This window comes from Dendropsophus ebraccatus, chromosome 8, assembly GCF_027789765.1.
Source record: "Dendropsophus ebraccatus isolate aDenEbr1 chromosome 8, aDenEbr1.pat, whole genome shotgun sequence".
Classification (NCBI taxonomy): Eukaryota; Metazoa; Chordata; class Amphibia; order Anura; family Hylidae; genus Dendropsophus; species Dendropsophus ebraccatus.
In genome coordinates, this window is record NC_091461.1 from 107,633,035 (window position 1) to 107,777,213 (window position 144,179).

A 144,179-nucleotide genomic window follows, 5' to 3' on the forward strand; every position below is an offset into this window, starting at 1 on the left:
AAATTCTAGTCATGGGCGAACAATGGCCTCGCTTTCATCGGTTTTAGCAGATAATGATATACTGACCTGCACATAATGGCCGCCATTCATGCAGTGATGTTCCCTATTAAGTTGTTTTAAGGAAAGCTTGTTCAAGTAAAGTAAATAAATTTCATGCTTCACCATGTGACGATAATGTGACATTCTGGCTCGAGCAGGCCGCAGAATGGTCACGGGTTTAAAGTTTTCTGAGCAGAACTAATCAAAAGTAATCACGAAAAAACCACATCCAAGAAGGACGGGGAGGAGGAAGAACAGAATGCTTCTCCCGCTAGACTTTCCCATCACCTTAATCATCCTCAGTCTGTTTTCTCACCAGATATAACATATGTCCTAATATTCCCCTTTATTTAAAGTTATTGCATACATACATTATATTACTGTATTATACTCCAGAGCTGCACTCACTATTCTGCTGGTGGGGTCACTGTGTACATACATTACATTACTTATCCTGTACATGTCCTGAGTTACATTCTGTATTATACCCCAGAGCTGCACTCACTATTCTGCTGGTGGGGTCACTGTGTACATACATTACTTATCCTGTACATGTCCTGAGTTACATCCTGTATTATACTCCAGAGCTGCACTCACTATTCTGCTGGTGGGGTCACTGTGTACATACATTACATTACTTATCCTGTACTGATCCTGAGTTACATCCTGTATTATACTTCAGAGCTGCACTCACTATTCTGCTGGTGGGGTCACTGTGTACATCCATTACATTACTTATCCTGCATTATACTCCAGAGCTGCACTCACTATTCTGCTGGTGGGGTCACTGTGTACATCCATTACATTACTTATCCTGTACTGATCTATTTAGAATTCTCAAGTCTTCCAGTACTTATCAGCTGCTATATGTCCTGCAGGTTGTGGAATTTTCATTCCCATCTTACACTGAGCTCTCTGCTGCCACCTCTGTCCAAATTATACTGGGATTTGCTGCTGCTCTGGACAGTTCCTGACATGGACAGAGGAGGCAGCAGAGAGTACTGTGTCAGACTGGAAAGAATACATCACTTCCTGCAGGACATACAGCAGCTGTTAAGTACTGGAAGACTGGAGATTTTTAAATAGAAGTAATTTACAAATCTGTATAACTGTCTGGTGCCAGTTGATGGAAAAACAATTTGTTCCTCCGGAGTGCCCCTTTAGCGTCTGATTTTCTAATCCTAACGTCTAATTAAAGGGGCGGGTCATAAATTCCCTGTACAATATTGCACAACCACCAAGGCTTCATCTATAATCCCCATAATGCTATAAGAACCCCATACTGTCCCGGCGTGCAGGCCCCTCATATACTACAGTCCTGTACGTTCCTTGCGGTCTACAAAGCGTTAAATCACAAGACAGAATTGGCTCCAGGGCTTTTCTTGTCGCCCAAGAGTCATAAATTCTGGGCCAGTTCTTGAAAACGAAGAGAGTGGAAATAAATATTGAATTTTGTGTTAAAGTGCTGGAATCGACAAAAGTTCCCGGCTCTTTCCAAATTCTTTTTCCATAAGTTTTCTGCAACAAGGCTGCGGCTGACAGGGGTCCGCGCCTCGAAATACTGGATGTGGCTGAGTCTCCTGGGCAAGGTTAAGCCACGCTCCAGGGTCGTGATGAACGGTCGTCGCTTGTCACCCGGCCGGGTTATAACTCCATCTTTACGGCTGGTAAATCACGGGTGCCTTGTCGCCCCTATGATGCGCATAGACTCAGCATTCCCCCCACTAGTGCTGACTCCACGCAGGAAGTTGCATACACCCGCATGACAATACGAGGAGAGGAGACCCCGCCGGGGGAAGCGAGCGGCCTCTATTCACCGACCCTAACACCTTCGCATGGTGGAGAAGCCTCGGCCCAGCAGGGTAAGATGACTTTGTGGTGTATAAACAAAATGACACAAAAAGGACAAAAAACTGAACCAGCAGCAACGTAATGGGTTTGTGTTAGTGGTGAGAATGGGGCAATATACATAATAATACATGAGAAGCTCAGGATCACCTGGGCTTACATTATGGCATTTCCTGGGATATCAGAGGGGGATAGAGAACATCCACATTGGATGATATACACTGAATGGTCATTTGGCCTACAGCTAGTCCTCCCAATATATATATGTATGTGTGTACTCAATGTGGCAAGGGAAGAAAGATGCAGCCAGACTCCTCTGTCCCCCTCAAGACACCCTTGTACTCCACACTTCCCTGTCCCCCTCCAGACACCCTAGTATTCCACACTCCCGTTACCCTGCAGACTCCTCTGTCCCCCTCCAGACACCCCTGTACTCCACACTCCCGTTACCCTGCAGACTCCTCTGTCCCCCTCCAGACACCCCTGTACTCCACACTCCCGTTACCCTCCAGATTCCTCTGTCCTCCCAAAGACACCCCAGTACTCCTCTACACTCCCCTTTTAACCTCCAGGCACCCTTGTACTCCACACTTCAGATACCCTCCTGACTCCTCTGCCCCCCTCAAGACATCTTGTACTCCACACTCCCCTGTTAGGGCCCTAATCCACAGGACGATTATCGTTTGTATAATCGTTAGCGATTAACAATCTCAAACGACCGCTATTGCGAAAGACCTGAAAACGTTCACTCATCTCCATGGAGCGATAATCGTTACTTATGATCGTATTTGCCCTCATCTTTTTCTTCGCTATTGTGTTCGTATCTACTGCGAACGACGTCTTATTCAATGAGAACGATTTGCGAACGAGCAACGATAAAAATAGGTCCAGGTCTTATAAAGCGATCAACGATTTCTCGTTCGGTCGTTAATCGTTAACTGCATTTCAACCGAACGATTATCGTTTAGATTCGAATGATTTAAGGATAATCTGAACAATAATCGTCCGGTGGAATAGGGCCTTTACCCTCCAAATTCCCTTCTCCCACTCATAACTCCTCTTTCTCCTCAAGTGTCCTCTGCCCCCTCTCGACTCCTCTATCCCCTCTACATTTCTGCGCTTTCCTCTGATCCCCTCGACTCTCCGTCCTCCTGCAGACACCACAAGCCCCCCTCTCCAGCCAACCTTGTCCTTGTCCCTGTCCCTACTCCTCTGACCCCCCCTTCAGACCCCTGTCACCCTCTAGACCCCCCCCCCCCACACACACAGACACACACACACGTGCTTCTGTCCCACTCCAGACATCCCTGACCTGCCCTCCAGACTCACACTGTCCGTCCCCACCAAAGTTGTCAGGTTTGGCCTTCTCTCCTCCTTTGTATGAGCACCTTAAATCCATGATATGTTTGCCACCCATAGGTCAGTATACAGTCATACCGCCATCATGGATGTCCCCTGGAGGTCAAATACTAAAGGGGCTCCATGTCCAATGTAACATATGAAAAGGCCACGTCTGCTAAAACTGGCACACAGAGGAGGGAGTGACCTTTATGACATCCATAACTTAAATGTTGGTTTAATTCCTTAGGGAAATGGTTGCCTGTATCAGTCAGGCTACAATATGCATTCACCATAAACCACAACCACATTAGTTATCACTGAACTCGCACATCCAGCCTCCAACATGGCGGCCTCCATTGTGTGCGGGTGACAGGTGCTCGGGGCAGGAGCCTGTATTTTCAGCGAGCAGGTGAAAGCAGCAGAAGCAGCAGGACATAGCTCACATTCTGAGGGAGAAAGTATTTTCAGTGCACAGAAATGGAAATGTCCCTTTTAGGCCAAGACCCTAAAAAACAAACCAGACACAGCGCGGAGCGAGGCAGCTAAATGGGTCCGACGTGCCGGAGATGGCATTCCAGCTGGCGACCACATAGGGTGAGCATCCTACACCCGACACCCACAACTACGGACAATAATTAGAAGACAATTAGAAAAACAATTAAAAATGGAAAAAAAAACAAAGTTAAGGACACAAATTAACAAAAAGAGACAGCGATACTATAGGTTATATTTATTTAAATAAATGAAAACCCCATTGACAGTAATGGATGTGATTTTCAGGTGCGGAGATTTTTGCCTTTAGAAACAGCGCCACCCCTGTCCTCAGGTTGTGTGTGGTATTATAACTCCCCTCCTTTCACTTCAGTGAAACTCAGCTGCAATAGTGCACAGAAACTGAGGACAAGAGTGGCGCTGTTTCTGGAAGAAAGTGGCCATGATTTTCTGATTTTGGGCCTTTCCGTTTACTGAAAGCTGCCCGAGATCGTGATATTAAAACACAAAAGTACATTAAAACAATATTGTTGTGCTTTTAATTATACAATGATAAAACTTTATTTACAAATAAATGGACAAACTCTGTAATGGCAATAAGACATTGCCTGGTATGACGTTTTCCTGTTTCTTACATTCCAAGATGGGTTCATTGGGGTGTGTAAGGGATAAGACATAAGAAAACTTTCCTACTGGTGCAACCCTCTACAGCCTTTGGCTGTCCAGGCATGATGGGAGTTGTAGTTTTGCAATAGCTGAAGAGCCAAGGTTCCCTATCCCTGGTCTACAGGAAGGCATGCTGCCTCAAAGCATCTCTATGGGCTCTGACTGTACCCCCATCTATCCCATACATAGAACATGTCTCCATCTTTTGCTCTAGTCACTTACAGCCATAACTGGGAATATAAAACTGTTTATGATGAGCAGCTGTACAACTAATTATTTATAGAACAGCACCCCTAGTGGTCATATGGGAATATGCACATACAGGTGATCACACAGCGTGATCTAAGCTTTAGGATGCAGGTTCAGCTTCTGGACAGATTAGATTAGAAGTTTTGCAACTTTATAATATACTTTGGCTAATATACTAATAGATCTGTTGGCTGTCACTGAATGGAAACATTGTGCCCCATAAAACCCATCCTGATCGAATATTTGTGTTACATTTGTAACCAGCAGGATGGATCGGGTACAATGTGTCAGGTAAGCTATATTATTCTGGTTTCGACCATGGGACTATATAGTGTGGATAGAACTGGAGCAGGATCAGGCTTATTTTTTAGCCTCTAGATGTGAACAATTGTTTTCCTGTTCACTGACAGCCAGCAGAGAATTGTGAAAAACTGAAAGTATTTTAGTTAGAGAACTATTCCTAATACAATGATTCTTCTTTACAGCAGTGGCCCTCCAGCTGCTGCATAACTACAACTCCCAGCATGCCCTGACAGTCAAAATTGTAGTCTAGCAACAAGTTTAGTAAAAAATGAAGTGCAAAAATACTGTAGATCTTGGGTGAAGGCTTCTGTATCACAGGACGTGTCCAAATGAAATGGTCATCAGATCCACCGGCGGCAAAAAAAAGTGCAGAATAAACGTCACCGATCACCTGGAGGAAAAAAATACACAAAGAAATAAGAATTTTTTAACACAACATCCAAAACTGCCAAACCACCGTATTGCGAGACCGATCCATTTTTTTAAATTCTTTCATCAATGAATATATATGGAGGCTTGCTTTTTGCAGGACAGGCTGTAGTACTCATTGGAAGCATACTACTTTTTGATTGATATTTAAGCTACGTTTACATCCAGCATTTTTGTCAGTTTTGTTTGCTGTGAACAACCTAAAACGGTCTGAAAACAAGACAGACAAAAAAAAAAAAAACGTCCTGCTGAACTGAATGGAAAAGCGTATTGAGTAAAACTTTATACCCGTAATTTTATGACCATAACTTCAAGTTTAATTTCCTTTTTTGTTAAAATACTGTTTACATCTAAAAAAAATCTCCATTACTAGAAAGGTTTTTTTTTACATAATACTAGCTACTGTTGCAAAAAAAGTGAATATCTAAAAAACAATTAAAAAATGGGGAAAAAAAGGCTAAAAAAAATAGACCAAATGGCTGAAAAAAATTAAAATTTTTACCAGCTTTTTGCAAGAAAAATTAATGTCTATGAGGCTAAAAAGAAATTGACTGTGCCCTTTTCTGTCCAATTTTTTTTTTTAAGAGACCAAATGAGCATAAAACAACAATTCTTCCAATTTTTTTTCTTTAATGCCTTTGTTATACAGGATGAATACTGCATTGTATAGGTAGGACTTTACAGCTGGGGTGATAATTATGTGTGCTTTTTTTTTTCCTTTTAATGTTTTAACATAATAAAGCATCTTTTATTTTTAACGTTTGCGTTTCCATGCTTGACCGCTGATGGAATACACAGTAAAAGGCGACAAGGCCCCCCTACTGCCACCAATGGTTGTGTCGGGAACTGCATGGCTGCACAAACCCTGGTCCCAGCACAGTTACATATCACTAGGGCTGCTGCATGCAGCTACTGAGCATCCCCTGATGTCTATATAATGCATGTTAGCATTAGAACAGGTAACAGATCAAGCTCTCCCTTGTCCACCTATGGAGCTATAAGGGAGTTAAAAGGGGCCCAGTGGGAGATCCAGGACCCACGTGATAATAGTGACAATGTTTGTGAACTTACCTGTCATCCGACATGCTGACGATTCTTCCTTTTTCGCACTTCACAAACTAAGAGAGAAAAGTAGAAAAAAAGTCAGCAATGTCCCTCCTCTGGGCACGGAGGTCAATAACATACATGGTGAATGACAATCCAATGACTAATAAGGACTGAGGGAGCACAGACATTACTGCATCTAATGGTAGGAGTCTATTACTTTAGATTACTGCTATCTACATTTCTATCTGTTTCTGGGAAAGCTGGGTGACTTCCAATGATTAGCTTTGAATTAGTTCCTTTCCTTTTCCTATATGGCAGATCTGATATTCAGTCTAGGTGACCAGCCCTGTATGAGGTGTAACTGCGGCCGCACTGGTTGTCACCCAGGTTGTCACTCCGGTATGCCTATATCAAGGATAAATGGTATAAGAACCTCAAAGACTTTATATAAAGTAGTAGATATTGTGGGGATACTGCACTGTGTTCTCTGAGGCTTTGCATAAGACTTTACGTCTGACTGCAACTTTGACCTGACATGACTCACGTCACATTTATTTTATCAGGAGATATACACTACTTTCTGTTGCACAAGTATACTTTTTTTTTATCAATTCATAAAAAAATGCACAATAAGGCCATGTGAACACTTAGTATAACAATGGTCGTTCTGTGACCTGGCCAGATCCCAGAACGGCCGGTGTTACGGAAGATCATCCCGGACGGTACTGCAGTACCGGCTGGATAATCTTCACTTCTGCTGAATTCACCACTGCACACAATGGAGCGTGTGGCCGGAGCCGCACGCTCCATTGTGTGAACTGACAGGTTCTCTGCGGCTGCTATTCAATGAATAGCGGCCGCAGAAAACGGACGGATGGAACCCCGGCCGGAGCCTATACTATGTGTATACACTTCGGCCGGGATTCCATTCATTACAATAGAAAGTGTTTTGTATAAATCACGATGGCATTAGTTGCAAATTGCAATACCGGACGTGATTTATACAAAACATACGTTGTGTGAACTTAGCCTAAAATTGTAAGTTGCACCAGTCCTTGTATTTTTGCAACTTGCGGCCTGCTGCAACTTTGATGCATCCCATTAATTTGAACTGTTATTTTTTGTGTGCAACCATACTTTGCTGCTGAATACAACTTTGATACAACTTGACATTACTTGAAGGAATGTGCTATGAATTTGGTTCATAATTTGCATCTGACTGCAACTTTGATGCCGCAGAACTAATCAGATCCCATGGATTTCACTGGGAGATACCTGCTACTTTTCTGCCACAGTTTGTGCACCTTCCTGCTTCTGCACATTGTTGCTGCCTGCAACTTTGATGCAACATAACTTGGTCATGTGACACTGATTTTTACAGATTTGATGCCACCCATTCAAATCTCATTGATTTCAATCTGTGAAAGAGGAACTGCCCTTTTAACTGGGGCCAAGACCTATAACGTAATTGAGGCTTCATGGATAATAAAATTCTATTTTCCACATTTCCCCAAAAACTTGCCCCTAGGAAAACAAAGTTGCAAGAGTGGAAGCGTGATGTCATTGAAGATGCCGCCATAATCTATGTTTAGCATAGGAAACGTGCTGATACTCATGAAATCCCAGCGTCCTGTTGGACATCCCCATAGCAGTGGAATGAAGGACACGTGAACATTTCCGGCCCTCGATTGGACACAGAGAAATGTGAACTTTTCTGCACGTTCCTCTATTAGGAGGCTTCACATGACCGACGACAAAGCTCCTTTGTGTGTGCGGGGAACGCTACGACATGGTCCCAATGGTTCCTAATTCCATCCAGGATGTTGTTCGGTTATAATGGGAGGCCTCATGTGTCCATGAATACCTGCACAAAACAAGAGAACGTGCCCGCCTAGAATCCACCCTACCCCTTCTATATTTATTATTCACATGACAATAACGTATCACACAGGTCCTATTGAGATCAATGGGATGTGAACGAATTGTGTTGCACAAAAGAGTACACATATCTACCATTCAAATCAATGCAATGTGACTGAAACTTTGTTAAAGATACACAAAGAAGCTGTGCACCATAAAGTTATAGCTATCTCCCATTTAAATTGATGGGAAGTGATTGGATTGTGGTGGGTAGCAGTTCCAGAAGCACAAAGGGCATACACGTTGTATGGCAAAAAGAAAAAAGAAACAGATATCTATAAAAATCGATGCAATGTGACTGAATTGTGTGGAATCAAAGTTGCAGTGAGGCGACAAGTTAAAAATCACACAAAACTGCCGGTATGGTATGCCTCTCATCTATTATCAGTGGGAAAATAACGGATTGGTGTCAAATCAAAGTTGCAGAAAGGTGCAAAAATAAGGCTGGGTTCACACTACGTTTTGTGAAAAAAAAAACAAAAAAAAAAACACGATGGAAAAAACGGATGCATGTGTGTGCATCCGTTTTGATCAGTTTTACCATTGGATTTCATTATAAAAAAAATGGATCAAAACGGATCCGTTTTCTTTAACGTACACAAAAATGTAGTGAACCTTATTTTTGTGTCCGTTAAAGAAAAAAAAATTGATTGCAAAAATGTAGTGTGAACCCGGCCTTATGGGCTAAAAAAGTAGCAGATATTTCAAATCACTGGAATATGAGCATGTTGTGTCGCATCAAGGTTGCAGTCAGGTTCAAAACTGCAGAAGCTTGAACAGAAAGGTCCATTAATTTTTCCCTTTCAAATCAACTGGTGCTGGAAAGTGCCAGATATTTGTAATTTACTTCTATTAAAAAATCTCCAGTCTTCCAGTACTTATCAGCTGCTGTATGTCCTGTAGGAAGTGGTGTAATCTTTCCAGTCTGACACAGTGCTCTCTGCTGCCACCTCTGTCCATGTCAGGAACTGTCCAGAGCAGTAGCAAATCCCCATAGAAAACCTCTCCCGATCTTCAGATGGGAAAGAATACCACTTCCTGCAGACATACAGCAGCTGATAAGTACTGGAAGACTTGAGATTTTTTTTTTTTATAGTAGATTACAAATTTCTGGCACCAGTTTATTTGAAAGAAATTTTTTTTTGTGGAAACTTCCCCTTTAATATCAGTGGAATGCCTTGCATCAATGTTGCAGTCAGCTGCATAAGAACGGACATGTACAAACGGTGTAGCAAAAAGTAGCAGATATGGGCTACTAGAACCAACAGGATTGGCTGCCAAATAAATAGCACGTCTCCCACTAAAATCAATGGGATGTAATCGAGTCGTATGATATCAGTTTCAGTCAGCCACAAAGTTAAAGAAGCAGGAAGGTGCACAAACTGTTCACTAAAACGGAGCATATGTAGGTCCTATTGAAATCAATGGGGTGAGATTGAGTTTTGTTGAATCTTCATTGTGCTCCTGTAGTTTCTCTTCATAGGTTGCCCTTTAATATCACACTACAAGGATATAACATAGGAGGGTGCCAGCTCATAAAGAACCTTCTGTTGCCCCCAAAACCGGGCGTCACCTCCGCAGGAAACCGACCCGGACAGTTTATCCTCCTTATTAATCAAGGTGCCCTTTCTGCAGCTTTGAAGCCAGACAGTAGCGCTCCTTTATTACTGAAACTCTATATTTTATTGAGGACGCTACTAAAGCCGCCCTCCCCCATAATGCAGCCACGGCGGCATCCTAACCCCGGATCGCCTTCTCTTCCCCCGACCTTTAAATATTTTTCTAGCGCATCCGGAGAGGACAGAGGTCTCGTGAATTGTAGAAGAGGCTTTTTTTTCCCTTTTTAAGTCCTTACTCAAAACTTTCGTTTTCTGTAGTTCCGTCTTAAGATCTAACGTTCCGTAATCTCTTCCAAGAAGGTTTTCCAGCTCTCTGCTGCCCCCTGCAGCCTAGGAGTGAGAAACACAGGATAGTGAAAAAGTAACAAGGGGGCGCAAAAAGAGAGAGAAAAAGATCACTATTGTAAATGAACCCAAATCTGCTAGATCAGAGCTTGTTTTCTGAGCCTATTACACAGCTCGATTATCGTGCAGCAAGGGCTATATATATTTTGCAATGCCTGTGCAGCCCTTGCTTTAAATGTGTAATAATAAAGTTCATACAAGGAATATGGACTATTGAAACTGCTGAAATATACACTTGTTTTACAGGCAATTTTTTTTTTATTTTTTGGTGTGTAAACCAGCCAAAATAAAGCATGTGCATTTGTATAATAATAATTATAATCATACATTAACTATCAAGCATTTTCTATTTAAACGGGGGGGGGGGGGGTTAACTGAATATAAAACAGATGTATTCTGAGGCCTAAAATGAATGTGTTATGGCTCAAAGTACACTCCAAAACTGTGTGTGAACATAGCCCTAGGCTGGTTTCAGATGAGTGTAATACAACCCTATCTTTTGTGATATGGCCACAATCCTACTGATATATCAGAGCTGAAAGTCCTGATCCCTGGTTCTCAGATCCCTATGATAGTTTCAGTTCTGGTCATTAGATTTGTTGTCACACCAGAACTTACAGCTCTTATAATACTGGCGCAGAAATTGAGCCGTGTGAATCGGGCCTTACACTGTGGTCTGTGGGGTTAGGTTTACATTTTTGTTGGCAGTTGTGTTACATTGTAACTAGAGATCAGTGCAACCTGAGCGTGCTCACGTGTGATCGATCGGCCTTTGAGTACCTTTGAATAGATTGTATCCATGTTTTTAAGGCTGCATCCAACTTCTTCAGCCACTGGTATTCAAAGGTCGAACGATCAGATTCATTCCTAGCTGTGATCACACATTATGCGACCAAAGTTGCAATGTAGCCTTAGGGTACAAACACACACCGTATACACAGCAGATACGCAGCAGATCTGCAGCAGATTTGATGCTGTGTTCAGTTATTTAGATCTGCGTATCACAGCAGTAAATACGCTGCGTATATGGTGTGTGTGTTTGAACCCTTACATGCCGACTAACAAAGGTATGGGCTGTTTATAACAATCATGTTAAAGGGGTATTCCAGGGAACACATTTTCATTCTACATTTCTTTGAAGCAAATGTACCACTGGACATTGCTTTCGTAATTTTCACATGAACAGAGCGGCGCAGGCAGGGGGATTTTTTGAGTTATGGCCCAGTTCCTGCGTAAGGTGCGGGTCTATTACCAAGCACTGTCCAGGGGTGAAGCACTGGTGGCTGGCCTGCCCAGCCCCAGTGTGACGATTGGCCCTCTCCTCTGTGACGCAGTTCCATTGATTCTAATGGAGCCGCGTCACAGAGGGGTGGGGGTTTCCTCCCACTGGGTGTGGGCCCGCATCCAGTGCTTCACCCCTCGGCTGGTGCTCGGTGATAGACAGGCGACTTATGTGGGAACAAGGCCGTGGTTCAAATAAAGGACCGCTGCCCCGGCATCCCTGGGCCAGCATGTCCGGTAAAAATATATCCTTTTTTTAACATTGACACGACTCCTCTGCTGTCTCTAGAGATGAGCGAATCTCAAGCGCGCTTGGCTTTGTCCGAAACCGGACGTGCAGCATTTGATTATCCGTGGCTGAAGAAGTTGGTTGCAGCCCTAGGGAGTCCTGGAAAACATGGCTACAGCCTATGGCTGTATCCATGTTTTCCGGGCAGCTTTACGGCTGCATCCAACTTTTTCAGCCACTGGTAATCGAATACTGCACACTCGGACAAAGCCAAGCGTGCTTGAGATTTGCTCATCTCTGGCTGTCTCAGGAATCAGCATGGCTCTTTAAAGAGTACCTGTCATTATAAATAACTTTTGACATGTCATCAGGCATGTCAAAAGTTATTTATCACAGCTAAGACCTGCTGTGATCATGAGATATTGCCAGGGAAGAGAGTACAGCTGCAGCGTGATCCACTCCCCAGCTGTATCTCGTTATAGGCCAATTACGACAATATAAGGGTCCATTTACACAAAAAGATTATCTGCCAAAGCCAGGAATGGCTTTGAAAAGAGGAGAAATCTCAGGCTTTTCTCTATGACCTGATCTCTGTTTATAGTCTGTTTCTGGCTTTGGCTTCAAATCTTTGGCAGATAATCTGTCAGATAATCTTTCTATGGTCTATGAGGCTATATTGTCAGAATTAGAGAGCTGCCGGGGAGTGGACCATGCTGCTGCAGCATATACATTACCGGATAGAAAAAATAGATGCTGCTGTATAGCATACAAAAGAATCTGATTCCCACAAAAAAAAAAAATAAAAAAATTTACAAACACAAAAACATGATTGACAAAATTTTTCTATATGTCAAAATTAAACGTACTGAATTGGAAACAGTAAAACATGAACTATGTTTAAAGATGGTACTCTAGTCAATTATAATAAATAAAATGGCAGCTAAAATAAGCAAACACCTATCACAATAAATAAATAATTAAAACGGCAGCTAAATTAAGCAGAGGCCTAAAATAAATTAGATAGAAATAAATAAAATAAATGAAATAAAGAAAAATAAAAGTAAGAAAACAAAAGCAGCTGCTAAAATAAGCAAAATACCTAAAACATGAATATAAATGAAAAAACAAACAAACACAAGCCAGCAGTTAAAATAATAAATTTACTAAATAAAAAAATCCTATAATAATAGTAATACAAGTATATAAAATAGGGAAAAAAAAATGAAACAGACTTCTATATATTTTTATATACCTACTATAACACTATCTGTATTTCAGTGCTCTTAGTCTTAAACATATATCTATCTATCTATCTATATATATATATATAATGTAATTAATAATTTAATAATGATAATTATACTAAACTTTGTATAACATGCTGATATCACTGCCAGAGCCTGATGACCAGCGAGATATAACCATAGAGAGACAAGGAAACCATCTCCCCTCCATGCTTACGGTCTCCCTCCTACAGAACAGCATATTCCCAGCTAAGCTCATCACTTTATCCCGCAGAGAACTCGGCTTTTTTTCTACAAGTCCTCGAGTTCATCCCCTCGGTAACAAGTGCTAATCTTCAGGGAACAGGACAGATTTCACACTGCGTAAATATTTTTCCCCGGCCCCAGACGTAAAAATGTATGAGCCACCCAGCGAGCGGTGCAAGTGTCACCCATGAAATTCATCCACACGCGCTCACGGCTGCTGTAAATGTCACAGCATGTGTTGCTAACAGTTAAGACGTATTAAAACAGCTTCCTCCTAAATTGGGTAAACAGAAGGACATATGTCTAGTGCACAAAGTCAGGAAGCTGCCGACTCTGCAGTTACTGTCGTCCTGGGGCATATTTTAGGCTGATGTTCCCTGGTACGTCACTCTGCAATGCCCAGTAGGTCAGCAAATACTTTGACTTTACACGTTACATCAGTGTGCACCGAGCTGTAGCTCTCCAGCTGCTGTAAAACTACGACGCCCGACATGCTGGGAGTTGTAGTTCTGCAACAGCTGGAAAGTCACAAGTTGGAGAATGCTGCCTTATAGGAATAGTTATGGGGGAATCCAATTTGGACAATCGCAGACCTTACTACAATCAGCCAGGTTGTCAGGGCAGGCTGGGAGTTGTAGTTTTTTTTTCTTTTTTTTTTACACTGTTACATGTAAAGATGAGCGTACAGTAATAGGGTATGTTCACTCTGAGAATATTGGCGGAATTCCGTGGTGGAGCTCTCCGTCATGGAATCCCGCCTGCTTTAGTGTCACATGAATATGCAAAAGAAGAGCCCGTGGAGCCTCATCGAAGAGTCTTGAAACACAGGACTAGCCAGATATCCCACCGGGAAGGACCCAGCCAGGGGGTGGCTCCTGTAGGGAAACCACCAAAACCACCATATTAAGTGGCCCTATAAGTCAATGTAATAACAAGGGAAAAACCAAGGCCAGCTGTTTCGGGGTGTTGACCCTCAACAGTGTGGACCCTGGCTAGGTGGGAGCAATGCCTAGTAGAGCCATAAGAGAAAAAGATCACTGATCTCAGGGAGACCAGCCAAACGATAACACTGCCGGCTGCTCTTGAAAGCGCTCAATGCGCCTAGGATTTCACTGCATTGAGCGCTTTCACTAGCAGCCGGCAGTGTTATCGTTTGGCTGGTCTCCCTGAGATCAGTGCTCTGTTTTTCTTATGCTTCAGTGTCAAACAGCGTGTCTATGGGAGGGCTTGTGTGCCTCCACTCTCCGCTCAAAGAATTGACAAGTCATTTCTTTGAACAGAGAGCAGAGGCACGCGAGCCCTCCCATAGACACGCTGTTTGACACTGTTCCAACGAATTTGCTCAGTGTGAACTGGCCCACAGCGAAGCAAAGCGCTTTGTTATCTCTGCAATCCGCTCATCAGCCGGCTTCCTTTTAACTAACTGCCTCTCGGCTGCTGGGAAGAGCTGGATCCAGTCCTGGGAAACTGGGAAATAAGTTTCCCAGGACTGGGTCCAGCTTTTCCAGTGGCATGAAGCGGCAGTCAGTTAGAAGGCAGCCGGCTGATGAGCGGATTTCAGAGATTATGAAGCACTTTGCTTCGCTATTACTGTAAATTCGCTCATCTCTAGTAACATCATGTTGTGTACTCCATTCCCATCCAAAGCTGCATTTAAAAAGTACACAAAATTGCATCTGATAAGCAATTGAATGAATCTCAGGCATGCTCGGGTCTGTCTGAACCTGAATGTGCGGCATTTGAACACCAGTGGCTGCAGAAGTTGGATGCAGCTCCAGGGAGTCCTGGAAACCATTGACACAACTATAGGCCATAATTTCCCTGGCAGCTCTAGGGTGTAATCCAACTTCTGCAACCAAATGCTGAGCTTTCGGGTTTGGAGGAAGTTGCCAGACTCGAATAGTTTGACAGGTCCGCTCAACACTAGACATGATGTAATGTCTGAGAGTAAGTCTAAAAATTATTTTAGTAATAGATATAGTAGACTATTGTAGAGACTCTGACCTATTTGCCAACTTTCCCCAACTTCTGGCTCACTAGCTGTTGCCAGACTACAACTCCCAGGATGCCCCAGGAAGCATAGGCATGCTGGGAGTTGTAGTTTGGCAACAGCTGAAGGGCCACAGGTTAGGGAACGCTGCAGTAGATTATTTTCCTATGATCTGCCATTTATTTGCAAAATACATTGGGAAAATCGTCTGGATGGGAATTTTCTTGAATCTGCTAAATTAATGGTCTTAAAAGAAAAACATGGTTCCTTTCTTCCATAAACAGCAGCACCACTCTCGTCCTTACTTTGGACATATGTTCTGCAGCTGGAGTCCATTGAAAGTAAAAGGAGCTGAATTGTAATACCGCACACAACCTGAGGACGGGGGTGGCGCTGTTTTTTCTAATCCTGGATAACCCCTTTAGTCATCTCAAGCATTCTAACATGTGTGGCCCGTATTTGCGGCGCACTAACCTGTAGGCTTCTTAGACGTTGCCTCATTTGCAAAAATTCATCCAGCGATCCTTCGATTTTTGAGAACAGCTCTAAAATTCTGAAAAGAAAAGAAAAAAGTTAGAAATACAATTACATAAAATACCTTGAAAAACTTATGCTGCTTATAGGTCATAGAACAAATAATTCTGGTAACCATAAAGGGGCGCCCCCTGGAGTAATCACCTCAGGATACAGCAATGTGGACTACAGCCCTCTAGCTGTTGCAAAACTACCATTCTCATCATGCCTGGAAGGACAAATAGTGTCCAGGCATGATGGAAATTGTAGTTTTGTAACATCTGGAGGGTCACGGTTTGACACCACTAATCAAGGTTAAAGAGGTCAGGCTGTGATGAATAAATAAAAAGCGGTGAACACTTACTAACTTCCCTGTCACCTTGATGGTGTCTGGTCCCCACTGCTCACCAACAACCCGATCCCTGTTCTGACACAAGGCAGTGTCCAACCAGCCAATCACAGGCTGCTGCAGTGACATCCCTCAACCAGTGATTGGCTGCGTGGGGACTTTCCTGTGTCAAGACAGGAATCAGCCAATGGTGAGCAGCGGGGTCTGGGCACCGTCAGATGATTGTGGCAGACAAGCATGGCCCTATAACATTTTCTATTCCAGCCTGACCACTTTAAAAAATATAATAGAAACACTGGACAACTGGACACCATGGAGAAGCCCATGTACTTTAAAGTGTCCCTGTCATTTATAAAAAAAACTTTGGACAGGTCACAACTTTGAAACATCAATGCTGAGATCCCAATCCAACCCAATCAATCCAGCAGCAGTATTGCGCTTCATGTCCCTGCTGTCAATCATCTCCATCCAGTTGCCCCATAGACTTATAATGGAGCCACTAGAGTTCGATGCGAGTCAGGGAGTGAAATATATCATTGTATTTTTATTTTCCAGAATTAAAAGGGGTACTCCGGACAGAATGTATTTTTTTCTTCTTTTTTTTTTTTAAATCAACTGGTGTCAGAAAATTATATATATTTGTTAAATTAGTTCTATTAACAATCACAATTTTTCCAGTACTTATCTGCTGTTGTATGTCCTGCAGGAAGTTGTGTATTCTTTCCAGTCTGACACAGTGCTCTCTGCTGCCACCTCTGTCCATGTTAGGAACTGTCCAGAGCAGTGATTTTCAACCAGTGTGCCGTGGCACACTAGTGTGCCGCAACACATGGTCGGGTGTGCCGTGGGGAAAGTTCCCCAAACTATGGTGCCCCTGTGAAACAGGAGCACACAATGGGGGAGAGAAACCTGGGGATGGGGGAGAAACAGGGGAGAGAAGCAGGGGGGAGAGAAACATGGGGATGGGGGAGAGAAGTTTGGTGGAGAGAAACAGGGGGGAGAGAAGTATGGTGGAGAGAAGCACGGGGGAGAGAAGCACAGGAGAGAAGCAGGGAGAGAGAAGTATGGTGGAGAGAAGCACAGGAGAGAAGCATGGGGGAGAGAAGCATAGGAGAGAAGCAGGGGGGAGAAGTATGGTGCAGAGAAGCACAGGAGAGAAGCATGGGGGAGAGAAGCATAGGGGAGAAGCAGGGGGAGAAGTATGGTGGAGAGAAGCATAGGAGAGAAGCAGGGGGGAGAAGTATGGTGGAGAGAAGCATGGGGGAGAGAAGCATAGGAGAGAAGCAGGGGGGAGAAGTATGGTGGAGAGAAGCACAGGAGAGAAGCATGGGGGAGAGAAGCATAAGGGAGAAGTATGGTGGAGAGAAGCACAGGAGAGAAGAAGGGGGAGAAGTATGGTGGAGAGAAGCATGGGGGAGAAGTATGGTGGAGAGAAGCACAGGAGAGAAGCATGGGGGAGAGAAGCATAGGAGAGAAGCAGGGGGGAGAAGTATGGTGCAGAGAAGCACAGGAGAGAAGCATGGGGGAGAGAAGCATAGGGGAGAAGCAGGGGGAGAAGTATGGTGGAGAGAAGCATAGGAGAGAAGAAGGGGGGAGAAGTATGGTGGAGAGAAGCATGGGGGAGAGAAGCATAGGAGAGAAGCAGGGGGGAGAAGTATGGTGGAGAGAAGCACAGGAGAGAAGAAGGGGGAGAAGTATGGTGGAGAGAAACATGGGGGAGAGAAGCACAGGAGAGAAGCAAGGGGGAGAAGTATGGTGGAGAGAAGCACAGGAGAGAAGAAGGGGGAGAAGTATGGTGGAGAGAAGCATGGGGGAGAGAAGCACAGGAGAGAAGCAGGGGGGAGAAGTATGGTGGAGAGAAGCACAGGAGAGAAGTAGGGGGAGAGAAGAATACAACACTTCCTGCAGGGCATACAGCAGCTGATAAGTACTGAAAGAGTTGAGATTTTTAATTAAAGTAATTTACAGATCCGTATATTTTTATGACACCAGTTGATTTAAGAGAAATCTAGAGAAATGACTATTGTGGTGGACCCAAATGATGGTGCAAAAAAATATTTATTAAATATTCCACCACAATAGTCATTTCTGTAGATTTCTTGTTTGCATATTCGACTTGTGGGGATCATTCTCATATCTACATAGTCAGTTACGCTTACTTCATTTACACCAGAATTCATTTACACCAGAATTTTTTTTAACCCTTTAATTAGATGTCATTTTTTTTTTTTTTTAAACAAATAAGTGCTAAGCGTAGTCACACCTACACGCGATGATGGAAAGTAGTGCTTACAGCGATTTCTCCATATGGCGCTGGCCCTTTAAAAACCAGCCGATCCCCTCCCCTCCCTCTCTTACAATAAGAATAACAGTATTAAGTTGTAAATGGATATTGAAGGCTGGAAAGTGAACCCGGGCGATGCGGGAACCTCCCATTCTGATCCCGCAGAAGGACTGATTACAAGTGGCATTTACCAGGCACTTAAGTTGCTGTTTACTGCATTCCCGTGGCTGCAACAGATGTCTGCCAAGAGAGGAAATGTCAGCATCACTGTATTATACAAGATGTAAATTGCCTCAGGGCTGGAAAGTTCACACGGAATAGCTGAATTTGTGTTATCTTATGCTCCAGAATGCTATATGTTTCAATTGTGGCTCATTCCAAATGATGTTTAAATACTTGTCCCTCTTCTTGTCACTCGTGTGCTCAAGTATTGTCGGCCTTAGGGAAACAGATGACACTTGCTGTCGCTGGATCCATCACTCACTGCATGAACGACGCGGGCTGTATGGTATATACTGCAATGGACGCCAATCTGTGGCCCTCCAGGTGGTGCAAAACTACAGCTCCCAGCATGCCCTGACAGCCGAAGGCTCAGTTTGCTCTTAAAGGGGCTGTCCAGGAATAGAAAACAATGTCTGCTTTCTTTCCAGAAACACTGCCACACCAGTGCCCTTTTTCAAATTTTTTTTTTTAATACTGCAGAATTCCTATTGGTGGGCTACCCAGAGTTAGTTTAAGCCTAAAACAACAAGAGATTAAAGGAGAAGTCCGGCAAAAATTTTTATTAAAGTATTGTATTTCACCTGAAAAAGTTATACAAATCACCAATATACACTTATTACGGGAAATGCTTATAAAGTGCCTTTTTCCCTGCACTTACTACTGCATCAAGGATTCACTTCCTGGATAACATGGTGATGTCACTTCCTGGATAACATGGTGATGTCACTTCCTGGATAACATGGTGATGTCACTTCCTGGATAAACATGGTGATGTCACGACCCGACTCCCAGAGCTGTGCGGGCTGTGGCTGCTGGAGAGGATGATGGCAGAGGGATGCTCAGTGTCCCTCCAGTGCCCTGTGTCCCTCTGCCATCATCCTCTCCAGCAGCCACAGCCTGCACAGTTCTGGGAGTCGGATAGTGACATCACCACGTTATCCAGGAATTGACATCACAATGTTATTTCACGTGACATCACAATGTTATTTCAGGAAGTGACATCACCATGTTATCCAGAAAGTGACATCACCATGTTATCCAGGAAGTGAAGCCTTGATGCAGCAGTAAGTGCAGGGAAAAAGCACTTTATAAGCATTTCCCATAATAAGTGTATATTGGTGATTTGTATAACTTTTCGGGGGCAATACAATACTTTAATAAAAATTTTCGCCAGACTTCTCCTTCAACCCCGATAAAAGCACCATCATTTTATCTATATTTTATCTCTCTCTCTATATATAGGGAGATGCTATTGAAGGGACGGTCTCATAAAATGAGGCTGTCAGGGTGATCAGTTGATCGTTCGGTTATTCTGCCTGGGAAGGCGGAAGAAATCCTACAGCGGCCACTACAGCGTAGTATTACATAGTGGCCATCCAGAGAATGTAATACAAGGACGTCTCAGGTCTGTAGGCTTCTGCAGAAAGAAAATGATAGAGGTGGGGGGGGGGCACCTCTATAATGTCCATGTGCCCTTGTAGTGTATACGGACAGGGGTTGCTCAGAATTAGAAAAATATGGCTACTTCTTCCAGACAGTGCACCACACCTCTCTATAGGTTGTGCAACTGTAGCTGACCTCCATTAAAGCGAATGTACCAATTCCCTTAATGAATTTTTTACATTACCCGGTCAACGACAGCACGGAGATCCCGATGGTGCGGTTCTTTTTTCAAATGGCAATCGGCATTGTTTAATTCATGTGCAGTTCGGCCCACTCTATGTAGTGGGTGGAGACAGGCTCAGCATCCCCAGTATAACGATATCCCCTCCCTTCAGTGACACGCTTCCATTAGAATCAAGCCTGGCCGTGTCACCGAGGGAAGGGGATATCGTTACACTGAGGGGGCTAGGTCCGTCTCCATTGCATAGAAAGGGTCAGAGTGCACATGAAGGAGATTGCACCAATCACTAGAACCAGGCGAGGTTTTGACCAGGTAGTGTCAAAAAACTATTTCAACATGAAAACTGGTAAGTATATGGCACTGAGCTGCAATACCACACACAACCTTCAGACAAATGTGGTGCTGTTTCTCAAAGAAAGCAGCCATGGTTTTCTAAGACTGGACAACCACTATAGCACTTGGCTAAATTTACACATAGACAAAGTTATATTGCATTACATGGATTTTTGAAGGGGTACTCCAGAGAGATTTCTTTTTCAAGTCAAATGGTATTAGAAAGTTACACATATGTGTGAATTACTCTCAAGTCTTCAACTAGTGCAACCACGTCAACAAGAGAAAAAAAAATTTATGCCTCTTGGCAGGTGAGGATGGAAAAAAATCTTTTAAAGACTTCAAGGGTTTCAGAAGGATATACAGATTTGTAATTTTCTTCTATTTAAAAGTCTCAAGCCTTCCAGTACTTATCAGCTGCTGTATGTCCAGAAGGAAGTGGTGGACTCTTTCCAGTCTGACACAGTGCTCTCTGCTGCCACCTCTGTCCATGTCAGGAACTATCCAGAACAGTAGCAAATCCCCATAGAAAACCTTTCCTGCTCTGGACAGTTCCTGACATGGACAGAGGTGGCAGCAGAGAGCACTGGAAAGAATACAATTCCTGTAGGACATACATCAGCTGATAAGTACTGCAAGACCTGAGATTTTAAAATCAAAGTGATTTACAGATCTCTATAACTTTCTGATACCAGTTGATTTAAACTGTTCCCCCCCCCCCCCCCCCCGATAACTTTCTGATAATTTTTTTTTTTATAACTCTAAACCCCAATTCAGTACCAAGTGCCCACAACCAGCCACTGCCATGATTTCCATCCAACTTGATGCTACAGGAATGTAAGATGCAAAGACTTATACTGCAAATTATTACATCTAAAGTAGAAAAAAGTGGGGGCTTCTAATGACACGACACAACAGCACTCAACAAAGGGGACCACGACATGACTCAGGGCTATCACACAGCCATTAGGCAAGTTCTCCACAACATGAGGCTCTCCAGCTGTGGTAAAACTACAACTCCCATCATGCCTGGATATCCTTTGGCTGTCCGGGCATGATGGGAATTGTAGTTTTGTAACAGCTAGAGGGCTTCCAGTTGTGCACCTTTGCTTTAGGCAAAACATTAAAAGTTGGCCATGACTGCAGATTGTTGCCAAACAATTGTAACAACAGGACAAGCCCTTTAAGTAACATGAGGTCCAGAAGGGAACATTGCAGGAGCATCCTCCCTCTCAGGAAAGATCATCACACACAAGTTCCAGTGAAGTCCGTCTGCGGGTGTGAGATGTCAGAGATTACAGCAGACACTATGAGTGCATTACATATCAGTAATGGAGAGATTGGCTCTTTCACCCTCCAAATCTCCTTTTTACCAACTTACTGGTCCTTTTCTTTTGGAGAGGTCTGACCTCTGCTGGATGACTCCGTTTCTGCAGCCTTGGTGCCGGCGTCATCTGCAAAAGGAATGAAAGACAAAAATCATGTGTGGTGTATTCTCCTTACCTTACAGCAGGGGATTTCCAGCTGTGGAAAAACTACAACTCCCAGCATGCCCTGAAAGTCTATAAGATCCTATTCCACCCACTACAGCAGTATTCTCCAACTTGCTGTTGCCTCCAGATGTTGCAAAACTACAACTCCCAGCATGCCCCCTATTCTATCCTATAGGCCACCCACAGGCTTAGATGTCATACATTCCATGTAGTATCTTATTGAAATGTATAAGTCAGTGTTCCTCAACCTGTGGCTTCTCAGCTGTTGCAGACTATAACTCCCATCGTTCTCTGACAACTGAAGGCCGGGTGCACAGGGAAGTCACAGATGTAGACTGTGGTTTTTAAGACATGCTGGGAGATGTAGTTTTAAAACAACTTGAGAGTCAAAGGTTACATGCCATTACATAGAGTCCAGAGAGCAGTCAGGGTTGCATGCTGGGAGTTGTAGTTTCATAACCGCTTGGTTGGAGATCACTGCTCTAGGAGGTAAAATGGGGTGCCGCAGACTGTCAAGGCATGCTGGGAGTTGTAGTTTGCAACAGTTGAAGACCTAAGGTCTAGGGGATAAAATGGGGCACTGCAGGTTCTCAGAGTATATTGGAATTTGTAGCTTTACACCACTCTATAGGAGAGAATGAAGGGGGGGGGGCTACTGACAGTCAGGGCCTTGCAACAGGTCAAAGGTTACAGGCTTGTGATAATCATGGTCAGGTAATGCACACACATGCTGACACTTCTTAGTGCTGCTGATGATCTTTAAGACGTGAGGAGGACTTGCCATGGACTGCGGAGGACTCCCCAACTACTACTACTACCACTACCACTGAAAGAGCAGCCACACTACTGCACACCAATGACAGAGGGATCAAACAGTGACACAACATACAGACAGGACAGAAGGCAAGGACAGGAGCGTCTGGAATCATTATGGAGACATTGTGCCGCCGCTTCTCTCCTTTACAACGTCCATGCTTTGCAGCACTAACGACCGTCTGCAGCCAGAAAATGAGATTCGGGCGAAATCCATGGGTGCACTTAAGAAAAGTAATCAGACGTCTCTCAGGCATGACTTACAGACTGATACACTCAGACGGAGAAGAACAGTTAAACACGCAGCCTGAACAAAGTTTATTAAAACCAATATCATTTACACTTTACATTACTGGCTCCCCCGCTCGCCTCACGTTACCCGAATACTGATCGGGCCACTATGTCTGACTTTCAAGACGAGGTTTCTATAACGGAACATATATATATGTATGCAGCAATATATAACCGAAGACCATAATCCTGCTTTCCCCATATTGCCAGGTAAATCCCAGACACTACATGCCAGATTATCAGGATATTCCAATCCTAAAATGACTCATTAAAGGGGTACTCCAGAAAGTCATTGTTTGCTTGTTTTTTTATTTTTTATTTTTAAATAAAGTTATATTACTTTGTAGCATAATTTAAATGACAGCAGTACAAGGTGACACGGTCCTCTCTGCTGCCACCAACGTTCATATCGGGAACAGCAGGGCTGTCTAAAATAGAACTCAGAGCGGATGGTGACAGAACTAACTGCTCGCTGTGGAAAGGCTTCTGCACTCTGCTATAGTGATGGGCAGCCTCCCACCTACGGTACTGAAAGTTCTTAAACGAATATACTGTACCCAGGGGGTGGGGCCTGCTCTGTGACAATATCGCTGTGTGGCAGCACTTGATCAGAGTAAGGGACAGGGAACTGCAGGGCTGTCTAAGATATAGCTCAGAGCGGAGGGGTATGCAATCACTGCTTGCTGTGGAGAGGCTGCTGCACTCTGCTATAGTGACGGGCAGCCTCCCACCCGGGTACTGTATGTTCTGATAAGCAGTCTGGCAGCTACTTTCTCCTGTAGTTGGGGGACAAAGCATATCAGATATATGTAAGTTTATGATCCGGCACACAGTCAGTGACCACTTACGCTGTTTCCTCCGCTCTCTGGCATCTGCCACTGCCCGGCGCTTGGAGGCCGATGAGGGGCTGATCTGACGGGTCCCAGTAAGGGGTGAGTATGAGCTGGGGTCATATCTTGCAGTCGCCTTTGTCTTCTCATTCTGTGGGTAAAAGGTGACAGTATATTTAAGCACTAGGACTGTGATTCCACCCATGTACCAAGAACTGAACCTCCTTACCGTCAGGGCATGCTGGGACTTGTAGTTTTGCAACAGACGGAGGGCAATAGGTTGGATACCCCTGCTTTGATGGAAGGTGTCACAATCTGTCAGGGCATTCTGGGAGTTGTAGTTTTGCAAATGTTAAAGGGCACTACTCTAAGGGGTGGAATATAGTGCCGCAGAGTTTCAGGGCATGCTGGGAGTTGTAGTTTTGCCACAGCTGGAGGGCCACCGATTGGCCAACACTGATCTCACTGAACTCAGGCCTAGTGACAGGTGCCCTTTAAGGAACTCTATACATTAAAAGAGGCAGGAAGATGAAGCGTGCGGGTGAGCGATGGCCAGCCATAGACCTCAATGCCACTCATTACAATCCCTCCACCATTAGTGGCCCCGTTAACACCCGCCGCTGGCATGAGAGGGCCATCATCTAGTATATCATGATACATTTGGCATGGCGGCGGCTCCATTTGGCACGGCGTTTGCGCTGTGACGAGGATCTACAAACATAACAGTTATAGTTGAGTTTTATTTTATACGATAGTAATGGCGGGATAATTTATAGAAGCGGTGGTATTTTTACGGCTTAATTATAGCAGATTAGCCGAGGTAAACAATTATGTTCTCCGCATAAGAATGCCTGTCTGATTTCCATTTCCCGTTCGCACGTTCCTAATATGCTCGATGTAACATTATCATAATTCCATATTGTTTGGAGTGGTGGTCGATGACAAGACGGCTGCCGCTGTAATTACACTGCTCCGAGCTGACAGATGACTCCCCTTCAACTTCTAACACATTCTCCTCGCAAAATGACTACGGGCCGCGCTAAAATACACTTGTCTTCTGCGTGATTACGGGGACGCCCTGTCGACAGGCCTTTAATCCAACGCCGCGGCCCCCTCCCCGCACCCGGGCATGTTTGCTATGTCGAGCAACTAATGCAATCTAGATTGATAATAAACATCCGGCAGATGCAACATTGCGGCAGATAGGGGAGAATTAACCCTGGAGGATGTGCAGGGAGACGGACGCACCTTGTTGGTCTCAGGAACTTCCAGGCGTAGCGATCTCTTGGCTCTGGGAATGAAGAGAACAATATTTATCGGCATAGCTCATCACCATAACCTGCTTAAAGTGTCACTGTCTTTTTTTTTTCTTTCTTGCAGAAATCAATAGTACAGGTGATTTTAAGAAACTTTTTAATTGGGTTTATTAGGCAAATATGTCATTATTTGTATTTAAAAAGACTTTCCCCAGCCCCCCCCCCCTCCCTCCTCTCTCTCACTGCTCATTATTAGAAAATCTCAACTCTTTTACATCAGTCGGGCCCTGTGTAACCTATGGAGAGGGGAGGGGGAGGAGGAAGATTAGTCGCCAGCAGAGAACAAAGGATTACACAGCAAGACCTGTGTGAAAGCCGGTATTCAGAGGTCAGAGAGGTCAGTGCTGACTGTCAGAGAAGATAGCCCGGTGATGTAGCTGTAAATTAATTCTGTAATTAACTTTGTATTCCTGTTTTGGTGCCTCATCTCCCTCCACCCCTCCCCTCTTCATAGAGAACCATGAAGACAGGGGGGAGAGCTTCAAACTGCTTTTTGATGACAAAAACACATTTTTTTCGGCTAATAAACCCAATTACAAAGTTTCTTAAAATCACAGTACTATTGATTTCTGCAAAAAAAAAAAAATATATTTAAACGACAGTAACACTTTAAAGGGACAGACCCAGATATAATGGCACAGTGATCAAATCTTCCAGTACTTATCAGCTGCTGTATGTCCTGTAGGAAGTGGTGTATTCTTTCCAGTCTGACACAGTGCCCTCTGCTGCCACCTCTGTCCATATCAGGAACTGTCCAGAGCAGTAACAAACCCCCATAGAAAACCTTTCCTGCTCTGGACAGTTCCTGACATGGACAGAGGTGGCAGCAGAGAGCACTGTGTCAGACTGGAAAGAATATACTACTAACGGCAGGACATACAGCAGCTGATAAGTACTGGAATACTGGAGATTTTTTAATAAAAGTAAATATAAGTTGATATGGAAGAAAAAAACGTCTCTGGACACAGTACAGTTGACTGTATAGTCTCTTCTTACTTCCACTGCAGAAGAAGTCTTCCATGATATACTACCATGTACAGCAGAGGTTTTGCTCCTTCCTCACCTTGCAGCAGACAATATAGTTGCATCTTACTACCCTGTAGATTGAGTAGTCTCTGTCATACTACACTGTACAGCAGGCCCTCTGTGCCCTTCCCCCCTATGACATATGTGATGTATATGCTATGTATTGATGAGAAAACTTGCTTCAGTGTCCATGTCTATGACTAAACCTCCTCCAAGCATACCTGCATCACTAGAATAACAGCACACTGCAACATGCATTAATCACCTGAAATTGTCTGTTGGGCTAGGTTCACACTGCATTTTTGCAATCCATTTTTTGCAAAAAACAGATGAAAAATGGATGCATTTGTGTGCATCCGTTTTGATCCGCTTTTCCATTGACTTCCATTGTAAAAAAAACAGATCAAAACGGATCTCTTTTTTTTTTAACGGACACAAAAGTAGTGTCAGCTACGTCATTCTATCTATGGAAAAACGGATGCACACAAATGCATCCGTTTTTTTCATCTGCTTTTTGCAAAAAACGGATGAAAAAAATGGATTGCAAAAACGCAGTGTGAACCTAGCCTAAGGACTATATGTGATTTACACTTTGTGTCTTTTATGTTTTTCTGAATCCATATAGGTGTTTGTACACTTTATTTATTTATCCTGCCCAGTCTCGAGAACGGGGACACCAGTTTTCCATTAATTCTCTATGGAAGCTGCCACAAGCAGCCAGACACTGTACTGTGCTGTTTCTGTGGTTTACATAGAGAACGGCACCCCCCATCCCCAGTGATGGGCTAGTTATCAGCATAGGGGATAATATTGTCAGATGGGATCCACCATAGTATAAGGGCCCTATTCCACGGGACGATTATCGTTCGCATAATCGTTAACGATAAACGATCCAGATTCGAAGGATTTAACGATAATCTGAACGATTATCGTCCGATGGAATAGGGCCCTAAGGCTTTATTGACACGTCCTGTAAATTTGTCCGTAACTAGGGATTTGCAGTTACAGACAAATCTAGGACCTGTTGATTTCTATTGGGCTATTCACAATGTCCGTAGTTTTACAGATCTGTTTAGCAAAAAAAAAGGCATAGCCCAGTGCGGACCATAACTAGTCAAAGGAAGTCCATAGGATCCCCATTTTTTGTGGACATTATGGATGTTACATCCAAAACGGCCGCAAAAACATGACTCGCCTTACAGGGTGAGACCAACAATTCCTTCCATACTGGTTATTATCTAGTCAGTCTCCTTCCCCCAGTTCTCAGCTGCTGCTTTATCCAGAAGACACAAAAATCTGTGTGTGAGCTTTTCTCTCTGTCTCCCCCTCCTCCCCCCTCCCTTCTGAGACGGCTGATGTAAGCAAGTCCCTGACTGGCGTTAATCTGAGGTTAGCTTGCTGATGAACTTACTGTGATTATCCTTCCCAACATTACAAAGAAGCTACAAAGTTGCAGATAAAGCCAGTCAGGGACTTGTTTACATCATCTGTCTCAGAAGGGAGAGGGAGACAGAGAGAAAAGCTTACTCACAGATTTTTGTGTCTTCAGCAGAAAGCAGCAGCTCAGAACTGGGGAAAAGAGACTAAACAGATGATAACAAATATGGGATGAACTGTTAGCCTCACCATGAGCAGCAATATGTGAAAAGTTGTTTTTTCCTGGGTCCACAAAAAATATGAAATGCGGGTGCACTATGGACAAATCCTTTGAAAACTTACTGAAGTTGTGAATGAGGTCTAAATTCTTCTTCACCAATTTCAAGATCTCTGTTTGCTGTTAGTGAGTAGAATAATTCACTGTCTACACCTAGAGGCTGCAAACCTCTATGCTATGCTATGAATGTATCAGTCTAGAGTCCATGTTGTCTTGACCAATGGGGATTGTGTAGACTGGATACAGTTGTAGCCGGCCATACACTTACCATAGCCAACAACTATCTATACCAAAGCATTCATGTGTTCATAATGGAGGGGTGAGAGGCAAGCCGCGGCCAAACTGGTGGCAACTTATCTCCCTGAGAATAGAAGGATCAGGCAATTGAATTATAACTTGCCCGATCCTTCTCTACTCAGACATCATTGATTGGGAGTGGTACATTAGATGGTCAAAGTATATTAGAAAGTTATCAAACTTTACGTTTTCCGCGTAGAAAACAATGTGACCTCGGACAATGAACGCTTTGCTTGCAAAAATCTTTCAAAAAGTCTGGAGGCAAAGTTATTTCTTGGAGATGGAAACAGATGGATGTGCCGACACACTGAAAGTCAGTGACCCTTAAAGAAACTATGCTCCACCATCCACCGTGAGAGACATGCCAAGCGCTCCCTCGCTCTTGCCAAAATCTGTTCCTGAGCTGGATGCCCAGCTGTTAATAGCAAAGCTCGAAACGGAGAGCAGAATATTTATAATGCCTTCAATCTCACAGCTGTCACCTAAAGAGCAGACATTAGCATTTTATTACACGAGGACTAAATACCTATAGCAAGAATGATCTTCAGCCGCACAAAACATCTCAGCGCTGGAAGGAAATTCAATGGCCGGGCAAAGACGCGCTGGACAACGCCTGCCATTGCCTATTATGCATCGAGATTATTTTTATCACACAAAGACCGTAATCTAGACAAGAAAGCCCCCCCCCCTCCCAGACACACACTGTATAGGATAAGCGGATCAGAAGTCCACAAGGAGTTCAGGGATCATAGAAGAGCACGACGGCCTGGGCACTGAAGTTACCTAATTATCCTTAGGGGGAGAAGCCAGCAGTAATCATCACTAGGAGCAGGGACCTAATTATTATTAGGGGGAGGAGTCAGCAGTAATCATCACTAGGAGCAGTTACCTAATTATTATTAGGGGGAGGAGTCAGCAGTAATCATCACTAGGAGCAGGGACCTAATTATTATTAGGGGGAGGAGTCAGCAGTAATCATCACTAGGAGCAGTTACCTAATTATTATTAGGGGGAGGAGTCAGCAATAATAATTACTAGGAGCAGTTACCTAATTATTATTAGGGGGAGGAGTCAGCAGTAATAATTACTAGGAGCAGGGACCTAATTATTATTAGGGGGAGGAGTCAGCAGTAATCATCACTAGGAGCAGGGACCTAATTATTATTAGAGGGAGGAGCCAGCAATAATAATTACTAGGAGCAGTTACCTAATTATTATTAGGGGGAGGAGTCAGCAGTAATCGTTACTAGGAGCAGTTACCTAATTATTATTAGGGGGAGGAGTCAGCAGTAATCATTACTAGGAGCAGGGACCTAATTATTATTAGGGGGAGGAGTCAGCAGTAATCACTAGGAGCAGTTACCTAATTATTATTATAGAGAGGAGTCAGCAGTAATCGTTACTAGGAGCAGTTACCTAATTATTATTAGGGGGAGGAGTCAGCAGTAATCATCACTAGGAGCAGTTACCTAATTATTATTAGAAGGGAGGAGTCAGCAGTAATCATCACTAGGAGCAGGGACCTAATTATTATTATAGGGAGGAGTCAGCAGTAATCATCACTAGGAGCAGTTACCTAATTATTATTAGGGGGAGGAGTCAGCAGTAATCATCACTAGGAGCAGTTACCTAATTATTATTAGGGGGAGGAGTCAGCAGTAATCATTACTAGGAGCAGTTACCTAATTATTATTAGGGGGAGGAGTCAGCAGTAATCATCACTAGGAGCAGTTACCTAATTATTATTAGAAGGGAGGAGTCAGCAGTAATCATCACTAGGAGCAGGGACCTAATTATTATTATAGGGAGGAGTCAGCAGTAATCATCACTAGGAGCAGTTACCTAATAATTATTAGGGGGAGGAGTCAGCAGTAATCGTTACTAGGAGCAGATACCTAATTATTATTAGGGGGAGGAGCCAGCAGTAATCGTTACTAGGAGCAGTTACCTAATTATTATTAGAGGGAGGAGCCAGCAGTAATCATCACTAGGAGCAGTTACCTAATTATTATTAGGGGGAGGAGTCGGCAGTAATCATCACTAGGAGCAGTTACCTAAATATTATTAGGGGGAGGAGTCAGCAGTAATCATTACTAGGAGCAGGGACCTAATTATTATTAAGGGGAGGAGTTAGCTGTAATAATTACTAGGAGCAGTTACCTAATTATTATTAGGGGGAGGAGTCAGCAGTAATCATCACTAGGAGCAGTTACCTAATTATTAGGGGGAGGAGTCAGCAGTAATCATCACTAGGAGCAGTTACCCAATTATTATTAGGGGGAGGAGTCAGCAGTAATCATCACTAGGAGCAGTTACCTAATTATTATTAGAGGGAAGAGTCAGCTGTAATAATTACTAAGAGAAGTCACCTAATTATTATTAGGAGGAGGAGGAGTCAGCAGTAATCATCACTAGGAGCAGTTACCTAATTATCCTTAGGGGGAGAAGCCAGCAGTAATCATCACTAGGAGGGAGCAGTTACCTAATTATTATTAGGGGGAGGAGTCAGAAGTAATCATCACTAGGAACAGTACCCTAATTATTATTAGAGGGAGGAGCCAACAGTAATCATCACTAGGAGCAGTTACCTAATTATTATTAGAGGGAGGAGTCGGCAGTAATAATTTCTAGGAGCCGTTACCTAATTATTATTAGAGGGAGGAGCCAGCAGTAATCATCACTAGGAGCAGTTACCTAATTATTATTAGAGGGAGGAGTCAGAAGTAATCATCACTAGGAACAGTACCCTAATTATTATTAGAGGGAGGAGTCCGCAGTAATCATCACTAGGAGCAGTTACCTAATTATTATTAGAGGGAGGAGTCCGCAGTAATAATTTCTAGGAGCCGTTAACTAATTATTAGAGGGAGGAGTCAGCAGTAATCATCACTAGGAGCAGTTACCTAATTATTATTAGGGGGAGGAGTCAGCAGTAATAATTACTAGGAGCCGTTACCTAATTATCATTAGAGGAAGGAGTCAGCAGTAATTGTTACTAGAAGCAGTTACCTAATTATTATTAAGCGGAGGAGTCAGCAGTAATCATTATTAGGAGGAGTTATGCTGCGTTTACACGGAGCGATAATTCGTCCAATCGTACGATTAACGATTTCGAAGTAACAATTTTTTTTTTAATAATGATCAGCGTTTAGATCGAACGATATATCGTACAGAAAAATTGTTTTGTGGTCGCTTAAGCCTATATCGCACATAGGTTGAATCGGTGAACAACTGTTTACACGGAACGATCTGCGAATTTTTTGCGAACAATGAACAACAATTTAAGAACATGTTGTAAGATCAAAATGAACAATTTCTCGCTTGTCGTTTGATTGTTCGCTGCGTTTACACGTATGATTATTGTTCGAATTCGTTTCGTTATTGTGCAAATTCGAACAATAATCGCTCTGTGTAAACGCAGCATTACCCAGTTATCCTTACAAGGAGGAGTCAGCAGTAATAGTTACTAGAAACAGTTACCCAATTATCATTAGAGGAAGGAATCAGCAGTAATCATCACTAGGAGCAGTTACCTAATTATTATTACAGGGAGGAGCCAGCAGTAAGGGTATGTTCACACTGAGGAATCCGCGCGGATCACCTGTCACTTGTCCCCGCACATCTCCGCCAGTGCCAAAGACTCCATTCTATGCACAGGTAGATTCCGCCGTCTGTCCAAAGAATGAACCGGTTGGACGGACGGATGGAAGACCACTATAATAGAAGGCCCCCTGACTGCTGCCCCCACTATAGATGCTCCCCTCCAGTGCCCCAAACACAGATGCCTTCGTATGCTGCCCCCGCTATAGATGGCCCCCACCCCCCTGCTGTCCATTCTATCAATGTGCAAAACTTAAAACGAACGTACTGATGGCACATTCGCTTTAAACTCCCCCACCTCAGAGGGCTTTTGCAGGGAGTGGGGCATCCTGTTTCTTATGATGATCTGATGATGTGCTCAGCATCAAATAAAAAAAAAATGTTGTACAAAAATTGCTGATAGGTGGCGTTCCAGCTTTGAAAATAGACGAGGAGACAGCAATTCCAGTGAATCCAAATGGTTTTATTTGCACACCAGTACGCTACTGGTGTACTGGTGTGCAAATAAAACCACTTGGATTAACTGGAAAAGCTGTCTCGTCGTCTATTTTGGATATTATACCTACTTGGGACGGTTTGGTGAGACGGGCACCTGCCTATACTACTAATTAAATCTTTTTTCTGTGCCACTGGATATATTTTTTTGGACTAGCTTTGAAAATCACACTGCAAATGTTTAATATGTCCCCCTTGGTTAAAACCAGATTTTCACTGTCAAAAGCAGTCAGCATCTCTACAAGAAGGTGATAAAGGCCGCCGTCCTTCAGATATGACACTGATCTCGGCCTGTCACCTGCTCCTTCCAGAAACTTCATCACTAGAGGTCACAGACGGTGAGATCAGGGGAGCAATGACAGATGATCACTCAGATCTGTGAAATTCTCAATATATGCAAATAAAATTACAGCTTCTACTACAGCGCCACCTAATGGTGACTTTTTAACAAGTTTTTATTAAATAAAGGGTGTGTGCATGACCTGACGTCAGATTATCCAATTTTCATCGTTTTTTGGCAGCAGACATGCCCCCCAGCCCTCGTATTCAGATGTTTAGTGTAATATTGTTTATATATATATATATATATATATATATATATATATATATATTATTATTATTTTTTTTATTTATTTATATTTATATATATATATATATATATATATATATATATATATATATATATATATATATATATAGTGAAGTTAGTGCACTGTAGCTGTGTCATGCTGATACTCGTGCTCCCTCCCAGCCAGCTCCTCATCCTCTGTTATAGACAGAGGATAAAACATAATAAACACAAGTTATCCTGCAGTGCATGATGGGAGATGTAGTCTTTATAATCATTGGGGAAACCCCCGTCCTATCGCGCTTATACCCCGGCCCCTGCTGACCAGTAACACACAGCACGGCTTATGACAGACACTGAGCGACTTCTACTCACGGCATGTCTACACTTCCCTCGAAAGACTTCTTATTCCGACATTGGCGCCCTGTGCAACGCTAAACCCTTCCTCCCCGGAACGAGAGTTAGGTGATAAGGTTCCGCACCACGGACATTTTATCTTATTATTCTGAACACATTTATGAACCGTAGTTTATCGCGTTTCTTTGGCACCTCCTTTAGCCTGTTGGACTCGGCTAATTAAGATAATTAACAGTTACATATTGACAGTACATTGAACCCGTGGCGGCCATATTGGTTATTGGAATAATGCGTCACTTCCGGTTCAGCGTTCCCCTGGTAACGGAGCAGCAGCAGAAGGGAACGGACCGAACTGAGGACTGGGCACTGTAGAGTGAGTAGATGGAGGGTCCTAGGGCTGTGTATTGGATGTGATAGATGGGAGGGCAGCCTTCTCCTTACCCCAGGAGCTAGCACTCTATTCTGACATGTCATATATATAATTCTGCGGTGGAGGCGTCCAGAATACGGACCTCAGGTCCGTATTCCGTGTATTACACGCTCATTCCGGCGTCCAGATGTCAGACATAAGGCCAGCTTTGTCCACAGCAGAAAAAAATCTATGTCCTAGTTCACACTGTGAATTACTGCACTGATTCCCAATGAAGACAGTGTGGAGTGGCTGTAACCATGGTCGCCAGCTTCTCTATCAGCCAATATGACGTACAGACTCTTCATGGCAATCACGTCAATGGGAACGCTGCAGCTTTACCCAAAAATTCTTCTACTTCTATTATTATTAATATTATTATTAAGCATTTTAAAGTAACCGACCGAGCTTATTATTATTGAGCGTCTCCAGTTGCAGCAGTCAGTCTTGGGCCCAACATAGCAGCCGCCATTCTTTCCCTATACACCAGGGATGTCAAAGTCGCATCCCTCCAGCCATTGCAAAACTACAATTCTCATCATGCCAGACCAGCCAAAGCTTTAGCTGTCCAGGCGTAATGGGAATTGTAGTTTCTCAACAGCTGAAGGGCTGTGTCCTACACTTAGGGCCCTATTCCACCGGACAATTATCGTTTGCATAATCGTTAACGATCTCAAACGACCGCTATTGCGAAAGACCTGAAAACGTTCACTCATTTCCATAGAACGATAACCGTTACTTATGATCCTATTTGCGATAGTTTTTTCTTTGCTATTTCTCCGCTATTGCGTTCGTATCTACTGCGAACAACCGAACGACATCTTATTCAATGCGAACGATTTGCGAACGAGCAACGATGAAAATAGGTCCAGGTCTTATAAAGCGATCAACGATTTCTCGTTTGGTCGTTAATCGTTAACTGCATTTCAACCGAACGATTATCGTTTAGATTCGAACCGTTTAACGATAATCGTCCGGTGGAATAGGGCCCTTAGGCTGCATGGAACACGGACGTGGAATACATGTTACAGACTTCCCAGACTTTTTGGCGCCCCCCCACCACCACCTGAACGCAGTTATCAGAATCAGTATCATACAGTATAATGCCCTTAAAGTGCCCCCACACAGTTTCAAGAGCCCCAATACATAGATACAATAGTTATCTTATAACACTATTACCACCATACAGAGATTACATATTGCCTCAAAACTGCTCTGAACAAAACAGAAAGATATCACCAATGATACCATTACATAATACTGCCACACCCTGACCACTATCACTACAACCCTAAGGGGCGTCTTCTCTTTTCAGAGTCTTTCACTCCTTCTTTTTCTCTCCATTCATCCCAGGCCTCCTTGAAGTCTTCTCCTGGCTGTGAATCTTGTCTCCAGAATCTGCCAGAGAAATAGTTTAGGCTCCAACACATACAGTAGTTAGGTCCCCAGTACCCCTATATAGTAGTTACACCCCTCTGTGCCCCCATAGATCTAAGGTGTCCCCACATAATTATTATTAGGTATGCTCTGTGCCCCAGTATAGTGGTACGATCCCTATATAATATAGGCCCCTCTGTGCAGCCCCAATGTAGTATAAACCCCTTGTGTGCTGCCCCAAGCAGTATATGGATCCCTTGTGTGCTGTCCCCAGTAGTTTATAGACCCCCTGTGTGCTCCGACAGTAGTATATAGACCCTCTGTGTGCTGCCCCCAGTAATATATAGACCCCTTGTTTTCTGCCCCCAGTAGTATATAGACCCCTTGTTTGCTGCCCCCAGTAGTATATAGACCCCTTGTTTGCTGCCCCCCAGAAGTATATAGACCCCTTGTTTGCTGCCCCCAGTAGTATATAGACCCCTTGTGTGCTGCCCCAGTAGTATATAGACCCCTTGTGTGCTGCCCCCAGTACTATATAGACCCCTTGTGTGCTGCCCCCAGTAGTATATAGACCCCTTGTGTTCTGCCCCCAGTAGTATATAGACCCCCTAGGGTGCTGCTTCCAGTAGTATATAGACCTCCTAGGGTGCTGCCCGCAGTAGTATTACAGACCCCCTAGGGTGCTGACCCTTTATGTGTTAGCACCCCTCCAATATCCCCCTGGTAGGCATCCTCCATGACAAAAAAAACAAACATTTATTCTCACCTGATGTCCTGTGCGTTTCATCTCCTCTGCAAACGGCACTCGAGTGACGTTACTTGAGCATCGACGCTGGGACACCAGGGAGAGAGCCCCCCCTTGTGACCGCAGGAAAAACACTTTCAGCGGCCACAAGAGTGACTGACAGGGTGGGAGCCAATGGCTTCCGGTCTGTCAGTGTTGCTGCATCTAACTATGAGAGCACTATAATATACTATAGAGAGGTACATTTTCCCATCACTATGTAATGGCCCCCATTAGAAGCCACTGCCTGTGACGTCTCTTCCCTGTGGGGGTCTTATAATGTAGCTGTAATAGGAAAGTGTAGACGCGTGCAGTGTGTCTCTTTTAGATGGGTTACTTCATCCATGAGAGCTGCTTATTAACTTTCCCTCCCAAGTGAAAAAGAAGAATCCCTTTATCTCTCAGGAGCAGAAATCCAATGAGTCCTGAAGGAGACCCTGGGTTTGGCTGACTGTGGTGCTGGGGGATAAGTAGTGACTGTAATGTGCTGCAGGAGATTTCCTATTCAATAATGTTAGAGACTGTAAGAGCAACAGCACTAAAAATCATGGTGCCAATGTCGTAATATGTGTAAATCTAATATCTCTCTTGTCTGAAACTATCCAGTTATGGACACCTCTGCAGCATCAGGTCCAGGGTAGTAATAGTATTGATGAGAATCAATATTTTCCTCATGATCTGATTCCCAAGGCCTGGACCCCATATCCCTGTGATGTCTCCTGTGGTATCACCAGATCCTGTAAGGTGTGAGGTGCGGACCCCATATCCCTGTGATGTGTCCTGTGGTATCAGCATCCTGTAAGGTGTGAGGTGCGGACCCCATATCCCTGTGATGTCTCCTGTGGTATCACCAGATCCTGTAAGGTGTGAGGTGCGGACCCCATATCCCTGTGATGTGTCCTGTGGTATCAGCATCCTGTAAGGTGTGAGGTGCGGACCCCATATCCCTGTGATGTCTCCTGTGGTATCACCAGATCCTGTAAGGTGTGAGGTGCGGACCCCATATCCCTGTGATGTGTCCTGTGGTATCAGTATCCTGTAAGGTGTGAGGTGCGGACCCCATATCCCTGTGATGTGTCCTGTGGTATCAGCATCCTGTAAGGTGTGAGGTACATACCCCATATCCCTGTGATGTCTCCTGTGGTATCAGCATCCTGTAAGGTGTGAGGTGCAGCCCCCATATCCCTGTGATGTCTCCTGTGGTATCAGCAGCAGATCCTGTAAGGTGTGAGGTACAGACCCCATATCCCTGTGATGTCTCCTGTGGTATCAGCATCCTGTAAGGTGTGAGGTGCGGACCCCATATCCCTGTGATGTCCCCTGTGGTATCAGCAGTAGATCCTGTAAGGTGTGAGGTGTGGACCCCATATCCTGGTGCCATTAGACTAGATGCCTATTTCCATTGCTTCATGATCTCATAGCACTTTTGGTGATGGTTCTGCAGGGCCACAATACAACAACCTGCAATGCAGTGTCATGTACTGTACAGCAGCTCTTCCGTCGGATTGGATTAAACAGACTAGTCTTCACCCCCACACATCAGTGAGCCTTGGGCCCCATTATCCTGTCGGTGGTCACTGGTTGTCCTTTCTTGGACATTTTACTGGTCAGTACTGACCACTACATACTGCGGTCACCTCACAAACCATTCAGGAGACGCTTATCCATGAGAGCTGCTTATCAACTTTCTCTCCTTCCAGCCTTCAGCTGCCAGGGCATGCTGGGAGCTGTAGTTTCACAACAGCTATAGTACCATGGGGTTGGGAGCATTGATGTATAGTAACAAAGTATTTGTCTCTTGCAGAATGTCAGGCCTGTACGGAAGCACAACGTCCCTGTCGAGTAAACGCTATACATCCGATGAACGATCAGAAACCCAGAAGCTTCATCCTAATGACACGGAGTCATTTTACACATCTTGTCGAGCTGCTTACCTGAGTGTCTTCAAGAGCAGCCTGGAGAACATCACAGACCGGCCGCAGCTATGTCAAGGTATTCAGCTTTGTGCTTGTGTCTGGTGGCTGGTCAACAGGCCTCATACACATAGGATACAGTTCATTGCAATTTCTACAAATTGCAGGAAAATGTGATAACAAAAAAATTGTAAATAAGGAGAAGCAAATGTGACAACTAGCAAAAATGCTGTGGGCCTATAACAACCAATCAGAGCGCAGCTTTTATGCAGAAATTTAATTTAGAGAAATGAAAGCTGCGTAGTGATTGGCTGCAATGTGGTGAAAATGTATGTTAAGGGGGATTTCCGATTTTCCGCTCATTCTGATTAGCTGTTCGGGTGAGCCCCTGTGCCTCTGTACGCAGTGTATATCAGCAGCAACCACTGGCTCGGCACTGTTTAGTGGTGATCTTGCCAGGGTACTGTATCTCAACTCCTATTTGTGCCACCACTACACAGTGTACAGAGCCAAGGGTTCTAGCTAATATACCTTGTGTATATCGGGACATTGTAGCTTGCCCAATTAGCTGATCCAGCGGGGGTGCTGTGCTTCAGAACCCCATTCATCCTAAAGATAGGTCATCAAAATCTGGAATTCGAGAAACTCTTTGAAGATACTCACCTGCCCTGATCCCCTGTAGGTGCTGTTCTGATGCTTTCGTTTTCCGCCGCTCATCACTGCTGGTTCCTGTGATGCATCAAAGGTTCGTCCATACGAACTTTCTGATATCTTCCTCTAGCTGCTTACCTCCCCTTTCCGGCACCACTTTTTTTATACAGTGGTATCTTGGTATAACTTAGATTGAGAACGTTTTCCAAGAAGAGCTCACAGTTTTTCAAAATTTTGACTTGGTTTAAGAGCATTGCTTTGGTTTAAGAGCTCCCTGTACTGGGTGGGACAGGAAGTGGAGGAGGGGCATAGTCTGACTTGTACTTTGACCCAGGAAGTCTCCCTCACCTTTAAAATCATAGCAGATCCACTTCAGGCTGGGGCTTACATCAGGGGACAGGACTTTAGAGGTAATGTCTCCATAGCTCTATCCCCTCTCTCCCTGGACAGAAAGTGCTGCTATACTGTGCTCACCCTATACCCTGCGCATTCCTTCCTGCAGACTCTGTCCTCTCTTGTGTTTACCTTCCTCTCCATTTCTGCTATAATGTGCCTGCACTTACACTCAGCTATACACACTGCTGCTATAATCTGCCTCCATTTAGTGTACTATTAGACGGGCCGATAGGGGCCCGATAATAAATGTAAACAAGCGCCGATCGGCTAGATCGGCGCTCGTTTACAGGGCCTATTACACGGCCCGATAATCGTTTAACAAGGTCTGCAGGGACATTGTTACCAATGTCCTTTCAGCCCTTGCTAAACTGGTATACATTACCTATGCCGGGTTCAGGGCTCCTCCTGCTCCTCTTCTCCCCGGGTCCTGCGCGCTGCAGCTTCAGATCGGTCTGTCTTAGCTAACAGGCCACTCAGCCAATCACTGGCCGCGGCGGTCCTGGCCTGTGATTGGCTGAGCGGCCATCAGTTAAGACAGGCCGCTGTGAAGCTGCAGTGCGCCGGACCCGGGGAGAAGAGGAGCAGGAGGAGCCCTGGACTATGGATAGGTAATGTATTCTTTTGCAAATCGTTAGCCGCTGGCCGTGCACCGCTATTACACGTAGCGGTGCGTGGTCGGTGGCCGACAATTATAGGTCTGAACCTATATCAACGATCAGCCAATGACAACGATCATCGGCTGATCGTTGTGTTTATTACACGGAACGATAATCGGCCGGATCGGGCCGATTCGGCTGATTATCGTTCCGTGTAATAGTACCCTTACACTTCACCATTTACACTGCTGTATATAAAGTTTCTGTCACTGTCCTCCTGCACAGCTCTGTAATTCTCCCTTCCTGATTGGTCCATGCGGAACACACCCTCCTTCCCCATTGCTGTCATGTGACCACACAGACCTCTGACAGCAGCCCTGCGTCTATATTCTAGCCTGTTGTACTACACAACTGCATTATGGGGATCTGAAGTTCCATCCTGTATCTACAAACTGCTGCTGTTTTTCAGGGTTATGCACTTACTATACATTATACTCCACATGCTGATTGCTATACTGTACAGTAACTTATAATATCACATATTCAGCTGTTTCTTGATGTTTGTTTCATTTGTTTTACATGTTATTCAGAATATAAAATCATTATTTTTGGGGTGTGGAACCAATTGTCTGCATTTCAATGATTTCTTATGAGAAAATTAGCTTTGGTGTAAGAGTGGATTTGGATTACAAGCACGGCCCCGGAACGAATTATTGTATAATTATTATAATAATTATACAAGGCACCACTGTATTTGTATGTCCCGCCTTTTTCGATAAATTCTCTCAGAAAGAAATATGTAAATGAGTTCTTTTGGTGCACTGTGGGCCTTCCTTGCCCCCCCCCCCCCAAATAAATTGTTCTGCTGCCTCCTATGTTCACTCCTCCTTATGCATACTATGTATTCAGCTATACATAAGCAGGCCGGTCTTCTTACCGCGCATGTACAGGAACAGCGCCTGTACGGAGATGGGCTGCAGTTACTGTGCATGCACAGTAAAGAGACCGGCCTGCTTATGTATAGCTGAATACATAGTATGCGTAAGTAGGAGTGAACATAGGAGGCAGCATAACAGTGCATTGGAGGGCTGAGGTATGGGGCTTTATAAAAAATGGCGGGTCATACTAATAAAACAAAAGTGGCACCAGAAAGGGGAGGTAAGTGGCTACAGTAAGATATTGTACGGACAAACCTGCTAATGGTTTCCCTATAAGCGCAAAGGAGCTGTCTTCTCAGCCAATCACTGTGCTGTATTTTTTTTTTGTGAATGAGAGTGTATATTTTGCATCTTCTTTTTTTTAAATATATAAAAATGTATTGAAATTTTGTCAATATAAAATGTTTACATGAATAGACAGTAAGGCTATTTTGCATCTTTGCTGGCTGATTTGAAATACCTCAACCCTGTCATTCCCATTGCAGCATTATATTCATTGGTTAGGAGAAATGAGCTGCATGTAGAAATGTAACCCTATAGGTGAGTGCTAGGCACTGTTTGCATCGCTTCCTGTTGTCGCTGTGGCCCCTGCAGGACTGTACAGCACAATGCAGCAGCCAGGAGGCGGCACGGCGGGGGTTAATCGCCAGCGTTCTGCTATGTTGATAGAGAGATAAATCCTGATGACACGTTGGATTTTTTCAGTCGTGATATCCTAATTACGCCACGGCTAGTTTAACAGGCGGTCACATTCAGCAGATGTGCTTAGCCTAATGAAGGCTTTCAACATTATGGCAAAAGATTTTTTTTCCCCAGCAGCTAATGGCAGGTTTCTCATAATCCAGCTTCAAAAATAGTAGTGCTGAGAACAAATGTTATCTCCTTTCGGCTTGTTATGTCTTTCATCTCTTTCCACGAGCCACTTAAGCAATTGACCAATTATTATTATACGAGCGCCGGTGTCAAGGTCGCGGAGAACAGGCCGCCAGAATACCAAATATTTCCCGTCATTATATGATGATTAAGCCCTCCTCGGGCCGCAAGAGAAGCGGGGCTTTGTGCCGGAGCTTAAGGGGTTAACCGTCCCTGGATCTGGGAACATGTTCCCAGGAGATAAATGAGCAGGAATGAAAATAATTTTCCTGCGGTCTAATTCACAGGCTATAACGTTACAGCGAGCGGGGGTCACGTGACCAAATGTGTTTCAAGGAGCCGTGACCTTAAGATGGGTACTCCGGAGCGTCTTCACTGGTTGACAAGAGTCAACCAGCATGTAGGCTGGCTTTGTTAAACATGGCCGCTTACATTTTCCCAAAAGGGGTCTTCCTTTTAGAGGAATTAGATATGCTGTAAGTGTTTGATAGCGGTCCAAACTGATCCTAATAGCAGGGTTGTTGGGATCTATGTTGTTACAACATAAGTAACACAACCATTCAAAGTCATTCCCTGCTATGGTGAATGGGACATACAGAAACATAAGAGACCTTATTTATATTGATGTAGGAAATTCCCCAAATTGATCTTTGATATTTGCTGATATAAAATCAAGTGGATCAGTTCATTCAACCGTTTCTTTACATTTTCTTCCTCTCTGCAGTTCTCCAACAGGCTGGACGTAACCCATCTAAACGAACCCTTAGCAGGTACTGGACTGCAAAGACCAAGGAACTCAACTTTGATGACTTCTGTACCATTGTGAAAAAAGAGAAAGCTGTCGCAAAAGCTGACCTCCTGAAAGCCTTCCGGAAGCTTGACCCTGCTAACAAAGGATATATCCTCCATGATGACTTCACCAAGATCTTCACCACTGTATGTGCACCAAACACTTCCATACTGATATCTATCTATCTATCTATCTATCTATCTATCTATCTATCTATCTATCTACATATATTTTATCTATCTATCTATCTATCTATCTATCTATCTATCTACATATATTCTATCTATCTATCTATCTATCTACATATATTCTATCTATCTATCTATCTATCTATGTAAAGATGTTCCGCAGCACACCAGCATACGTATAAAAGGTGATTTATTCCAAAAAAATACAGAGAAGTACAAAAGATGCGACGTTTCGACCTCCTCACGAGATCATTATCAAGGCTTGATAATGATCTCGTGAGGAGGTCGAAACGTCGCATCTTTTGTACTTCTCTGTATTTTTTTGGAATAAATCACCTTTTATACGTATGCTGGTGTGCTGCGGAACATCTTTACATACTTTTGGGGATCCCCGAGCCAGGGGACTGACTCTGTACAGCACCTGCTTCATGAACCTTTGGATGTGCGGCTTCTTCCTGTTTCTATCTATCTATCTATCTATCTATCTATCTATCTATTTATCTATCTACATATATTCTATCTATCTATATCATATCTATCTATCTATCTATCTATCTATCTATCTATCTATCTTAGATGTACAGTATCTATTTATGTCAAATCTATTTTTTTTGTCTGAGTCTCTTTACATCTTTCCATGTCTCTCATCTCTATTTCTTGTCTACCTATTGCCTCTTCTATATTTGACTACACCAAGATTAAAAACCTCTATTATGGTTTACAGAAAGGAGAGAAGATGTCTCCAGAGGAGGTGAGCGCCATTCTCCGCCTGGCTGATGTTAATAGTGGTGGCAAATTAGATTATAATAAGGTAAGTGCTAGAGACACAAGTTATTGTTATACCACACATGTTGGCATATGTAACTAACTTGATACGTAACGTGTTATATAATTGAAGGGGTATTCCCTCTAGCTAAGTAATCGGTGGGCTTTATACTTTACTCAGGCCCCGAGCCAAACATTTTTCAAATTGAAAGTGCCCACTTAAAGATATTTATTAAAAAATTTGGATATGTTATGCAGGTATGCAGATGATCAGATCTGGAGCATGCTCAGATCTTTGTTATAATTTATAGTGACGTTTGCACCTTTTCTGTACAGTTCTGTAACGCTTTCTTCAGCACATGTGACCAATGTGCCAAGACGACAATGGAGAGAATGGAAACGAACAGCCGGGCCAAACGCCAGCAGTTTGGGAGCCAGATTGAAACGTCTCCGGAACGTTCTGCGTCCCCACGCAATCAGAGGTTTAATGATGGTGACACAACTCCACGGAAAGGTACAGGATCATATAATAATAATAATAATAATAATAATTTTATTTATATAGCGCCAACAGATTCCACAGCACTTTACAATTCTGTGGGTACATACATAGACAAAAATAGACATTACAGAGATACACATATTATCCATACATGAGGATTGAGGGCCCTGCTCGCAACAGCTTACAGACTATTAGGAGGGGTTTTGAAACAAAAAGGCAGAGGGCAAAAGTGTTTAATTGTTAAAATGGTCCGGCCATCTTTATAATTTGGGCAGTGCAGGTAGAGGTGGGTGAACCAGTCACTAACCAGTGCCTGCATCTACAGGTCTGCATGTGTCATATAAACAGGGTCCCCCTTTATTAACGCTCAGTAGTCAGTGTCCTGTCTTTAATAGTAATAACCAGTACATGCAGTAAGGTCATGTGCTTATACATGGCAGCCAATAAGAAATAGAGATGCAGGGAAAACATGGGTATTGGACAAAGTAAGCGTCTAGGCCTCACCTGTCCTAGCATCTATCAGAGAGCTTTATTGGTTGAGATGGCGCCACTAATATATTTACAGTGTATAATGTATTGTCTGGGTTACAATAAAGAATAATTCTTTTATATTTCTATAGTGGAAAGTAAATCCTTGCGCCCATCATCAGGCCGAAACTACAAAGGGACAGCGTCCACTGTGATTAATGTGGGGCCCCTCAAGATTTCCAGAAACATGGAACCCAGTGATCTGCAGGTAAGCATCCGATATACAATTCCCAGAATTGTGCAACTTATCATAAATAACGTCACCTCTATGAATCTGATTACATAGTGTATTGTGGAGGAGTACGTCGGGCGGATTTGCTGACGTATACCAGTGACAGATTCCTCCATCATTTGTCACTATATAGGTACAAAGCAGCATATGTCGCCCATTGGATGCCATGATATAGCCCAGCATTGTACATTATTCTATTCAGCACACTCTTATGTGCAATAGATTACTATAGATTTATGAATGTATAATCCACAATGCAGATCAGTTTCCATACAAAAACTATTCACAGCCTGTAAATCTGTTATGTAAAATCTTATCTGGACTAAAGGCAGCCGGAACGGCCGTTAATCAGCCAGGAACAGCTGATAATCATTTGGTGTAATAGGGCCCTTACCCCACTGGATATTATGCATCAACGTTGTTGTGCTGTCTATGGGGCTGATAGAATCAGCTAAGTGCAGTACTCAGCTCCGTCCATCAGATCCATAGACTTGGATGGAGCTGCACAACACACTGCTTGGCCGTCCTTTCCATTTAAAGCCTCCCAGTAATTACTGGGAGTTCCATTAGCCATACACGTATCACCTATGCTGTAGTTCTCATAAAGCCCTGTGCACAAAATGAACTTTTAGATAGATTCCATTGTGAATTCAGTGATCAAGTCCCATCCAATTTTGCCACCAAACTGTGACCCATTGTATGAAAAGGCAAACTGCATTGTCAACCATACAACCATCTAAATCTACATCAGTGCAGCTGAAAATGTATAGTGCGTGCTAGATTTTGACATGGATACTCATTGTGGGATATATAGCGCCCCCAGTGGTGATGGTAGGTTTATATTTGTTGCAGGTTTTATTATATTAACCATTGCTTATGATGATGTATATTCTTTCATTCATATAGTATACAAAGGTCATATGGGTTGTTCTTATTAACAATCTAAATGATTTAATTTTAAATTGCCCTAAATGTCGCCATCAGTAAGAACAAAGCAGCTCCTCCTCTTCATCATCATCATCATCATCATCATCATCACCACTTCCATTGCTGCTATTGAGTAAATTGCTCAGTGGCTGTTTCCATCCTGCAATGTCCTAGGTAACATATGTTTTTCAGTTCATAGGATTGCATCTCACCCACTGACCCATTCACTTGGATACACATCGTCATGGTAACTGATAGGTCGGTGGGGCAACAGGGGGCAATAACAAGGGACAATGGGCCATAATTATTGTATATGACATGACTTCTATGTTGCTGCCTTTTCTTTAAATCCCACAATGGATTAATCTTTACAGCACGGAGAGCCACTCCGCTATATGTTACATTTATATTACACCCAGGGGCCAAAGTTTGCATTACTAGAAGCTTTTTTTATATGGTTCACTTATTGTATGTTACACATACACTGATGGCTGGGGTCTCGTTCAGTCAGGTCCACATGATGCAGACTCTACTGAATATATGTCCTGAAATCCACATGGTTGCATACAGATATTGACTCCGATTATATTGATTTTGGTGCAGATTTTTACTCTTTGTCTTACAACCAATCCCTGATATAATTGTTATACTGCAGATTCAAAAGTCTTTAAATTTTTCTGCTACGTGTTAATGGATTTATAGTCCTCACCTATTGTCCTTTGATTTTGGGGAGGATTTTAGGTAAGTTTACACAGTTTGTTTTACACAGACCAGTTATCAATAATGAGTATTCCTAGTAAAGCTCATTCACCTGATAATCGGCCCATGTAGAAAGGCTACCGAGCATGCACCACTTTGTCCGATGATGTGATCTTTTGTGCGGCTGGTAAAATTATCATTATAGGCCTGTATTTAAATGCCTGCATGGTTGATATTGAGATTGTTCATGGGGGCCGGCAGTGCGATTTAGGGTGTGTTATATAGGAACTACATACGAGTTCCGATCTTGCTGATACACAACCGTGTATCGGGCCATGTAAGAGGAACCTTACACATAGAAAATCCACAATACATTACAGTAACATGTATGTAGATGAGACTTTACAAATCTCATGCACAGGCTATGGAGCTTTTTTTTTTTTTTCTTTTTCCATGTGAACATATGCGCATGTATATACATTAAAGGGGTACCAAACTTTCTCCTATGTCACTATCCTTACCTACCAAACATTATCCTATGTCTCTATCCTTACCTACCAAACCTTCTCCTATGTCACTGACCTTACCTACCAAACCTTCTCCTATGTCACTATCCTTACCTACCAAACCTTCTCCTATGTCACTATCCTTACCTACCAAACCTTCTCCTATGTCACTAACCTTACCTACCAAACCTTCTCCTATATCACTATCCTTACCTACCAAACCTTCTCCTATGTCACTAACCTTACCTACCAAACCTTCTCCTATGTCACTATCCTTACCTACCAAACCTTCTCCTATGTCACTATCCTTACCTACCAAACCTTCTATGTCACTAACCTTACCTACCAAACCTTCTCCTATGGCACTATCCTTACCTACCAAACTTTCTCGTAAATCACTAACCTTACCACCTAACCTTCTCCTATGTCACTAACCTTACCACAACCCTTCTCCTATGTCACTAACCTTACTTACCAAATCTTCTCCTATATCACTATTCTTACCTACCAAACCTTCTCTTATATCACTATCCTTACCTACCAAACCTTCTATGTCACTAACCTTACCTACCTAACCTTCTCCTATGTCACTATCCTTACCTACCAAACCTTCTCCTATATCACTATCCTTACCTACCAATCCTTCTCCTGTTACTATTCTTACCTACCAAACCTTCTCCTATCACAATAGTGGTAAAAGGAAGAGGTTGGTGGGATTCGTCTGGCGCAAACACCCCTTTTGGAACGCCAAAAGGGGTGTTTGCGCCAGACAAATCCCACCAACCTCTTACTTTTACCACTTTTGTGATTGACAACGAGGATCCACTTTGAAGAATCGGAAGGTGGAAGGCAGCATCTCCTGTTGATCCAGAGCGCTTATTAGAGTCGTGCCTAATTGTGTACGACCCACTCAGGTGAGCGTGCATTTGCACACACATGCATGTTTCTCCAAAGTTTGTTTTGACCTGCACATGCAGCGCCGTTTGTGTTATTTTTTTCTCTTTGCATATACATAAACCTTCTCCTATGTCACTATCCTTACCTACCTAACCTTCTCCTATGTCACTATCCTTACCTACCAAACCTTCTCCTATATCACTAACCTTACCTACCTAACCTTCTCCTATGTCACTATCCTTAACTACCAAACCTTCTCCTATGTCACTATCCTTACCTACCAAACCTTCTCCTATATCACTAACCTTACCTACCTAACCTTCTCCTATGTCACGTACAGCGTGTGAACATAGCCTTAATCCAGAACTTAAGTTACTGTCTTGGTAAAATCTCTCATGTCATTTACTAGGATTACACTACCCTGCCCTGCATGGTCCTTCCTCTCTACAGGGTGCTATTACACGGGCTGATGGCGGCCTGATCAATCTGCTAGATCAGCGCTTGTTTACTGGGCCTCTTACATGGCCCCATAATCGTTTAGCAAGGGCTGCCGTGGCCAGTGATTGGCTAAGCGGCCTGTCAACAGAGACTGGCTGCTCTGAATCTGCAGCATGCGGGACCGGGGAGGAAGCATGCAGAGCGCAGGAGACCGGGAGCCTGGATGGATAATGTAAAAGCTGTTTTTTGTATCATCAGTCGCCAGCTGCACATCACTATTACACGTAGTGATGCCCAGTCAGCGGTTGATGATTTTAGGTCTGGGCCTAAAAAAACGATCAGCCGATATTCGTTTGATTGGCTGATCATTGTCTCTATTATACAGAGCGATAATCGCTGATTTGGCCGATTATCGCTCCGTGTAATAGGGCCCTTAGGCTCATCACACAGTCTCAGAGGTTGGTTTATAGGGTGGGACATATGCTCATAAGTAACTTATGTCACATAAGCCTGTAGCAGGTACCGTCCATTGGTAGAATGGCAAGGGTTAATTGATGCATGTGCGGAAGCCATGTTGTACAGTTGAGGTACAAGGCACCTTGATAACCTCCTGCCCCCCCCCCCCCCCCCACTTTTCTATAAACCACCATTGATTTTCATTTAGGAGGCGCCTTTTGGCCACTCTGATAAATCACCGGCGCGGCCTCTCCTGTGGGGGACGCATCAGATTCCCTTCCCAGAGTCAATATTTGTAGAGTGTTATTATTGATCAGCGGTCCGTCGCAGTCCTTTACTTCACTCGTACTTTACTAGGGTCTCTGTTTTTATTTTATTTTTTCTTTTCCCGCAACCTGAAATAATAGCTGCAGATATCAAAACCATAAAGGGCAAATTGCCCGGACCCCGCTCTATAGGGCCCCTGGGAAGCGTATGAGGCACATAAAATGATTGTAGAACGCAGGCCGAAAATGCGGCAGTCACAGCTCTCCCGGGGCGTGTTCTCATTTCCAATAACAACTCCTGGTTTTTCTCTCCACCCTGACCACCTGTAAATCGTATCCGGCCTGACACTTACATTTTCCCTGCATTACAGGTCAATGGGCGGCTATTTCCTGGCACGCTGAGCTATGAGTCCAGGTAGACACCTCTCACCTAAAAAAACGGGCTCCATATTTCTGCCATTACAGACCTAACAAAACCTGTCTATAATGCGCCATTTATTTCTTATATTTATGGACTGTTTGTACATGAGAATAAAATGTATTGGTTTATAAGACGTGGATACAAGTTCTACTACGGAAGGATACGGTCATTGAGCAGGTCCTTTCACAATTGGCACATCAGAGGGGTCACTAGGAGCCTTCCTGGGACATGGGGTCCGCTGGTCATCTTTTATTATCGGTTCTTGTGTCCAAAAAAAAGGAGCCAGTTTAAGGGTATGTTCAAACGTTCTATGTTCTAGCTATTTATTCATATTGATGTACATAGCATAAAATCTGCAGCCTGCCCTTAAGTGTTACTCCTGATAAGCAGGGGTCAGACCTCCTGACAGACCCTGGAAATTAAAGTGTCACTGCTGTTTAATTTTTTTTTTTTTTTTGCAGAAATCAATAGTCCAGGCAATTTTAAGAAACTTTGTAATTAGGTTTATTAGGCAAATATGCCATATCTGCATTCAAAAATACTTTCCCCAGGTTCCTCCTTCCCTCCTCTCTCTCATTCACTGCTCATTATCAGGAAATCTCAACTCTTTTACATCAGTCGGGCCCTGTGTAATCTATTGAGAGGGGAGGGGGGAGATTAGTCGCCAGCAGAGAGCAAAGGACAAAGGATTACACAGTGGGACCTGTGTGAAAGCCGGTATTCAGAGGTCAGAGAGGTTAGGGCCTTAGTACTGATGTAGTGCTGCGTCCCAATCTCAGTTTTTCCCTGTACAGTGAAACTCCGTCAACCTCTGTATGAGGGAACTGCAGCACCCCTCCGTTCAAGTGAATGGGTCTGGCTTTACTTTCCTGCACAATAAGGTGGCCTGGAGTCCCGCTGTGCAGGGAGAGGACTGCACCAGTACATTCTCACAATTGTTTTGGACCCAGAGGTCTGCCCTTTATTGATCATACAGTGATATACCTTCGTTTTACACGATTTGAATTCCCTCTTTTCAAAGAAGCACTCCTGGATTTTTATGTAATGAACAATCGCCACCACTATTCCTTTAGTGTCACCTGTTTTATCCCAGGTGCATCCATACATTTCATTATGGTTACTGTCCCTGGGTCATGTGACCCCCCCCCTTTCCCATGGAAGATACATGCCCTTCTGTGCTCTGACTGAGGTCACCATCTCAGCCAGCAGAGCCTCCTGTATGGTGACCCACCATGGACTGTTCCACACAAGCTCTCCACAGGATGGAGACAGAAATCCCCTTCAGTTACTGATGATAAATTATAATGGATTTGATAACTGTTCATTAAAATAATAAGTTTGACTGTAGATTTAAAAGGGAGAGAATGAAGGTTACAGACCATGTTCTCTCCCTTTCTAATCTACTATCAATCCCATGATGCATTAGTACAGCATCACATGGGCAGCTAAAGCCTGCACCATCTCTGCTTGCTGAGAGGACAGTCTAATAATCTTTATTTGGGACTATATACAGGTTCTATGCAAATGGCTCAAACAGGTTTCTTGTAGTGCACTAAAGCCTATATGCCTGCATTAGGCTATGTTCACATTCTGTAAGAGACCGGTCGTTTCGGCAAAGGGGTCCCGGACGGAGTGTATACTATGTGTATACACTCTGGCCGGGATCCCATACACGGCAAGGTAACATATCTTTTCTTAATAGTCACGGCCGTTGTATAACTAAATTTTATAACAGTTATATGAAAATATACCACCTTCCAAGAGGCTTTATACCCACTAACCAGAATGCTTCAACACGCTGATAAGGAGAAAATACCGCAAAACAGCTGTCTGTGGATAGAGACCTGGCCTGGCTATTTCCCAAGTCACGTCATACTTGACTGCTACCTAGAGTAGACAGTTAATAGCGTATGGGTTCTGCATTGTAACTATACAATAGATATTTTGTCATTTCCATTTTTTAAATAGATGTAAGTATATTATATCTTTCTTCTTGTCATTTTTAGGACTGGCCTTGCACCCGCTCAAAAGGTTGCTTCTTCCTGGAAGAGAACGGCATAGTGAGCCATCACTACAGGCTGCAGCTGACCTCAAAATCTATAGTGTATATGACAATCAAGCCCTTAAATCTGAGCAAAGCTGAAGGTACGTGCTGCTGTATGAGCTGGAAACTGGGGATATGCTGCCCCCTAGAGCTCTTCCAGGGATACAAACATTGCTTCTAGAGTGTGACAGCACCACAGTATTTTCATGCTGTTGCATTGACCAGAAGTTATTAAGTGGTTGTTCACATCAAGATTTTGCCATCTGTTGAGCATATAATGTAATACAATGGTTTTGGCAGGTTCAGCTGTCAGTATAAAGTGTATGAGGGTCTCCCAAGACTCTGACTGATTATGTCAGTAGAGATAGAGGTAAGGCGGTGATTCCTCTATCACACTTGACCCCTTTCTCCATCTTTATCTCGGAGAGCTAAACCGGCGCTATATTGCTGCCTGACTGCAGCTAACAAATCTCCCCCCCCCCCCCCCCCCCCGGTCAATAAAGAACACATGAGACCTCATGTATTGGGGGGAGAACATTTGACCGACAGTTATTGAAAGTGTACCACCTAGATCAGGGATGTCAAACTCAGGCCCTCCAGTTGTTGCAAAACTAAAGGTGCCATCATGCCTGGACAGCCAAAGCTTTAGCTAGATGATAGATGATAGATTTCCTGATCCCTTATACACATGTATGTTCCGCTCAGCCCAGGTTGTGGGGAGTCACTTGTTGCTAGAATCCACTGGAGGCAGCTTATCTCTTCAAGAACAAAAGGATCAATTAAAATCCAACATGCTTAACCCTTCTTACTCCTAAAATCATCTGTCAGGGAACAGTTAAGCCCCTATTCCACAGGGCGACTGGAGGAGCAAATGAGCGCTGTCAGCACTTGTGTGCTCCTTGTTCCCCGCTTGCTGCCGCCGCTACTACACACGGCGGTAGCGAGTGGGTAAGTCCGGGGGGAGCTGTGGGAGGGGCTGCCCGGGTGATCGCTGATCGCCCGGGCAGCCCATAGCATATAGCAGCGGTCTGCTACCGCAGCTCCTATTCTATGGAGCGATGGCAGCAGATCATTGCTATACGAGTCATTTGTGTTTCAACATGTTGAAAGACAAACGACTGCAACGATCAGCTGACTGCAACGAACATCGTTTCTGTCTATTACGAGTATTAGCCTTATCGGCCGAATATTGCTGATAATCGTGTAATAGGGCCTTTAGGCTGCTATCTCACACAGCATTTTTTTTTTAAAACTACCACTGCCGTTCCTGGGCCAAAACTAAGGACCACATTACATGACCTAATCACTTTAGTCTGCTAGATCAGTGTTTGTTTACTGAGCCTATTACACTGCAAGGTATACATTACCTCTTCATGCGCCTCGGTGTCCTCCTGGCTCCTCCACAATTCCCGCAGCCACTTGTACAATTTCAGAGCCAATCACTGTCCGCAGCAGTCCTTTGCCGGGGAGCAAGGAGGTGTAATTTATACAGTGTATTATTTTCTTTACAGATTCAGACGCAGTGATGTGCAGTCAGCGGACGATGATTTTAGGTCTGGACCAAAAGACATGATCAGCCGATGATTGTTGTCAACAGCTGATCGTTGTCTTTATTACACGGAGTGATAATCTGCTAATTCGACCTGATTTGGCATATTATTCTTCTGTGTAATAGGGCCCTAAGAATGGATTCAAAAGGACTGGGAAATCTAAAGGAAGGACCTATACTTCTACTCTGTGCTGGATCCACTTCTTTTCATGGATCAAATCTGCCTAGTGTGACAGCAGCCCTCAGGAGGCCTTCATCCAGCTGCACTGACTCTTCACTTACGTGTATGGAGGCCTTTAATGTAAAATACAATTAGTTCTATTCACTTATAGAAAGCTGAGATCTTGTAAGTGATCAGATGAAGTAGAGAATATAATGAAGTGAAATGGATCATGGTTTTATATTGTTTGTTATACATGTTGTGGGTTTGCATTTCTTTAAGGAGCTCTTCTTTTTTGTAGGGAAATCCTCCCCTTGGATGTCTGTGGACACAGCTCTGTTCATCCTGAAGGAGACTGATGGGAAAGGAGAACCTCAGATTGTCTCCTTCACAGAGCTGCGCAACAAGGAGGTAAGAGACTGCTTATTACCAATCCAAACCTGCCATGAGGGGCTGACTATAAAATGTGTATACTGTACCCAGGCTGATGATGTTGGGTAAAGCCCCTCTTACACAGGCTAAAAATTCCTGGCAAAGTTTGTTCCCTTTAAATGGCCTTTGTAAAAGGACCGGCATTCACCTGGCGAACAAGAAAATGCTTGCTCATCGGCTAATTGGATCCTTTGGCATGTGCGGCCCAAAGTTTTAAAGGGAACCTGTCCCCCCCCCCAGCGCTCCCCCCCCCCCCCCATGCCGGGCTGAAAGCCGCCCGACCTCCCGCTAGAGCCCCGGTCGGGCCTTCGGCCTTATTTTTTTTTTTGCAAAACTGAATAAAAATATTTGATAAAAACAAAGGGCCACCCGATTAATTGAGATATAATCAAGCTTGTTATTCCCCCCCATCAGCACATCTTAATGTCAGAGAGACATACAGTATGAAAAGATTTGATCGGTTGGGAAGCGACTGATCAGGAGAATGAGAAGTCCGTTCTCAGCTCTGTGTCTTGTGGCCTAGATAAAACTCTAATGTAAGTCTATGGGATCATTTAGGTCTCAGACACAGAGCGGGGAGAGGTGTGCGTGGCTGTGCAGTTGTTTCCCTGCCCGCTCTACTGATAGTTTAGGGTCTGAACACTCAGACCCTAACCAATAAAATTACTAGAGATGAGCGAACCGGGTTCAGTTTCGTGTCGATCCGAACCCGAACGTTCGGCATTTGATTAGTGGTGGCTGCTGAACTTGAATAAATCTGGAAAACATGGATACAGCCAATGACTATATCCATGTTTTCCACATAGCCTTAGAGCTTTATCCAAGTTCAGCAGCCACCGCTAATCAAATGCCGAAAGTTCGGGTTCGGATGGACTCGAGCATGCTCATCACTCATCTCTAAAAATTTCCTTTCTGAATCCATTTATGCCACCAAAAAGGTTTTACCTCTCCATTATTAAACTTGGATCTAGAGTTACACAGGTTCTCCAATATGCTGGAATACCAAGCTTTTTACACAGGGCATCCATCACTTGCCTGGTCATCAGACTAAGATTTGACTGGAAACGCTAGTTTTTAGGAGATATCCCTCCACAGCATATTACATAATATATTGCTACAATGTATTACCTATTGATTGTTGATCTTGGGGGTGGCTGACCTCTGGGGCCCCCATCAATTACTTAGAAAAAATTCTGAGAATAATGCACTGAGCCCCCCATTCTTGTGTACATGTATATCAGACGTGTCAAACTCAGGCCCTCCCGCTGTTTTAAAACTGCAATTCCCATCATGCATGGACAGCCAAAGCTAAAGCTTTGACTGTACAGGCATGATGGGACTTGTAGTTTTGCAACAGCTGGAGGGCCTGAGTTTGACATCCCTAATGTATATGATGCTGTGCTGCAATATTAGACATGAGATCAGGATGGACCACCATAGAGAACCACATCCCCTTACCTCTTTAATGTCTTCATCAGCTAAATTTATTGTCCACAGTCCTACATCTGGAAAGGTGAACTCGGGGCTGGCTCCTACACTCTTATACCATTTACTACAGGCTGTCGACTGAAAAAGAATAAGAAGCAAGTTGCCAAAGAAGCCCGGCTGGTTTATAGAGACGCCAATGAGGATTTACAGCTGACAGCCGAGTTTAGGTAAGTCTGAGGCTCCAGGTGCCAATGATCAGAGTCACGCTATTGTTCCGTAATAAAAAGATTCATTATAAAGTGATCCTTTGGTTCAGTATTTTATCCCTCCCTTTTTCTTACTTTTTTTTTTCTTTAATGGCTGAGATGACAGCGGAGGGAAGGACGCCATGAGTGATGTCAGCCAAGTGCCAAGCCCCTGTGCATTTATTATTAACAAAAGAAATGTAGCGTCACAATGTGTTTTCATTTATCAAAACATGATGGGGGTCGTGCATCACGAGCGACAGCACATTTTTAGTTCAGGCCGCATAGTTTTGCCTTCTTGTTGCCTTCTTTAAAGCATCTGGCGCAGGCTGTGTTCATGTTTATGGTTGCAATCAATGTACAGTGTAGTATGGCTGCAAGTCTTGACCTAAACTGGCCTTAAATGAAATATGTTAACTGTAGAGAAATGCTCAGGTCCATCCGAACCCAAGCGTGAAGCATTTGATTACTGATGGCTGAAGAAGTTGGATGCAGCCAGGACTCCCTAGAGTTAGTTTGTAAGAGACATAGAAGGAGGTTTGGTGGGTAAGGTTTGTCTGGTTGTTGATGACACAAAAGTGTGTTATAGGGTTGATAGTCCTGGAAGTGTCAGTAATATAGAAAATGATTTGGCTTTACTAGATAAGTGGGCCAAACAATGGAAACTGCATTTCAATGTTTGCAGATGTAAAATAATGCACTTAGGCAGACGGAATCTAGAATCCTTTATCCAAGTATCATATCAGCAGTTGAATGCTGGGCTGTATATATACACTCACCGGCCACTTTATTAGGTACACCATGCTAGTAACGGGTTGGACCCCCTTTTGCCTTCAGTACCGCCTCAATTCTTCGTGGCATAGATTCAACAAGGTGCTGGAAGCATTCCTCAGAGATTTTGGTCCATATTGACATGATGGCATCACACAGTTGCCGCAGATTTGTCGGCTGCACATCCATGATGCGAATCTCCCGTTCCACCACATCCCAAAGATGCTCTATTGGATTGAGATCTGGTGACTGTGGAGGCCATTTGAGTACAGTGAACTCAATGTCATGTTCAAGAAACCAGTCTGAGATGATTCTAGCTTTATGACATGGCGCATTATCCTGCTGAAAGTAGCCATCAGATGTTGGGTACATTGTGGTCATAAAGGGATGGACATGGTCAGCAACAATACTCAGGTAGGCTGTGGCGTTGCAACGATGCTCAATTGGTACCAAGGGGCCCAAAGAGTGCCAAGAAAATATTCCCCACACCATGACACCACCACCTCCAGTCTGAACCGTTGATACAAGGCAGGATGGATCCATGCTTTCATGTTGTTGACGCCAAATTCTGACCCTACCATCCGAATGTCGCAGCAGAAATCGAGACTCATCAGACCAGGCAGCGTTTTTCCAATCTTCTACTGTCCAATTTCGATGAGCTTGTGCAAATTGTAACCTCAGTTTCCTGTTCTTAGCTGAAAGGAGTGGCACCCGGTGTGGTCTTCTGCTGCTGTAGCCCATCTGCCTCAAAGTTCGACGTGCTGTGCGTTCAGAGATTCTCTTCTGCCTACCTTGGTTGTAACGGTTGGTGAGTGTATATATGTATGTGTATGTGTATATATATATATATATATATATATATATATATACACACACTCACCGGCCACTTTATTAGGTACACCTGTCCAACTGCACGTTACCACTTAATTTCTAATCAGCCAATCACATGGCGGCAACTCAGTGCATTTAGGCATGTAGACATGGTCAAGACAATCTCCTGCAGTTCAAACCGAGCATCAGTATGGGGAAGAAAGGTGATTTGAGTGCCTTTGAACGTGGCATGGTTGTTGGTGCCAGAAGGGCTGGTCTGAGTATTTCAGAAACTGCTGATCTACTGGGATTTTCACGCACAACCATCTCTAAGGTTTACAGAGAATGGTCCGAAAAAGAAAAAACATCCAGCGAGCGGCAGTTCTGTGGGCGGAAATGCCTTGTTGATGCCAGAGGTCAGAGGAGAATGAGCAGACTGGTTCGAGCTGATAGAAAGGCAACAGTGACTCAAATAGCCAACCGTTACAACCAAGGTAGGCAGAAGAGCATCTCTGAACGCACATTACGTTGAACTTTGAGGCAGATGGGCTACAGCAGCAGAAGACCACACCGGGTGCCACTCCTTTCAGCTAAGAACAGGAAACTGAGGCTACAATTTGCACAAGCTCATCGAAATTGGACAGTAGAAGATTGGAAAAACGTTGCCTGGTCTGATGAGTCTCGATTTCTGCTGCGACATTCGGATGGTAGGGTCAGAATTTGGCGTCAACAACATGAAAGCATGGATCCATCCTGCCTTGTATCAATGGTTCAGGCTGGTGGTGGTGGTGTCATGGTGTGGGGAATATTTTCTTGGCACTCTTTGGGCCCCTTGGTACCAATTGAGCATCGTTGCAACGCCACAGCCTACCTGATTATTGTTGCTGACCATGTCCATCCCTTTATGACCACAATGTACCCAACATCTGATGGCTACTTTCAGCAGGATAATGCGTCATGTCATAAAGCTAGAATCATCTCAGACTGGTTTCTTGAACATGACAATGAGTTCACTCTACTCAAATGGCCTCCACAGTCACCAGATCTCAATCCAATAGAGCATCTTTGGGATGTGGTGGAACGGGAGATTCGCATCATGGATGTGCAGCCGACAAATCTGCGGCAACTGTGTGATGCCATCATGTCAGTATGGACCAAAATCTCTGAGGAAGCTTCCAGCATCTTGTTGTATCTATGCCACCAAGAATTGAGGCAGTTCTGAAGGCAAAAGGCAGTTCTGAAGGCCAACCCGTTACTAACATGGTGTACCTAATAAAGTGGCCGGTGAGTGTATATATATAATGGTATGCTGGGGTGTGTGTGTATATATATATATATATATATAGCTGGGCTGTATATATATAATGGTATGCTGGACTGTATATATAATGGTATGCTGGGCTGTATAGCTATTAGTAGAAAGAAAGTAGGAAGATTTTGATCCCGCTGTATAGAGCTCTAGTGACATCACATCTGGAATACTGTGCCCAGTTCTGGAGACCTCACCTACAAAAAGATATTGATAAATAGAACAGGTCTAAAGACGGCTACAAAAATGGTGGAGGGTGTGAGGCATAAAACATATCAGGAAAGACTTAAGGGTCTAAATCTGTATAGTCTGGAGGAAAGAAGGGAAAGGGGGGACATGGTGGAAACCTTTTATTTTTGCTAACCCTGTATTCAAACATTCTAATATTGGATAGCTATTTACAAATACGATTTCCAACGCTTCAGTAAACTAAAGGGATTTACACAAATTGTGTTAAAAGCGCATGTTACAAACATGATGATCTAAAGGTAATAATGGGGCTGATTGACTAATGTTGTTCTGTCAGAAAATTTTCATTTTTACCAGCCTTTCCCTGTCATTTTCTTGTTTCGCCATATTTGCTAACACCGTGCACCACAAAAATCTCTAAAAACCAACACACCCGTCATTTTGTACTTTTAAAACTAAAAGTGGGCGTGTCCCTTTGAAAACCCGTCATAACCAACATATTTATTATACAAACTTTGTTTTTTTATAACAGGTTTTCCATTCTGAATATCAGCCATTTCTAGTGCAGCCAGATGGCCGGGTTTTAGTTTTGTCATTTGTAAAACCTGCCAGATTTACTAAAGGCAATAGGACACATTAATAAATCTGTCGGTTTGTGAAACTTAACCCCCTGAGGTGTAGGGTTCTTGAGAAACACAATCTTAGTAAATCGGGGCCAATGTGCTTCCTGCCAATGTGTTTTGAGCATAGCTCTTGTTTACCTCTAGGTGGCGCTGGAGGAGAGGTAATTTGCATCCTTTGCTACCATAAAGTATTGCCTGCTGCCAGTCTGTACATGATACAAGTAGACATAAGAAAAGTTATGTGCATTGTTTTTTAAATTATCACTTGAAGAAGCAGTCCACATTTCTTTATTTATCCCCCCTGTTGCACGCTGGTGTATATACTTACCAATGATGATCGGTGTCCATGGCGCAGCTTCAGTACAGTCCTGCAACATTATCCAAATCCCACGGGTGCTCATGTGAGCTCTCCACTGACTGGCCTGCAGCTAAGGAGGTCAGAAGTCAGGGTCTCCAATGCATCTCTATGACAGCGCTCTCATAAAGCTGCATAAAGAAGAGGGGTCAGAAGAGCCGTGTGACATCACCGCGCCGGACTGGAGCAGCGCTGCAGGACTGGAATAAGGCTGCGCGGTGGGACACCGATCATCATTGGTGAGTATATGTGCCACCTGCTGCTAGGGACAAATAAAAAAAATTATGTGGACTGCTTCTTTAAAGGATTATTATGTGCATATACATATGGATTAGATATGAGATTATAGATATCAAACAAGGCAGTTTTGTTGGTTTTTTTAGTGTTATTTATCAAACCATCAAATATATATAGTATATGCACTACAATGTAGCACAGGCTAAAAAAAACGGACAATAAATTACAAATTTTTTCCTTTGTAATGCAGCTTAGGCTGGGTTCACACTACGTTTTTGCAATCTGTTTTTGTGCCTTTGTGTGCATCCGTTTTGATCCTTTTTTTTAACCCTTAGGCGACCCTGGACGTACCCGTACGTCCAGGGCCGCCTCCATGTGTTCAGAGTGGGGCCGCGGGACAGCCTCGCTCTAAACCACTGCGGTCCTGGGTGCTGCTCGTAGCCTGGGACCGTGGCTATTAGCGGGCACAGTCTGATCGCTGTGCCCGCTAATAAAGTAAACGGATGCAGCTGTCAGAGTTGACAGCTGCATCCGATTACTTGAATGCAGCCATCCCTGGTGTCTAGTGGGGTGAATGGAGCAATCCACACATCTTACTGTGTCCGGGGTCAGCGCCGTAATGGCGCTGATCCCGGCTCGGCACTCAATTGCTTCCGGCTGCAGCAGCCGGAAGCAATCAATGTGTCAATCTCCTCAATCTATGCTGCATATTTATGCAGCATAGATCTCAATGAGAGATCAGTGTACTTATACCCCAAAGCTACCGGCCGCATCTGCAGCAGTAATTTTACAAAGGGGAAAAAGATGTTTTATTACATTGCACGAGGTCGGGAGAGGGCTGACAACTAGTCATCTGTGCAGACTAGTCACGGCTCTCTGATTGACAGGCAGAGGCCCGTTAGTGGCTCCCTGCCCAGATGACTAGTTGCCGCCCCTCTACCGACCTTACACGGCATAATAAAACATCTTTTTCCCCTTTGCTGCAACCATGGCTGGTGTGCTCCGCGAGCTGCACAATAGCTCTATACTGTGCTGCTGGGAACCATATCGGCACAATCATGCTGATCGGTTCCCTTTAAGAAGAAAGGAAACTATGGGAGAGATTTATCAAACATGGTGTAAAGTGAAACTGGCTCAGTTGCCCCTAGCAACCAATCAGATTCCACCTTTCATTTTCCAAAGAGTCTGTAAGGAATGAAAGGTGGAATCTGATTGGTTACTAGGGGCAACTGAGCCAGTTTCACCTTACACCATGTTTTATAAATCTCTCCCTATGCATTTCTCTCTAGTGCCACCTATAGGCAGCTACCCTGAAGCAGACATCTTCTCAGTAAAGAACAGAACTGTGCAGAAGTGGCTGATAACAGAAAGCAATAGACAGCACTATAGAAAGAGGATGGACTTTCCCTTTAAGCAGCAGTCTCCTGGAGCTCCCTTTATGGTATCGCAGACTAACGTCTTCCCATCTTCCCCCTCTGCCCACATTTCAGATCGGCTCTGTCAGACGTCTTTGACATCATTGATTTAGACGGGAACGGGTTCCTGAGCCTGGAGGAATATAATTTCTTTGAGTTGCGGAGCAGCGGTGAGAAGTGCGATGACGACGCCTGGGAGGTTTGTAAAGGTGCGCTGCTGTTTTATTTGGTATGTTGCGTGCGTCGTCTCCATCTTGCCAGCAGTTGTCTCCTTTTATATTAATGAAGTCACTTAATACAGTTGTTTAACGGGAAAAAGTGTGTTATTGGGAGATAATTTGGAACAGATTTAAATATGTGGCGCTATCCTGCCGATAATCCAGAGCGTATCACCGGCCGTAAAACCGCCACTAATTCTCAGCCAAACATTTGCATTTTTATGGTTTCTATTAAGAATGCATTAGAACTGAATTACTTTTCTTTTAACCTTTCAGCAAGATGGTGAAAAAAAGCCTCTGGCATAAAGGCCACGCGCGGCTAGCATTTATTATCATATGACCTTAATATCACCCGCTAACAGCCCCGCTCTTTCCTTGGACGTTGTGGAGGAAAACGTAACATCATTTACTTGTTATTAATTCCACCGCTCGTCGGAAGTATGCGGCTAAAATGATGGGAAAGATGCTGGAGATGAGCGGCTGAAATCTATCCGTAGCTTTCACTATCATAAAATATTATCTGTGTAAAAAGAGGCTGCACCAGCAGAATAGTGAATGCAGCTCTGGAGTATAATACAGGATGTAACTCAAGATGAGTACAGGATAAGTAATGTGATGCATGTACACAGTGACCCCACCAGCAGAATAGTGATTACAGCTCTGGAGTATAATACAGGATGTAACTCAGGATCAGTACAGGATCAGTAATGTGATGGATGTACAGGATAAGTAGTGTAATGTACGGTATGTACACAGTGACCCCACCAGCAGAATAGTGAGTGCAGCTCTGGAGTATAATACAGGATGTAACTCAGGATCAGTAATGTAATGTATGTACACAGTGACCCCCCCAGCAGAATAGTGAGTGCAGCTCTGAAGTATAATACAGGATGTAACTCAGGATCAGTACAGGATAAGTAATGTAATGTATGTACACAGTGACCCGACCAGCAGAATAGTGAGTGCAGCTCTGGAGTATAATACAGGATGTAACTCAGGATCAGTACAGGATAAGTAATATAATGTATGTACACAGTGTCCCCACCAGCAGAATAATGAGTGCAGCTCTGGGGTATAATACAGGATGTAACTCAGGATCAGTAATGTAATGTCTGTACACAGTGACACCACCAGCAGAATAGTGGGTGCAGCTCTGCAGCATAAGGCTATGCTCAGACTGCATAAGAGACCGGCTGTTACTGCAGTATCGGCCAGATGATCTTTTCAGCCGCAGAGTTCTGATGCGGGTGCGCCCACATCAGTACTCCCCACTGCACACTATGAAGTGAGCACACCACAGTGTGCACTGACAGGGTTTTCTGTGGCCGCTATTCACTAAATAGCGGGCGCAGAAAACTGTCATGTCAGTTTTCCACAGTGCCACGAGAGATCCCAGACGGAGTGTATACTATGTCTATACACTCCGGATAGGATTCCATAGAAGACAAGGCAACATATCTTTTCGTAAAAAGTACAGCCATTGTTGCCGATTGCAACAATGGCCGTACTATTATGAAAAGATATGTTGTGTGAACCTAGCCTAATACAGGATGTAACTCAGGATCAGTACAGGATAAATAATGTAATGTATGTACACAGTGAGCCCACCAGCAGTATAGTGAGTGCAGCTCTGGAGTATAATACAGGATGTAACTCAGGATCAGTACAGGATATGTAATGTAATGTATGTACACAGTGACCCCACCAGCAGTAAAGTGAGTGCAGCTCTGGAGTATAATACAGGATGTAACTCAGGATCATTACAGGATAAGTAATATATTGTATGTACTCAGTGACTCTGGTTTAATGTAGGTTATAACTATATGGGAGCAGCCATTATATAACAGCCTGTCTCCTTTATGCCACAGTATCTGCAGACCACTCCTTTACCAGAATGCAGGTCACTAACTGCAGCTCTACAACTGTGAAACTATAATTTCCAGCCTTGTAAGAGAGCAGTGTTTGTGATCATAGCCTTCTACTTTCATGTTCATTTATATACATTGTGTTATAAACAGAGAACTTTGAAACAAAGAAGAACGAGTTAACCAGAAAAGGCTTCATGGAGCTCAATCTAATGGAGGCCAATGACCGAGAAGGAGACCCCACTGATCTGTGGTTGACGCTTCAATCCATGGGCTATAACAAAGCATTGGAAATGACAGAGGTGCAGTACTTATGTGCATGTGACCAGGCCTTTAAAGGGGTTATCCAGGATTAGAAAAACACATCTACTTTCTTAGAAAAACAGCACCACCACTGTCCTCAGGCTGTGTGTGGTATTACAATTTACCCTCCATTCATTTCAATGAAACTGGGCTGCAAACCACATTTACATGATTCTCTTATGGGAACTGCCAGTGTAGTGTTATATGGCGGCTATTGACATGAGTGGATGGAGTCCATTAATGACTGGTCTATTCTTCTTATTTCAGATGTCCATAGTCATGCACTCCTCACAGGAGGGGGATCAATTTTATAAGATATATGCGTTATACCAGTGTTATTTTTTTCCCCCACAAGGCCTGTCCTTTTCTCATTGATGTCTATGCTGAGAAGACTAAGCCCAAGCTGAAAGCCGTCAGTCTGGAATCCAGCAGTCGCCTCTTGCAGAAGGTGCTGTGCAAATCGGCCGTTCTCAAAGGGGATGCCAAACCCATGGACGGATGTGAAAACGTCATCGTCTACACCTATAAGAATGACACACGCATCACTTCTGTTATCGAGAATAAGGTGTGTAAAAGCCAATTGATTACCATTGATTTATTCATAGGATTGGGGGCGGGATATCTCGTCTGTTCAGAAAGTGAAGTCACATTCTAGACATGTCGCCATGTGGTTGGAAAACTCCTTTAACCCCTTTCTGCAGTCTAATGTAAAAGTACTTTAAGGACCACTTGTAAATGAGATATATTGATAGACCACAATGCCTGGGTCCGAAAAAAGTCCCAATAGGGCCAGTACCTGGGGCTTGCCTGAATGGACACCTGTTCATACAAGATATACACGGACACAATAAACTGGCATAAATAGCACAGCAACCGCAGGACAGTGTAGCATAGTGAGCAGTGGCTGACTGTTATCTCTGCTACAGGGTGCTGCCCTAATGTCTGTTCCAATGCTAACTTGTATTATATAGACACCAGGGGAGACTTATAGCCCTATTTCATGGAACGATTATCGTTCATAGACTCGCTCCAACGACCGCTCATTAACGAGCAATGATTTTTGTAAGCGAACGATAACACATAATATGAGTGGAAACGTGAACGATATCTGTAGTGTAAGGATTTTTTTGCGGTCGTTACATCGTTACATGGTCGTTTTAAACGTGGGGAAATGTAGGTAGACATTTCAAGAACGACTGAAAGATTTTTTATTCAACAAAAAGATTAGCAAATTATTGTTGAAAGACCAACGATTTTTTTCGACATGTTGAAAAAAAATAGTGAACGACTCAACGACAATTTCGCTGTTGTCGTTCACTCGTTTACAGCTATTCCACAGAACGAATATTGTTAACGAGCGGTCGTTTGAACGATTTTATGAACGATAATCGTTCCAAAAAGTTCCGTGGAATAGGGCCTTTATTATCTACATGCAGTGGGGCTAGCTATATCAAGGGCAGGGCCCTGCAGTTCCCACCACAACCATCGGTGGAAGCAGAGGGGCTGTGTCACCCCTTACTGCTGCCACCCAATAAATAAATGTAAAAATTTTTTTTTTCCTTTAAGCGTATGTACTAATTGGAATAGTGATTCCCCCCCCCACTACCTTGTCGGCGCAGGGTCCATTGTTCAAAATGCCAACCAGGTTTCTTTGTGTGCGCCGACGCGCTCTATACACTGTAGGCAAGCCTGGCGATTCCAGTTTAATGATGTCCCCTACCCTCGGTGGCGCAGTCAGACTTTATTCTGATGGAGGACGGTGCTTAAAAAAAATAGACAGTGCCACTGGGATGTCCTCGCTGGTGCCAACAAGGTAGTTAAAAAAATTAAAAATCACTACCTAACTGGTACATTCACTTTAAAGGGAAATCGACAGCACGGATATGCAAATATCCATGCTGCCAGTTTCCCACAGCTGATCACATGAGCAGTGCGTATATCTCAAAAAAGATCTCCGAGGGCTGGCAGTGTTGCATGCTTTTTGGCCGATGCAGTATCTTCACTCCGCCACCTGTCTCCTCCCGCTGTCACTCATTCTGGAGGAGGCGGGGGCAACAGACGATACTGACGATATTGACGATACTGCATCGGCCAGGAGCAAGGTGGGCACAGGCTACGCTGGGTGGGCGCTGACAGCTTCATAGACACACTGCTGTGACATTGCCAGCCCTGGGTTGAAGATCACTCTTTAGGAAGACAGCGAGGAATGTAAGTACGCACTGCTTGTGTGATCGACTGCGGAGAAAATGACAGCACGGATATATGTATATCACTGCTGACAGTTTCCCTTTAATACAGTTATATTGCAAAGAAAACAATAAAATATAATTTTATTCGCCATTATGCAGCTGTTGCGAAACTACAATTACCATCATGCCTGGATAGCCAAAGAATTTCCAGGCACGACAATTGGGAATTGTACTTTACAGCAACTGGAGGGCCGCAGGTTGTGCACCACTGGGTTAAAGGGCCACATTATTATTGCATTTTAAAATGATATTGTTTGGCCTACTGCCAAGAGTGATACAATGAATCTGTATGACACACAGTGACTTTGCTTTTCTGTCCCCCAGTCTGATAAGAAGATAATGGTGCAGGTAAATACTGATCAGAGCAAGAACTGTACGAGCAGCCGAGGAATGAGCGTGTTTGCTGTAGAAGTGCCAGGAAAATCAACCATGGTAAAGAAACCTGACAATCCTTGTTATCAGTGGTAGAATGCTGGCACAGGCCCCGTCTGCATGTATGGGCAGCCCCTGCTTGCAAAGGGCTGGTCCAGCTACATAATACATTGAATAGAAAAGCCTCAAATGGAATATTGTTCTTACTTATTTAATAACGTGTTATACAAGCTTAATTTAAAGCTGTGCGGGTGTGGGTGTAGAGAGGAGATAGTAGTATTACACTGTACTGTAGAGAGGAGATACTAAACACACACAGCAGTACAGGACATGTAGTATCACACTGTACTGTAGAGAGAAGATACTACACACAGCAGTACAGGTCATGTTATATCACACTGTACTGTAAAAAGAAGATACTAGACACAGCAGTACAGGACATGTAGTATCACACTATACTGTAGAGAGGAGATACTAGAGACACCGCAGTACAGGACGTGTATCACACTGTACTGTAGAGAAGAAATACTAGACACACACAGCAGTACAGGACATGTGACGTCTCAAGGCATTTCGGCCATTCAGCGGCCGAGGTGGGACTGCGCTACGGCCGCTGAATGGCTAAGCTGCCTTGAGACGTCACGTCTCATGCCGCAGCCTACACCAGGAAGCGGCCGTGGGGCGGGTGTAGCGGGCGGCGCGATCCGGGACCCGGCACTGGACCAGGACCCGGCCATAGCTTAAAAATACCCCCGGGCCAGAGTACCCCTTTAAGTTACGATGGTCCAGAAAGGACCATTGTATTTTGAAAATATTGTATCTTGAGGCCATTGTAAGTTGAGGGATTTTTAAACAAGTAAATAACAAATCTAGATAACTTTCTGACACCAATTGATTTGAAAGATCTCCTTTCAGCTGATAACGTATTCCTGATAATTTATAATTACGGTATCAGATTTTGTTGTACATTAGTTTAACTCAGGCCGACTCACCTCTTATTTTGGGGCCTCTTTCTGTTCTCTTTAACTTCTATGAACTGGACTGTGCTAGTCCCTCCCCTCCCCCGTGCTTAACAGATTTAAGTGATTATAACCACATTACATTAAATATTCCCATAATGTTCTGAGAGGCTAGGATCAGGTCAATAGATAGGATTAGGAACTGGGGGGCCCCCCTGTGAAGTCAGCCCTGGAGAGCTTTCTGTACACTGGGGTGAGCTGTTGAGAACACAGAGAAAGAAATTCACCTGGGCTCAGCGATGCGGTGCTCGAATTACTTGCTTTATTTTAGTGATCCATGAAACAACGGAGACAATCAGAACGCTCTCTCAGACCCACGCCGGATTTTCCATTTAAACACTACCGCCCCCAGTGGCCTGAACCTCCGTAGAGAACTTCTGTTATATTACTAATGCAGTGTTTTCATGTTGCCTCTAATATGTATTGCAGTTCAAAGCATCAATACCTTGTTGTGACTTAGCATGTTGTGACTGACATACAGCAGATTCGCATGCATGATGGGATTTTTAGCTATGTTATTGTTTATTAATGGGTGTTTCTTTTATATGTAAACATTTGACGCCATCGCGCTTCTAAGCGTAAGTCGGGTTACCTATTTATACACACCTGCATGGCTAGTCCTTAGCCATGATTAAGGGTACGTGACGTACCGGAAATGCGTTGGCGTGGGTCTGAGAGAGCGTACTGATTGTCTCCGTTGTTTCATTGATCACTAAAATAAAGCAAGTAATTCGAGCACCGCATCGCTGAGCCCAGGTGAATTTCTTTCATTGTTACCTACACGCTGTTGGAGTGGGGGCTCGTGCGGAGCGGTCTGCTGTGCGGTGCTGAGCTGGCTACACTACATGAACTGTTCCTGAGGACACAGAGACACAGATTTACCATTGTAGATCTGCCAGAATTTACTTTGAGTAAAAATCTGCAAGATAAAACATTTTATTTTGTCACATCTCATGTTTTCATTTTTCAAAAGTAGTAGAATAAAATATGTTATATGTTGGGTATTGTAGTAATCGTTCTGACTTGAGGAATAGATAATATGTCAGATTTACCACATGGTGAACTGCGTAAACGTTTTTTTTCTGGTTTACAGCATATTTTATAGAAAAATGAAGAATGAGTGTCATTACAAAGCACAAGTGGTGTGCAAACAGACAGCAGTGACAGGCAGTGACAGCAAGATAAATGATGGCTATTCCTTTGCCGATGGCCATTAGCAGACTTATACTTTTGCAGTTTTCCTTGGAAGCAGAAATGGCACAGAAGCAGAGGCACTGAGCTGCAGCATGCACACCTTCTTCTCCACCTCTTCTTGCCTTGACTAATTGACATACAGGGCTGGTCAGGGAACATATGAGAGGGAAGACATGTGCATGCTGTGGCTCAGCATCACTTCTGTAGCTCTTCAGCTTTCAAGGAAAAATCAGCAAAGACAAAGCCATCTCCCTTTCACCTATCTGCCTGCGTCTGCAGTTCTGTACATGGTACAGACATGACAGATTCCCTTTAAACAGTTTTAGTAATTGTCTGCCATAGTGTTATCCTAGTAACAGCATAAGCCTAAGGGTCCTTTTATGCAGCCCGACATGGGGCCGTGCAAGGACGCAAATGAGCACACGATCAGTGAGATTGCGCTTGTCTGCAGTGCCTTTACATGGCACAATTAATTGAGAGGCCAGGCCACACAAACGATCCTTATATTGTTTGTGTGGCACATGTGCATACACCTATATCCTTGCTGTCAGTTTTCTGATCACACAAGCAGTACATACATAGCTAGTGTGCTGTGTGATCTGGCATCTCGCTCTCCCGCACACCCATCTTGCTGTATCTCCAGGACGCTGCACACATCCTCCGGCTGTCACTCATTTGGGGGAGACGGTCTGAAGATATAGCAGCACAGAGCAGAATGGGAGTGTCAGGAAACAGGATGCCGGGTCACATAGCAGAACACTAGGTATGTATGCACTGCTTTTGTGATCTGGAATTGGACAGCTCCCACTTTACACAGGAAGATGTGCAGCCGATAATAATAAATTGTAAATCCTGCTCTAAAGACACAATCAGCAGAGCTGACCGTGTGTTTTCCTGGTCCTCAGCTGATCGCTGTCACTTTTACATGGGCCGAAGACGCGTTTCTAGCAACACTCCTGACCGATAATCGGCCCATATAAAGGGCCCCATAGTCACCCAGATCACAATGCACCATACAGGAAGATGCCAATACAGTACAAGTGTAAAATAAAAATCCCTTAACTGGATTTAAAAAAAAAAAAAATGCAAAATGTAACTCGGTAAAAAATGAAAAAATTTTACCATGTAAAGAAGGGTCGTCAGAGGAAAAAAAGCAAGTTATGGTCGCCAAAAGCGAATCTCGCTGTCTGATTCTGGCTCTGTTTCTTTGTATATATCAGCTGGTCAGCAGGGGTACCGGATGTTGGGCTCCCATTGATCAGTTATTATTGACCAGTACTAAGAATCGACCATCAGTGTGTTGTGACCAGAAAACCCCTTAATGGTGCGTTCACACCTACAGGATCTGCAGCTGATTTTCTGCAGCAGATTTCATTTAAATAACTGAACACAGCATCAAATCTGCTGCAGATCTGCTGCAGATCCTGTAGGTGTGAACGCACCCTTAAGAAGACTTTTGTTAGATAGCCTTTATTATATTTTGCATGTTTCCCCCATCATGCATCAGGATGGAGCACAAATTTCATATTCTCTCTGGTGACATGACCCTGACATCACACCGGGCAATGAGAATAAAACAGCACGGACTTATATGTTCTCTTTCCATCTGCAGGTATCTCAGCATGTCATGGCTGTCAACGAGAAGCAGGAGTGGGTATATAACTGTGTGCAGAGTGTCCTCTCGTGAACCCTACCCACAGATGGAAGCTGCTACTTTAATTTGGATTTTATTTTATGAGAAGAAATTTTTTTATTTTATTTTTACTACAAACATTTTCGCTCAATAAGAAAGTGCCAAAAATCACTAATTTAGTGTTATGTGTATTATGTAAGGATCGCACTGGCTGCTTAACATTTACCTCCAGATTCTACTCTGGACAATTCCAAGGGTCCCTTGGCAATAAGATAATCACAGTATTCTACAGGGACCGCCCAATGATCAAATATAATCTGTGAGGAAACCTGGCTGTAAGTATTCAGTTTCCCTGCAGCGCCACCACGGGGGAAACAAGGTATTACACAGTCATCATTATACATATATGTATATAATATGTGTATATATATATATATATATATATATATATATATATATATATATATATATATATATATATTCACGTTCTATTGTGTCCTGCTCACTTCTGTTTATACACTACAGCCATTATCTAGGAACTGTGTGATTAAACATAATAAAATAATATTGTGCATCTAGTATGAATTCAACCTCTTTGTTGTCTATTTGGTGCCGGGGCAGTTGTGACAAACCCGTATACTATAGTGTTTTTAGTAAATACTCCACTTTATAGTTAGTATTCTTTATAAGGATCCTAAAAAAAACCAACCTTTTAAATAAATACCATTGATGTTTGTATACTGAGCCTATTGCATGGCTGTATGATGGATCACTAGATTGTTCCTGTGGCCCTTTGCTTTGCTCAGCCATTGGCCACAGGTCACCTGTTACACAGGGAGATGTGAACCGGACAGTCAATCATTTTGAAGCATGTCCAAATTGAGCTTTTGGCTGATCAATGGCCGTATTACACAGAGTAATATCAGCCCATTTGGCCCATGTAAGCCCTTAGGGCCTTTACACTCTGTAACTATAAAGTTAAGATTTGGAACACATTAGCCAACAAGCAGCTACACCAAGTTCAGCTCCTTACTAGGGGTCTGTGATGAGGCAGCTTCTTTAAAGTAGTCTTTCCCAGTTATATAAAATTCCGATAAATGTAGCAGAAAAGTCGAGTTTACATAGTACGTTCTGGACTTTTTTTCCCCGCATTTTTAGGTTATGACTTTTTTTAGCTGTTTCACAGCCGTTTTTTTTACGTCTGTCATTTTGGTGTCAAAACCTGTTCATTTTATGCAAGTTACCGCTGTCCAAAATGACGTCCTCGAAACGGCCAAAAAAAGATGTGTGAACATAGGCTAATTTTAGTTTATTTTCAAACATTTTTATTGAAAGTTTTGGCATTTTGATAAAGATAAGCATAAAGACTTATTATATTTTACATCCTTTGGTAAATTTCGGCCATTGTGTTTTGAAGCTGAGGGTATGTGCGCACTATGGAATTCTCATAGATAATTTGCCCGCGGATTCCGGCGCTAATCCCGGCGCTACCGCTTCACTCTCCGCCCGTTTCTTAGGCTTTATTCTATGGTCAGGCAGATTCTTCCATCCGCCCAAAGAATGGACATGTTAAATCTTTGGGCGGACGGCGGAGCGCACAGACATTAGCGGTGGAATTGGGGCAAGTTACCAGTGAGAATTCCTTAGTGCACACATACCCTTAGGGAGAAAAGGTGCCACAAATCCAGGCTTAGAAAAGCACAACAGCACAACTCTTCTCCTCTTTGGGTGTGGGGTGTATTGCAGTTTAGTTCTATTGAAGTAAATGGAGCTGAATTGTAATACCACACACAACCTGAGGACAGGGGCCGTGCTTATTTTGCAAGAAAGTAGCTGTGTATTTTCTGATTCTGGATAATCCCTTTTAAGCAACAAGAAGAAAGTATTCAGGGAAACTTTCATTGTAGTATAAAGTACCAGGGTCAAAATCCTAGAAGCAAAAGACAGAAATAAATCTTGTATACAGATATGATCAGAGAAGTGTGAGATGTCCTCCTCCGGAACACGAGTGACAGGTTATGTGTAATAATCTTTATAGGAAATACTATCCCTGATAGAGTCAAAGGGAAATTGGAGAGCCGTGCATTTAAACATGGAGGACATTGCTGTGAATCCCCACTGCGGGCAGTCTGCAGCAGAGATCCATGGCAGACTATGTCATGCAGTTGTATCAGGTATCGAAATAGTGATTGCAGAAAGAGCCACGTAGAAAAAAGCCTGTGGATCAATCCCAAGCATACTTATTCTGATGTCAGAATCTATCCATTTACTTAACGGGGTACTCCAGAGAAAAAATGTTTTTTAATCAACAGGTGTCAGAAAGGTATACAGATTTTTAAATTACTTCTATTTAAAAAAAAATCTTACTCTGTACTTATCAGCTGCTGTATGTCCTGCTGGAAGTGGTGTATCCTTTCCAGTCTGACACAGTGCTCTCTGCTGCCACCTCTGTCCGTGTCGGGAACTGTCCAGAGCAGCAGCAAATCCCCATAGTAAATATCTCCTGCTCTGCACAGCCTGGACACTTCCTGGCATGGACAAAGAGCACTGTGTCAGAATTAAAAAATACACCACTTCCTGAAGGACATACAGCAGCTGATAAGTACTGGAAGCCTTAAGATTCTTAAATAGAAATAATATAGAAATATTGATAAGTTTCTGACACCCATTGAGACGACCAGAGCCATCTCAGGCAATTGCCAAACAAATCCATGGAGTTGCATGCTATCTTGTGGACTGCAGCGGTCACTTAATAGTTAAACTGAATCAGTAGTGCTCCGTGTAACCTAGGTCTAACAAGGTGGTAATGTGTCTCAGATCCGTGCTGTAATACAGAGGTCACTCATTAGGATTCACAGGGTGGGAAACTTTGGGTTAAACCCATATTATTTGTGTAACCTTCTGTAAGGGCACAGCCGTCAGGGCCGCTGCTATTTTTGCCTGTGGTGACCCCTGCTCTCTGTATGTAATCGTATCCTCTCCGATAAATGTCAGCTGTGCAATAGAATTTGACTAGATCAGGGAGATGCCCCGGCCTTGCACGTTTCTACAGTCCATTGAGATTATCTATAAATCACATATATCACCGGGCGGCGCAGTTCAATTATTTGTGCAGGTAACAGTCTCATTATTCTGCTGCGCCAAAAAGGTCATGAAAATCCTTGCGGAGCAAGTGCGAAGTGTCGGACATCATAGGTTATTCAGCTGCACCATGAACAAAGGGGGGACTGCACGGATAGTATGGGACATAGGTATTTGCGCTGTGCTAGGATGGACGTTTAGTCTGTATTTCCACATCGTAGACTATGGGTCTCCAAACTGCGGCCCTCCAGCTGTTGCAACACCACGATTCCCATCATGCCCGGGCAGCTAAAGCTTTAGATTTAGCTGTCCAGGCATAATGGGAAATGTAGTATTGCACCAGCTGGTGGGATGAAGTTTGAAAACCCATGTCATAGGGGCCTATTCCACGGAGCGATAATCGGTCCTATTATTGCTCCGTGGAATAGAGACAACGATCGGCTGATTGTTTATCGTGGGGCACCGACTGCGCATCGCTGCGTGGAATAACGATGCGCGGCGGGCGACCGACGATTTCACAAGCACCATACTTTACCTAAACATGTTGCAGGTCTTCTCCTGCGCTCCTTCTTCCTCCCGGTCCCGTGCGTTGCAGCAGCTTCGGTTCGGCCTGTCTTAGCTAACAGCCGTGGTCAGTGATTGGCTGGCGGTCTGTCAGCTCAGAAAGGCCGCACTGAAGCTGCTGCTGCGTGGGGGACCGGGAGGAAGAAGGAGCGCAGGAGAAGCCCTGCAACATGTTTAGGTAAAGTATGGTGTTTAGACAAGGGCTGCAAGGACATCTGTAACGATGTCCCTGCAGCCCTCGCTTAACAATTATCGGGCTGTGTAATAGGCCCAGTAAACAAGCGCCGATCTAGCAGCGCTCATTTACATTATTGATCAGGCCCCCATCGGCCTGTGGAATAGGACACATAGACTAATGGACATCAGCTTTCCCTTTCCTTCTCCATCTGGCCCAGACCGCCAGGACAATTTCTTCAAGCCACAACTTATCTCAGCAAAACCTACATCTTAGGCTCTTTGCACTTTTTCAGAACTCTTCTTATCATTCCATGATCTAAAGGATCCTAAACAGTAATAGTTCTGCCACTTGGTGTCACACATAGTTAAGTGGTTGGTGGGGTGGAGTAGGTCAGTTCCCCAACATGTAGTTTCCTCTAATAAGACTGCATTCACACACATATCTGTACAGTCCCCCTGCTCCCCGCATCTTATCACAGATGCTTCCCGGGCTGGGGGGGGGGGATTCCGTTACAGGCATTCCACGTCCGTGTTCTGTACGGAACGTGTGAATGCAGCCTAAGGGTACGTTCACACTTAACGGATCCGCAGCAGATTTCATTTAATTAACTGAACACAGCATCAAATCTGCACCATCAAATCTGCTGCAGATCTGCTGCAGATCCTGTAGGTGTGAACGCATCCTAAGTGTTCTGCCTCTCCTAGATCTGTCTGTGGGTTTATAATGGACTTTCTAGCATTTTCTCATTTGTCAGCGGATCGCTGCTCTTTTTACTCAGACCAGCTAGCAGGAATAAGCATTCCTCGGAAACCTACTGTAAGGGTGCGTTCACACCTACAGGATCTGCAGCAGATTTGATGCTGTGTTCAGTTATTTAAATGAAATCTGCTGCAGAAAATCAGCTGCAGATCCTGTAGGTGTGAACGCACCATAAAAGCGTTATTATAGTCAGTATCGGAGTGAGGGGCTTAATTTCCAATACTGAACATTCCATATGGGGAGTGTACCGTAGTTGCCTACATTTGGAATTTTTTTCCAGGGACACTTCAACAACGAGGGTTGTGGATTATTATGGGTGTGGTTTGTGGGGGTAAGGCCCATTGTGGGCGTGGTTTGCAAGGAATATGACATGTAATGAGTGGGTTTTTGCAAAAGTGTACCTATATTGCTTTTACTGAATGGACCTTACAGTTAGGAGATTACAAAGGGAGCATTACAGACCCCAGTATCAGGCCCTCGGCATATTACAAAAACCCCAGTATCAGGTCGCCAGTATATTACAGACCCCAGTATAAGATCCCCAGCACATTACAGACCCCAGTATCAGGTCCCCAGGATATTACAGACCCCAGTATCAGATCCCCAGCATATGACACACCCCAGTATTAGATCCCCAGCATATGACACACCCCAGTATCAGGCCCCCAGCATATGACACACCCCAGTATCGGGCCCCCAGCATATTACGCACCCCGTTATCAGGCCCACAGCACATTACCAACCCCAGTATCAGGCCCCCAGCACATAAAAAAAAAAAAACAGTATCAGGCCCCCAGCATATTACACACCCCAGTATCGGGCTCCCAGCATATTATATACTCCAGTATCAGCTGCTTGCTAGCAGCGACATAGAGAATGGTGAGGATAAACTTTGCTTACGGCCAGTGGTAATCAGTTATGTGGAGAGAGAAGATCACTCTTCCTATGCCTTTTTTCTATGCCACTGGCAGCAAGCAAAATCTTCTCTGTCCACATAACTGATTATCACCATCAGCAAGCAGCTTCAGAGACCATCCTTTTCACTCTTCCTGTACCCTTCTCTGCCACTACCAGTTTACCACTGTTAAAAGGGTAATTCTTGATGCTGCTTGCTGGCAGTGATAATCAGTTATGTGGACAGAGAAGATGATTAAGTGATTACAGTGCAGTTATATCCAGTGACTCACAGGTCTTCTTCTCTGATCGGTGTTCTTCTATGATCTTCCTTATCTGGCCTGGGCCATCATGAAGACCTCCCGGCCATAATTCGTCTCCACAGAATTAGCCAAACATTTTAAGCTCCTGGCTCCAGCACCGTCTTTACCTCTTTACAAAGTCACCATGTGTATTGCTCCACATTGTATTACTCTTGGCTCCATCCTCAGCACTATTTTCACTAAATCTTCACTTCTGAAAGGGACAGAAGGGTCTGATGGAGGACATAGGGGTTTGGAGTAGGAATAAGGAGTCTGGAGAAGGATGGATGGGTTTGAAGTGGACAGACGGGCCTGGAGGAGGAAAGAGGGGTGTGCATCCACACCTAACTGCCTGGGGGCCAGATTCATCTCACACTGTACCCATCTCAGCAAGGAAGAGAGTTAGGTGCCCCCCTTCATTGCTGGGATGGAGGGGGTAGCATCCATGTTCACCTGTGTCATCTCTCTTCACTTGAGCCCTGCATACTGAGCTTGAATTGTGCCGGCCTCGGGCCCTTCATATCTGCCATCAATGGCTGAGCCGAGACATCGCTGCAGCCGCTGAGCACTGCACAAGTATCAGAGTGTTTGTTCTCCTCTGGTCTAGTGTCCGCTTTAGCAAGGAATGGGTCACTTTACCCCTTTCTTTCTGGAGCGGGTGCTTTCAGCTTGGCATTTGGACCCGAACATGGACTTTAGCATCAAAAACACACAAAACATTATTCACAAATAAGGTCAAAAACTCCAGAGAAAATGCCAAAAAAGCAAAAGCAAGGGAAAAAAAGCAATGCACCACATTGGTGTTTTTTTCTAGTGTATTTTTTTCTGCCTGAAAAACAACAACTCAAAAAGTGTGGGCGAGGGCACCCTCAAGTTCCTGGGGACACTTTGGTCATATTTTGTATGGATTTCATTCTATAACTTCTATAACTTTTTTAATAATGCAGAACTTTATATACATTGTATACATTCATATATATTGGGTTATTCCATTCACATTATACTTTTCCCTTTTCAATCCATGTGTTGTAAGATTAGGTAGTATAGGAAGATACATGCAGCTCACCATACATCACCATACAGACAGGCTGTTCATCAAGCCAAACCCATTGCTTTTATTAGAATAATCTCCATGATTTACTTAGTTATGCAGAAACTTGTTTGGGGTAAATATATGTCCACATTGAACCTCAGATCATCCCCCATCATCCAGTAAGGCCAAACTCATGTTCCTAAAGTGTCAAACTATAAGACATTAAGTATGTAAAGGGTTAAACATACATGTACTGCCATCAGTGTGGCCATATTGGTCCAGCAGCCAAACCAACTGCCATCACTGTGGTCTATCATATGCCTGACCCTGCTGACCCCGGCAACCAGCTGACCCTAGCAACCAGCTGACCCTAGAAACCTGCTTATTCCTCCTTTGGCAACCGCAGTGTCTACATGCACAGGTAAGCTATAGAACGATTTAAGTGCGATTTTCTGGCAACTTTGCTGTGATTTTTTTCTTATTTTGTAAGAATGGGTTCTTCCAAGCCACCTGAAGAAGCCCCCAAATCCGAAGGAGGAAAAAAGAGGAGTAGACAGGAGTCAGGATCATCAGGCCCTTGTATATATTGGGGAGATTTATCAAACATGGTGTAAAGTAAAACTGGCTCAGTTGCCCCTAGCAACCAATCAGATTCCACTTTTCATTTTCCAAAGAGTCTGTGAGGAATGAGAGGAGGAATCTGATTGGTTTCTAGGGGCAACTGAGCCAGTTTCACTTTACACCATGTTTGATAAATCTCCCCCATTGTGTGTATATATATATATATATATATATATATACACATACATTCGTCAAACCATGTAATAGGCTTTGTAAGCAAGCACAGATTTAGCAGATTGGCACTCGCTTACATAGAATATCGGGCCGTGTAATACACAGCCCTTAGTGTGTAAAAGTTGACATTACTGCACTTTTATGGGTTGATTGAACTTCAGGAATTGTCTTATCTGGACAACCTCCTTTGAAGCTGGCCTGGTGATTGGCTGATCCCAGGAAACGTTATAACAGTTCTGACCTCCTCTCCAGACCACAGCACATCCGAACTCTGTCAATGACCATGCAATACATGGACCAGCCAGGTTCGTCAGGAGAAGAGATGTCCTTTAATAAGTTGGGCATACATATTAGAAAAGTCATTGGTTGGCTGTTTTTTTTTAAAATCAGAATAATTTTTATTGAAAAAAAAAACTTTTTTCACAAAACAAGGTTTCTCCCCACACAAACACAAACTCCTTGGAGGGCATACCCTCCTGTCCGTTCCCTCCCCAACTCCCACCCCCCAACCTCTCAACTCCACATTCCACATTAACATAAATAAAGTGCAACATTCCGATAAACGTAACATCACTTTTGCAGCATATGTGTCCTCTAACCACTACCATAGAGAAAAAAAAAAGTATAAGCAGACAAACTAGACTCAGAGCGATAGAATGTCTACTGGCAGGCAGTAAGCATGACCCATAGTAGTAACACTAACCATTTTCTTTGCTTATGTGCAGTTTGACTCGGGTACAGCCATCCACTTTCCCCAAAGTTTTTCAAACTTCTTACTAGCTTTCCGTTTCTCATATGTGTATCTCTCTATACCAATCAGCCAATTAACCTTTCCCACAAATTCTGATACCGAGGGAGGGGCCCCATCAAGCCAATGTTGGGCAATAAGTTTTCGTGCCATAAACAGAATACGAGCTACTGCTGTCTGTTCCCCAACATTCAATGCCAAGTCATCCACGTAGCCCAGTATATAAACCAATGGGGATGGCTGCAGTTCCACCAAATAGGCCTTATATATGGCTGACGCCACCCCTTTCCAGTAACGGAACAGCTTGGGGCAACGCCAAAACATGTGTAAAAGACCCCCTTCGTGGACATGACACCTAGGACACATAGGTGTGTCCCTAACATTAATACGGTAAAGGAATTGTGGTGTACGATACACACGGTGTAACAGGTATAGGTGTGAGAGACGGTGCTGTTCCCCCAGGGATAGCTTAGGCGTCATTTCTAATATTTCTTTCCAGTAACCTTCTTCTATAGGGCCAACATCCGCCTCCCATTTTTCCCTCAACATAAGTGGGAACCTGTCTAAGTGTTTGGAAATAATATGGCGGTATAAACAGGAAATTAGTCCCTTAGTGGAGTCTGACTCTCCAACAATATTCATAGGCGGTAGATATTGTACACCTGACCCAAGCACTTTCCCTTCCGCTTCACATGCATGACGCAGCTGTAGGAATTTATAGAATTGAGTGTGGGGCAGAACAAACTGGCTTTGTAACTGGTCAAAGCGCTTCATCTGTCTTCCATCATATAACTGCATTACTTTCCTAATGCCCACATCTCTCCAGGTGGAAAACCCCTCCAAGAAGTGCAACTCCCCCAACCACGGTGTGTCCCAAATAGATGTGTATGGTGTATACCCGGAGACACCATATAAATCTCTAAGTTTCCACCACAACTTATGAATGAGCAGTAGTGTCGGTAATTGTGGAGACAGCAGTAATATCCGTTTGGCCTCCAGGGTTTCAAACAGGTAATCAGACTGTAAATGATGACTAATTAGTATCTTATTTTGATCCCCCCCATCATCCACTTCCCAGCCCTTCAGGTGTTGTAGCTGTGCCGCCAGGAAGTACATAGCCGCGTTAGGGATTGCTAGACCCCCATCATCCTTCGACCTTTGCAGCGTTTCTAGTTTAATGCGCGGGTGTTGGGATCCCCATATCAACGCGCAAAAGAGAGCATAGATTTTATGGAAAAGACGGGATGGAAGCCACACTGGGGAATTATGTAATATATATAATAATTGCGGCATCCAAATCATCTTCACCAGGTTCGCCCTTCCCACCACCGACAAGGGCAGTTTGCGCCATACAGCTAATTTCTGTTGAAATTTACCAAGGGTGTCAAATTCAGCTTTTCATAGGCTCTAACATCCCTAGAAATAAAAACTCCTAGGTACTTAAAGATACTGACACTCCTCAACGGAATAGCCGGGCCTAGCTGCAAATTATCTTCCGAGTCTATGGGCATAATAACTGATTTGTCCCAATTGACAGTTAGGCCTGAGTAAGTCCCAAATTCATTTATGATGGACATTGCGTTAGAAAGGGAGGAGGAAGAGTCACTAAGGTAAAGTAATAAATCATCAGCGTATAACGCCAGTTTGTCCTCCCTCGAGCCCCTTCTAAAGCCAACCACTTCAGGATGCGAGCGCAACAGGGAAGCTAAGGGTTCAATGGCCAGCGCAAATAATAGCGGGGAGATTGGGCATCCCTGCCGTGTCCCCCGGTGAAGTGGAAAGGCAGGAGACAGCCCTCCATTTATTCGCAAGCGCGCCACTGGGGCCGAGTATAGTAATTGTATAGATGACAAAAATACCGGTCCAAATCCCATCCTCTGCAACACTGCCCAAAGATATGGCCATTCGACGCTGTCAAATGCTTTGACAGCATCCAATGAACAAATCACTCTAGCCCCTGGATTCTCCACCGGCATCTGTAAGTTAAGGTGCAATCTACGGATATTCAAGGCTGTAGATCTGGCAGGGATAAATCCCGTTTGATCAGGATGTACTAATGATGATATGATCCCAGAGAGTCGGGTGGCCAGAGCCTTAGCTATGATTTTGATATCTACTGGAAGTAAGGAAATGGGCCTATAGGAGTCAGGGATCAAAGGATCCTTTCCAGGCTTCGGCAAGACAAATATGTTTGCCTCCTGCATAGACCCCGGCAGGGTGCCAGACTCCAGTGCGGCTTTCCATAGTTCCAGCAGTTTAGGGAGTAAGGGTTTCCCCACAGATTTATACAATTCAGCTGGAAGTCTGTCAGACCCAGGAGCCTTATAGTTATGCAGGGAAGCTGCTGCAGCCTCCAAGTCTTCTAAGGATAATGGGGCGTCCAGGAAATCCCGTTGTTCTAGTGTAAGGGCCGGCAAGGGTATATCATGTAAAAATAGAGTCAGTTGGGCGGGTGTCACCTTCAAGTGAGAAGAGTAAAGCGTCTGATAATAGCGTTGGAATACCTCTAGTATGTCAGTTAGCGCCGTCACCGCCACCCCTCCTGATTTTGAATACTAGTGATGTATGTAGGGTCCCTCTGAGCATTGGCTACCACTGCCAGAATGTGGCCTGCCTTCTCCCCCTCCACAAAAAAGGAATGCTTAGCAAATGTACGTTTCTGAGCTGCGGACTCCACATCGAACAGGTGAAGTGCCGTATGTGCAGCTTGGAGTCTCTGAGCAGTAGCCTCGGTTGGTTGTATAATATGCTGCCCCTCCCGATCTCTTAAACCCTTCAGGAGGTCCTGACGCAACTGTCCCCTACGTCTCTTCACCCCTATGATACGCTGGATAAAGTGGCCACGAAGGTATGCCTTCATGGTGTCCCATTCCACCTGGAGAGATACAGAGCCCCCATTTAAAGCAAAATACTCATCCACCACCGGTATCACAGTAGCCGGGTCTAACACTGTCAGCCAGTGCGGATTCAATCTCCATAGACTCTCCCCCACCACTCCAGAGCCAGGATGCGTCAATTGAAGTTTCAAGGGCGAATGATCCGAGAGGGCTCTAGGGAGATAGTCCACACAGGTTATGAGATTTAACATATGGGCAGTACATACAGCTAAATCAATTCGGGATAGGGAATGATGCGTCGATGAGTAACAGGAGAAGCATCGCTCCCCTGGATGTTTGAGGCGCCAGATATCTGAGAGAGACAGCTCCACCAACATTTTCCCCAAGGGGGTGGTAGAGGCGGCTGTGCTCGCAGACCCCATACTGTGTTTATCTATCGAGGAATCAATCACCATATTGAAGTCCCCTACTATCAATATAGGAACATCCGGGTGAGCAGCGCCAAATTCCATCACTCTGTTTAGCACCGTGCAACTATACGGTGGCGGCACATAAACCGTACTTAGAATGCATCGAACTCCATAAAGGACACAATATAAGCAGACATATCTACCATCTTGATCAATTTTACTGTCCATACATGTGAAGGGAATATCTTTGTGTACCAGGATGCTCACCCCTCTGGAGTACTGAGTGTGCACGGAGTGGTAACTCCATCCCACCCAAGCACGCTTCAGGTGTTGTGTAGTGTCAGCAGTTAAATGTGTTTCCTGCACACACAGCACCACAGGATGATGCTGTCGGAGGGAATCAAACATTGCATACCGCTTGTCTGCATCCCCCAGGCCCCGCACATTCCAAGAAATCACCGTAAGCTTACTAGCCATATTCACCCCTTAGCACATAATTGGAGTAGTAGTACTGCACAGTAGACATATCATTAACCATATAATGCACATTGAACTGTAGGTAGTGAAACTCATAAAGTGAAAAGAAAAATAGCCACTGGGTGGCAGCAGCGAGTAGGTCTCGGAACACAATATGAACAATAAAGTAAATAAGGTACCATGTGGAATCGAATAAAAAAAAAAGAAAAAAAAAGTTCCCCCAATTAGAACAGAACATCCTCTTATTTAGGAACAAAAAGGTTTGCCTCCAAAAAACCAGCAGACTGGGGCACCAGTTCTCCATAACCGTTGAACAGTGAAAAGTCAGTCAGCTATGATGCTGTAAACATAGAGCAGGGCAGGTCCCACTTGAAACAGGAGAAATGTGTAATCCTGCCGGCCAGCAGGAGCAGGTAAGAGAGAGGTAAACGTCAAAGAGAGACTAAAGGCAAAAATATATGCATAAACATAGCTTGTGTATCAGCAATACTTATCAGACACCTGGAAATCCTCCGGGGGCACCAAGTCTTAAGCCGAGACAGCCAATTCCAGGTCTCAGGCCGGCGCATCTCGGTTGTGGGGGCTGCGTCTTCCACGAAGATGTTGTTCCTCCTGGTCCAACCAGCGCAGTGCTTCTTTCGGGGAGGTGAAGAAATGAGTATCCCCCGCAGCGACAACCCGTAGCTTGGCAGGGTATAGCATGGCATATGGAACTTGCAGATTGCGCAACCTCCTCTTCACCTCTATGAACTGTGCGCGCTGTTTCTGAACCTCCGCAGAATGGTCAGGAAAGAAGGAGATTTTGCAGCCGTTAATAGCAGCTTCGGGTAAATTCCGTGCAGCTCTTAGAATGGTGTCACGCTCACGATAATGGAGCAATTTCACCAAAACCGCCCGAGGTGGGGAGCCAGGCGGGAGAGGCCGTGTAGGCACTCTGTGAGCCCTCTCCACAGCATACATAGGAGACAGGTTATCCTTCCCGAACACTTCAGCAAGCCAGTTTTCAAAATATTCCGTGGGGTTAGCGCCTTCAATTCTCTCCGGCACTCCCACAAGTCTCACATTATTCCTTCTCAGGCGATTCTCCAAATCGTCCGTTTTCAGTAATAATTGAGAGATTAGCTGGTCATGTTTACGGGAGGTCGAGGCAATGGGCACAACTTTATCCTCCAAATCTCCCACCCTGTGTTCCACCTCGGTGGTCCTGTCACTGACTTTACGTAAATCTTGGCGGAGGAACCCCACCTCGCCCTGCAGGCTGCCAACTTGTTGTGTAAGAGAGGATATAGCAGCATTACATTTAGTAATAGAAGAGTTACATTGCGCAACCGCCTGTAGAATAGCCCTCAGCGTGGGTTCCTGTGTACTGGTTGCCCCTGTATTCTGTGACATGGCACTGCTCTGCTGTACAGCTTCAGTCATGGAGTCAGTGCACTCCTCCTCCCCCTCCTTGTCACTGCCGCCCTCCGCAATATCAGCCCCCGGCAGGGCATTTTCTATGGGGCACTCCTCTATGTCTTCCCCCTCTTCAAAATCATACCGGACACAGTTGTGGCTCATCCGGGGTGTCGGTGGCTTCTGGAACTCAGCCAGTCGGGCAGCCGTCCCTGCTGGAAGCTGCCGTGTGGAGCGCCGCGTGAGAGGCTGCAGACCGGCGCCATCTTGGATGTCCCGGCCGCCCGCTCCCACCACTGATTTTGCGTTTTTGGAGGTCTTGCCCGTCATCTCTCCTGCACCGGAAAGCGTCCCGGGGACTCATGCACCCCTGGGAGAGCTGGTGTGTATGTTTGTGGCCCGCAGGAGTGAATAATAGCTGGTATGCAGTGAGACCCGCTGGAGCTCTCAAGACTCGCGTCCTCTCACATTCCCGGCCAGGCTCCGCCCCCTTGGTTGGCTGTTTACAGTGGGACTGGCATAGGAGCCTCCTGGCAAATGTTGGGTAGGAAAAATGTGGAGGGGTCAGATTTGTTTAATTTCAGCATGCCCAGTCCACTTGTTCTTAGGAACATAAGCTACAGCCAGGGGACTATGCTCAGCCGATCGCGGCTGAGCAGCTGATGACGCGGCAGAGGGCGCCCGGCACTCGGGAAGATCGGAGGTATTCGGGCCGGCAGGCCGAAGATGACGTTTAGCACAAGATGGCGGACGCGTGTCGACACGGATCAGGTATGTATAATGCACTACACTTCCGGGTACACAGGTGGGGGTGGTGGGACACGGGGAAGGGGGCCATTCACAGACATAACATACATTACAAAGTTGTATAACTTTGTAATGTGTGTTATTCTGTAAATTTTTTACCGCCGCACTACCCCTTTAAAGAGGTTTCACCACCATGGACCCTGATCCCCTGTCCACACTATGAGGGAGATTTATTAAGGATGTGCTCCTGGCGTACGCCACAGAAAAGGCGCAGATGATTGCTTTCACCCTGGCATACAAGACAGAGATGAGGTGTGGCATCCTACCATGCCTAATTTATCACGGTTTATGCCTGGAATGAAGAGAAAAGGGGAGGGGGCTTTATCGAAGACTGGCATACTCATACACCAGTCTTAATAAATGGCCCCCTTATTGATTATCTTCTGGACAGAACCTCCCTAAGGTGCTGACAGTGTGCTTTAGCTGGCCATCCCCTAGTGAGCATGGTACCTATTGGTAACTTGTCCGTACAGTGGATTATGCACAATCCTACAAAATAGAGTGTGAAAGAGTAGTTGTTTGTGTCACACTCTGGCCACCTCACCAGTCCTTCCTCCTCCCTCTTCATGAATTATCAATGCTGCCCGGCCTCCTGCTCGCTCAGCTGTCAGCCAGTGTCTCTGATTGCAGATCAGACCTCTAGGCAGTTTATGTTTGAAAGAAACAGATATAGTTGAATCTCATCTCCCAAATGTGTTGGAGCTGTAGTCTAGGGGTAACTCACCTGTCTAGAGCCCTGCCAGCAGATCATTCTCTGCTTCAAATCCCCTGATGGAAATGAAATAGAGGTCTTCATTTTTTTTTCCTTATTATTGTATTGTTTTTAAGGCTATGTTCCCACTCAGTATTATACAACCAAAACCAGAAGTGGATTTAAAACACAGAAAATGCTATGTTCACACACAGTTTAAATTGAGTGGATGGCCGTCATTTAACGGCAAACAATGGCCATTATTTAAAAACAACGGCCGTTTTTTTTAAAATAACAATTATAAGCAATTAATAACAATAAGCAATTATTTCCTATTAAATGGCGGCCATCCACTCAATTTCAACAGTGTGTGAAGATAGCCTTTCTGTGTTTTCAATCCACTCCTGGTTTTGGTTGCAAAATACTGAGCAAAGATACTGTGTGGGAATATACTGTAGCTAGACATGAGCGAATCACATATAAACAAAATTCAGTAAAAAAGTTAAAATTTAGCAGCTACAATAAGTGGGACTATTACAGACTAACAAATTTGTCACTCCATTACTGTGACGGTGTCAAAAGTTTCTTTCTTAGAACATTCCATGTGGCGGAATGTTTCATGGACATTCCATTTGGTGGAATGTTTCTTAGGACGTTCCATGTGGCGGAATGTCTCTTAGGACGTTCCATGTGGTGGAATGTTTCTTAGGACGTTCCATGTGGCGGAATGTTTCATGGACATTCTATTTGGCGGAATGTTTCTTAGGACGTTCCATGTTGCGGAATGTTTCTTAGGACGTTCCATGTGGCGGAATGTTTCTTAGGGCGTTCCATGTGGCGGAATGTTTCATGGACATTCCATTTGGCGGAATGTTTCTTAGGACATTCCATGTGGCGGAATGTTTCTTAAAACATTCCATTTGGCGGAATGTTTCTTAGGACATTCCATTTGGCGGAATGTTTCTTAGGACTCTCCATGTGGCGGAATGTTTCTTAAGTCGTTCCATTTGGCGGAATGTTTCTTAGGACATTCCATTTGGCGGAATGTTTCTTAGGACATTCCATTTGGTGGAATGTTTCTTAGGACATTCCATTTGGCGGAATGTTTCTTAGGGCATTCTGTGTGGTGGAATGTTTCTTAGGGCATTCTGTGTGGTGGAATGTTTCTTAGGACATTCTATTTGGCAGAATGTTCCTTAGGACGTTCCATTTGGCACAATGTTTCTTAGAACATTCTATTTGGCGTAATGTTTCTTAGGACATTCCATTTGGCGTAATGTTTCTTAGGACATTCCATTTGGTGGAATGGTTTTTTAAGACATTCCATTTGGCAGAATAATTCTTAAAACATTCTATGTGGCGGAATGTTTCTGATACAATTGCATTTGTCGGAATGTTTCTTAGCACATTTCATTTAGCAAAATGTTTCTTAAAACATTCCATTTGGCGGAATGTTTCTTAGGACATTCTATGGCGCTGGAGGTGCACTGCTCTAAATGTCATAACATATGTAAATACAAATAAGAAAACGGGTGCACAGAAGCCCGCATACCAAACAGAACACTAGAGACAAACAACAGTAAGTATACAAAAAGGGCAATGGCACACCAAAAATGAAAATGAATATGAAAGTCTTTATTTAAACAAACTATGAAACATGAAGGAAAAACACTTGGAAAAAGTTAAAAACACTTAAAAACAGAACAAGAGACCATGATTGTAATCATGTGCTCAGGGCCAATAGTGGAGAATCATATACTCCAGGTAACTGTCTCAAACCCCATCCAATAACATAATACTAGTCCCAAATCACAAATAGGATCCTGCTCTCAAGTGAAATGATTCGTATATAACAAAAGTGCAAGTGTATGAGAAATAGATGGAACATTCACAGGCATGGGAAAAAACTTTTGGCAAGCAAAGGAAAAAAAAATCAAATATGCAGCACCTAGATGGAATAGAACAGAGGAGACCTAGGGAAAATACGTGGTAAAGGACAGGGGGGGGGGTGAAGAGGCAAGTAACCAGTGACTATGGCTCAAAGATGTCCCACGCGTTCCGTCCTGCTCCCAGGACTTCCTCAGGGATGAGTGCAATAGGGACAAGTGCTCCTTAAATACATGTACATCAATTAGCATATGAGAAAGTTTAATTAAATAAACAGTAATGGACTAACAGACCTGTTGCTGACCGGAGGAGGACTAGATGACACATGCTGAACCAACATGGCCGACACGGTCGTACATAAAGCGCATGCGCGAAAAAGATTATTTACATAGAGGACGTCAGTGAAATCATGCGCCGTTGTTAGGATAATCAAAGATGGCCGCCGCAATATCAGTCACACCAAATGCGCGTGCGCCAACACGGTAAAAGACTCCTATGGCAATGCGCAAGCGCTAAGAAATCAAGAAACGGTCGCCGAGACTTCAGCTTTTTGTACCTATAGAATTCATGTAGGTTTTTTAGACCTGAAATCCTCCTCTCGTCACGACCATCATCATCATCATAGAGAATTTAGATCTCCAACCTATGAAGCCTCCCTGTTGTATCATGCCCACCCATATATTGACCAACCGAATCTTCGTGATCCTGAGACTCTCTCTATAAGAACATTCAGCTCATTGGATTCCTAGTGTTTTTTTGGGTTCATATGACCCTAGCCTCACACGTTTTTTTTGCCCGCTGAGTGAGATAACTGCATACTATTTTAGTATATGGCATTGTTTGTAAATATATATGTAAATATTAGTGTATATTTCTCCCTATAGGCTACTCCTATTATGTATGTGTATATTTATTCTTTAGCTGGACCTGTGTGCTGACCGGCGGCGGAGACATTTTTTCATTATAATTATTTCCTTCTTTTTTATTTTTCTATTATTCTCTTTTGGACCACTGTTCATGAATGGTCTCTGTCTCCATTGCATCAATTTTCCGCTAGTAGTTTATACCATATTCAATGTATGTTATACTTTACATTCATTATATTATTTATTTTTCACAAAAAAAATTTTTTCCGTTTATTTCAATATTCCTTTTGGGATTTATTTTGTTCCCCTCATGGTTTCATTGGTAGATGCACATTTATACCACTCTGTGTGTATGCACGTTACACAGCTTGATTAATCTTAATTTTCCCCTTTTCCTTTCCCTTTTTATGCAGTACTGTACAGCACGTAAGCACTTTATCTTATTTAACACATTAGATACATATATATTTTTCAGTAATGACTTATTGACACTGTTTTTGGTATATACGTCTTATATAACACCGTCAGGTTTTTTTTGGGGCTGCACCAATTATTTGTTTATAGATTTACTTTTTAATTTATCATACTGCCCCTAGATATCGGTAATGGTATCGATATTTGGATATGTGTTTTTATCTTGGGTAATATATATGAATTCTATAGGTACAAAAAGCTGAAGTCTCGGCGACCGTTTCTTGATTTCTTAGCGCTTGCGCATTGCTATAGGAGTCTTTTACCGTGTTGGCGCACGCGCATTTGGTGTGACTGATATTGCGGCGGCCATCTTTGATTATCCTAACAACGGCGCATATTCATTTTCATTTTTGGTGTGCCATTGCCCTTTTTGCATACTTACTGTTTTTTGTCTCTAGTGTTCTGTTTGGTATGCGGGCTTCTGTGCACCCGTTTTCTTATTTGTATTTACATATGTCATGACATTTAGAGCAGTGCACCTCCAGTTTTTCTGCTTGCCATGAGTTTTGTGGTTTTGCCCATCTTGAATATGGGCATGTTTCCTTGGTAGGGAGCACGCCATATACTTTACTAAAATAATTTTTTCTTTCTGTTTGGTTTGTTGTTTTCTCTTTTTGGACATGGCCTTGGACTTGGATGCCAGGGACGCTATGTGGAGTAGCCAATTGGGTGACTTCTTTAGCAGACAGGGCAGCCTGTCTGGTGGTTCTGATTTCAAAGGTCTTACTGATGAGCTTATTGATTTACATAAAAAATATATACGGACATGGTGGAATTTGAAGAGTCTGGAGGAAATATATGAAAGCAGAGGTTGTCCCGAGAGGTCCCGAGATGTTAATTGAACATGACCAGGAATTATTACCACAAATTAAGGAAGATATCCGACAGAGGGAGACTAAGTTGTCTAGCTATGACCAGTCTACTTTAGTCCAGCCATTCCAGGCTAGACTCAAAGAAATCATTGATAAATATGAGAAGAAAGTGATGACAGGGAAGAAACAAGTTCTCACGTGATAAACAGGATTTTGAGACTGGGTACGTTTTCAAGTGGACACACAGAGGTAACCGTCGGGGGAGGGCTAAACCCAAGCCATCTGCTACCACTCCTGGGGACAATAGTGACTCACAAATGAGTGATTTTTTTATCCATGGACACCAGCGACACCGACGGCGGACCAGGAGGGGCAGAGGCAAGAAACATAAATCAAAGAAAAAGAGCGCCCACACACAGGGACAAATCCCCAGTGTATCACCGAGCCAAACAACGCTCGAGATCATAACTCACCCCCAAATTACTACACAAGAAGGTCCACCTGGGGATAACCTACAAATAATTAATTTGTCTACCTATGTCCTATCAGATGCTGAACGGTCAGTCCTACAGAGGGGACTAACATTTGCTCCAATGCAAAGGTTGGACAAATTTGAATTTATGAAAGATCTGTGTCTCTTTTGTAGGCAACTGACTTTTAAACTTCTCTACCATCAACCTTCATTGCTTGACACAGTCTCCAACGAAGATCGAAGGATCCTACAGGACCTAATCTCTCTTCTCCAGGATGGTGAAGCAACTACAGGTAGGACCAAATTTACACTCAATGCCCCCTCACAGGCCACTCCCTCCTTTAGACTGGACATTTTTTCATTATAATTATTTCCTTCTTTTTTATTTTTTTATTTTTCCATTATTCTCTTTTGGACCACTGTTCATGAATGGTCTCCGTCTCCATTGCATCAATTTTCCGCTTATAGTTTATACCATATTCAATGTATGTTATACTTTACATTCATTATATTATTTATTTTTCACAAAAAAAATTTTTCCAAGTGTTTTTCCTTCATGTTTCATAGTTTGTTTAAGACTTTCATATTCATTTTAATTTTTGGTGTGCCATTGCCCTTTTTGCATGCTTACTGTTGTTCGTCTCTTAGCACATTCCATTTGGCAGAATGTTTATTAGAACATTCTATTTGGCGGAATGTTTCTTAGGACATTCCATTTGGTGGAAAGTTTCTTTGGACATTCCATTTGGCGGAATGTTTCTCAATACATTCCATGTGGCGGAATGATTTTTAGGACATTAGGAGTGGCGGAATGTTTTTTAGGACATTCCATTTGGCGGAATATTTCTTAGGACATTTGGTGTGATGGAATGTTTCTTAGGACATTCCATTTGGCGGAATGTTTTTTAGGACATTCCATTTGGTGGAAAGTTTTTTAAGACATTTCATTTGGCGGAATGTTTCTTAGGACATTCCATTTGGCAGAATGTTTTTTCAGGACTTACCATTTGGTGAAATGTTTCATAAAACATTGCATGTGGTGGAATGTTTCTTAACCGCAATGTTTCTTAGGACATTCCATTTGTCGGAATGTTTCTTAGGACATTTCATCTGGCAGAATGTTTCTTAAAATATTCCATTTGGCGAAATGTTTCTTAAAACATTCCATTTGGCGGAATGTTTTTTAGGACATTCTATGGTGGAATTCCATTTGGCAGAATGTTTCTTAAAAGATTCCATGTGGCGGAATGTTTCTTAGGACATTCCATTTGGCGGAATGTTTTTTCAGGACATTTCATTTGGTGGAATGTTTCTTAAAACATTCCATTTGGCGGAATGTTTCTTAAAACACTCCTTTTGGTGGAATGTTTCTTACGAAATTTCATGTGGCGTAATGTCTCTCAGCAAATTCCATTTGGCAAAATGTATTTTAGGACATTACATTTGACAGAATGTTTCTTAGGACATTCCATGTGGCGGAATGTTTCTTAGGACATTCCATGTGGTGGTATGTTTCTTAGGAAATTCCATGTGGCGGAATGTTTCTTAGAACATTCTATTTGATGGAATGTTTCTTACGACACTCCATTTGGCGGAATATTTCTTAAAATACTCCATTTGGCGGAATCTTTCTTAGGACATTCCATTTGGTGGAATGTTTCTCAGGACATTCCGTGTAACAGAATGTTTCTTAGGACATTCCGTGTGGCGGAATGTTTCTTAGGACATTCCGTGTGGCGGAATGTTTCTTAGGACATTTCATTTGGCGGAATGTTTTTTAAGACATTCCATTTGGCTGAATGTTTTTTAGGACATTCCATTTGGCGGAATGTTTCTTAGGACATTCCATTTGGCGGAATGTTTCTTAGGACATTCCATTTGGCGGAATGTTTCTTAGGACATTCCGTGTGGCGAAATGTTTCTTAGGACATTTCATTTGGCGGAATGTTTCTTAGGACATTCCGTGTGGCGGAATGTTTCTTAGGACATTCCGTGTGGCGAAATGTTTCTTAGGACATTCCATTTGGCGACATGTTTTTTAGGACATTCCATTTGGCAGAATGTTTTTTTAGGACATTCCATTTGGCGGAATGTTTCTTAAAACATTCCATGTGGCGAAATGTTTCTTAAAACATTCCATTTGGCGGAATGTTTCTTAAAACATTCCATTTGGCGGAATGTTTCTTAGGACATTCCATTTGGCGGATTGTGTTTTTAAGACATTTCATGTGGCGGAATGTTTCTTAAGACATTCCATTTGGCGAAATGTTTCTTAGGACATTCCATTTGGCAGAATGTTTCTTAGGACATTCCATTTGGTGGAATGTTTTTTAGAACATTCCATTTCGCAGAATGTTTCTTAGGATATTCCGTGCGGCGAAATATTTCTTAGGACATTCCGTGTAATGGATTGTTTCTTAGGACATTCCGTATGGCGGAATGTTTCTTAGGACATTCCATTTGGCGGAGTGTTTCTTAGGACATTCTATTTGGCGGAATGTTTTTTTAGGACATTTCATTTGGCGGAATGTTTCTTAAAATATTCAATTTGGTGAAATGTTTCTTACAAAATTTCATGTGGCGTAATTTCTCTTAGCAAATTCCATTTGGCGGAATGTTTTTTAGGAAATTCCATTTGGCAGAATGTTTCTTAGGACATTCCATGTGGTGGTATGTTTCTTAGGAAATTCCATGTGGCGGAATGTTTCTTAAAACATTCTATTTAAAGGAATGTTTCTTACGACATTCCATTTGGCGGAATGTTTCTTAAAACATTCCATTTGGCGGAATGTTTCTTAGGACATTCCATTTGGCGGATTGAATTTTTAGGACATTTCATGTGGCGGAATGTTTCTTAAGACATTCCATTTGGTGGAGTGTTTCTTAGGACATTCTATTTGGCGGAATGTTTCTTAGGACATTTCATTTGGCGGAATGTTCTTTAAAACATTCTATGTGGCGGAATGGTTCTTAAAAACTACCATTTGGCGAAATGTTTTTTAGGACATTCCATTTAGCGGAATGTTTCTTAAAACAATCCATGTGGTGGAATGTTTCTTAAAACATTCCATTTGGCGGAATGTTTCTTAGGACATTCCATTTGGCGGAATGTTTCTTAAAACATTCCATTTGGCAGAATGTTTCTTAGGAAATTCCATGTGGCCAAATGTTTTTTAAAACATTCTATTTGGCGGAATGTTTTTTAGGACATTCCATTAGGTGGAATGTTTCTTAAAACATTCCAATTGGCGGAATGTTTCTAAGGACATTCCATTTGGCGGAATGTTTCTTAAAACATTGCATTTGGCGGAATGTTTCTTAAAACATTCCATTTGGCAGGATGTTTCTTAGGACATTCTATTTGGCGGAATGTTTCTTAGGACATTCCATTTGGTGGAATGTTTCTTAGGACTTTCCATTTGGCAGAATGTTTCTTAGGACATTCCATTTGGTGGAATGTTTCTTAAAATGTTCCATTTGGCGGAATGTTTCTTAGGAAATTCCATGTGGCGGAATGTTTTTTAAAACATTCCATTGGGCGGAATGTTTCTTAGGACATTCCATTTGGTGAAATGTTTCTTAAAACATTCCATGTGATGGAATGTTTCTTAGGACATTCCATTTGGCGGAATGTTTCTTAGGACATTCCATTTGGCGGAATGTTTCTTAGGACATTCTATTTGGCGGAATGTTTCCTAGGACATTCCATGTGGCGGAATGTTTCTTAAAACATTCCATTTGGCGGAATGTTTCTTAAGACATTCCATTTGGCGGAATGATTCTTAGGACATTCCGTTTGGCGGAATGATTCTTAGGACATTCCATTTGGCGGAATGTTTCTTAAAACATTCCATTTGGCAGGATGTTTCTTAGGACATTCTATTTGGCGGAATGTTTCTTAGGACATTCTAATTGGCGGAATGTTTCTTAGGAAATTCCATTTGGCGGAATGTTTCTTAGGACATTCCATTTGGCGGAATGTTTCTTAGGACATTCTAATTGGCGGAATGTTTCTTAGGACATTCCATTTGGCGGAGTGTTTCTTAGGACATTCCATTTGGCGGAATGTTTCTTAGGAAATTCCATGTGGCGGAATGTTTCTTACAACATTACATTTGGCGGAATGTTTCTTAATACATTTCATTTGGTGGAATGTTTCTTAAAACATTCCATGTGGCGGAATGTTTCTTACAACTTTCCATTTGGCGGAATGTTTCTTAATACATTCCATTTAGTGGAATTTTTCTTAAAACATTCCATGTGGCGGAATGTTTCTTAAAACATTCCATTTGGCGGAACGTTTCTTTGGACATTCCATTTGGCGGAATGTTTCTTAGGACATTCCATTTGGCGGAATGTTTCTTAAACATTCCATTTGGCGGAATGTTTCTTAAAACATTCCATTTGGCGGAATGTTTCTTAGGACATTTCTTTTGGCGGAATGTTTCTTAAGACATTCTAATTGGCGGAGTGTTTCTTAGGACATTCTATTTGGCGGAATGTATCTTAGGACATTCCATTTGGCGGAATGTTTCTTAGGACATTCCATTTGGTGGAATGTTTCTTAAAATATTCCATTTGGGGAATGTTTCTTAAAATATTCCATTTGGCGGAATGTTTCTTAGGAAATTCCATGTGGCGGATTTTTTTTTAAAACATTCTATTTGGCGGAATGTTTCTTAGGACATTCCATTTGGTGAAATGTTTCTTAAAACATTCCATGTGGTGGAATGTTTCGTAGGACATTCCATTTGGCGGAATGTTTCTTAGGACATTCCATTTGGCGGAATGTATCTTAGGACATTCTATTTGGCGGAATTTTCTATAAAACATGCCATGTGGCCGAATGTTTCTTAAAACATTCCATTTGGCGGAATGTTTCTTAAGACATTCCATTTGGCGGAATGATTCTTAGGACATTACATTTGGCGGAATGATTCTTAGGACATTCCATTTGGCGGAATGTTTCTTAAAACATTCCATTTGGCGGAATGTTTCTTAAAACATTCCATTTGGCGGTATGTTTCTTAGGACATTCCATTTGGCGGAATGTTTCTTAAGACATTCAATTTGGCGGAATGTTTCTTAGGACATTCTATTTGGCCGAATGTTTCTTAGGACATTCCATTTGGCGGAATGTTCCATAAAACATTCGATGTGGCGGAACGTTTCTTAAAACATTTCATTTGGCGGAATGTTTCTTAAAACATTCCATTTGGCGGAATGTTTCTTATGACATTCCATTTCGCCGAGTGTTTCTTAGGACATTCTATTCGGCGGAATGTTTCTTAGGACATTCCATTTGGCGGAATGTTCCTTAAAACATTCCATGTGGCGGAATGTTTCTTAAAACATTCCATTTGGCGGAATGTTTCTTAGGACATTCCATGTGGCGGAATGTTTCTTAGGACATTCCATTTGCCTGAATGTTTCTTAGGACATTCCGTGTGGAGGAATGTTTCTTAGGACATTCCGTGTGGAGGGATGTTTCTTAGGACATTCCGTGTGGAGGAATGTTTCTTAGGACATTCCGTGTGGCGGAATGTTTCTTAGGACATTCCATTTGGCGGAATGTTTCTTAGGACATGTCACGGCCGCGGCGGCTTCCCGCGTTCCGGGTCGCCGCCGCGACCGCCTCCTGTCCCATGCAGCCGCCAGGGTCCTTGTGTAGGGACCCGGCGCTGCTGCTAGTTCGGCCCCTGGGGCGCCTCACCTCTCCTCCGTTCCTGTCTCGGTCTGTGCCGGCCGGCGCGCGCGTCCCCGCCTCCTAGGGCGCGAGCGCGCCGGCTGTCTCAGATTTAAAGGGCCAGTCCGCCCTTAATTGGTTAGTTGCACCAATCACTCCCCTATAAATCCCAGCATGCTCTGTCCCTTGGGTTGGAGCCTCTACATGCTTCCCATAGCGTTTGGCCCAGCTCCCTGTTGTTCCTGACCTTAGTCCTTGTCCCTGGTTCCTGTCCTTAGTCCTTGTCCCTATCCTTGCCCGCTGCCTTCCCATCGTTCCTGAGTCCTGTCCGCCACCTGCGAGCACGCCTTCTGTCTTCTGCCTGCACGATCTCCTGCCTACTGCTACTGCCACGCCTCGCCTGCCGTCACCAGCAAAAAAGCCAGGGGTAGCGACCTGGGGGTCGCCTGCCACAGCAAGTCCATCCCGCCTTGCGGCGAGCTCTGGTGAAAACCAGCGGCCCCTTAGACTCCGCTCCCTGGTGAGGTTAGTGCCATCGCTGGTGACGGTCCAGTGGATCCACTAGTCCAGGCGTTACAGGACATTCTATTTGGCGGAATGTTTCTTAGGACATTCCATTTGGCGGAATGTTTCTTAGGACATTCCATTTGGCGGAATGTTAATTAAAAAATTGCATTTGGCGGAATGTTTCTTAGGACATTCTATTTGGCGGAATGTTTCTTAGGACATTCCATTTGGCGGAATGTTAATTAAAAAATTGCATTTGGCGGAATGTTTCTTAGGACATTCTATTTGGCGGAATGTTTCTTACGACATTCTAATTGGCGGAATGTTTCTTAGGACATTCTATTTGGCGCAATGTTCCTTAAAACATTCCATGTGGCGGAATGTTTCTTAAAACATTGCATTCGGCGGAATGTTTCTTAGGACATTCTATTTGGCGGAATGGTTCTTAGGACATTCCATTTGACGGAATGTTTCTTAAAACATTCCATGTGGCGGAATGTTTCTTAAAACATTCCATTTGGCGGAATGTTTCTTAGGGCATTCCATTTGGCGGAATGTTTCTTAGGACATTCCATTTGGCGGAATGTTTCTTAGGACATTCCATTTGGCGGAATGTTCCATAAAACATTCCATGTGGCGGAATGTTTCTTAAAACATTTCATTTGGCGGAATGTTTCTTAAAACATTCCATTTGGCGGAATGTTTCTTATGACATTCCATTTGGCGGAGTGTTTCTTAGGACATTCCATTTGGCGGAGTGTTTCTTAGGGCATTCTATTTGGCGGAATGTTTCTTAGGACATTCCATTTGGCAGAAAGTTTCTTAAAATATTCCATGTGGCGGAATGTTTCTTAAAACATTCCATTTGGCGGAACGTTTCTTAAAACATTCCATTTGGCGGAATGTTTCTTAGGATATTCCATTTGGTGGAATGTTTCTTAAAACATTCCATGTGGCGTAATGTTTCTTAGAACATTCCATTTGGCGGAATGGTTCTTAGGACATTCTATTCGGCGGAATGTTTCTTAGGACATTCCATTTGGCGGAATGTTCCTTAAAAAATTCCATGTGGCGGAATGTTTCTTAAAACATTCCATTCGGCGGAATGTTTCTTAGGACATTCCATTTGGCGGAATGTTTCTTAAAACATTCCATTTGGCGGAACGTTTCTTAGGACATTCCATTTGGCGGAATGTTTCTTAGGACATTCCATTTGGCGGAATGTTTATTAAAACATTCCATTTGGCAGAATGTTTATTAAAACATTTCATTTGGCGGAATGTTTCTTAGGACATTCCATTTGGCGGAATGTTTCTTAGGACATTCCATTTGGCGGAATGTTTCTTAAAACATTCCATGTGGAGGATTGTTTCTTAGGACATTCCATGTGGCGGAATGTCTCTTAAAACATTCCATGTGGCGGAACATTTCTTAGGATATTCCATGTGGCCGAATGTTTCTTAAAGCATTCCATTTGGCGAAATGTTTCTTAGGACATTCCAATTGGCGGAGTGTTTCTTAGGACATTCTATTTGGCGGAATGTTTTTTAGGACATTCCATTTGGCGGAATGTTCCTTAAAACATTCTATGTGGCGGAATGTTTCTTAGGACATTCCATTTGGCGGAATGTTTCTTAAAACATTCCATTTGGCGGAATGTTTCTTAAAACATTCCATTTGGTGGAATGTTTCTTAAAACATTCCATGTGGCGGAATGTTTCTTAAAACATTCCATTTGGTGGAATGTTTCTTAAAACATTCCATGTGGCGGAATGTTTCTTAAAACATTCCATGTGGCGAAATGTTTCTTAGGACATTCCATTTGGCAGAATGTTTCTTAGGACATTCCATTTGGCAGAATGTTTATTAAAACATTCCATTTGGCGGAATGTTTCTTAGGACATTCAATTTGGCGGAATGTTTCTTAAAACATTCCATGTGGTGGAATGTTTCCTAAAACATTCCATGTGGTGGAATGTTTCTTAAAACATTCCATTTGGCGGAATGTTTCTTAGCAAATTCCATGTGGCGGAATTTTTCTTAAAACATTCCATGTGGCGGAATGTTTCTTAAAACATTCCATTTGGCGGAATGTTTCTTAGGACATTCCATTTGGCGGTATGTTTCTTAGGACATTCCATTTGGCGGAATGTTTCTTAAAATATTCCATTTGGCGGAATGTTTCTTAAAATATTTCATTTGGCGGAATGATTCTTAGGACATTCCATGTGGCGGAATGTTTCTTAGGACATTCCATTTGGTGGAATGTTTCTTGAAACATTACATTTGGCGGAATGTTTCTTAAAACATTCCATGTGGCGGAATGTTTCTTAGGGCATTCCGTGTGGAGGAATGTTTCTTACAACTTTCCATTTGGCGGAATGTTTCTTAGGACATTCCATTTGGCGGAATGTTTCTTAGGACATTCCATTTGGCGGAATGTTTCTTAAAACATTCCATGTGGCGAAATGTTTCTTAAAACATTCCATGTGGCGGAATGTTTCTTAAAACATTCCATTTGGCTGAATGTTTCTTAAGACATTCCATTTGGCGGAATGTTTCTTAGGACATTCCATTTGGCAGAATGTTTCTTAAAACATTCCATTTGGCAGAATGTTTCTTAAAACATTCCATTTGGCGGAATGTTTCTTAAAACATTCCATTTGGCAGAATGTTTCTTAAAACATTCCATGTGGCGGAATGTTTCTTAAAACATTCCATGTGGCGGAATGTTTCTTAAAACATTCCATGTGGCGGAATGTTTCTTAGGACATTCCATTTGGCGGAATGTTTCTTAGGACATTCTATTTGGCGGAATGTTTCTTAGGACATTCCATTTGGCGGAATGTTTCTTAGGACATTCCATTTGGCTGAATGTTTCTTAAAACATTCCATTCGGCGAAATGTTTCATAGGACATTCCATTTGGCGGAATGTTCCTTAAAACATTCCATTTGGCGGAACGTTTCTTAGGACATTCCATTTGGCGGAATGTTTCTTACGACATTCCATTTGGCAGAATGTTTATTAAAACAGTCCATTTGGCAGAATGTTTCTTAAAATATTCCATTGGGCGGAATGTTTCTTAGGACATTCCATGTGGCGGAATGTTTCTGAAAACATTCCATTTGGCGGAATGTTTCTTAGGACATTCCATGTGGCGGAATGTTTCTTAAAACATTCCATGTGGCGGAATGTTTCTTAAAACATTCCATTTGGCGTAATGTTTCTTAAAACATTCCATTTGGCGGAATGTTTCTTAAAACATTCCATGTGGCGGAATGTTTCTTAGGACATTCCATTTGGCGGAATGTTTCTTAAAACATTCCATTCGGCGGAATGTTTCATAGGACATTCCATTTGGCGGAATGTTCCTTAAAACATTCCATTTGGCGGAACGTTTCTTAGGACATTCCATTTGGCAGAATGTTTCTTACGACATTCCATTTGGCAGAATGTTTCTTAGGACATTCCATTTGGCGGAATGTTTCTTACGACATTCCATTTGGCAGAATGTTTATTAAAACATTCCATTTGGCAGAATGTTTCTTAAAACATTCCATGTGGCGGAATGTTTCTTAAAACATTCCATGTGGCGGAATGTTTCTTAAAACATTCCATGTGGTGGAATGTTTCTTAAAACATTCCATTTGGCGGAATGTTTCTTAGGACACTCCATTTGGCGGAATGTTTCTTAGGACATTCCATTTGGCGGAATATTTCTTAAAACATTCCATTTGGCGGAATGTTTCTTAAAATATTGCATTTGGCGGAATGCTTCGGCCTTATTCACACGTTCCGTAATTTACCGATCCGTATTTACGGATCCGAGTTAGTGCACATTGAAGTCTATTGGGCTATTCACACGATCAGTAGCAGAAATGGATGAAAATCAATACGTAAAAAAAAAAGGACATGTCCTAGTTCGGACCGGGTGCGGACCTATTTGTTTTTTGCGGATCATCTAATTGAAATCAATTGGTTACGGATTGTAACATGTTGGCATCCGTATTTCCGCAAAAAAATCCGGATGAAGTGCATTGAAAAGCAATGAGTAGTAAAAAAATGGAATTACGGAAATACGGATGGAATACGGATGTCCAATCTGCAATTTCTCACGGGTTGTTTCAGGACCAGAAAAAAATACTGAACGTGTGCATAAGGCCTTCTTAGGAAATTCCATGTGGCGGAATGTTTTTTAAAACATTCTATTTGGCGGAATGTTTCTTAGGACATTCCATGTGGCGGAATGTTTCTTAGGACATTCCATTTGGTGGAATGTTTCTTGAAACATTACATTTGGCGAAATGTTTCTTAAAACATTCCATGTGGCGGAATGTTTCTTAGGGCATTCCGTATGGAGGAATGTTTCTTACAACATTCCATTTGGCGGAATGTTTCTTAGGACATTCCATTTGGCGGAATGTTTCTTAGGACATTCCATTTGGCGGAATGTTTCTTAAAACATTCTATGTGGCGGAATGTTTTTTAGGACATTCCATTTGGCGGAATGTTTCTTAAAACATTCCATGTGGCGGAATGTTTCTTAAAACATTCCATTTGGCAGAATGTTTCTTAAAATATTCCATTGGGCGGAATGTTTCTTAGGACATTCCATGTGGCGGAATGTTTCTTAAAACATTTCATTTGGCGGAATGTTTCTTAGGACATTCCATTTGGCAGAATGTTTCTTAGGACATTCCATTTGGCGGAATGTTTCTTACCACATTATATTTGGCAGAATGTTTCTTAAAACATTCCATTTGGCAGAATGTTTCTTAAAACATTCCATTTGGCAGAATGTTTCTTAAAACATTCCATTTGGCAGAATGTTTCTTAGAACATTCCATGTGGCGGAATGTTTCTTAAAACATTCCATGTGGCGGAATGTTTCTTAAAACATTCCATGTGGTGGAATGTTTCTTAAAACATTCCATTTGGCGGAATGTTTCTTAGGACACTCCATTTGGCGGAATGTTTCTTAGGACATTCCATTTGGCGGAATGTTTCTTAAAATATTCCATTTGGCGGAATGTTTCTTAAAATATTGCATTTGGCGGAATGCTTCGGCCTTATTCACACGTTCCGTAATTTACCGATCCGTATTTACGGATCCGAGTTAGTGCACATTGAAGTCTATTGGGCTATTCACACGATCAGTAGCAGAAATGGATTAAAATCAATTCGTAAAAAAAAAAAGGACATGTCCTAGTTCGGACCGGGTGCGGACCCATTTGTTTTTTGCGGATCATCTAATTGAAATCAATTGGTTACGGATTGTTTACGGATTGTAACATGTTGGCATCCGTATTTCCGCAAAAAAATCCGGATGAAGTGCATTGAAAAGTAATGAGTAGTAAAAAAATGGAATTACGGAAATACGGATGGAATACGGATGTCCAATCTGCAATTTCTCACGGGTTGTTTCAGGACCAGAAAAAAATACTGAACGTGTGCATAAGGCCTTCTTAGGAAATTCCATGTGGCGGAATGTTTTTTAAAACATTCTATTTGGCGGAATGTTTCTTAGGACATTCCATGTGGCGGAATGTTTCTTAGGACATACCATTTGGTGGAATGTTTCTTGAAACATTACATTTGGCGAAATGTTTCTTAAAACATTTCATGTGGCGGAATGTTTCTTAGGGCATTCCGTATGGAGGAATGTTTCTTACAACATTCCATTTGGCGGAATGTTTCTTAGGACATTCCATTTGGCGGAATGTTTTTTAGGACATTCCATTTGGCGGAATGTTTCTTAAAACATTCTATGTGGCGGAATGTTTTTTAGGACATTCCATTTGGCGGAATGTTTCTTAAAACATTCCATGTGGCGGAATGTTTCTTAAAACATTCCATTTGGCTGAATGTTTCTTAAGACATTCCATTTGGCGGAATGTTTCTTAGGACATTCCATTTGGCGGAATGTTTCTTAAAGCATTCTATGTGGCGGAATGTTTCTTACGACATTCTATTTGGCGGAATGTTTCTTAGGACATTCCATTTGGCGGAATGTTTCTTAGGACATTCCATTTGGCGGAATGTTTCTTAGGACATTCTATTTGGCGGAATGTTTCTTAGGACATTCCATTTGGCGGAATGTTTCTTAGGACATTCCATTTGGCGGAATGTTTCTTAGGACATTCCATTTGGCGGAATGTTTCTTAGTACATTCCATTTAGCGGAATGTTTCTTAAAACATTCCATTTGGCAGAATGTTTCATAGGACATTCCATTTGGCGAAATGTTCCTTAAAACATTCCATTTGGCGGAATGTTTCTTAAAACATTCTATGTGGCGGAATGTTTCTTAGGACATTCCATTTGGCGGAATGTTTCCTAAAACATTCCATGTGGCGGAATGTTTCTTAAAACATTCCATGTGGCGGAATGTTTCTTAAAACATCCCATGTGGCGGAATGTTTCTTAGAACATTACATTTGGCGGAATGTTTCTTAGGACATTCCATTTGGCGGAATGTTTCTTAGGACATTCCATTTGGCGGAATGTTTCTTAGGACATTCCATTTGGCGGAATGTTTCTTAGGACATTCCATTTGGCGGAATGTTTCTTAGGACATTCCATTTGGCGGAATGTTTCTTAGGACATTCCATTTGGCGGAATGTTTCTTAAAACATTCCATTCGGCGGAATGTTTCATAAGACATTCCATTTGGCGGAATGTTCCTTAAGGGTGCGTTCACACCTACCGCATCCGCAGCTTATTTTTCCGCGGAAATCCGCAGGTCTGGTAGTGCAGATTTCAACCTGCGAGAAATCCGCGTATGTGTGCGTTTTGCGGTTTTTTCGCAGCAAGTTTATCGCACCTGAAATGTCTGTTTAAAATGTCTCTCATTCTAAACGGACATTTCTCGCAGGTTGAAATCTGCAATACCAGACCTGCGGATTTCCGCAGAAAAATAAGCTGCGGATGCGGTAGGTGTGAACGCACCCTAAAACATTCCATTTGGCGGAACGTTTCTTAGGACATTCCATTTGGCGGAATGTTTCTTAAAACATTCCATGTGGCGGAATGTTTCTTAAAACATTCCATTTGGCGGAATGTTTCTTAAAACATTCCATTTGGCGGAATGTTTCTTAAAACATTCCATTTGGCGGAATTATTCTTAAAACATTCAATTTGGCGGAATGTTTCTTAAAACATTCCATGTGGCGGAATGTTTCTTAAAACATTCCATGTGGCGGAATGTTTCTTAGGACATTCCATTTGGCGGAATGTTTCTTAGGACATTCCATTTGGCGGAATGTTTCTTAGGACATTCCATTTGGCGGAATGTTTCTTAGGACATTCCATTTGGCGGAATGTTTCTTAGGACATTCCATTTGGCGGAATGTTTCTTAGGACATTCCATTTGGCGGAATGTTTCTTAGGACATTCCATTTGGCGGAATGTTTCTTAAAACATTCCATTCGGCGGAATGTTTCATAGGACATTCCATTTGGCGGAATGTTCCTTAAGGGTGCGTTCACACCTACCGCATCCGCAGCTTATTTTTTCGCGGAAATCCGCAGGTCTGGTAGTGCAGATTTCAACCTGCGAGAAATCCGCGTATGTGTGCGTTTTGCGGTTTTTTTCGCAGCAAGTTTATCGCACCTGAAATGTCTGTTTAAAATGTCTCTCATTCTAAACGGACATTTCTCGCAGGTTGAAATCTGCAATACCAGACCTGCGGATTTCCGCAGAAAAATAAGCTGCGGATGCGGTAGGTGTGAACGCACCCTAAAACATTCCATTTGGCGGAACGTTTCTTAGGACATTCCATTTGGCGGAATGTTTCTTAAAACATTCCATGTGGCGGAATGTTTCTTAAAACATTCCATTTGGCGGAATGTTTCTTAAAACATTCCATTTGGCGGAATGTTTCTTAAAACATTCCATTTGGCAGAATGTTTCTTACGACATTCCATTTGGTGGAATGTTTCTTAGGACATTCCATTTGGCGGAATGTTTCTTACAACATTCCATGTGGCGGAATGTTTCTTAAAACATTCCATTTGGCGGAATGTTTCTTAAAACATTCCATTTGGTGGAATGTTTCTTAAAACATTCCATGTGGCGGAATGTTTCTTAAAACATTCCATGTGGCGGAATGTTTCTTAGGACATTCCATTTGGCGGAATGTTTCTTAAAACATTCCATTTGGCGGAATGTTTCTTAAAACATTCCATGTGGCGGAATGTTTCCTACGACATTCCATTTGGCAGAATGTTTCTTAAAACATTCCATGTGGCAGAATGTTTCTTAAAACATTCCATTTGGCGGAATGTTTCTTAGGACATTCCATGTGGCGGATTGTTTCTTAAAACATTCCATGTGGCGGAATGTTTCTTAGGACATTCCATTTGGCAGAATGTTTCTTAGGACATTCCATTTGGCGGAATGTTTCTTAAAACATTCCATTCGGCGGAATGTTTCTTAGGACATTCCATTTGGTGGAATGTTTCTTACAACATTCCATTTGGCAGAATGTTTCTTAAAACATTCCAGTTGGCAGAATGTTTCTTAAAACATTCCATGTGGCGGAATGTTTCTTAGGACATTCCATGTGGCGGAATATTTCTTAAAACATTCCATGTAGCGGAATGTTTCTTAGGACATTCCATGTGGCGGAATGTTTCTTAAAACATTCCATGTGGCGGAATGTTTCTTAAAACATTCCATTTGGCGGAATGTTTCTTAAAACATTCCATTTGGCGGAATGTTTCTTAAAACATTCCATGTGGCGGAATGTTTCTTAAAAACATTCCATGTGGCGGAATGTTTCTTAGGACATTCCATTTGGCGAAATGTTTCTTAGGACATTCCATTTGGCGGAATGTTTCTTAGGACATTCCATTTGGCGGAATGTTTCTTAGGACATTCCATTTCGCGAAATGTTTCTTACGACATTCCATTTTGCGGAATGTTTCTTACGACATTCCATTTGGCAGAATGTTTATTAAAACATTCCATTTGGCAGAATGTTTCTTAAAACATTCCATTTGGCGGAATGTTTCTTAAAACATTCCATTTGGCGGAATGCTTTGGCCTTATTCACACGTTCCGTAATTTACCGATCCGTATTTACGGATCCGAGTTAGTGCACATTGATGTCTATTGGGCTATTCACACGATCAGTAGCAGAAATGGATGAAAATCAATTCGTAAAAAAAAACAGGACATGTCCTAGTTCGGACCGGGTGCGGACCCATTTGTTTTTTGCGGATCATCTAATTGAAATCAATTGGTTACGGATTGTTTACGGATTGTAACATGTTGGCATCCGTATTTCCGCAAAAAAATCCGGATGAAGTGCATTGAAAAGCAATGAGTAGTAAAAAAATGGAATTACGGAAATATTGATGGAATACGGATGGAATACGGATGTCCAATCCGCAATTTCTCACGGGTTGTTTCAGGACCAGAAAAAAATACTGAACGTGTGCATAAGGCCTTCTTAGGAAATTCCATGTGGGGGAATGTTTTTTAAAACGTTCTATTTGGCGGAATGTTTCTTAGGACATTCCATTTGGTGGAATGTTTCTTAGGACATTCCATTTGGTGGAATGTTTCTTAGGACATTCCATTTGGTGGAATGTTTCTTGAAACATTACATTTGGCGGAATGTTTCTTAAAACATTCCATGTGGCGGAATGTTTCTTAGGGCATTCCGTGTGGAGGAATGTTTCTTACAACATTCCATTTGGCGGAATGTTTCTTAGGACATTCCATTTGGCGGAATGTTTCTTAGGACATTCCATTTGGCGGAATGTTTCTTAAAACATTCTATGTGGCGGAATGTTTCTTAGGACATTCCATTTGGCGGAATGTTTCTTAAAACATTCCATGTGGCGGAATGTTTCTTAAAACATTCCATGTGGCGGAATGTTTCTTAAAACATTCCATTTGGCTGAATGTTTCTGAAGACATTCCATTTGGCGGAATGTTTCTTAAAACATTCTATGTGGCGGAATGTTTCTTAGGACATTCCATTTGGCGGAATGTTTCTTAAAACATTCCATTCGGCGGAATGTTTCATAGGACATTCCATTTGGCGGAATGTTACTTAAAACATTCCATTTGGCGGAATGTTTCTTAAAACATTCTATGTGGCGGAATGTTTCTTAGGACATTCCATTTGGCGGAATGTTTCTTAAAACATTCCATTCGGCGGAATGTTTCATAGGACATTCCATTTGGCGGAATGTTCCTTAAGGGTGCGTTCACACCTACCGCATCCGCAGCTTATTTTTCCGCGGAAATCCGCAGGTCTGGTAGTGCAGATTTCAACCTGCGAGAAATCCGCGTATGTGTGCGTTTTGCGGTTTTTTTCGCAGCAAGTTTATCGCACCTGAAATGTCTGTTTAAAATGTCTCTCATTCTAAACGGACATTTCTCGCAGGTTGAAATCTGCAATACCAGACCTGCGGATTTCCGCAGAAAAATAAGCTGCGGATGCGGTAGGTGTGAACGCACCCTAAAACATTCCATTTGGCGGAACGTTTCTTAGGACATTCCATTTGGCGGAATGTTTCTTAAAACATTCCATGTGGCGGAATGTTTCTTAAAACATTCCATTTGGCGGAATGTTTCTTAAAACATTCCATTTGGCGGAATGTTTCTTAAAACATTTCATTTGGCGGAATGTTTCTTAAAACATTCCATTTGGCGGAATGTTTCTTAAAACATTCCATGTGGCGGAATGTTTCTTAAAACATTCCATGTGGCGGAATGTTTCTTAGGACATTCCATTTGGCGGAATGTTTCTTAAAACATTCCATTTGGCGGAATGTTTTTTAAAACATTCCATGTGGCGGAATGTTTCTTACGACATTCCATTTGGCAGAATGTTTATTAAAACATTCAATTTGGCAGAATGTTTCTTAAAACATTCCATTTGGTGGAATGTTTCTTAGGACATTCCATGTGGCGGATTGTTTCTTAAAACATTCCATGTGGCGGAATGTTTCTTAGGACATTCCATTTGGCAGAATGTTTCTTAAAACATTCCATTTGGCGGAATGTTTCTTAAAACATTCCATTCGGCGGAATGTTTCTTAGGACATTCCATTTGGCGGAATGTTTCTTACGACATTCCATTTGGCGGAATGTTTCTTAGGACATTCCATGTGGCGGAATGTTTCTTAAAACATTCCATGTGGCGGAATGTTTCTTAGGACATTCCATGTGGCGGAATGTTTCTTAAAACATTCCATGTGGCGGAATGTTTCTTAAAACATTCCATTTGGCGGAATGTTTCTTAAAACATTCCATTTGGCGGAATGTTTCCTAAAACATTCCATGTGGCGGAATGTTTCTTAGGACATTCCATTTGGCGAAATGTTTCTTAGGACATTCCATTTGGCGGAATGTTTCTTAGGACATTCCATTTGGCGGAATGTTTCTTAGGACATTCCATTTCGCGGAATGTTTCTTACGACATTCCATTTCACGGAATGTTTCTTGCGACATTCCATTTGGCAGAATGTTTATTAAAACATTCCATTTGGCAGAATGTTTCTTAAAACATTCCATTTGGCGGAATGTTTCTTAAAACATTCCATTTGGCGGAATGCTTTGGCCTTATTCACACGTTCCGTAATTTACCGATCCGTATTTACGGATCCGAGTTAGTGCACATTGATGTCTATTGGGCTATTCACACGATCAGTAGCAGAAATGGATGAAAATCAATTCGTAAAAAAAAACAGGACATGTCCTAGTTCGGACCGGGTGCGGACCCATTTGTTTTTTGCGGATCATCTAATTGAAATCAATTGGTTACGGATTGTTTACGGATTGTAACATGTTGGCATCCGTATTTCCGCAAAAAAATCCGGATGAAGTGCATTGAAAAGCAATGAGTAGTAAAAAAATGGAATTACGGAAATATTGATGGAATACGGATGGAATACGGATGTCCAATCCGCAATTTCTCACGGGTTGTTTCAGGACCAGAAAAAAATACTGAACGTGTGCATAAGGCCTTCTTAGGAAATTCCATGTGGGGGAATGTTTTTTAAAACGTTCTATTTGGCGGAATGTTTCTTAGGACATTCCATTTGGTGGAATGTTTCTTAGGACATTCCATTTGGTGGAATGTTTCTTAGGACATTCCATTTGGTGGAATGTTTCTTGAAACATTACATTTGGCGGAATGTTTCTTAAAACATTCCATGTGGCGGAATGTTTCTTAGGGCATTCCGTGTGGAGGAATGTTTCTTACAACATTCCATTTGGCGGAATGTTTCTTAGGACATTCCATTTGGCGGAATGTTTCTTAGGACATTCCATTTGGCGGAATGTTTCTTAAAACATTCTATGTGGCGGAATGTTTCTTAGGACATTCCATTTGGCGGAATGTTTCTTAAAACATTCCATGTGGCGGAATGTTTCTTAAAACATTCCATGTGGCGGAATGTTTCTTAAAACATTCCATTTGGCTGAATGTTTCTGAAGACATTCCATTTGGCGGAATGTTTCTTAAAACATTCTATGTGGCGGAATGTTTCTTAGGACATTCCATTTGGCGGAATGTTTCTTAAAACATTCCATTCGGCGGAATGTTTCATAGGACATTCCATTTGGCGGAATGTTACTTAAAACATTCCATTTGGCGGAATGTTTCTTAAAACATTCTATGTGGCGGAATGTTTCTTAGGACATTCCATTTGGCGGAATGTTTCTTAAAACATTCCATGTGGCGGAATGTTTCTTAAAACATTCCATGTGGTGGAATGTTTCTTAAAACATTCCATTTGGCGGAATGTTTCTTAGAACATTCCATTTGGCGGAATGTTTCTTAGGACATTCCATTTGGCGGAATGTTTCTTAGGACATTCCATTTGGCGGAATGTTTCTTAGGACATTCCATTTGGCGGAATGTTTCTTAGGACATTCCATTTGGCGGAATGTTTCTTAGGACATTCCATTTGGCGGAATGTTTCTTAAAACATTCCATTCGGCGGAATGTTTCATAGGACATTCCATTTGGCGGAATGTTCCTTAAGGGTGCGTTCACACCTACCGCATCCGCAGCTTATTTTTCCGCGGAAATCCGCAGGTCTGGTAGTGCAGATTTCAACCTGCGAGAAATCCGCGTATGTGTGCGTTTTGCGGTTTTTTCGCAGCAAGTTTATCGCACCTGAAATGTCTGTTTAAAATGTCTCTCATTCTAAACGGACATTTCTCGCAGGTTGAAATCTGCAATACCAGACCTGCGGATTTCCGCAGAAAAATAAGCTGCGGATGCGGTAGGTGTGAACGCACCCTAAAACATTCCATTTGGCGGAACGTTTCTTAGGACATTCCATTTGGCGGAATGTTTCTTAAAACATTCCATGTGGCGGAATGTTTCTTAAAACATTCCATTTGGCGGAATGTTTCTTAAAACATTCCATTTGGCGGAATGTTTCTTAAAACATTTCATTTGGCGGAATGTTTCTTAAAACATTCCATTTGGCGGAATGTTTCTTAAAACATTCCATGTGGCGGAATGTTTCTTAAAACATTCCATGTGGCGGAATGTTTCTTAGGACATTCCATTTGGCGGAATGTTTCTTAAAACATTCCATTTGGCGGAATGTTTCTTAAAACATTCCATGTGGCGGAATGTTTCTTACGACATTCCATTTGGCAGAATGTTTATTAAAACATTCAATTTGGCAGAATGTTTCTTAAAACATTCCATTTGGTGGAATGTTTCTTAGGACATTCCATGTGGCGGATTGTTTCTTAAAACATTCCATGTGGCGGAATGTTTCTTAGGACATTCCATTTGGCAGAATGTTTCTTAAAACATTCCATTTGGCGGAATGTTTATTAAAACATTCCATTCGGCGGAATGTTTCTTAGGACATTCCATTTGGCGGAATGTTTCTTACGACATTCCATTTGGCGGAATGTTTCTTAGGACATTCCATGTGGCGGAATGTTTCTTAAAACATTCCATGTGGCGGAATGTTTCTTAGGACATTCCATGTGGCGGAATGTTTCTTAAAACATTCCATGTGGCGGAATGTTTCTTAAAACATTCCATTTGGCGGAATGTTTCTTAAAACATTCCATTTGGCGGAATGTTTCCTAAAACATTCCATGTGGCGGAATGTTTCTTAGGACATTCCATTTGGCGAAATGTTTCTTAGGACATTCCATTTGGCGGAATGTTTCTTAGGACATTCCATTTGGCGGAATGTTTCTTAGGACATTCCATTTCGCGGAATGTTTCTTACGACATTCCATTTCGCGGAATGTTTCTTACGACATTCCATTTGGCAGAATGTTTATTAAAACATTCCATTTGGCAGAATGTTTCTTAAAACATTCCATTTGGCGGAATGTTTCTTAAAACATTCCATTTGGCGGAATGCTTTGGCCTTATTCACACGTTCCGTAATTTACCGATCCGTATTTACGGATCCGAGTTAGTGCACATTGATGTCTATTGGGCTATTCACACGATCAGTAGCAGAAATGGATGAAAATCAATTCGTAAAAAAAAACAGGACATGTCCTAGTTCGGACCGGGTGCGGACCCATTTGTTTTTTGCGGATCATCTAATTGAAATCAATTGGTTACGGATTGTTTACGGATTGTAACATGTTGGCATCCGTATTTCCGCAAAAAAATCCGGATGAAGTGCATTGAAAAGCAATGAGTAGTAAAAAAATGGAATTACGGAAATATTGATGGAATACGGATGGAATACGGATGTCCAATCCGCAATTTCTCACGGGTTGTTTCAGGACCAGAAAAAAATACTGAACGTGTGCATAAGGCCTTCTTAGGAAATTCCATGTGGCGGAATGTTTTTTAAAACGTTCTATTTGGCGGAATGTTTCTTAGGACATTCCATTTGGTGGAATGTTTCTTAGGACATTCCATTTGGTGGAATGTTTCTTAGGACATTCCATTTGGTGGAATGTTTCTTGAAACATTACATTTGGCGGAATGTTTCTTCAAACATTCCATGTGGCGGAATGTTTCTTAGGGCATTCCGTGTGGAGGAATGTTTCTTACAACATTCCATTTGGCGGAATGTTTCTTAGGACATTCCATTTGGCGAAATGTTTCTTAGGACATTCCATTTGGCGGAATGTTTCTTAAAACATTCCATGTGGCGGAATGTTTCTTAAAACATTCCATGTGGCGGAATGTTTCTTAAAACATTCCATGTGGCGGAATGTTTCTTAGGACATTCTATGTGGCGGAATGTTTCTTAGGACATTCCATTTAGTGGAATGTTTCTTAGGACATTCCATTTGGCGGAATGTTTCTTAGGACATTCCATTTGGCGGAATGTTTCTTAGGACATTCCATTTGGCGGAATGTTTTTTTAGGACATTCCATTTGGCGGAATGTTTCTTAAAACATTCCATTCGGCGGAATGTTTCATAGGACATTCCATTTGGCGGAATGTTCCTTAAAACATTCCATTTGGCGGAACGTTTCTTAGGACATTCCATTTGGCGGAATGTTTCTTAGGACATTCCATTTGGCGGAATGTTTCTTAGGACATTCCATTTGGCGGAATGTTCCTTAAAACATTCCATTTGGCGGAACGTTTCTTAGGACATTCCATTTGGCAGAATGTTTCTTAAAACATTCCATTTGGCGGAATGTTTCTTAGGACATTCCATGTGGCGGAATGTTTCTTAAAACATTCCATGTGGCAGAATGTTTCTTAAAACATTCCATTTGGCGGAATGTTTCTTAAAACATTCCATTTGGCAGAATGTTTCTTAAAACATTCCATTTGGCAGAATGTTTCTTAAAACATTCCATGTGGCGGAATGTTTCTTAAAACATTCCATGTGGCGGAATGTTTCTTAGGACATTCCATTTGGCGGAATGTTTCTTAGGACATTCTATTTGGCGGAATGTTTCTTAGGACATTCCATTTGGCGGAATGTTTCTTAGGACATTCCATTTGGCAGAATGTTTCTTAAAACATTCCATTCGGCGGAATGTTTCATAGGACATTCCATTTGGCGGAATGTTCCTTAAAACATTCCATTTGGCGGAACGTTTCTTAGGACATTCCATTTGGCGGAATGTTTCTTACGACATTACATTTGGCAGAATGTTTATTAAAATATTCCATTTGGCAGAATGTTTCTTAAAATATTCCATTGGGCGGAATGTTTCTTTGGACATTCCATGTGGCAGAATGTTTCTTAAAACATTCCATTTGGCGGAATGTTTCTTAGGACATTCCATGTGGCGGATTGTTTCTTAAAACATTCCATGTGGCGGAATGTTTCTTAGGACATTCCATTTGGGGGAATGTTTCTTAGGACATTCCATTTGGCGGAATGTTTCTTAGGACATTCCATTTGGCGGAATGTTTCTTAAAACATTCCATTCGGAGGAATGTTTCTTAGGACATTCCATTTGGTGGAATGTTTCTTACGACATTCCATTTCGCGGAATGTTTCTTACGACATTCCATTTTGCAGAATGTTTATTAAAACATTCCATTTGGCAGAATGTTTCTTAAAACATTCCATTTGGCGGAATGCTTCGGCCTTATTCACACGTTCCATAATTTACCGATCTGTATTTACGGATCCGAGTTAGTGCACATTGATGTCTATTGGGCTATTCACACGATCAGTAGCAGAAATGGATGAAAATCAATTCGTAAAAAAAAAAGGACATGTCCTAGTTCGGACCGGGTGCGGACCCATTTGTTTTTTGCGGATCATCTAATTGAAATCAATTGGTTACGGATTGTTTACGGATTGTAACATGTTGGCATCCGTATTTCCGCAAAAAAATCCGGATGAAGTGCATTGAAAAGCAATGAGTAGTAAAAAAATGGAATTACGGAAATACGGATGGAATACGGATGGACTACGGATGTCCAATCCGCAATCTCTCACGGGTTGTTTCAGGACCAGAAAAAAATACTGAACGTGTGCATAAGGCCTTCTTAGGAAATTCCATGTGGCGGAATGTTTTTTAACCCCTTGCCGCAAAATGACGTTCCTGGAACGTCATGTAAAGCAGGTAGTTCCCGCAACATGACGTTCCAGGAACGTCATGGCTTCCCTGCCTCCCCCCGCTGTCCCTATAGAAGATCGGGCAGCAGGAGGATGCTATATCACACAGCATCCCCCTGCTGCCTCTGCCCGGAGGGGAGCTGCGCTCCCCCCGGGCAGTTAACCCCATAAACGCCGCGGTCAATGCGACCGCAGCGTCTATGGGGAGATCGGGCGATCGGGCGGCGGGGGGAGGCTGCAGCACGTTGCCTCCCCCCACCGCCACAACTAGTATGTCCCCCGGCCCCCTCCCCTTGTCCCCCGATACCGGAGATCACCGCTATTACCGTTATAGCGGTGATCTCCGGTACCGGGAATTACCGGCGCCGCCGAGAGCTTTCATCTCCCCCCACCGTGAATCCACGGTGGGGGGAGATGAAAAATGTCCCCTCAGACCCCAGATCAGCCCCCTGATCAGACCCCAGATCACCGTACCCGGGCGGCCATCAGATCCAAGATGGCCGCTTTCATCCCTGCAATGTTTGTTCGCAGGGATGGAAATAAAATAATGATCAAAGCCCCATGCTCTCCGCCACCGGAGGTAGCGGAGAGCATGGGGCAGTGATCGGGGACCCCACCGTGTGGTCCCGGAGCAGGCGATCGGCGGTATATACTATATACCGTCGATCGCCTGTTCCCAGTGCTGCCGGCACTTTTTATCCCCTGTCACCATAAATCATTGGTGACAGGGGATAAAAAGTGTTACAGTGTTGCCCCCCAAGTCGCCCCATACCCCCCCTGTCACCCCCGTCCCCCAGTCACCCCCCCTTCCCCCTATACTCACCGGATCCACGGAGCTCCTTCCTCCTCGACGCCCTGGCTGGTTATGAAGTGCGCATGCGCTTCACAACCAGCCAACTCTGAAAATTTAAAGTGACAGAGACCAATTTGGTCTCTGTCACTGAACTATGATTACTGTGATAGAAAATATCACAGTAATCATAGTAATACAGTGAAACAAATGTGTAAAAGTACAAAAAGTGACAAACACACAAAAAAATAAAACACACTTTTTTTATTATAGTAATAACTGCAGTTTACTCCCAGATTATTTCTAACCCCCCAGATTACCCGTAACCGCCCCAGGTTGCCTGTAACCGCCCCAGGTTGTCCGTATTCACGCCAGATTGCACATAACCGCCCCAGATTGCACGCAACCACTGCACGTTGCCCGTAACCACCACACGTTGACCGTAACCACCGCACACTGCCTCTAACCACCCCACGTCACCTCTAACCTTCGCACGTCGCCTCTAACCACCGCACGTCGCCTCTAACCACCGCACGTCGCCTCTAACCACCGCACACTGCCTCTAACCACCCCACGTCGCCTCTAACCACCGCACGTCGCCTCTAACCACCCCACGTCGCCTCTAACCACCCCACGTCGCCTCTAACCACCCCACGTCGCCTCTAACCACCGCACACTGCCTCTAACCACCGCATGTCGCCTCTGACCACCCCACGTCGCCTCTGACCACCCCACGTCGCCTCTGACCACCCCATGTCGCCTCTGACCACCGCACGTCGTCTCTAACCACCGCACACTGCCTCTGACCACCGCACGTCGCCTCTAACCACCGCACGTCGCCTCTAACCACCGCACGTCGCCTCTAACCACCGCACGTCGCCTCTGACGACAGCACGTTGCCTCTTACCACCGCATGTCGCCTCTAACCACCGCACACTGCCTCTAACCACCGCACGTCGCCTCTGACCACCGCACGTCGCCTCTAACCACCGCACGTCGCCTCTAACCACCGCACGTCGCCTCTAACCACCGCACACTGCCTCTAACCACCCCACGTTGCCTCTAACCACCGCACACTGCCTCTAACCACCGCACGTCGTCTCTGACCACCCCACGTTGCCTCTGAGCACCGCACGTCACCTCTAACCACCCCACGTCACCTCTAACCACCGCACGTCGCCTCTGACCACCGCACATCGCCTCTGACGACAGCACGTTGCCTCTAACCACCGCACACTGCCTCTAACCACCGCACGTCGCCTCTGACCACCCCACGTCGCCTCTGAGCACCGCACGTCACCTCTAACCACCGCACACTGCCTCTAACCACCGCACATCGCCTCTAACCACCGCACGTCGCCTCTAACCACCGCACACAGCCTCTAACCACCGCACACAGCCTCTAACCACCGCACGTCGCCTCAGACCACCCCACGTCGCCTCTGAGCACCGCACGTCACCTCTAACCACCCCACGTCGCCTCTAACCACCGCACGTCGCCTCTGACCACCGCACATCGCCTCTGACGACAGCACGTTGCCTCTAACCACCGCACACTGCCTCTAACCACCGCACGTCGCCTCTGACCACCCCACGTCGCCTCTGAGCACCGCACGTCACCTCTAACCACCGCACACTGCCTCTAACCACCGCACGTCGCCTCTAACCACCGCACGTCGCCTCTAACCACCGCACGTCGCCTCTAACCACCGCACGTCGGCTCTAACCACCGCACGTCGCCTCTAACCACCGCACGTCGGCTCTAACCACCGCACGTCGCCCCTGACCACCGCACGTCGCCCCTGACCACCGCACGTTGCCCTTGACCACCGCACGTTGCCCCTGACCACCGCACGTTGCCCCTGACCACCGCACGTTGCCCCTGACCACCGCACGTTGCCTATAACCACCGCACGTTGCCTCTAACCACCCCAAATTGCCAGTGACCCTCTCCAGATTGCCCGTAACGACCCCAAATTACAGGTATCCATCCCAGATTACCTATAAGCACTTCAGTTTATCCGTAACCACCCCACGTTGCCCGTTACCACCCCGCGTTGCCCGTTACCACCCCGCGTTGCCCGTAACCACCCCACGTTGCCCGTAACCACCCCAGATTCTCTGTAACCACCCCAGGTTGCCCATAACCACCCCAGGTTGCCCATAACCACCCCAGGTTGCCCGTGACCACCCCAGGTTGCCCGTGACCACCCCACATTACCTGTAATCTCATTTTTTATTGTATTTTAGTAACTGCGCTATTCTAATAACTATTACTAGCTGCGGTTTTGCTCCAGCAAATTGGCGCTCCCTTCCTTCTGAGCCCTGCTGTGTGCCCATACAGTGGTTTATGCCCACATATGGGGTACCGTTCTACTCAGGAGAAACTGCGTTACAGATTTTGGGGTACGTTTTCTCTTGTTCCTCGTGAAATTAAGAAATTTTTAACTAAACAAACATATTATTGGAAAAATTCGAGTTTTTCATTTTTACTGTCTTATTTTGAATACTTTCCTCTAATACCTGTGGGGTCAAACCGCTCACTGCACCCCAAGATGAATTCTTTCTGGGGTGTACTTTCCTAAATGGGGTGACTTTTGCTGGGGTTCTATTCTTCTGACACTACAGGGGCGCTGCAAATGCACCTGGCGCTCAGAAACTTCTTCAGCAAAATCTGCATTGAAAAAGCTAATTGGCGCTCAAACATACAAACATACAAACAAATACAAACATATTATTGGAAAAATTCGTGTTTTTCATTTTTACTGTCTAATTTTGAATACTTTCCTCTAATGCATGTGGGGTCAAAATGCTCATCCTACCCAAAGATGATTTCTTTGAAGGGTGTACTTTCGAAAATGGGGTGACTTTTGGGGGGATTCTATTCTGCGGACACTACAGGGGCTCTGCAAATGCACCTGGCACTCAGAAACTTCTTCGGAAAAATCTGCACTGAAAATGCTAATTGGCGCTCCTTCCCTTCTGAGCCCGGCTGTGTGCCCATACAGTGGTTTATGCCCACATATGGGGTACAGTTCTACTCAGGGGAACCTGCGTTACAGATTTGGGCATGCAGCTTCTCCCCTGTTCCTAGTGAAATTGAGAAATTTCAAACTAAACGAACATATTATTGGAAAAATTCTAGTTTTTCAATTTTACTGTCTTATTTTGAATACTTTCCTCTAATACCTTTGGGGTCAAAATGGTCACCACACCCCAAGATGAATTCTTTGAGGGGTGTACTTTCCAAAATGGGGTGACTTTTGGGGGGTTTCTCTTCTGCGGACACTACAGGGGCGCTGCAAACGCACCTAGCGCTCAGAAACTTCTTCAGCAAAATCTGCATTGAAAAAGCTAATTGGCGCTCCTTTTCTTCTGAGCCCTGCTGTGTGCCCATACAGTGGTTTATGCCCACATATGGGGTACCGTTGTATTCAGGAGAACTTTCTTTACAAATTTTGGGGTACTTTTTTTCTCTTGTTCCTCGTGAAATTGAGAAATTTCAAACTAAACAAACATATTATTGGAAAAATTCGTGTTTTTCATTTTTACTGTCTAATTTTGAATACTTTCCTCTAATGCATGTGGGGTCAAAATGCTCATCCTACCCAAAGATGATTTCTTTGAAGGGTGTACTTTCGAAAATGGGGTGACTTTTGGGGGGATTCTATTCTGCGGACACTACAGGGGCTCTGCAAATGCACCTGGCGCTCAGAAACTTCTTCAGCAAAATCTGCATTAAAAAAGCTAATTGGCGCTCCTTTACTTTTGAGCCCGGCTGTGTGCCCATACAGTGGTTTACGCCCACATCTGGGGTACCGTTGTATTCAGGAGAACCTGCGTTACAAATTTTGGCATGCTTTTTTTCTCATGTTCCTTTTGAAAATGAGAAACTTTAATCTAAACGTATATATTATTTGAAAATTTAAATTTTCAATTTTTTTGCGGCCTAATTGTGAATACTTTCCTCCAGCCCCTGTAGGTTTAAAATGCTCATTATACCCCTAGATTAATTCTTTAAGGTGTCTAGTTTACAAAATGGGGTCACTTATGGGGGTTTCCAGTATACAAGCCTTCTAAATCCATTTAAAAAAAGAACTGGTCCCTAAAAAAAATCAGTTTTGGAAATTTTCACAAAATGTGATAATTTGCTCATAAATTTCTAAGCCCCGTAACACCCTAAAAAAGTAAAATATGTTTCCCAAATTATGCAAGAATAAAGAGGACATATTGGTAATGTGATTTAGTAACTAATTTATGTGCTATGACTTCCTTTTTTAGAAGCAGAGAATTTCAGAAGTTCATAAAATGCAAAATTTTCAAATTTTTCTTGATATTTTGATGTTTTTCACAAAAAATACACAAAGTAGTGACCAAATTTTGCTACTAATATAAAGTGTCATATGTGACGAAAAAACAATCTCAGAATCGCTAGCATACATTAAAGCATCACTAAGCTATAAGAGCATAAAGTGAGACAGGTCAGATTTTGAAAAATGAGCCTGGTCATTAAGGCCAAAACAGGCTTTAGAGGCAAGGGGTTAAAACATTCTATTTGGCGGAATGTTTCTTAGGACATTCCATGTGGCGGAATGTTTCTTAGGACATTCCATTTGGTGGAATGTTTCTTAGGACATTCCATTTGGTGGAATGTTTCTTGAAACATTACATTTGGCGGAATGTTTCTTAAAACATTCCATGTGGCGGAATGTTTCTTAGGGCATTCCGTGTGGAGGAATGTTTCTTACAACATTCCATTTGGCTGAATGTTTCTTAAAACATTCCATTTGGCTGAATGTTTCTGAAGACATTCCATTTGGCGGAATGTTTCTTAGGACATTCCATTTGGCGGAGTGTTTCTTAAAACATTCTATGTGGCGGAATGTTTCTTAGGACATTCCATTTGGCGGAATGTTTCTTAAAACATTCCATGTGGCGGAATGTTTCTTAAAACATTCCATGTGGCGGAATGTTTCTTAAAACATTCCATTTGGCTGAATGTTTCTGAAGACATTCCATTTGGCGGAATGTTTCTTAAAACATTCTATGTGGCGGAATGTTTCTTAGGACATTCCATTTGGCGGAATGTTTCTTAAAACATTCCATGTGGCGGAATGTTTCTTAAAACATTCCATTTGGCGGAATGTTTATTAAAACATTCCATTTGGCAGAATGTTTCTTAAAACATTCCATTTGGCGGAATGTTTCTTAGGACATTCCATGTGGCGGAATGTTTCTTAAAACATTCCATGTGGCGGAATGTTTCTTAAAACATTCCATTTGGCGGAATGTTTCTTAAAACATTCCATTTGGTGGAATGTTTCTTAAAACATTCCATTTGGCGGAATGTTTCTTAAAACATTCCATGTGGCCGAATGTTTCTTAGGACATTCCATTTGGCGGAATGTTTCTTAAAAAAATTCCATGTGGCGGAATGTTTCATAGGACATTCCATTTGGCGGAATGTTCCTTAAAACATTCCATTTGGCGGAACGTTTCTTAGGACATTCCATTTGGCGGAATGTTTCTTACGACATTCCATTTGGCAGAATGTTTATTTAAACATTCCATTTGGCAGAATGTTTCTTAAAACATTCCATTTGGCGGAATGTTTCTTAGGAAATTCCATGTGGCGGAATGTTTCTTAAAACATTCCATTTGGCGGAATGTTTCTTAGGACATTCCATGTGGCGGAATGTTTCTTAAAACATTCCATGTGGCGGAATGTTTCTTAAAACATTCCATGTGGCGGAATGTTTCTTAAAACATTCCATGTGGCGGAATGTTTCTTAAAACATTCCATTTGGCGGAATGTTTCTTAAAACATTCCATGTGGCGGAATGTTTCTTAAAACATTCCATGTGGCGGAATGTTTCTTAGGACATTCCATTTGGCGGAATGTTTCTTAAAACATTCCATTCGGCGAATGTTTCATAGGACATTCCATTTGGCGGAATGTTCCTTAAAACATTCCATTTGGCGGAACGTTTCTTAGGACATTCCATTTGGCGGAATGTTTCTTACGACATTCCATTTGGCAGAATGTTTATTAAAACATTCCATTTGGCAGAATGTTTCTTAAAACATTCCATTTGGCGGAATGATTCTTAAAACATTCCATTTGGCGGAATGTTTCTTAAAACATTCCATGTGGCGGAATGTTTCTTAAAACATTCCATGTGGCGGAATGTTTCTTAAAACATTCCATGTGGCGGAATGTTTCTTAGGACATTCCATGTGGCGGAATGTTTCTTAAAACATTCCATGTGGCGGAATATTTCTTTAAACATTCCATGTGGCGGAATGTTTCTTAAAACATTCCATGTGGCGGAATGTTTCTTAAAACATTCCATGTGGCGGAATGTTTCTTAAAACATTCCATGTGGCGGAATGTTTCTTAGGACATTCAATTTGGCGGAATGTTTCTTAGGACATTCCATTTGGCGGAATGTTTCATAGGACATTCCATTTGGCGGAATGTTCCTTAAAACATAACACTTGGCGAAACGTTTCTTAGGACATTCCATTTGGCGGAATGTTTCTTACGACATTCCATTTGGCAGAATGTTTATTAAAACATTCCATGTGGCGGAATGTTTCTTAAAACATTCCATTTGGCGGAATGTTTTTTAAAACATTCCATTTGGCGGAATGTTTCTTAAAACATTCCATTTGGCAGAATGTTTCTTAAAACATTCCATGTGGCGGAATGTTTCTTAAAACATTCCATGTGGCGGAATGTTTCTTAAAACATTCCATGTGGCGGAATGTTTCTTAAAAAATTCCATGTGGCGGAATGTTTCTTAAAACATTCCATGTGGCGGAATGTTTCTTAAAACATTCCATGTGGCGGAATGTTTCTTAAAACATTCCATGTGGCGGAATGTTTCTTAAAACATTCCATGTGGCGGAATGTTTCTTAACCTCTTAAGGACATAGGACGTACCGGTACGTCCTATGTCCTCACTTGCACTTCAAAGCGGGGCCGCGCGGCGGCCCCGCTTTGAAGTGCCGCGATCCCGGGTGCCGCGAGTAGCCCGGGACCGCCGCTATTAGCGGGCACGGTCTGATCGCCGTGCCCGCTAATTAGCTAATCGGAGGCAGCTGTCAAAGTTGACAGCTGCCTCCGATTACCGGAGGCAACGTTTCCCTGGTGTCTAGTGGGGGAGATCGCTCCTCCGGGACCTTGTCCCGGAGGAGCGATCTCCGTTACTGATGCCGGCCGGGGACGCGTCCAAGATGGCGCCGTCCTCGGCTCGGCACTCGTTTACTTCCGGCTGCAGCAGCCGAAAGCAAACGAGTGCCGATCTCATGGATCTCTGCAGCATATCTATGCTGCAGAGATCTCAATGAGAGATCCAAGTGTATATACTAGAAGTCCCCCATGGGGGCTTCTAGTATATGTGTAAAAAAAAAAAAAAAAGTGTTGTTAATAGTAAAAAGCCCCCTCCCCTAATAAAAGTCTGAATCACCCCCCTTTTCCCAGGTTTTAAATAAAAGTAAACAAATAAATAAATAAATAAACATGTTTGCTATCGCCGCGTGCGTAATCGCCCGAACTATTAATTAATCACATTCCTGATCTCGTACGGTAAACGGCGTCAGCGCAAAAAAATCCCAAAGTGCAAAATTGCGCATTTTTGGTCGCATCAAATCCAGAAAAAATGTAATAAAAAGCGATCAAAAAGACGTATATGGGCAATCAAGGTACCGATAGAAAGATCAAATCATGGCGCAAAAAATGACACCTCGCACAGCCCCATAGACCAAAGGATAAAAGCGATATAAGCCTGGGAATGGAGCGATTTTAAGGAACGTATATTGGTTAACAACGGTTTGAATTTTTTACAGGCCATCAGATACAATATAAGTTATACATGTTATATATCGTTTTAATCGTAACGACTTGAGGAACATGCATAACAAGTCAGTTTTACCCCAGGGCGAATGGCGTAAAAACACATTTCCCCCAAATAAAAGAAATGCGTTTTTTTTTTCAATTTCACCACACTTTGAATTTTTTTCTGGTTTCGCAGTGTACTTTATGCAAAAATTCAGCCTGTAATTGCAAAGTACAATTAGTGACGCAAAAAATAAGGGGTCATGGGGGTTTCTAGGTGGAAAAATGCAAGTGCTATGACCTTTTAAACACAAGGAGGAAAAACCGAAAACGTAAAAACGAAAATGGGCCATGTCCTTAAAGGGTTAAAACATTCCATGTGGCGGAATGTTTCTTAAAACATTCCATGTGGCGGAATGTTTCTTAGGACATTCCATTTGGCGGAATGTTTCTTAAAACATTCCATGTGGCGGAATGTTTCTTAAAAGATTCCATGTGGCGGAATGTTTCTTAGGACATTCAATTTGGCGGAATGTTTCTTAGGACATTCCATTTGGCGGAATGTTTCATAGGACATTCCATTTGGCGGAATGTTCCTTAAAACATTACACTTGGCGGAATGTTTCTTAGGACATTCCATTTGGCGGAATGTTTCTTAAAACATTCCATGTGGCGAAATGTTTCTTAAAACATTCCATGTGGCGGAATGTTTCTTAAAACATTCCATTTGGCTGAATGTTTCTTAAGACATTCCATTTGGCGGAATGTTTCTTAGGACATTCCATTTGGCAGAATGTTTCTTAAAACATTCCATTTGGCAGAATGTTTCTTAAAACATTCCATTTGGCGGAATGTTTCTTAAAACATTCCATTTGGCAGAATGTTTCTTAAAACATTATATTTTCGGAATGTTTCTTAAAACATTCCATGTGGCGGAATGTTTCTTAAAACATTCCATGTGGCGGAATGTTTCTTAGGACATTCCATTTGGCGGAATGTTTCTTAGGACATTCTATTTGGCGGAATGTTTCTTAGGACATTCCATTTGGCGGAATGTTTCTTAGGACATTCCATTTGGCAGAATGTTTCTTAAAACATTCCATTCGGCGGAATGTTTCATAGGACATTCCATTTGGCGGAATGTTCCTTAAAACATTCCATTTGGCGGAACGTTTCTTAGGACATTCCATTTGGCGGAATGTTTCTTACGACATTCCATTTGGCAGAATGTTTATTAAAACAGTCCATTTGGCAGAATGTTTCTTAAAATATTCCATTGGGCGGAATGTTTCTTAGGACATTCCATGTGGCGGAATGTTTCTGAAAACATTCCATTTGGCGGAATGTTTCTTAGGACATTCCATGTGGCGGAATGTTTCTTAAAACATTCCATGTGGCGGAATGTTTCTTAAAACATTCCATTTGGCGGAATGTTTCTTAAAACATTCCATTTGGCGGAATGTTTCTTAAAACATTCCATGTGGCGGAATGTTTCTTAGGACATTCCATTTGGCGGAATGTTTCTTAAAACATTCCATTCGGCGGAATGTTTCATAGGACATTCCATTTGGCGGAATGTTCCTTAAAACATTCCATTTGGCGGAACGTTTCTTAGGACATTCCATTTGGCAGAATGTTTCTTACGACATTCCATTTGGCAGAATATTTCTTAGGACATTCCATTTGGCGGAATGTTTCTTACGACATTCCATTTGGCAGAATGTTTATTAAAACATTCCATTTGGCAGAATGTTTCTTAAAACATTCCATGTGGCGGAATGTTTCTTAAAACATTCCATGTGGCGGAATGTTTCTTAAAACATTCCATGTGGTGGAATGTTTCTTAAAACATTCCATTTGGCGGAATGTTTCTTAGGACACTCCATTTGGCGGAATGTTTCTTAGGACATTCCATTTGGCGGAATATTTCTTAAAACATTCCATTTGGCGGAATGTTTCTTAAAATATTGCATTTGGCGGAATGCTTCGGCCTTATTCACACGTTCCGTAATTTACCGATCCGTATTTACGGATCCGAGTTAGTGCACATTGAAGTCTATTGGGCTATTCACACGATCAGTAGCAGAAATGGATGAAAATCAATACGCAAAAAAAAAAGGACATGTCCTAGTTCGGACCGGGTGCGGACCTATTTGTTTTTTGCGGATCATCTAATTGAAATCAATTGGTTACGGATTGTAACATGTTGGCATCCGTATTTCCGCAAAAAAATCCGGATGAAGTGCATTGAAAAGCAATGAGTAGTAAAAAAATGGAATTACGGAAATACGGATGGAATACGGATGTCCAATCTGCAATTTCTCACGGGTTGTTTCAGGACCAGAAAAAAATACTGAACGTGTGCATAAGGCCTTCTTAGGAAATTCCATGTGGCGGAATGTTTTTTAAAACATTCTATTTGGCGGAATGTTTCTTAGGACATTCCATGTGGCGGAATGTTTCTTAGGACATTCCATTTGGTGGAATGTTTCTTGAAACATTACATTTGGCGAAATGTTTCTTAAAACATTCCATGTGGCGGAATGTTTCTTAGGGCATTCCGTATGGAGGAATGTTTCTTACAACATTCCATTTGGCGGAATGTTTCTTAGGACATTCCATTTGGCGGAATATTTCTTAGGACATTCCATTTGGCGGAATGTTTCTTAAAACATTCTATGTGGCGGAATGTTTTTTAGGACATTCCATTTGGCGGAATGTTTCTTAAAACATTCCATGTGGCGGAATGTTTCTTAAAACATTCCATTTGGCAGAATGTTTCTTAAAATATTCCATTGGGCGGAATGTTTCTTAGGACATTCCATGTGGCGGAATGTTTCTTAAAACATTTCATTTGGCGGAATGTTTCTTAGGACATTCCATGTGGCGGAATGTTTCTTAAAACATTCCATGTGGCGGAATGTTTCTTAAAACATTCCATGTGGCGGAATGTTTCTTAAAACATTCCATTTGGCGGAATGTTTCTTAAAACATTCCATTTGGCGGAATGTTTTTTAAAACATTCCATGTGGCGGAATGTTTCTTAAAACATTCCATGTGGCGGAATGTTTCTTAGGACATTCCATTTGGCGGAATGTTTCTTAAAACATTCCATTCGGCGGAATGTTTCATAGGACATTCCATTTGGCGAAATGTTCATTAAAACATTCCATTTGGCGGAACGTTTCTTAGGACATTCCATTTGGCGGAACGTTTCTTAGGACATTCCATTTGGCAGAATGTTTCTTACGACATTCCATTTGGCAGAATGTTTCTTAGGACATTCCATTTGGCGGAATGTTTCTTACCACATTATATTTGGCAGAATGTTTCTTAAAACATTCCATTTGGCAGAATGTTTCTTAAAACATTCCATTTGGCAGAATGTTTCTTAAAACATTCCATTTGGCAGAATGTTTCTTAGAACATTCCATGTGGCGGAATGTTTCTTAAAACATTCCATGTGGCGGAATGTTTCTTAAAACATTCCATGTGGTGGAATGTTTCTTAAAACATTCCATTTGGCGGAATGTTTCTTAGGACACTCCATTTGGCGGAATGTTTCTTAGGACATTCCATTTGGCGGAATGTTTCTTAAAATATTCCATTTGGCGGAATGTTTCTTAAAATATTGCATTTGGCGGAATGCTTCGGCCTTATTCACACGTTCCGTAATTTACCGATCCGTATTTACGGATCCGAGTTAGTGCACATTGAAGTCTATTGGGCTATTCACACGATCAGTAGCAGAAATGGATTAAAATCAATTCGTAAAAAAAAAAGGACATGTCCTAGTTCGGACCGGGTGCGGACCCATTTGTTTTTTGCGGATCATCTAATTGAAATCAATTGGTTACGGATTGTTTACGGATTGTAACATGTTGGCATCCGTATTTCCGCAAAAAAATCCGGATGAAGTGCATTGAAAAGTAATGAGTAGTAAAAAAATGGAATTACGGAAATACGGATGGAATACGGATGTCCAATCTGCAATTTCTCACGGGTTGTTTCAGGACCAGAAAAAAATACTGAACGTGTGCATAAGGCCTTCTTAGGAAATTCCATGTGGCGGAATGTTTTTTAAAACATTCTATTTGGCGGAATGTTTCTTAGGACATTCCATGTGGCGGAATGTTTCTTAGGACATACCATTTGGTGGAATGTTTCTTGAAACATTACATTTGGCGAAATGTTTCTTAAAACATTTCATGTGGCGGAATGTTTCTTAGGGCATTCCGTATGGAGGAATGTTTCTTACAACATTCCATTTGGCGGAATGTTTCTTAGGACATTCCATTTGGCGGAATGTTTTTTAGGACATTCCATTTGGCGGAATGTTTCTTAAAACATTCTATGTGGCGGAATGTTTTTTAGGACATTCCATTTGGCGGAATGTTTCTTAAAACATTCCATGTGGCGGAATGTTTCTTAAAACATTCCATTTGGCTGAATGTTTCTTAAGACATTCCATTTGGCGGAATGTTTCTTAGGACATTCCATTTGGCGGAATGTTTCTTAAAGCATTCTATGTGGCGGAATGTTTCTTACGACATTCTATTTGGCGGAATGTTTCTTAGGACATTCCATTTGGCGGAATGTTTCTTAGGACATTCCATTTGGCGGAATGTTTCTTAGGACATTCTATTTGGCGGAATGTTTCTTAGGACATTCCATTTGGCGGAATGTTTCTTAGGACATTCCATTTGGCGGAATGTTTCTTAGGACATTCCATTTGGCGGAATGTTTCTTAGGACATTCCATTTGGCGGAATGTTTCTTAACCTCTTAAGGACATAGGACGTACCGGTACGTCCTATGTCCTCACTTGCACTTCAAAGCGGGGCCGCGCGGCGGCCCCGCTTTGAAGTGCCGCGATCCCGGGTGCCGCGTGTAGCCCGGGACCGCCGCTATTAGCGGGCACGGTCTGATCGCCGTGCCCGCTAATTAGCTAATCGGAGGCAGCTGTCAAAGTTGACAGCTGCCTCCGATTACCGGAGGCAACGTTTCCCTGGTGTCTAGTGGGGGAGATCGCTCCTCCGGGACCTTATCCCGGAGGAGCGATCTCCGTTACTGATGCCGGCCGGGGACGCGTCCAAGATGGCGCCGTCCTCGGCTCGGCACTCGTTTGTTTTCGGCTGCAGCAGCCGAAAGCAAACGAGTGCCGATCTCATGGATCTCTGCAGCATATCTATGCTGCAGAGATCTCAATGAGAGATCCAAGTGTATATACTAGAAGTCCCCCATGGGGGCTTCTAGTATATGTGTAAAAAAAAAAAAAAAGTGTTGTTAATAGTAAAAAGCCCCCTCCCCTAATAAAAGTCTGAATCACCCCCCTTTTCCCAGGTTTTAAATAAAAGTAAACAAATAAATAAATAAATAAACATGTTTGCTATCGCCGCGTGCGTAATCGCCCGAACTATTAATTAATCACATTCCTGATCTCGTACGGTAAACGGCGTCAGCGCAAAAAAATCCCAAAGTGCAAAATTGCGCATTTTTGGTCGCATCAAATCCAGAAAAAATGTAATAAAAAGCGATCAAAAAGACGTATATGGGCAATCAAGGTACCGATAGAAAGAACACATCATGGCGCAAAAAATGACACCTCGCACAGCCCCATAGACCAAAGGATAAAAGTGCTATAACCCTGGGAATGGAGCGATTTTAAGGAACGTATATTGGTTAACAACGGTTTGAATTTTTTACAGGCCATCAGATACAATATAAGTTATACATGTTATATATCGTTTTAATCGTAACGACTTGAGGAACATGCATAACAAGTCAGTTTTACCCCAGGGTGAATGGCGTAAAAACACATTTCCCCCAAATAAAAGAAATGCGTTTTTTTTTTCAATTTCACCACACTTCGAATTTTTTTCTGGTTTCGCAGTGTACTTTATGCAAAAATTCAGCCTGTAATTGCAAAGTACAATTAGTGACGCAAAAAATAAGGGGTCATGTGGGTTTCTAGGTGGAAAAATGCAAGTGCTATGACCTTTTAAACACAAGGAGGAAAAACCGAAAACGTAAAAACGAAAATGGGCCATGTCCTTAAAGGGTTAAAACATTCCATTTGGCAGAATGTTTCATAGGACATTCCATTTGGCGAAATGTTCCTTAAAACATTCCATTTGGCGGAATGTTTCTTAAAACATTCTATGTGGCGGAATGTTTCTTAGGACATTCCATTTGGCGGAATGTTTCCTAAAACATTCCATGTGGCGGAATGTTTCTTAAAACATTCCATGTGGCGGAATGTTTCTTAAAACATCCCATGTGGCGGAATGTTTCTTAGAACATTACATTTGGCGGAATGTTTCTTAGGACATTCCATTTGGCGGAATGTTTCTTAGGACATTCCATTTGGCGGAATGTTTCTTAGGACATTCCATTTGGCGGAATGTTTCTTAGGACATTCCATTTGGCGGAATGTTTCTTAGGACATTCCATTTGGCGGAATGTTTCTTAGGACATTCCATTTGGCGGAATGTTTCTTAAAACATTCCATTCGGCGGAATGTTTCATAAGACATTCCATTTGGCGGAATGTTCCTTAAGGGTGCGTTCACACCTACCGCATCCGCAGCTTATTTTTCCGCGGAAATCCGCAGGTCTGGTAGTGCAGATTTCAACCTGCGAGAAATCCGCGTATGTGTGCGTTTTGCGTTTTTTTCGCAGCAAGTTTATCGCACCTGAAATGTCTGTTTAAAATGTCTCTCATTCTAAACGGACATTTCTCGCAGGTTGAAATCTGCAATACCAGACCTGCGGATTTCCGCAGAAAAATAAGCTGCGGATGCGGTAGGTGTGAACGCACCCTAAAACATTCCATTTGGCGGAACGTTTCTTAGGACATTCCATTTGGCGGAATGTTTCTTAAAACATTCCATGTGGCGGAATGTTTCTTAAAACATTCCATTTGGCGGAATGTTTCTTAAAACATTCCATTTGGCGGAATGTTTCTTAAAACATTCCATTTGGCGGAATTATTCTTAAAACATTCAATTTGGCGGAATGTTTCTTAAAACATTCCATGTGGCGGAATGTTTCTTAAAACATTCCATGTGGCGGAATGTTTCTTAGGACATTCCATTTGGCGGAATGTTTCTTAGGACATTCCATTTGGCGGAATGTTTCTTAGGACATTCCATTTGGCGGAATGTTTCTTAGGACATTCCATTTGGCGGAATGTTTCTTAGGACATTCCATTTGGCGGAATGTTTCTTAGGACATTCCATTTGGCGGAATGTTTCTTAGGACATTCCATTTGGCGGAATGTTTCTTAAAACATTCCATTCGGCGGAATGTTTCATAGGACATTCCATTTGGCGGAATGTTTCTTAAGGGTGCGTTCACACCTACCGCATCCGCAGCTTATTTTTCCGCGGAAATCCGCAGGTCTGGTAGTGCAGATTTCAACCTGCGAGAAATCCGCGTATGTGTGCGTTTTGCGGTTTTTTCGCAGCAAGTTTATCGCACCTGAAATGTCTGTTTAAAATGTCTCTCATTCTAAACGGACATTTCTCGCAGGTTGAAATCTGCAATACCAGACCTGCGGATTTCCGCAGAAAAATAAGCTGCGGATGCGGTAGGTGTGAACGCACCCTAAAACATTCCATTTGGCGGAACGTTTCTTAGGACATTCCATTTGGCGGAATGTTTCTTAAAACATTCCATGTGGCGGAATGTTTCTTAAAACATTCCATTTGGCGGAATGTTTCTTAAAACATTCCATTTGGCGGAATGTTTCTTAAAACATTCCATTTGGCAGAATGTTTCTTACGACATTCCATTTGGTGGAATGTTTCTTAGGACATTCCATTTGGCGGAATGTTTCTTACAACATTCCATGTGGCGGAATGTTTCTTAAAACATTCCATTTGGCGGAATGTTTCTTAAAACATTCCATTTGGTGGAATGTTTCTTAAAACATTCCATGTGGCGGAATGTTTCTTAAAACATTCCATGTGGCGGAATGTTTCTTAGCACATTCCATTTGGCGGAATGTTTCTTAAAACATTCCATTTGGCGGAATGTTTCTTAAAACATTCCATGTGGCGGAATGTTTCCTACGACATTCCATTTGGCAGAATGTTTCTTAAAACATTCCATGTGGCAGAATGTTTCTTAAAACATTCCATTTGGCGGAATGTTTCTTAGGACATTCCATGTGGCGGATTGTTTCTTAAAACATTCCATGTGGCGGAATGTTTCTTAGGACATTCCATTTGGCAGAATGTTTCTTAGGACATTCCATTTGGCGGAATGTTTCTTAAAACATTCCATTCGGCGGAATGTTTCTTAGGACATTCCATTTGGTGGAATGTTTCTTACAACATTCCATTTGGCAGAATGTTTCTTAAAACATTCCAGTTGGCAGAATGTTTCTTAAAACATTCCATGTGGCGGAATGTTTCTTAGGACATTCCATGTGGCGGAATATTTCTTAAAACATTCCATGTAGCGGAATGTTTCTTAGGACATTCCATGTGGCGGAATGTTTCTTAAAACATGCCATGTGGCGGAATGTTTCTTAAAACATTCCATTTGGCGGAATGTTTCTTAAAACATTCCATTTGGCGGAATGTTTCTTAAAACATTCCATGTGGCGGAATGTTTCTTAAAAACATTCCATGTGGCGGAATGTTTCTTAGGACATTCCATTTGGCGAAATGTTTCTTAGGACATTCCATTTGGCGGAATGTTTCTTAGGACATTCCATTTGGCGGAATGTTTCTTAGGACATTCCATTTCGCGGAATGTTTCTTACGACATTCCATTTCGCGGAATGTTTCTTACGACATTCCATTTGGCAGAATGTTTATTAAAACATTCCATTTGGCAGAATGTTTCTTAAAACATTCCATTTGGCGGAATGTTTCTTAAAACATTCCATTTGGCGGAATGCTTTGGCCTTATTCACACGTTCCGTAATTTACCGATCCGTATTTACGGATCCGAGTTAGTGCACATTGATGTCTATTGGGCTATTCACACGATCAGTAGCAGAAATGGATGAAAATCAATTCGTAAAAAAAAACAGGACATGTCCTAGTTCGGACCGGGTGCGGACCCATTTGTTTTTTGCGGATCATCTAATTGAAATCAATTGGTTACGGATTGTTTACGGATTGTAACATGTTGGCATCCGTATTTCCGCAAAAAAATCCGGATGAAGTGCATTGAAAAGCAATGAGTAGTAAAAAAATGGAATTACGGAAATATTGATGGAATACGGATGGAATACGGATGTCCAATCCGCAATTTCTCACGGGTTGTTTCAGGACCAGAAAAAAATACTGAACGTGTGCATAAGGCCTTCTTAGGAAATTCCATGTGGGGGAATGTTTTTTAAAACGTTCTATTTGGCGGAATGTTTCTTAGGACATTCCATTTGGTGGAATGTTTCTTAGGACATTCCATTTGGTGGAATGTTTCTTAGGACATTCCATTTGGTGGAATGTTTCTTGAAGCATTACATTTGGCGGAATGTTTCTTAAAACATTCCATGTGGCGGAATGTTTCTTAGGGCATTCCGTGTGGAGGAATGTTTCTTACAACATTCCATTTGGCGGAATGTTTCTTAGGACATTCCATTTGGCGGAATGTTTCTTAGGACATTCCATTTGGCGGAATGTTTCTTAAAACATTCTATGTGGCGGAATGTTTCTTAGGACATTCCATTTGGCGGAATGTTTCTTAAAACATTCCATGTGGCGGAATGTTTCTTAAAACATTCCATGTGGCGGAATGTTTCTTAAAACATTCCATTTGGCGGAATGTTTCTTAAAACATTCCATTTGGCGGAATGTTTCTTAAAACATTCCATTTGGCAGAATGTTTCTTACGACATTCCATTTGGTGGAATGTTTCTTAGGACATTCCATTTGGCGGAATGTTTCTTACAACATTCCATGTGGCGGAATGTTTCTTAAAACATTCCATTTGGCGGAATGTTTCTTAAAACATTCCATTTGGTGGAATGTTTCTTAAAACATTCCATGTGGCGGAATGTTTCTTAAAACATTCCATGTGGCGGAATGTTTCTTAGGACATTCCATTTGGCGGAATGTTTCTTAAAACATTCCATTTGGCGGAATGTTTCTTAAAACATTCCATGTGGCGGAATGTTTCCTACGACATTCCATTTGGCAGAATGTTTCTTAAAACATTCCATGTAGCGGAATGTTTCTTAGGACATTCCATGTGGCGGAATGTTTCTTAAAACATGCCATGTGGCGGAATGTTTCTTAAAACATTCCATTTGGCGGAATGTTTCTTAAAACATTCCATTTGGCGGCATGTTTCTTAAAACATTCCATGTGGCGGAATGTTTCTTAAAAACATTCCATGTGGCGGAATGTTTCTTAGGACATTCCATTTGGCGAAATGTTTCTTAGGACATTCCATTTGGCGGAATGTTTCTTAGGACATTCCATTTGGCGGAATGTTTCTTAGGACATTCCATTTCGCGGAATGTTTCTTACGACATTCCATTTCGCGGAATGTTTCTTACGACATTCCATTTGGCAAAATGTTTATTAAAACATTCCATTTGGCAGAATGTTTCTTAAAACATTCCATTTGGCGGAATGTTTCTTAAAACATTCCATTTGGCGGAATGCTTTGGCCTTATTCACACGTTCCGTAATTTACCGATCCGTATTTACGGATCCGAGTTAGTGCACATTGATGTCTATTGGGCTATTCACACGATCAGTAGCAGAAATGGATGAAAATCAATTCGTAAAAAAAACAGGACATGTCCTAGTTCGGACCGGGTGCGGACCCATTTGTTTTTTGCGGATCATCTAATTGAAATCAATTGGTTACGGATTGTTTACGGATTGTAACATGTTGGCATCCGTATTTCCGCAAAAAAATCCGGATGAAGTGCATTGAAAAGCAATGAGTAGTAAAAAAATGGAATTACGGAAATATTGATGGAATACGGATGGAATACGGATGTCCAATCCGCAATTTCTCACGGGTTGTTTCAGGACCAGAAAAAAATACTGAACGTGTGCATAAGGCCTTCTTAGGAAATTCCATGTGGGGGAATGTTTTTTAAAACGTTCTATTTGGCGGAATGTTTCTTAGGACATTCCATTTGGTGGAATGTTTCTTAGGACATTCCATTTGGTGGAATGTTTCTTAGGACATTCCATTTGGTGGAATGTTTCTTGAAACATTACATTTGGCGGAATGTTTCTTAAAACATTCCATGTGGCGGAATGTTTCTTAGGGCATTCCGTGTGGAGGAATGTTTCTTACAACATTCCATTTGGCGGAATGTTTCTTAGGACATTCCATTTGGCGGAATGTTTCTTAAAACATTCTATGTGGCGGAATGTTTCTTAGGACATTCCATTTGGCGGAATGTTTCTTAAAACATTCCATGTGGCGGAATGTTTCTTAAAACATTCCATGTGGCGGAATGTTTCTTAAAACATTCCATTTGGCTGAATGTTTCTGAAGACATTCCATTTGGCGGAATGTTTCTTAAAACATTCTATGTGGCGGAATGTTTCTTAGGACATTCCATTTGGCGGAATGTTTCTTAAAACATTCCATTCGGCGGAATGTTTCATAGGACATTCCATTTGGCGGAATGTTACTTAAAACATTCCATTTGGCGGAATGTTTCTTAAAACATTCTATGTGGCGGAATGTTTCTTAGGACATTCCATTTGGCGGAATGTTTCTTAAAACATTCCATGTGGCGGAATGTTTCTTAAAACATTCCATGTGGTGGAATGTTTCTAAAAACATTCCATTTGGCGGAATGTTTCTTAGAACATTCCATTTGGCGGAATGTTTCTTAGGACATTCCATTTGGCGGAATGTTTCTTAGGACATTCCATTTGGCGGAATGTTTCTTAGGACATTCCATTTGGCGGAATGTTTCTTAAGACATTCCATTTGGCGGAATGTTTCTTAGGACATTCCATTTGGCGGAATGTTTCTTAAAACATTCCATTCGGCGGAATGTTTCATAGGACATTCCATTTGGCGGAATGTTCCTTAAGGGTGCGTTCACACCTACCGCATCCGCAGCTTATTTTTCCGCGGAAATCCGTAGGTCTGGTAGTGCAGATTTCAACCTGCGAGAAATCCGCGTATGTGTGCGTTTTGCGGTTTTTTCGCAGCAAGTTTATCGCACCTGAAATGTCTGTTTAAAATGTCTCTCATTCTAAACGGACATTTCTCGCAGGTTGAAATCTGCAATACCAGACCTGCGGATTTCCGCAGAAAAATAAGCTGCGGATGCGGTAGGTGTGAACGCACCCTAAAACATTCCATTTGGCGGAAAGTTTCTTAGGACATTCCATTTGGCGGAATGTTTCTTAAAACATTCCATGTGGCGGAATGTTTCTTAAAACATTCCATTTGGCGGAATGTTTCTTAAAACATTCCATTTGGCGGAATGTTTCTTAAAACATTTCATTTGGCGGAATGTTTCTTAAAACATTCCATTTGGCGGAATGTTTCTTAAAACATTCCATGTGGCGGAATGTTTCTTAAAACATTCCATGTGGCGGAATGTTTCTTAGGACATTCCATTTGGCGGAATGTTTCTTAGAACATTCCATTTGGCGGAATGTTTTTTAAAACATTCCATGTGGCGGAATGTTTCTTACGACATTCCATTTGGCAGAATGTTTATTAAAACATTCAATTTGGCAGAATGTTTCTTAAAACATTCCATTTGGTGGAATGTTTCTTAGGACATTCCATGTGGCGGATTGTTTCTTAAAACATTCCATGTGGCGGAATGTTTCTTAGGACATTCCATTTGGCAGAATGTTTCTTAAAACATTCCATTTGGCGGAATGTTTCTTAAAACATTCCATTCGGCGGAATGTTTCTTAGGACATTCCATTTGGCGGAATGTTTCTTACGACATTCCATTTGGCGGAATGTTTCTTAGGACATTCCATGTGGCGGAATGTTTCTTAAAACATTCCATGTGGCGGAATGTTTCTTAGGACATTCCATGTGGCGGAATGTTTCTTAAAACATTCCATTTGGCGGAATGTTTCTTAAAACATTCCATTTGGCGGAATGTTTCCTAAAACATTCCATGTGGCGGAATGTTTCTTAGGACATTCCATTTGGCGAAATGTTTCTTAGGACATTCCATTTGGCGGAATGTTTCTTAGGACATTCCATTTGGCGGAATGTTTCTTAGGACATTCCATTTCGCGGAATGTTTCTTACGACATTCCATTTCGCGGAATGTTTCTTACGACATTCCATTTGGCAGAATGTTTATTAAAACATTCCATTTGGCAGAATGTTTCTTAAAACATTCCATTTGGCGGGATGTTTCTTAAAACATTCCATTTGGCGGAATGCTTTGGCCTTATTCACACGTTCCGTAATTTACCGATCCGTATTTACGGATCCGAGTTAGTGCACATTGATGTCTATTGGGCTATTCACACGATCAGTAGCAGAAATGGATGAAAATCAATTCGTAAAAAAAAACAGGACATGTCCTAGTTCGGACCGGGTGCGGACCCATTTGTTTTTTGCGGATCATCTAATTGAAATCAATTGGTTACGGATTGTTTACGGATTGTAACATGTTGGCATCCGTATTTCCGCAAAAAAATCCGGATGAAGTGCATTGAAAAGCAATGAGTAGTAAAAAAATGGAATTACGGAAATATTGATGGAATACGGATGGAATACGGATGTCCAATCCGCAATTTCTCACGGGTTGTTTCAGGACCAGAAAAAAATACTGAACGTGTGCATAAGGCCTTCTTAGGAAATTCCATGTGGCGGAATGTTTTTTAAAACGTTCTATTTGGCGGAATGTTTCTTAGGACATTCCATTTGGTGGAATGTTTCTTAGGACATTCCATTTGGTGGAATGTTTCTTAGGACATTCCATTTGGTGGAATGTTTCTTGAAACATTACATTTGGCGGAATGTTTCTTAAAACATTCCATGTGGCGGAATGTTTCTTAGGGCATTCCATGTGGAGGAATGTTTCTTACAACATTCCATTTGGCGGAATGTTTCTTAGGACATTCCATTTGGCGGAATGTTTCTTAGGACATTCCATTTGGCGGAATGTTTCTTAAAACATTCCATGTGGCGGAATGTTTCTTAAAACATTCCATGTGGCGGAATGTTTCTTAAAACATTCCATGTGGCGGAATGTTTCTTAGGACATTCTATGTGGCGGAATGTTTCTTAGGACATTCCATTTAGTGGAATGTTTCTTAGGACATTCCATTTGGCGGAATGTTTCTTAGGACATTCCATTTGGCGGAATGTTTCTTAGGACATTCCATTTGGCGGAATGTTTTTTTAGGACATTCCATTTGGCGGAATGTTTCTTAAAACATTCCATTTGGCGGAATGTTTCGTAAAACATTCTATGTGGCGGAATGTTTTTTAGGACATTCCATTTGGCGGAATGTTTCTTAAAACATTCCATGTGGCGGAATGTTTCTTAAAACATTCCATTTGGCAGAATGTTTCTTAAAATATTCCATTGGGCGGAATGTTTCTTAGGACATTCCATGTGGCGGAATGTTTCTTAAAACATTTCATTTGGCGGAATGTTTCTTAGGACATTCCATGTGGCGGAATGTTTCTTAAAACATTCCATGTGGCGGAATGTTTCTTAAAACATTCCATGTGGCGGAATGTTTCTTAAAACATTCCATTTGGCGGAATGTTTCTTAAAACATTCCATTTGGCGGAATGTTTTTTAAAACATTCCATGTGGCGGAATGTTTCTTAAAACATTCCATGTGGCGGAATGTTTCTTAGGACATTCCATTTGGCGGAATGTTTCTTAGGACATTCTATTTGGCGGAATGTTTCTTAGGACATTCCATTTGGCGGAATGTTTCTTAGGACATTCCATTTGGCAGAATGTTTCTTAAAACATTCCATTCGGCGGAATGTTTCATAGGACATTCCATTTGGCGGAATGTTCCTTAAAACATTCCATTTGGCGGAACGTTTCTTAGGACATTCCATTTGGCGGAATGTTTCTTACGACATTACATTTGGCAGAATGTTTATTAAAATATTCCATTTGGCAGAATGTTTCTTAAAATATTCCATTGGGCGGAATGTTTCTTTGGACATTCCATGTGGCAGAATGTTTCTTAAAACATTCCATTTGGCGGAATGTTTCTTAGGACATTCCATGTGGCGGATTGTTTCTTAAAACATTCCATGTGGCGGAATGTTTCTTAGGACATTCCATTTGGGGGAATGTTTCTTAGGACATTCCATTTGGCGGAATGTTTCTTAGGACATTCCATTTGGCGGAATGTTTCTTAAAACATTCCATTCGGAGGAATGTTTCTTAGGACATTCCATTTGGTGGAATGTTTCTTACGACATTCCATTTCGCGGAATGTTTCTTACGACATTCCATTTTGCAGAATGTTTATTAAAACATTCCATTTGGCAGAATGTTTCTTAAAACATTCCATTTGGCGGAATGCTTCGGCCTTATTCACACGTTCCATAATTTACCGATCTGTATTTACGGATCCGAGTTAGTGCACATTGATGTCTATTGGGCTATTCACACGATTAGTAGCAGAAATGGATGAAAATCAATTCGTAAAAAAAAAAGGACATGTCCTAGTTCGGACCGGGTGCGGACCCATTTGTTTTTTGCGGATCATCTAATTGAAATCAATTGGTTACGGATTGTTTACGGATTGTAACATGTTGGCATCCGTATTTCCGCAAAAAAATCCGGATGAAGTGCATTGAAAAGCAATGAGTAGTAATAAAATGGAATTACGGAAATACGGATGGAATACGGATGGAATACGGATGTCCAATCCGCAATCTCTCTCGGGTTGTTTCAGGACCAGAAAAAAATACTGAACGTGTGCATAAGGCCTTCTTAGGAAATTCCATGTGGCGGAATGTTTTTTAACCCCTTGCCGCAAAATGACGTTCCTGGAACGTCATGTAAAGCAGGTAGTTCCCGCAACATGACGTTCCAGGAACGTCATGGCTTCCCTGCCTCCCCCCGCTGTCCCTATAGAAGATCGGGCAGCAGGAGGATGCTATATCACACAGCATCCCCCTGCTGCCTCTGCCCGGAGGGGAGCTGCGCTCCCCCCGGGCAGTTAACCCCATAAACGCCGCGGTCAATGCGACCGCAGCGTCTATGGGGAGATCGGGCGATCGGGCGGCGGGGGGAGGCTGCAGCACGTTGCCTCCCCCCACCGCCACAACGAGTATGTCCCCCGGCCCCCTCCCCTTGTCCCCCGATACCGGAGATCACCGCTATTACCGTTATAGCGGTGATCTCCGGTACCGGGAATTACCGGCGCCGCCGAGAGCTTTCATCTCCCCCCACTGTGAATCCACGGTGGGGGGAGATGAAAAATGTCCCCTCAGACCCCAGATCAGCCCCCTGATCAGACCCCAGATCACCGTACCCGGGCGGCCATCAGATCCAAGATGGCCGCTTTCATCCCTGCGATGTTTGTTCGCAGGGATGGAAATAAAATAATGATCAAAGCCCCATGCTCTCCGCCACCGGAGGTAGCGGAGAGCATGGGGCAGTGATCGGGGACCCCACCGTGTGGTCCCGGAGCAGGCGATCGGCGGTATATACTATATACCGTCGATCGCCTGTTCCCAGTGCTGCCGGCACTTTTTATCCCCTGTCACCATAAATCATTGGTGACAGGGGATAAAAAGTGTTACAGTGTTGCCCCCCAAGTCGCCCCATACCCCCCCTGTCACCCCCGTCCCCCAGTCACCCCCCCTTCCCCATATACTCACCGGATCCACGGAGCTCCTTCCTCCTCGACGCCCTGGCTGGTTATGAAGTGCGCATGCGCTTCACAACCAGCCAACTCTGAAAATTTAAAGTGACAGAGACCAATTTGGTCTCTGTCACTGAACTATGATTACTGTGATAGAAAATATCACAGTAATCATAGTAATACAGTGAAACAAATGTGTAAAAGTACAAAAAGTGACAAACACACAAAAAAATAAAACACACTTTTTTTATTATAGTAATAACTGCAGTTTACTCCCAGATTATTTCTAACCCCCCAGATTACCCGTAACCGCCCCAGGTTGCCTGTAACCGCCCCAGGTTGTCCGTATTCACGCCAGATTGCACATAACCGCCCCAGATTGCACGCAACCACTGCACGTTGCCCGTAACCACCACACGTTGACCGTAACCACCGCACACTGCCTCTAACCACCCCACGTCACCTCTAACCACCGCACGTCGCCTCTAACCACCGCACGTCGCCTCTAACCACCGCACGTCGCCTCTAACCACCGCACACTGCCTCTAACCACCCCACGTCGCCTCTAACCACCGCACGTCGCCTCTAACCACCCCACGTCGCCTCTAACCACCCCACGTCGCCTCTAACCACCCCACGTCGCCTCTAACCACCGCACACTGCCTCTAACCACCGCATGTCGCCTCTGACCACCCCACGTCGCCTCTGACCACCCCACGTCGCCTCTGACCACCCCATGTCGCCTCTGACCACCGCACGTCGTCTCTAACCACCGCACACTGCCTCTGACCACCGCACGTCGCCTCTAACCACCGCACGTCGCCTCTAACCACCGCACGTCGCCTCTAACCACCGCACGTCGCCTCTGACGACAGCACGTTGCCTCTTACCACCGCATGTCGCCTCTAACCACCGCACACTGCCTCTAACCACCGCACGTCGCCTCTGACCACCGCACGTCGCCTCTAACCACCGCACGTCGCCTCTAACCACCGCACGTCGCCTCTAACCACCGCACACTGCCTCTAACCACCCCACGTTGCCTCTAACCACCGCACACTGCCTCTAACCACCGCACGTCGTCTCTGACCACCCCACGTTGCCTCTGAGCACCGCACGTCACCTCTAACCACCCCACGTCACCTCTAACCACCGCACGTCGCCTCTGACCACCGCACATCGCCTCTGACGACAGCACGTTGCCTCTAACCACCGCACACTGCCTCTAACCACCGCACGTCGCCTCTGACCACCCCACGTCGCCTCTGAGCACCGCACGTCACCTCTAACCACCGCACACTGCCTCTAACCACCGCACATCGCCTCTAACCACCGCACGTCGCCTCTAACCACCGCACGTCGCCTCTAACCACCGCACACAGCCTCTAACCACCGCACGTCGCCTCAGACCACCCCACGTCGCCTCTGAGCACCGCACGTCACCTCTAACCACCCCACGTCGCCTCTAACCACCGCACGTCGCCTCTGACCACCGCACATCGCCTCTGACGACAGCACGTTGCCTCTAACCACCGCACACTGCCTCTAACCACCGCACGTCGCCTCTGACCACCCCACGTCGCCTCTGAGCACCGCACGTCACCTCTAACCACCGCACACTGCCTCTAACCACCGCACGTCGCCTCTAACCACCGCACGTCGCCTCTAACCACCGCACGTCGCCTCTAACCACCGCACGTCGGCTCTAACCACCGCACGTCGCCTCTAACCACCGCACGTCGGCTCTAACCACCGCACGTCGCCCCTGACCACCGCACGTCGCTCCTGACCACCGCACGTTGCCCTTGACCACCGCACGTTGCCCCTGACCACCGCACGTTGCCCCTGACCACCGCACGTTGCCCCTGACCACCGCACGTTGCCCCTGACCACCGCACGTTGCCTATAACCACCGCACGTTGCCTCTAACCACCCCAAATTGCCAGTGACCCTCTCCAGATTGCCCGTAACGACCCCAAATTACAGGTATCCATCCCAGATTACCTATAAGCACTTCAGTTTATCCGTAACCACCCCACGTTGCCCGTTACCACCCCGCGTTGCCCGTTACCACCCCGCGTTGCCCGTAACCACCCCACGTTGCCTGTAACCACCCCAGATTCTCTGTAACCACCCCAGGTTGCCCATAACCACCCCAGGTTGCCCATAACCACCCCAGGTTGCCCGTGACCACCCCAGGTTGCCCGTGACCACCCCACATTACCTGTAATCTCATTTTTTATTGTATTTTAGTAACTGCGCTATTCTAATAACTATTACTAGCTGCGGTTTTGCTCCAGCAAATTGGCGCTCCCTTCCTTCTGAGCCCTGCTGTGTGCCCATACAGTGGTTTATGCCCACATATGGGGTACCGTTCTACTCAGGAGAAACTGCGTTACAGATTTTGGGGTACGTTTTCTCTTGTTCCTCGTGAAATTAAGAAATTTTTAACTAAACAAACATTATTGGAAAAATTCGAGTTTTTCATTTTTACTGTCTTATTTTGAATACTTTCCTCTAATACCTGTGGGGTCAAACCGCTCACTGCACCCCAAGATGAATTCTTTCTGGGGTGTACTTTCCTAAATGGGGTGACTTTTGCTGGGGTTCTATTCTTCTGACACTACAGGGGCGCTGCAAATGCACCTGGCGCTCAGAAACTTCTTCAGCAAAATCTGCATTGAAAAAGCTAATTGGCGCTCAAACATACAAACATACAAACAAATACAAACATATTATTGGAAAAATTCGTGTTTTTCATTTTTACTGTCTAATTTTGAATACTTTCCTCTAATGCATGTGGGGTCAAAATGCTCATCCTACCCAAAGATGATTTCTTTGAAGGGTGTACTTTCGAAAATGGGGTGACTTTTGGGGGGATTCTATTCTGCGGACACTACAGGGGCTCTGCAAATGCACCTGGCACTCAGAAACTTCTTCGGAAAAATCTGCACTGAAAATGCTAATTGGCGCTCCTTCCCTTCTGAGCCCGGCTGTGTGCCCATACAGTGGTTTATGCCCACATATGGGGTACAGTTCTACTCAGGGGAACCTGCGTTACAGATTTGGGCATGCAGCTTCTCCCCTGTTCCTAGTGAAATTGAGAAATTTCAAACTAAACGAACATATTATTGGAAAAATTCTAGTTTTTCAATTTTACTGTCTTATTTTGAATACTTTCCTCTAATACCTTTGGGGTCAAAATGGTCACCACACCCCAAGATGAATTCTTTGAGGGGTGTACTTTCCAAAATGGGGTGACTTTTGGGGGGTTTCTCTTCTGCGGACACTACAGGGGCGCTGCAAACGCACCTAGCGCTCAGAAACTTCTTCAGCAAAATCTGCATTGAAAAAGCTAATTGGCGCTCCTTTTCTTCTGAGCCCTGCTGTGTGCCCATACAGTGGTTTATGCCCACATATGGGGTACCGTTGTATTCAGGAGAACTTTCTTTACAAATTTTGGGGTACTTTTTTTCTCTTGTTCCTCGTGAAATTGAGAAATTTCAAACTAAACAAACATATTATTGGAAAAATTCGTGTTTTTCATTTTTACTGTCTAATTTTGAATACTTTCCTCTAATGCATGTGGGGTCAAAATGCTCATCCTACCCAAAGATGATTTCTTTGAAGGGTGTACTTTCGAAAATGGGGTGACTTTTGGGGGGATTCTATTCTGCGGACACTACAGGGGCTCTGCAAATGCACCTGGCGCTCAGAAACTTCTTCAGCAAAATCTGCATTAAAAAAGCTAATTGGCGCTCCTTTACTTTTGAGCCCGGCTGTGTGCCCATACAGTGGTTTACGCCCACATCTGGGGTACCGTTGTATTCAGGAGAACCTGCGTTACAAATTTTGGCATGCTTTTTTTCTCATGTTCCTTTTGAAAATGAGAAACTTTAATCTAAACGTATATATTATTTGAAAATTTAAATTTTCGATTTTTTTGCGGCCTAATTGTGAATACTTTCCTCCAGCCCCTGTAGGTTTAAAATGCTCATTATACCCCTAGATTAATTCTTTAAGGTGTCTAGTTTACAAAATGGGGTCACTTATGGGGGTTTCCAGTATACAAGCCTTCTAAATCCATTTAAAAAAAGAACTGGTCCCTAAAAAAAATCAGTTTTGGAAATTTTCACAAAATGTGATAATTTGCTCATAAATTTCTAAGCCCCGTAACACCCTAAGGCTGGGTTCACACTATGTATATTTGAGGCTGTATTTGTGAGGCTGTATAGCAACCAAAACCAGGAGTGGATTGAAAACACAGAAAGGCTATGTTCACATAATGTTGTAATTGAGTGGATGGCCGTCATTTAATGGCAAATTTTTGCTGTTATTTTAAAACAACGGCTGTTATATTGAAATAATGGCAGTTATTTACCGTTATATGACGGCCATCCACTCAATTTCAACATTGTGTGAACATATCCTTTCTGGGTTTTTAATCCACTCCTGGTTTTGGTTGCTATGAGGACCTGACATGAGGACCAAATACAGCCTGAAATATACATAGTGTGAACCCAGCCTAAAAAAGTAAAATATGTTTCCCAAATTATGCAAGAATAAAGAGGACATATTGGTAATGTGATTTAGTAACTAATTTATGTGCTATGACTTCCTTTTTTAGAAGCAGAGAATTTCAGAAGTTCATAAAATGCAAAATTTTCAAATTTTTCTTGATATTTTGATGTTTTTCACAAAAAATACACAAAGTAGTGACCAAATTTTGCTACTAATATAAAGTGTCATATGTGACGAAAAAACAATCTCAGAATCGCTAGCATACATTAAAGCATCACTAAGCTATAAGAGCATAAAGTGAGACAGGTCAGATTTTGAAAAATGAGCCTGGTCATTAAGGCCAAAACAGGCTTTAGAGGCAAGGGGTTAAAACATTCTATTTGGCGGAATGTTTCTTAGGACATTCCATGTGGCGGAATGTTTCTTAGGACATTCCATTTGGTGGAATGTTTCTTAGGACATTCCATTTGGTGGAATGTTTCTTGAAACATTACATTTGGCGGAATGTTTCTTAAAACATTCCATGTGGCGGAATGTTTCTTAGGGCATTCCGTGTGGAGGAATGTTTCTTACAACATTCCATTTGGCGGAATGTTTCTTAAAACATTCCATTTGGCTGAATGTTTCTGAAGACATTCCATTTGGCGGAATGTTTCTTAGGACATTCCATTTGGCGGAGTGTTTCTTAAAACATTCTATGTGGCGGAATGTTTCTTAGGACATTCCATTTGGCGGAATGTTTCTTAAAACATTCCATGTGGCGGAATGTTTCTTAAAACATTCCATGTGGCGGAATGTTTCTTAAAACATTCCATTTGGCTGAATGTTTCTGAAGACATTCCATTTGGCGGAATGTTTCTTAAAACATTCTATGTGGCGGAATGTTTCTTAGGACATTCCATTTGGCGGAATGTTTCTTAAAACATTCCATGTGGCGGAATGTTTCTTAAAACATTCCATTTGGCGGAATGTTTATTAAAACATTCCATTTGGCAGAATGTTTCTTAAAACATTCCATTTGGCGGAATGTTTCTTAGGACATTCCATGTGGCGGAATGTTTCTTAAAACATTCCATGTGGCGGAATGTTTCTTAAAACATTCCATTTGGCGGAATGTTTCTTAAAACATTCCATTTGGTGGAATGTTTCTTAAAACATTCCATTTGGCGGAATGTTTCTTAAAACATTCCATGTGGCCGAATGTTTCTTAGGACATTCCATTTGGCGGAATGTTTCTTAAAAAAATTCCATGTGGCGGAATGTTTCATAGGACATTCCATTTGGCGGAATGTTCCTTAAAACATTCCATTTGGCGGAACGTTTCTTAGGACATTCCATTTGGCGGAATGTTTCTTACGACATTCCATTTGGCAGAATGTTTATTTAAACATTCCATTTGGCAGAATGTTTCTTAAAACATTCCATTTGGCGGAATGTTTCTTAGGAAATTCCATGTGGCGGAATGTTTCTTAAAACATTCCATTTGGCGGAATGTTTCTTAGGACATTCCATGTGGCGGAATGTTTCTTAAAACATTCCATGTGGCGGAATGTTTCTTAAAACATTCCATGTGGCGGAATGTTTCTTAAAACATTCCATGTGGCGGAATGTTTCTTAAAACATTCCATTTGGCGGAATGTTTCTTAAAACATTCCATGTGGCGGAATGTTTCTTAAAACATTCCATGTGGCGGAATGTTTCTTAGGACATTCCATTTGGCGGAATGTTTCTTAAAACATTCCATTCGGCGAATGTTTCATAGGACATTCCATTTGGCGGAATGTTCCTTAAAACATTCCATTTGGCGGAACGTTTCTTAGGACATTCCATTTGGCGGAATGTTTCTTACGACATTCCATTTGGCAGAATGTTTATTAAAACATTCCATTTGGCAGAATGTTTCTTAAAACATTCCATTTGGCGGAATGATTCTTAAAACATTCCATGTGGCGGAATGTTTCTTAAAACATTCCATGTGGCGGAATGTTTCTTAAAACATTCCATGTGGCGGAATGTTTCTTAAAACATTCCATGTGGCGGAATGTTTCTTAAAACATTCCATGTGGCGGAATGTTTCTTAGGACATTCCATGTGGCGGAATGTTTCTTAAAACATTCCATGTGGCGGAATGTTTCTTAAAACATTCCATGTGGCGGAATGTTTCTTAGGACATTCCATTTGGCGGAATGTTTCTTAGGACATTCCATGTGGCGGAATGTTTCTTAGGACATTCCATTTGGCGGAATGTTTCTT

General features: G+C 43.0%; 2 protein-coding genes across 4 annotated transcripts; one reads left to right on the plus strand and one right to left on the minus strand.

Moving 5' to 3' along the window:
* Positions 1-3,981: 3,981 nt before the first annotated feature.
* ITGB3BP (integrin subunit beta 3 binding protein) lies at positions 3,982-33,577 on the minus strand. The gene is made up of 8 exons (XM_069981374.1): positions 33,372-33,577; positions 25,289-25,331; positions 24,059-24,191; positions 21,995-22,067; positions 15,763-15,841; positions 10,190-10,283; positions 6,439-6,485; positions 3,982-5,329 (listed from the first exon to the last, which is right to left on the minus strand). The coding sequence occupies exons 1-7, from the start codon at positions 33,374-33,376 to the stop codon at positions 6,442-6,444; spliced, it is 471 nt and encodes a 156-aa protein (XP_069837475.1). The 5' UTR covers positions 33,377-33,577; the 3' UTR covers positions 3,982-5,329; positions 6,439-6,441.
* Positions 33,578-33,640: 63 nt separating this feature from the next.
* Positions 33,641-69,845, plus strand: EFCAB7 (EF-hand calcium binding domain 7). Of its 3 annotated transcripts, none has more exons than XM_069981369.1 (14): positions 33,641-33,726; positions 37,728-37,915; positions 42,015-42,226; positions 42,993-43,079; positions 43,370-43,547; positions 44,156-44,271; positions 50,912-51,050; positions 52,960-53,069; positions 54,588-54,745; positions 60,548-60,681; positions 62,709-62,857; positions 63,214-63,423; positions 65,432-65,539; positions 69,305-69,845. In XM_069981369.1, exons 2-14 carry the CDS (start codon positions 37,729-37,731, stop codon positions 69,377-69,379), a joined length of 1,863 nt encoding a protein of 620 aa, XP_069837470.1. In that variant the 5' UTR covers positions 33,641-33,726; position 37,728; the 3' UTR covers positions 69,380-69,845. The 3 variants fall into 3 exon arrangements, with proteins under 3 accessions (XP_069837470.1, XP_069837471.1, XP_069837473.1); XM_069981370.1 differs by lacking the exon at positions 33,641-33,726 and adding an exon at positions 33,825-33,870; XM_069981372.1 differs by lacking the exon at positions 33,641-33,726 and adding an exon at positions 37,260-37,278.
* The last annotated feature ends 74,334 nt before the right edge of the window (positions 69,846-144,179 follow it).

Coding starts and splice junctions, on each gene's coding strand:
- EFCAB7 (XM_069981369.1), top strand. CDS start 37,729: ATGTCAGGCCTGTACGGAAGCACAACGTCCCTGTCGAGTAAACGCTAT. Junction 44,272..50,911: donor TGGAACCCAGTGATCTGCAG/GTAAGCATCCGA, acceptor TGTCATTTTTAG/GACTGGCCTTGCACCCGCTC. Junction 62,858..63,213: donor AAGCATTGGAAATGACAGAG/GTGCAGTACTTA, acceptor TTCCCCCACAAG/GCCTGTCCTTTTCTCATTGA.
- ITGB3BP (XM_069981374.1), bottom strand. Junction 22,068..24,058: donor CAGAGAGCGGAGGAAACAGC/GTAAGTGGTCAC, acceptor TTCCTTTTGCAG/ATGACGCCGGCACCAAGGCT. Junction 10,284..15,762: donor AACGTCTAAGAAGCCTACAG/GTTAGTGCGCCG, acceptor TCTCACTCCTAG/GCTGCAGGGGGCAGCAGAGA.